The 109843-nt window shown below is 40.9% G+C and overlaps 7 protein-coding genes and 1 long non-coding RNA gene across 9 annotated transcripts; 4 read left to right on the top strand and 4 right to left on the bottom strand.

Annotated features, from left to right (window-relative positions):
- Window positions 1-14662: 14662 nt before the first annotated feature.
- Window positions 14663-31696, top strand: LOC105041053 (leucoanthocyanidin reductase). Its single transcript, XM_010917844.4, has 5 exons — window positions 14663-14993; window positions 15085-15225; window positions 15365-15602; window positions 29895-30098; window positions 31266-31696. The coding sequence occupies exons 1-5, from the start codon at window positions 14787-14789 to the stop codon at window positions 31514-31516; spliced, it is 1041 nt and encodes a 346-aa protein (XP_010916146.1). The 5' UTR covers window positions 14663-14786; the 3' UTR covers window positions 31517-31696.
- Window positions 31697-33455: 1759 nt separating this feature from the next.
- On the top strand, window positions 33456-48253 carry LOC105041055 (ERAD-associated E3 ubiquitin-protein ligase component HRD3). Its single transcript, XM_010917845.4, has 6 exons — window positions 33456-34030; window positions 34168-34659; window positions 39383-39598; window positions 44663-44986; window positions 46525-46767; window positions 47618-48253. The coding sequence occupies exons 1-6, from the start codon at window positions 33488-33490 to the stop codon at window positions 47807-47809; spliced, it is 2010 nt and encodes a 669-aa protein (XP_010916147.1). The 5' UTR covers window positions 33456-33487; the 3' UTR covers window positions 47810-48253.
- Window positions 48254-50584: 2331 nt separating this feature from the next.
- Window positions 50585-57892, top strand: LOC105041056 (zinc finger protein VAR3, chloroplastic). Its single transcript, XM_010917847.4, has 6 exons — window positions 50585-51137; window positions 53028-53145; window positions 53376-53722; window positions 57035-57151; window positions 57244-57342; window positions 57448-57892. Exons 1-6 carry the CDS (start codon window positions 50728-50730, stop codon window positions 57713-57715), a joined length of 1359 nt encoding a protein of 452 aa, XP_010916149.1. The 5' UTR covers window positions 50585-50727; the 3' UTR covers window positions 57716-57892.
- A 2382-nt stretch (window positions 57893-60274) lies between these two features.
- LOC105041057 (uncharacterized) lies at window positions 60275-61778 on the bottom strand. The gene is made up of 4 exons (XM_010917848.3): window positions 61612-61778; window positions 61439-61514; window positions 61169-61341; window positions 60275-61088 (listed from the first exon to the last, which is right to left on the bottom strand). The coding sequence occupies exons 1-4, from the start codon at window positions 61722-61724 to the stop codon at window positions 61004-61006; spliced, it is 447 nt and encodes a 148-aa protein (XP_010916150.1). The 5' UTR covers window positions 61725-61778; the 3' UTR covers window positions 60275-61003.
- Window positions 61779-65194: 3416 nt separating this feature from the next.
- Window positions 65195-66161, bottom strand: LOC105041058 (basic blue protein). The gene is made up of 2 exons (XM_010917850.3): window positions 65901-66161; window positions 65195-65532 (listed from the first exon to the last, which is right to left on the bottom strand). Exons 1-2 carry the CDS (start codon window positions 66070-66072, stop codon window positions 65333-65335), a joined length of 372 nt encoding a protein of 123 aa, XP_010916152.1. The 5' UTR covers window positions 66073-66161; the 3' UTR covers window positions 65195-65332.
- Window positions 66162-71383: 5222 nt separating this feature from the next.
- LOC105041551 (protein PLANT CADMIUM RESISTANCE 2-like) lies at window positions 71384-72362 on the bottom strand. Its single transcript, XM_073253285.1, has 4 exons — window positions 72139-72362; window positions 71966-72037; window positions 71669-71881; window positions 71384-71540 (listed from the first exon to the last, which is right to left on the bottom strand). Exons 1-4 carry the CDS (start codon window positions 72344-72346, stop codon window positions 71470-71472), a joined length of 564 nt encoding a protein of 187 aa, XP_073109386.1. The 5' UTR covers window positions 72347-72362; the 3' UTR covers window positions 71384-71469.
- A 5257-nt stretch (window positions 72363-77619) lies between these two features.
- On the top strand, window positions 77620-79371 carry LOC105041059 (aldehyde oxidase GLOX-like). The gene has a single exon (XM_010917851.4). The coding sequence runs from the start codon at window positions 77687-77689 to the stop codon at window positions 79310-79312; it is 1626 nt and encodes a 541-aa protein (XP_010916153.1). The 5' UTR covers window positions 77620-77686; the 3' UTR covers window positions 79313-79371.
- Window positions 79372-100866: 21495 nt separating this feature from the next.
- LOC105041060 (uncharacterized) lies at window positions 100867-101823 on the bottom strand. Of its 2 annotated transcripts, none has more exons than XR_012139498.1 (3): window positions 101580-101823; window positions 101157-101450; window positions 100867-101073 (listed from the first exon to the last, which is right to left on the bottom strand). It is a non-coding gene; the product is annotated as an uncharacterized lncRNA (long non-coding RNA). The 2 variants fall into 2 exon arrangements; XR_012139499.1 differs by having other exon boundaries at window positions 101175-101450.
- Window positions 101824-109843: the final 8020 nt, after the last annotated feature.

Below are 109843 nucleotides of genomic sequence, written 5' to 3'. Positions count from 1 at the left end.
TACCCATCACTCACTCACTTTATTCTACATGTCTCTATCTATCTACTTATGCTCTGATACCATAATAATTATCACGCCCCCGACCCGAGATTTGAATCGAGGGTCATGGCAACCGCCGCATACTTATAGAATACTTTTTCCATAAGCATGCAAGGCATCTCATCATGATATCTTCACAAACAGTTTAAATAAATTTTTTCTTCATTCAATAATCAAACCTTGGTTCAAATAACAAATCAAAACTAAGTGTTCAAAAGAAAGTAACTGTCTGACAAAGTCAATACTAAAAACAAAATTAAAGGTCTTGAATCAATTCTGAGAAAATCCTAAATCAATGAGTTAACTCCATCTCTAATCGCTCTCCCAACCGAAATCCCGCATCATGCTAATTTTCTGGATCTGTAAGAAAAACATAAAACTTATCATGAGCTAAATAGCCCAGTAAGCAGTGTATACCTTTAACTGAATAATCAGGCAAATAATACTATGCATAATAAATCAATATGTAATTTCATGAAATCATATTCATACTGTCAATCATATATAAAAGTCAATTTGTCATAATTTCCAATTATGGTTTTCTTCTTAAATTCATCAATTTCTTAAATTCTTCTTACCAACCATGACTATGACCACATTATCCCTGTGGCAGGGTCATAATACCGCGTATCTGCTTGCGGTGGGCTGCGAATCATCTGACAGCCAAGTCCTTTGGAACCGCTGGTCTAACTGACGGTTTTGTCGCTGGTCTATCTGGCGACAAGTCGCTGGTCTCACTGGCGACATAAATCCTCAGGACAGTCAATTTGCCAACGTATATGCCCCCATTGGCGGGGTCCTCAACACAGTCAGGTTGTCAATTTCATATTTTCTTCCAATTCATATATTATTTTCAAGAATAATAAAATTAATTGATATTCAAGTCAAATCAATTATGACATTCTTTGAGATCATATATCATCATAATAATTGCTCAGCAAATAACATCATTCAATAAATAATTTTCTATAATTAACTTTCATCATAAATAATTCCAACAATTATTTCAATAAATAGTTACAATCACAATCATGCATAAATTTATTTAATTCATAATTTACCAGATAAATTCAGTAAAAGTAAACACTACTTACCTCAAAAGAAAGTCCAAACTAGAAATTCTAGGGATCTCGAAAATCCTTCTCAAAACCTGATACGTCAAATATTATATTTTAAATCAAAAATTTCATCGAATTAAAAAAAAATAATTAAATTATTAAAATCTAATATCTCCACTAGGATCAATTCATCGACAGCATCCCGATTTTCGAATTAACCCATGGACACCCTAATTTTTATTTTTATTTTTATTGCTAATTTTTTAATAATAAATTAATTTCATAAATTCTATGATCTAGAGAGAGAGAGAGTTTCTCTCTCAGCCCCCTTTTTTTTTTTTTTTTTCCTTTTCTTCTTCTTCTTCTTCTTCCCGCGCCGGAACAGAGGACTCTTGTCCTCAGGCCTTAATCGGCCGTTCGGGCCGCGGCTGCCACGGCGGAGGCCGGCGGTCGATGGGCCATCTCCCCCCGGTCACGGAGGGAACAGGGCCGGCGGTCAATTTCGATCGCCGGCGTCGGAGATTTCAAGGAAAAGAGACTCAAAAACAGAGTCTCTTTCCCGTCAGTAAATCGGCGACATTCGTCGCCGGCCACCGCGCACAAACGCACGGGGGAAAGAGGAAGAAAGGGAGGAAAAAGTGAAGGACTTACCACGACCTCCAGGGACCTCGTCGGAGAAAAAACACGGCGAGGAAACCAACTGTGCCCGCGGCTCTTCTTCGGAAAAATCGGAGAAAAAGAGAGAGGGAGGAGGCCGATCTTGGGTCTCAAGGGGGAGGGGTCTACTTATAGAGGACCCTAGGACTCCGAGGGGTCCTAGGAGTCCCGATTTCCTTGGGTTTCGCCGGAGAAGGAGACTCCCATTGGGAGTCTTCTTTCCGGTTTAGAACTCCTCTATTTTTTTTTTTTTTTTTTTTCATCTTGGGCTTTTGCGGGCTGTAATGGGTTTGGGCTATAACAATATCCCTTCGTATCGGTTTAGACTTGAGGCGTATCAATTACAATAGTTTTTAAATTTTAATTTAGTTATAGACCATTTGGGTTATTGGCCAATAAAATACGTCATTTTAAATCTTACATGGTTATTTTTATTTTTAGAGATTATAGACCATATCTTTCTAAGGTCAGAACCATCACAGATGAGGAGGGAGCTCTAGAGGAGAGAGCTCTGATGCAGCTAGCTCGCATGGTTCTGCGGCATCCAGACCACACAATAAACTTTGATACTTTGAATTTTTTATGTTATTTTATCTTTTATTATCTAATATAACATTCTTTATGATGTCTTGATACTTTCAGATTCAGACGACGTAGGGTCACCAGTAACCCCACGCTAATATGGAGTAGCATCCGGCTCTCAGAGTCAGTGATGTGATAGAGGATCCATCCGACTCACGGTACCTCCGACTCAGCCGAATGATAGAGAGCTCATTCATATTCAGAGCCACTCATAAGTACTATATCTTTATTGAATATGTTTAAAATTTAGTCATTATAGAATCCAATATTTATTGTTCAAAATCAATTTTACAGTATATTTACAGAGAGCTCCGTGCCTCGTATGATTATCGGGATCATCTGATGATTGATACTAAGGCCGGTGAACAAATTTTTTAGTTGGCTATCAAGGACTCGTGATGCAGCTTGGGAGATATTTTTAATAAGTTAAAGATATTTAATTTAATAATTCATGGTATATTTGTATTCTATTTATTAATGCATGCTTGCTTTTACTTGTAGGGGTACTACCGATTCTTATCTCCTCAGGATGAGGAGACTGGCTATCTGATCTTCATGTAGGTGACCACACATAGTGTCACGCCCCTGACCCGAGATTGTGAATCGAGGATCATGGCAACCGCCGCATACTTATGAAGAACTCTCTCCATAAGCATGCAAGGCATCTCATCACGATATCAATGCATCACAGCGGAATAAATTCAAATAATTATTATTCAACTTTAATTCAAGTAATTAAATCAAATGTCTTACATCCAATAAAATTTTACTAAAATAATAAATCTAAGTTCAATGAAGTTGGCAATGCTAAATCTCGCCTCTAAAAGTTCTGTCCCAATATTTCTTCCCACGTTCGAAATTAATTATCTGAATCTGAAAAATAGAAAGAAAGGTAATGAGCTAGACAGCCCAGTAAGTAACAAATATCTCAACTAGATATTTCAGATATTATATAATTTTCAAGAATAATGCTGCAATTAAACATAAAAATATATTTCATGCTGATTTAATGCAAATCCAATATTTTTAAATATTCTCATATAATATAATCATAAATCCGATTCGATTCAAAATACTCGTAACTCAACTGCCTCGACTATGACCAATGTTTAAGCCCCATTGGCGGGGTCCACAGAATACCAGCGCACAACCTCCACTGGCAGGGTCCACAAACACCAGTGCACAACCCCCACTGGCAGGGTCCACAAACACCAGCGCACAACCCCCACTGGCAGGATCCACTGAGTACCAACGTATAATCTCCATTGGCTGGGCCCACTGAAACATAGTTAGGCTGAGAGCAAAAATTCGATCTGTATCAAAACACTTTGTATCATAATATATCATAAATAATTCACTGAACATGTGCATAATTTGACATACCATAATATTTCAAAAGTACTTTCTTTCAAAACATAATTCATAATTCATGCATAATTTCAGAGAATAATTATTTATTTTCAGAATAAATATGAAATATCTCGAGAAGATGATTCATTACTTACCTTTTACGGAGCACTGAATGAATAGATCGACTAACTTCTAGGAGATTCTTCCGTGCCTATTATCCAAAATTATATTTTTATATTAATTTTAATTCAAAATTAAATCTAACAAATCCCAAAATCAAAACCTCACTTAAAATCAGACTCTTCCCTAAACTCGATCAAAATCATCAGATGAAGCCTTACACTTCGCTAATCCTAGAGGAAAAACTTAGAGAGAGAGAAATCTATCAAGAGAGAGAATCAACTTAGAGAGAGAAAGTAGAGAGAGAAAGTTCAATTTCAGAGAGAGAAAGTCAGGGTTCAGACTGAAAGAAGAGAGAGGAGAGAGAGAAACTCTCTCTTATCATTTTTTTATTTTTTTATTTTATTTTATTTATATATATATATATATTGTTATTATTATTATTATTATATTTATTCTTTTCTTTTCTTTTTCTCTTTTTTTTTCTTCTTTTTCTTCTTTTTCTTCTTTTCTTTTTCTTCTTTTTCTTCTTTTCTTTTCTTTTTTTCTTTTCTTTTCTTTTTCTTCTTCTTCTTCTTCTCGGCTCTTCCCGCACCGGAACAGGGGACCGACGTCCCCTCTTTTTGTCGGGCCGTTCAGGCCACGGCCGCCGCGACGGAGGCCGACGGCCGACGGGGGCCACTCCCCCAGTCACGGAGGAGTATGGCCGGCGGTCGATTACGATCGCCGGCGTCGGAAAATCAAAAAAAAAGGGGCTCAAAAATAGGGTCTCTTTTCCGACCGAAAATCGACGACGTTCGTCGCCGGCCGTCATGCATAAAGGTATGGGAGGAAGGAGGAGAAAGAGGGAAAGAAGAAGGAGACTCACCTCGGCCTCCGGTGACCTCACCGGCGAGCAATCACGGTGAGAACCCGAACGGTATCTGCAGCTTCGATTCGAGAAAAATGGAGAGAAAGAGAGAGGGAGGAGGCCGATGTTCGGTCTCAAGGGGAAGGGGGTCTTCTTATAGAGGACCCTAGGACTCCGAGGGGTCCTAGGAATCCTGATTTTGCCCGGTCTCGTCGGAGAAGAAGACTCCTATCGGGAGTCTTCTTCCCGGTTTCCTCTGTTTTTTTTTTTTTTTCGTTTTGGGCTTTTTGCTGGGACTCTTACATGGGCCTCGGGCTATCACATTCTTCACCCCTAAAAAAAAATTTCATCCTCGAAATTTTTCATACCTGTTACCATTGTATTGGAAGTCTGTGGATTCTGTTGAGTAAGCGCATAGACTCTTCCCTGAGTCTTAGAAATCTGTCCACCACCCTTATGTTGTCCTTCACGAGTTCTTTGGCCAACTTGATTTTCAGTATTTAGCGGGCAGCTAGCAATTTTATGATCCATCTGACCACATTTGAAACAAGCACCTGTATTCTAATAGCAATCCTTGTCTGCATGATTTTTGCCACATCTTGAGCACGGCTCACCATCAATCTGTTGAGTCTTATTGTCTACTGCTCCCTTAGCTGATCTTTTGATGTTTTTATTATTCTGCCCTTATGTATCATTTGATTGTGCTCTCTTTCTTTGCCTTCTTTCCCTTTCCATGCGTTCTTCATTGACTTCTCTTTCAAGATGGGCTACACAGCCTACAATAGTCCGCCATCAAGCATTTCGATTTCTAATCACCATCAGACTGAAAGTCCTACAGGGATCACTGGATGCAGAAGGTCGTATAAGAGGCCCTCTGTGATCAGTGAAGTAGCGAGGAGTACACCAGTAGACAGCAAAAGGCCTGGTAAAATCGGATCGTCCAGTAGAATCCAATTAGGCACATGGGTGGCTCTATCAGTACAATATTATGGTCGATAGACTGATAAGAAATCTATACCAAAACTCTTCACTAAAACTGTAAAAACTCTTATATATATGTTTTAATTAATTTAATCTTATTATTTACTTATTATAGACACGGCAGCTGGGTCATCCACCAGACCAGCTGCAATTGTGAGAAGCCACACACCAGCTTAGAAGGAGTGGTGATTATTTAGATTCTAGATCGCAACAGATCACGGTAAAAATTTTAAACTGTATTTATTAAGTTGTTACAGGATCTGATATGTATATTAGAACTAATATATTTTTGAATTATGTAGGTGGATTATGCAGAGTACGTTATTGCACGGTACGATGATGACCTGTCCACTCAACCCCTTCTTGACCTTGAGAGATGGCTTAGGGTCACCGAAGGGGTGAATAGGAGTCGGATTATAGGATTCGACTATAGCTTCGATCCTCCAGCGGTTCGATATTTTTCGGTATTCTCATAGGCCTCGACATCCCAAACTTAGAGCGATGTGCACATGGAGGAGGTCGTGTAGAGGCTTCTGAGTTAGCAACCTCAGAGCTTCCGGGATGCCGTTTGCAATACGATCATAGAGATTCTCTGAGATCCGAAGCTGCACGATCATCTGGGCTCGTTATCCCAGCCATCACATCAAGTAATTCTATTAGTAAACTCTTTTACTTGTTTTATGTTTTCATATTTAAAAGCTTCACATATTTAGACTTGAGCCAAAAAGGAGATGTAGGGACTAAAAATTCAATCTAACAATCCAATTGATAGGTCGAGGATGTCTATAGTTCTGTATCATCGAATGAAATATGTAAGAATAATCTATTCGAGAATCAGAGGATTGTATCAAAAAATATGTCTCTATATTAAAACTTATTAGTAATATTTTATTTTTTTTTATTCAGGATGCTGGGACATCCGGCTCTCATCCACCAGTGGCTGGAGAGAAGCAGAAGGACGAGAAGGATCTGGGCTGATTTTCTTTTGTTTGATATATTATATTATTTTGATACTACTTATAAAATTATATAATTTATATTTTTAATATAATATAATATAATTAGTTTTTTATTTGTGATTGTCATATTATCGTTGGATTTTAATTATAACAGGTGTTAGGAACCATAATTGATTGTGATTAATTAAAATAAATTTTAAAATTATTATTATAATTTTTTTAAAAAATAAAATTAATTATTATCGACGATTAAAATCATCGTTAATAACAAAATATTATTATAAATTTTTAAAAATAATAAAATTAAATATCACCGATGGCATTAGCGAAGGCATTGCCATCGCTAATACTTATTAGCGATGATATTAGCGACAATAAAACTGACGTTAATATTTTTAATTTTTTTTAAAATTTTATTTAAAAATAATAAAATAAATAGGGACGAATTCTAGCCGTCGTTAATACCGTCACTAATACCGTTATTAGCGATGGCTAGAATGTTTGTCACTAATAAAGATAATTGATGACTAAAATTTTTTGACTATCAATTAGTGATGATAAATTGATTATTAACGATAGTAATTAATCATCGTTAATAGATAAAATTTTTATAATAATTTAATCTATATTTATTTTCGAACTGATTTTGGGTTGAACACACAATTTCCCACGTGGGATCCCAGCTACTTTAAACCAATAAATAAGCTTGGTTAAAAAGTATTGTCAAAATTTTTTTATAAAAAATATTATTTAAAAAAATCCAATAAAAGACGTTGTGCCTTGATGTATGATGTGCTACCTCCTCGAGCCGTTTCTGTCTGCTTTTGAGCTCTTCCAGCACGCTCGAAGCATGCCCACTTGTATTCTCGACCGTACGTGGTCCAGCAATCAAAGAGAAACAGCACTGCCTCCAACACCAACTGAGGGGCTTTGGCTTCGAATTTAGACGCCATGTTGTTCCTTTCCCAGCTTCTTCTTTTTTTTTTTGTTTTTGTTTAAGAGAGACAGGGAGGAAGTAGGATACTTCCCCCTCAATAATATGATTTTATGATTAATAAGAGTACAGAAGAAGAAGTGATTGAAAGGGCATTAAGCAAAAGTTTTAAACATCCTAGTAGGACATAACAACGTACATGAAACAGCCATGTGAAGGTGCACCCAAAGCACTTAATAAGACAAAATGGATCTGTACATTGCGTGAGTTGCTATGCTTAAGGGTCCGTGATTAACGATATTTTCCACCATCCAAGAGAAAGTATTGACACGGGGGCAGATTGCAGCTCGCAGTCAGATACACGCGGAGTTCTGTACTCGCCTTAAAGCAACTGAAATGTTCCCATTATCAGCTCCGTGTAACCAACTGTCCACGGCGAAAGCAGTTTTATTGGCCAACTCCCTGGCCACCGAAGTATAAAATTCAAGCCTCCGTGCGTTGCGCTCCCTCCGGAGACACCAACTTTCGATAGCGAAAAAGCTTTCCATAGCCGGGAAGAGAGGAGTGATAGATTTGTGCTTCCTCCAACTCGTTCAAACTTCTTCGTATCTCTCTGGGAGCGGGGGTATGCTGAAGCCTTGGAGCAATGTCAGCCAAAATTCCTTTGAAAACTTGCACTGCAAAAAAAATATGATCTATATTCTCTTTGTCATTACCACATAATGAGCATTCATCTAGGACTCTCAACACCCGTTTGTTGAGATTTGAGATTGTAAGAATTTTGTTGAAGTAGCAGAACCATACGAACAATTTAACTTTTTTCGGCACAGGTAATCGCCAGAAAAAGTTACCTAGAGGGGACGTTATACCTCCATGTTTAAGAAAAAAATAACAGTTGTTGACAGAGAATAGGCCAGACTTGTTTCATACTTTCATTTCTAGAGCGCACGATCTGCATTACCATTAAGTGGGCAAGAATATACGATTAAGGTGAAGCCGTGAAATTCTCTGGATGCCATGGAGCTTAAAGGTTGCTGGAATGCCTCTAAAATCATCTGGCTAGATGATGATTGTTGCACAAGATTCGATACCATATGATGTAGCAGGAAGAAAAAATAAAATAAAATAAAAAATACAATATAAATACGTGAATCGGTCTCAAACTTACTTTCACGGACGTGCAAGCTTTACTATGAGAGAATAAAACAAAATCAATACAAGAAGAACACACCACTCAACTCTTGTATAAGAATATCTCAATAAGAAGCCTCAAAACTATCATAAAAACTCTTTGAAATCTCTCTTAAAGCCTTTCCATATTTTCAGGACGTCACCCGCTCTCCAACGTAAACTGACGGCTCTCCAACGTAACTGACGGCTCGTCAATCAGAGCTATATAGGCTCCAGAAACTCCAAAACAACGTTACACTAGGAAACAGAGTTTCAAACAAGCCTAGGACCCTCCGTGGCTGTTTGATCATGACCGGATCACACCAGATCCGTCTGATTGCGCACATTAGGGCCACCGATCATCCGATCAAATTCGAAATCAATCTCAGTCATCTGATCATGAACGGCTACGATTTGGATCGTCGGATTATGTAAAAAATATCGTAGACCGCATATGGACTGGGTGTTCGATCCACACGGCCCCATGGACCGCCCAGCGCCCTGCAGTCCATGGTGGATTGCATAGGGGCATTGGGCCTGGGCGCCCGCATGCGCTGGGCCGGCCCATGTGCGTGCCCGCGCTGGGCCCGTCTGCATGCTGGGACGTGCGCACCTGCGTGCGCGTCTCCGTCGGGCTCGGCCACGCTACCACCGGCCTCCACCGGCCCACCGCCGACTGTCGCCGCCTCGTGCACCATGCCACTGCTCTGAGCCTTTTTTCGTGCGTATCTTCATCGTTTGAACTCCATTTGGGTTGTTCTTAAGTTTGTTGGACTCCGTTCGTCGTCCTGAACCTCACTGTGGACTCAATGTGGATCGAATCTTGAGGCATATTTTCTAACAATTTCTATCTCGACTCGATATTCGGCCTCCATCTATCTCTGAAAGCTTGTGATCCATCTCACCCCCACATACCGCTGTCTCATGGATGGGCAAACATGAGACTCGAGCTAGGCCTCTCGATCCTACCTTCATCATGGGCTGTGTCCACTCTGATCAAAGATCTGCTTGGGATATCATCCTGCGGTAATAAAAATCTCACTCTGCGATGTCGCTTCTCGTCCTCCCGAGTCTCCCATCTAGTGTCCGATCTACCTCCACCTGGAGTTCCACCTCGCTCTGGGCTCCTCCTGGCTCCTAAAGCTCTACCTCACATTAGGCTCCCCGTCAGATTGTAATATCCTCTTGTCTTCTTCTTCTCCTCTAAAATAATCCTATCGCCATGCAACACCTTGAGGATTCCTCCACCAGCTACCGTCCTATAGCCTCTCGAATCCAGTCTGTTCAGTGAGATAAGATTCTGCTTGAAATTGGATATGTATCGGACCTCCTTCAATCTTCTCAACACACCATCATGTGTTCTCCAGCTGACTATCCTGATGCCTCTGATCGCACAGTTCAATCCATTTGACAGAAAAATAGTGTCCTCACTGCTCTTCAGGGAATCAAATTGCTCCTCTCTACAACATACATGACAGGTGCATGCAGAATTTAAAATCTATTACTGGGAAGAAGTAGATATCTCATCAGATATCTCAAGGGCATCATCCTTTGAGTCGCAACTGGCCGTCACTGCAGTAGCCCTCGTCCGATCTCTGAGTTGAGGGCAGTCTCTAGCTAGATGCCCCAACTCGTCACACCGGTAACATTTGGTCTTTCTCAAATCTCTCATCCTGGACTTGGACCGCCCTCACCGCGATCCTGTCACTTTGTTTGCCACCTCCTGCTCCTTTAGAAACCATCAAAGCTGAGCTGCCGCCATCTGAGCTCGAAGTTGGGTCTTCTTCTTAAGAACCTCATTCTGGAGAATCGCTGCGGTGACCTCGTTTATCTTGATGGTGCTCTTCTCTACTAGAAGAGCAGTCACCAAGGACTCATACGAAGGGAGAAGCGATGCTAGCAAGACCAGCACCCTGATCTTCTCCTCAACTTTCTCGCCAACGTCGAGGAGATCGGTGAGGATTTTCTGAAAGTGGCTGAGATGCTCCTACATGCTCTGTCTCTCAGTCATCTGCAGCTGGTAGAACTGCCTCCAGAGGAAGAGGGTGTTGTGAGAGATTTCACCATATATAACTCCTCGAGCTTCGACCATAGTATTATCGGAGAAGTCTTGCCAAGCACATGGATCACCACCTCATCCGCTAGGTACAAGCGGATCATCCTCACCGCCTGCATCTGGAGCTACCTCCACTCCTGCACCTCCATGGTAGTTGATTTTTTCTCGCACAAGAGAGCATCGTTTAACTCTTGCTGGATAAGCATGTCTTTCACCCACGCCTGTCACTAGGAGAAATTACTCTTCCCATCAAATCTGTTGATCTCCACCCTGATTGTGCTTGTCTTCTCCATCTTCTGTCTCGACCACCACCACCGCAACCTATGCTCTGATACCATCTTACTCTGATATCAATTGTTGCGCAAGATTCGATACCACACGGTGCAACAGGAAGAAAGAAGAAACAAAACAAGAAACACAATACAAATATGTAGATCGGCCTTAAGCCTACTTCCACGGGGCGTGCAAGCTTCATTATGAGGGAATAAAACAAAACCAATACAAGAGGAACTTACTACTTAATCCTTGTACAAGAATTTCTCAATAAGAAGCTCCAAAATCCTCATAAAAATTTTTTGAAACCTCTTTTGAAGCCTTTTTGCACATCCAGGATGTCACCAGCTGTTCAACGCAACTGATGGCTCGTCAATCGGAGTTATATAGGCTCCAGAAACTCCAAAATACTGTTATACCAGGAAACAGAGTCCCAATCAAGTCTAGAACCATCCGTGGCCGTCCGATCGTAACTGACTTACACTATAGCCATCCAATCACACACATCAGCACCACCGATCACATGATCAAACTCAAAATTAGCCTCAGCCATTTGATCACAAACGACTGTGATCTGAACCATCGGATCGCATAAAAAAATACCATATATTGCTCGTGGACTGCATGTTCGATCCACGCGGCCCCACAGACCGCCCAGTGCCCCGCGGTCCACCAGACGCTGGGCCTCGACACCCATGTGCCTACCTGTGCTGGGCCCACCCGTGCATTGGGCCATGTGCACTTGAACGCATGCATCTCCATCGGGCTCGAGCGCGCTGTCATCGGTCTGCAGCCGACTGCCACCATTTCGTGCATCGTGTCATCGCTCTGAGTCTTCTTTTATGCGTATCTTCGTTGTCTGAATTCTGTTTGGATTATTTTTTAATTTATTAAACTCTGTTCGTCATTTTAGATTTTATTATGGGTTCAATATAAATCAAATTTTAAGATATATTTTGTAGCAATGATGGGCCTCATAAAAGCTTGAGGAAGCCGGCAACAGAGACTTTAGGATCTTTGGCCAAAATATATAAGCGAGGAAAAGCAGCGGTACGTTCCGGTCCCAGGCATCATGCCAAAACGAGACGAGATCGCCATTTCCCAGCTTTGGGTGGAAAAATTGCTTGAACAAGTCAAAAACATTGGTGATGCCTTTCCAGAATGGCGAACCTGGGCATTTCATGTATCTAAAGTGGAATGACGGCAGCTTATTGGAGTAGTAAATGGCTCTTACCAGTTTGCATCAAGATTTTGCTGTTGCTCATAGAATTTCCACCACCATTGTAATAAGAGAGCAATATTAATGGTATTTAAGTCGAGGAGTCCCAACCCCGCAATTTTTGAGGTCGACATTCCTGCTCCCAGTATAGAAGATGCTTGATGTTGCTGTCAGGATGCTGATCGTTCCAGATGAACTCGCGGTACAATTGATTGACTCGGTGTATTTGTTTCCTCCTTAATGTCAATGTTTTTAATATTGGTCCTGCTGTAGTATTTGGGGAGGGCTTATGCTTGTGCAGTATCTTTATTCCTTTTTTTTTTTTTTTGGTGTACCTTTGGCGTATATGGTTGTATGTTTGCACTTTTCCCGTATACTTTATTTTCTTTGCCTTTCATTTTCATTTAAAAAATAAAAAGGCAAGAGTTGGAGGAATCTATATAAATATTGCAAGAGAACAATAAAATAAGGCTTATATATATAAATAGTATTCTAGCAAAAAATTCCTTTGTTATAGATGCTTTGACCATGTTAATTATAGGGTTTTCAACAATTAAAACCGTAGCAATGTAATTCATACTTATACAAAATAATTGTTCCTTACAAGAATTGAAAAATGGAAAAAAAAAGGAACATCTTTGATATCTTCAAGAAACAAATAGGTAAAAAAATATTTATAGAGATGAATAATATTGCAATTTTTTTAGTAGATTCAATTGGACTAAATCTATCTGCTGATTGAATGGTGCCATCCTTTTTGGAACCAACTACTAACAAAGTTTTAAAAAGCATATATATATATATATATATATATATATATATATATATATATATATTGTGATTTTTTTAGTAGACTCAATTGGATTAAATCTATCTGCTGATTGAATGGTGCCATTCTTTTTGAAACCAACTACTAACAAAGTTTTAAAAAGCATATATATATATACTATCTTATTTTTATTTACTTCAGAGATTTTTTCGAATTGCATTGGTCCCGAAAGAGTAGGAATGATAACCACTTAGTATGTTAACTTTCTTCGAAGATATATATATATATATATATATATATATATATATATATATATATATATATATATATATAGTTATGTCTTATAGCTATATGTAATGTCCATACTTTCAAGCAAAAATTTGCAAAAAATTTGTTGAATTAATTATTCATGGTTCAGCGTGAAAGAGACAATCAGATTTGGCGCACATGTAATGTCTATTTTCAAGATAATTTTTTTTTAAAAAAAAATTACTATAGTTATTCATGGTTCACGTGAAGTAGGCAACTAGATTTGTTGCACATTTCATGACTTGCCATAATTTGGTGCAATATTTCTTGAGAATACGATGATTATTTGCTGAGGATGGTGCCAACCAACCTAATTACCAACTGCTAGCACAATCAGGTGTAACATACTATCAATTTGAAGTAAATATGGTTGGCTGGTTCATTTCTTCGCACACAATAGTACGTTAGATTCCGATTCAGTTATTATGGATGTATGTTAGATTCGGATTATGAAATGATGAATAGGATTAGAAAGATGGATGACTCCAATTCAAAATTTGAGTCAAAAAATTTTAAAAAATAATGAATAAAAAAAATATTATCCATCCATCTTAATCCACTAATTTACATCCTTTCAAATTGAAAAGATATAAAGAGCATGTGAGAGGTGGACTTCTTTTTTACTTATATCATGTATCATATATTATTAAATTTTATTAGTAATTATTTTATTAGTATATAATTTTTATAATCTTACATAAATAATTAGAATTATCTTCTAATTTTTTATATTCAAAATTTTTCAGTTAATCATTTATATAAAATTAGTTAACTATTTAAATTAAATTATAATTTAATTGATTATTTATATAATTAGCAGTTATAACTATGTGGACATTTTTCTGTCAGAACTTGCTCGCCTTAGAGGCAGCAACTTAAAACCAAACGTGCTCCTCACGTAAAATTAAAGGGACAAAAGCGGAACATGAAGATCTATCTATCTCTAGATGGCTGTGCAGTAAACTTTAGCTTGCTTCCCTCAGGTACTTCCCGTTGTCGCTTCAAACAATTTTAACTAGCTTAATAAAAAAAGAAAATAGATTTTAGTTACCCAATCTGTATAAATTATAATCTCATTACTGCCCCTGGCATCAAGCGGCTGCGGCAAAACCGCAGCCACATCTTACTATTTGCGGCAAAACCGCAGCCACATCTTACACGGGCTTCCTGAGCGAATAATTGCAGTGTTCTAGGTCGTGTGCCGCATGGTTTGGCCCATCATGTTTCTACCAGTCTCCCACCCTATCTAACCGGAAGAACAGGAGCCCAACTAACATTCCCTTTCTCGGTCATCAAAGGTTACCCCGAGTCCCCAAGAGGAGTTTGGTGGCTGACGGTATGGTCCACTCCGCTATTCTTATTATATATTTTTCCCAGGTGACACACCCAAATTCGTCGGGGCTGGAGAATTTCTTTGAACATATATCTTTGGTACTGTCGTCTCTCCGGCTCTCTAAAGGATGCTTGCCACCATGAAGCTTGCCTGCAGCAACACTGACGGCCCGGCCCTCGTCATAGGCGCCACCGGCTACATCGGCCGTTTCGTGGCGGACGCATGCCTCGACAGCGGACGCACCACCTACGTCCTCATCCGACCGGGCTCGGTGTGCCCTGCAAGGGCTGCCGCCGTCCATGCTCTCCGCGCGAAAGGTGCCATCGTCGTCGAGGTGAAACCCCTACCGTTAATTTGTTTTAGTAGTTAGAATTAACCATGCTCAGGGACACACTTCGAAGTAGTGGTGATGAACCTTTCTGCAGGGTTCCGTAAGTGATAAGGAGCTCTTGGAGAGGAAGCTGAGAGAGGAAGGCATAGAGGTAGTTATTTCCGTTTTGGGCGGTTCTCAAATTCTGGACCAGCTCAACCTGCTCGACTCCATTAAAGCTGTCGGCACCATCAAGGTAGCATGACTCATCTATTAATCACTCATAGCTATTAAAGCTAGATGTTGATCTTGTAACATTCTCTTAAAAATAAGTAAATATATGCGTGCCTGCGTTCATTTGTTTAAGAAATATCACGTAGTACGCTTCGTTGCAGAGGTTTTTGCCATCGGAATTTGGGCACGACATCGACAAGGCTAACCCCGTGGAGCCTGGCCTCACTTTCTACGAGGAAAAGAGGAAAGTCCGCCGTGCCATCGAGGCGGTGGGGATACCTTACACCTACATTTGCTGCAACTCGATCGCCGGGTGGCCCTACCATGATAATACGCACCCTTCGGAGGTTACTCCGCCACTGGATCGGTTCCACATATATGGTGATGGCAACGTTAAGGGTACATCTTCAGACTAGCTATATTTTCTTGCTGCGAAGAAAGAAGAGAAAAAAAAAAAAAAAAATCTTTGGTCATATTGCCTGCCTGTCGTTGCTTAATTTGTCTTTCTTGTTTTTAAGTCAAAGGTACTCGTGGCTGGGTGCAGCTGTACATATGCTTCTTGTTTTCTATACATGAGATCCCTCACAGATCAAGCACTTCACCTAACTAACGACAACAAACTGCAAAGAGACTGACATCACAAAAAACAAAACAAAGAAACGAGTTGCATCACAAATCATTATCTTCATCGATGTAATATACGATAATTAATAAAATATAAAAATTTTTATTATTTTATTATAAAGTTGATATGATATCATTATTGTAATGAATATTTTTTTTATAATAAAAAAAAAGAGACTAAATTCGATGCAAGCAAGGCATAATTATTTTATCCAAGAGCCCTCACATGCCAAAGGGAAAAATATCCCGAAGGATATGACGATTTTGACATGTTATTACTTGTCGATATAACACCAAAAAAATCTTGTACCAAAAAAATTACATAAATGATATGTAAGATCACTCATTGCACTTCCACAATTCCACTAGTAGCGGCTTCCCGCTAGATCTACAAATTGTCAATTAGAAGATGAGCAAGTAAATTATGCATCATTTATGTAACTTAACTATATTAGATTTTGTGTGCATGTGTATGTGTGTACGTATGTGTATATATATGTATAATATATTTAGATATTAGACATATATGCATACATACATATATACAAATATATATATATATACATATACATACATACATAAATGTATGTATGTATGCTAGCATGATTTTGTATGTATCTTTTGAACTAAAAGCAGGCCTTACTATTGGTTATTGATAAAAATAAATTTTTATTAACTATTTTTGATGCTTCTGTTCCTCAAAGAGATATTAAATAGAATGATTTATTTGTTTAGTACTATTATGATTTTGAAAGTAAACATACAAATACCTAACAAAGATAAGTAGATATACTTGTTGCAGCCTGTCTTCGGTGAAATAGTCGGTCGGGAGCCGAGCTATTGCGTCTTATTGTTGAACGGCAGAAAATCTATAAAAAGAAGTCCACTTGCCGAAAATTGTTCGGCAGGGGACCCTCCGATGTCTAAGTCAGCTGGAGAAAAGAAACAGTTAAAGAGCCAAAATAAGAGCTCAAAATAGCAGAGTATAGTCTAGCTTGATTTGTGTACTTGATCTTCCAATACTTACCGATATTTATAGGGTTAGGAAAGCCATTACCATGCAACCCCCACCCTGAATACTAAGAACGTGGGAGTTATGGTATTTAGTGGGCGGTTACCTCATTAACTAGCATTAAAATCGAGTAATGGACCGCTCGTGGATGACTATTATGCTCCACATTCACATGTAGTTAATGCTCATATCGAGTAACTAGGCATCATGCCTCTGATGTCGATAATCAGGTCAATCACTAATCGAAATAAGATGAAGAAGATCGAAAGTAAATCGAGGTGAGCATTCCACTTACTAGTAGTTCTGGACTAAGTCGATTAGCAAATAATATTGGAGAGGCATATCGATCATGAGCTGATATAATATTTTATTCAAATAATAATAATCTACTGCCACATGTCTAGGTGATGATGAGATCGGATTATGATGAGCTCAACTGTCAGCCTTCTGATGAGATCAGCCTCCAGATGAGGTCGATCTTCTAATGAGCTCGACCTTTTGATGAAGTTGGTCTAATGATGAGGTCGGCTTTTTGATGACCTCCATAGTCGAGCCTTACATCGGTATTCTGTCGAATATCACTAGTTAGTCGTAGGTTGCATGTCGAACCAAGTCGATTAAGTGCTGACTTAGTTGGATCCATTGTCCTTAAATGGTCAAGTCCAGTCGATCCTGATCGATCGAATGCCGATTAGAATGAGACTTGTCGATCCAAGTTGGATTAAATCACGGTAGATCAGTCGGTGCAGGGCATTTGGTCGGTTGGAAAGCAAGGAAGAAGGTTAGTCGGCTAAGTGACGAGGATCTACCTCAATACTTGGCCCCTAACTCCCGAGTCCGATTCTGTAATTTTAATCGGATGAAAGGAGTTAGTCGTCGTGTGGATTCGAGTTGCTTTTTTTGATGATCTTCATCCTCAGAAGCCATATGTAGCCATCCTGTTGTTTCGAAGAGTGAGTCATCGCTTTGTGTAACTTCTCATCGAATTTCAAGCATAGCCGTCAAACTAGAACATAGTCATAGATCATTCCATTGAATCAGAACTTGCACAACTTTGTTCGCCTGGGTCTGTATGCAAACCATAGCTTATACGCTTGCGGCCCTTGGGTCGTAGCTAATACGCTTTCGGTTGCCGGATCTTGCAGCTCCATTAATCGGGTATCAGTTGAATAACGTTTCGTCAGATACCAGTCAACGATGCAATTGTTTGGTCGAGTGTCAAGCGATCAATTTGTTCGATAGTTTATCGAGCATCAAAACTTATTCAGCACAGAATTGTAGAAAAAAAAGATCTTTTATTTATAAGACATTCTTACTGATAGTACATCCATATATTCTCAGCATTCCAGGTCCGAAAAATTTTTGTGTTGTTCAAGTTCTCAATTTTGTACGCTCCTGATTGTAGAACCATCGAGACTTTGTAGGAACCCTCTTAATTTGGAGATAGCTTTCTTTGCTCGGACGGTTTGGAGACTTCAGCTCTTCTAAAGACTAGATCTCCCACTTGAAAGATCTTGGGCTTGACTCAGAAGTTGTAGTACCGAGCATCCTTTATTGATAAGATGCCATCCTTAGTTGAGCTTATCTCCGAGTTTCATCGAGTAAGTCCAAATCAGCTTGTTATTTGTCCGAATTAATCGATTCGTCATAATGCTCCACCCGAGTTGAAGGTAGATCAATTTCAACTGGGATCATGACTTCTATCCCGAATGTCAGTTTGAAAGGAGTCTCTCCAGTCAGGATCTGAAGAGTTCTTCAATAGACCATAAGACACTGTAAAGTTCATCGATCCAACTTTCTTTGGCTTGATCAATTCTTGTCTTTAGGCCTTATAGTATCATCCTATTGGTCACCTCAGCTTCTTCATTGAATTGCTGGTATCCGACTGAAGTGAGATTGTGAATAATATAGTACTTTGCACAGAACTCTTCAAACTTGGCATTGTTGAATTGTCGGTCATTATCAGTGATGATTACTCGGGATAGACCAAATCAGCAGATGATAGATTTTCATAAAAAGTCTGTAGTCTTTTGCTCTATTATTTGTGCCAGTGGTTCAGCCTCTACTCACTTAGTGAAGTAGTCGATGGCTATGATGATGAATCTTCTTTATCCACTGGCAAGCAGAAAAGGACTGCATATGTCGACTCTCTATTGATCAAATGGTCAAGATGTCAAAATAGTTGTAAGGTGACTTGACGAAAGTCTTTGGATATTGGCAAATCTTTGACATCAGTTGCACTTCTGCACTAAGTCGGCAATATCTTTTTGCATGATTGGCCAATAATATTTTTGTCGGAGGATCTTATAAGATAGTGATTTATCTCCCAAGTGATTGCCACAAATGCTCTCGTGCACCTCTCGAAGAGCATAATCAACGTCGGAAGGTCGAACATACTTGAGCAGGGGCAAAGATGCCGATCTTTGATGAAGCTGATCGTCGATAATCACGTACTAAGCTGCCAGTCTCTTCATTCGGCGTGCCTCGGAGGGATCAACTGGCAAGGTTTCGTTAGTCAAGAATCCAATGAATGGGTCAATCCAGCTCGGTTCATGATTGATCTAGATTGGATGCGCTTCTTCTCCGGAGTCAATACTTGGATTTTCAAAATACTCGATGAAGATCCTCCCTAACTCACCGCAGTCAGATATAGTGAGTCGAGATAAGGAATCAACTCGGATATTCTCCAAGCGGGGGATGTGGAAGATCTCAAAATAATCGAAGTTTGTTTGTAGAGATCTAAGCTTCTGTAGATACCTAAGAAGAATAGGATCTTGGGCCTCATCTTCTCCTCGAAATTGTCCGATGGCCAGCTGCGAGTCAGTGAACACTTTTAGATATTTTACATCGAGATCTTTGACGATCTTCAATCCGACTATCAGAGCTTCATACTCAGCTTAATTATTTGAAGCTTTGAAGCCAAATTGAAGTGCATACTCAGTCACCATTCCATCGATGTTGGTTAAGATAAGATCCACACTGCATCCTTGGGTGTTTGAAGCTCCATCTATATGTAGAATCCATACTGGCTTTGAAGTCTCTTCTTAAGGTTGATCTTCGACTTGACAATTGTTGGTTGGTATGCACTTGACAATAAAATCGATGAGTACCTGAGCTTTCATTGAAGATTGAAGAACATAAGAAAGATCAAACTCACTGAGTTCGACCGTCCATTTGACGATTCTTCCCAAAGTGTCCAGTCATTGAAGTAAAATTCTCAAGGGGAGATCGGTCAAGATTTTTATCGAGTGGGCTTGGAAGTAAGGTTGTAGTCATCGGATAATTATGATAATTATGAAAATGATCTTTTTGATCTGAGAATATCTTACTTCAGCCTTGTGTAATACCCGATTTATGTAGTAGATAGATTTTTGCACTTTATTTTTTTCTTGAACCAATACCGAGCTGACAGCTTCAGAAGTCGTAGAAAAATACATGAATAGTTCATCATCGATATTTGGTTTTGTTAGAAGTAGAGGAGAATGTAAGTACTACTTCAGGTCGTCGAAAGCCTTCTGACACTCTTCCATCCAAGTAAAGTCTTTTATCTGCCTGAGGACCTTGAAGAAGAGGAGGCACCGCTTAGCAGACTCGAAGATAAATCGGCTTAAGGATGCAACATGTTCTGCTAATTTTTGAATATTCCATCGAGAGTCAGAGGCTTCATGTCGAGAATAGTCTTGATCTTCTTGGAGTTGGCTTCGATGCCTTGCCTTGTCATCATGAAATTGAGAAATTTTTTTTGATGTGACACCGAAAGCACACTTAGTTAGGTTTAGTTTCATCTGATATCACCTTAAAGCATCAAAAGCTTCTGTCAGATCATCAATATAAAGAGAAGCTTCGTTATTTTTCACGAGCATATCATCGACGTAGACATCTATATTGCGATCGATCTGATTCTTGAAGACTTTGTTGACTAGCCTATAATATGTAGCTCTGATATTTTTAAGACCGAAAGGTATGACTTTGTAGCAGTACAAATTTTTATCATTGATAAATACCATATTCTCCTCATCTTCAGATGCCATTCAGATTTGATTGTAGCTGAATAAGGCATCCATAAAGTTGAGTAGCTGATGATCTGATATAGCATCGACTAGTTGATCGATTCGGAGGAGTGAAAAGCTGTTCTTTGGACGAGCTTTATTCAAGTCAGTGTAGTCAATATATATCCGTCATTTACCATTAGCTCTCTTAACTATCACGATGTTCGTGAGCCAATCTAGATAGGTTGCCTCACGAATGAAATCGGCTATCAATAATTTTTCAGCTTCTTCATCAATGGCCTTTTGTCGCTTAAAATTGAAACTTCTTTTCTTTTGTCTTATTGATTTGTACTTAACATCGATATTTAGTCGATGGATAATTATATCAGAAGGGATGTCTGGTATGTTTGAGGCAGATCAGATGAAGACGTCTATATTCTTTCTCAGAAAGGTGACAAGCTTCTCTCATAGTTCGTCGCTCAATGAAGATCTAACCTAGACGATTTTAGTCGGATCTTCGTTGTTGAGGGGTACTGAAATAAGTCGCTCAATGGGTTCTCTCCAACTTTCTTCTTCTCTCTGATCCAGTCCATCATCGATGGAAAGAGTTTCAGTTGGCTTCTTTCTTTTGATTATGATTAAGTAACATTCTCGGACCAACTATTGATCTTCCCTCATTTCATCATTTCCTTTCTTCATCAAAAAATACATGAGCAAGTGATATGTTGAGATAATCGTTTTGAGCGCATTCAGTCTAGATCATCCCAAAATAATATTGTAGGTGAAAAGAACCCGAACCATTAGGAAATTAAGTCATACAGTTGATTGTCGAGGTGGTTGTCTGGTAGTAACTAGGAGTTCTATCTCTCTTTCTACTTTGATCGAGTTGCTAGTGAATCCAATTGAAGGAATGTTGACTGATTTTAGTTGGTTAGTAGAAAATCTCATTCGAAAGAAATAATCATAGAAAATCACATCAGCGGAGCTTCTATTATCAACAAAACATCATTTTACATCATAATTAGCTATTATCATAGATATAATAATAGCATCGTTATGAGGAGTTTGGACTCCTCGTAGATCTTTCTCAGAGAAAATGATATCATCATTTGCCCATTGACGTTTAGAGGAGAATTTCGAGTCATCTACTTTTCGAAATCTCGATCCTATCGAGATCATGTTAATCATGCCTGCCGTAGGTTGAGCGTGAGTTGCTTCGTAGGGATGCGGCTGTGGTTGAGGGTCACCAAGCAGCTGCACAAGTCAGTCCTGCAGATATTTTCTGAGATATCTCTATCTTATCAAGCTCTCGATCTCATCCTTCAACTGGATGCATTCTTCGGTATCATGACCGTGATCATGATGGAACCAACAGCAGCACTTTCGATTTCGAGATGTTGCTTTTGACTTTATCGACTGGGATCGTCGAAGGTAGTTCTCTCCATTTATCTCCATAAGAATCTATGCACGAAGAGTGGTTAGAGGGGTGTAAGAATCATACCTACCATCGAAGTTTTTAGGCTTCAGACTTGGTCACGAAGGTGGAGCCTCCCTCTCAGCACGGATTCGGTTAGGCTCCATAGAGGTTCCTTCCTTCTTGATCTTTTCTTCTGACCTTTGTCCTCAGATTGGCGCCGGTCAGTTGCACCCTCCTCAGTGTGAATATACTTCTGTGCATGCTCGAGAAGCTCGACGTATGTCTGGAGAAGCATCTTGTCTGGGGAGTAGGTGAATCTGGAGCTTCACAGTTCCCGCTTAATGGCCGCGATGGCCATAGACTCGTTGAGGTCCCAGACCTCTAAGGTGGCGACGTTGAAATGCACCACAAAGTCTCGAAGAGATTCTCCATCTTATTGTCTGATAGAGAAAAGGCTGTCAGACGTTCGTGGCATCCTCCAGTTGGTGTCAAAGTGCACCACAAAAAATTGTTCAAACTGTGCAAACAAATGGATACTCCCTAGTTAGTCCAGAGTACCATGTTCAGATAATTTTCTAGAGTATGATTGAAAAAGTAATACAGAGGAGGGAAACGAATGCCCCATGAAGGAGCATGAGAGCTTTATAGCTCTCGAGATGGTTGAGTGAATCAGTGGAGCTGTCGTATGACTCCATCTGCGGTATCTTAAACCGACTAGAAATCGATTTATCGAGGATCCATCAAGAAAAGGATGAATGGGTGCTGATGCCAAGCTTGTCGGTGGGATCCCAATTATTTATTTGGAGCTGATCTAGGCAGCGATCAAGCTCCCTCAGCTTACAATCATGTTGGGGTAGATCCTTCAATTGCGAAACATGGATCACCCATCCAAGATCATAACAACGTTCGAAAAGTGGATGATGATACCACACAAGAAAAGAAAGAAGAAAGAACAACAAACAAACATAATAAAAAATATGTGGATCGGCCTCAAGCCTATATCCACAAGGGTGTAAGCTTTACTATGAGAGAAACAAAATTAAAAAATACAAAAAAAACTCACCACTCAATTTTTGTACAAGAGTCTCTCAATAAGAAGCCTCAACATTCTTACAACATCTCTTTGAAATCTCTCAAAAAATCTCTCTACATGATCAAGACGTCACCAGCTACCTGATGCAACAAATGGATTGTCAATCAAAGTTATATCACCTTCAAAAATCCTAAAACAGTATTTCATTAGGAGACCGAGTTCAAATCAAACCCAAAATCAATTCTGACTGTCTGATAATGATCGGCTCAAACAAGAGCCATTCAATCGTGCAAATTATGTCCAGATCACACTCGAATTCGATCTGGACCATCCGATCCTTATCAGTTGTGATATCAGCCATCGGATCGTGCCTCTGATCCATGCATGGCCCTATGAGCCATGATATCTCTTGCGGTCCACGATGGACCACAATACCCAAGAGGGCCTAGGCACCCGCGTGGCTCGCATGCACGTGCCTACACCTATCTGGGCTGGCCTAATGTGCTGTCGGGCCTGGCCCGCACCACCATCGACCTGCGTCGGCCCATAGGCCCCTCCAACGGCCCATGGGCCATACTATCTGCTTCTGGCCTACTTTCTCATGCGTATCTTCTCCAACTAGATTCCGTTTGGACTGTTCTTAGACTCGTTGGATTTCGTTCGTCATTTTGGACCTTATTCTAGGCTTATTATGGATCGAATCTCAAGATATTTTTTTCAACAATCTCCATCTCGACTCGATGTTCGGCCTCCATCTATCTCTGAGAGCCTATAATCCATCTCACCTCCACGTCCTAGGGTATGCTTGCTGTCTCATGGATGGGCAAACGTGAGAGTCGAGTCAGGCCGCTCGATCCCACCTTCATTATGGACTGTATCTGCTCTGACCAAAGACTTTCGTCACCTCTCGTCCTCCCGAGTCTCCCGTCTCATACCCGATTCACCTCCACTTGGAGCTCCACCTCGCACTAGACTCCCCCTACCTCCTGAAGTTTCAACTCGCACTGGGCTCCCTGTCATGTAGTAATATCCTCCTCTGATCTTCTTTTCCTCCAATATCATCTTATCACTATATATGACCTTCAGGATTCCATCATCAGCTACCCACCTATAGCGTTTGAATCCAATCTGCTTAGTGAGATGAGATTCCATCTGAAATTGGATATGTATCAGACCTCACCCAATCTCCTCATTGCATCATCATGTTTCCTCCAACTAATCATCTCGGTGCCCCTGATCTACAACTTGATCCATCCAATAGATGAATAGTGCCCTAACTACTCTTCAAAGAATCAAACAGCTCCTCTCTACAACATACATGATGGGTGCATATAGAATCTGAAATCCACTATTGAAAAAAAGTAGATACCTCATCAGATATCAACAGGATATCATTCTCTGAATCGCTACTGGCTATCGGTGCAGTAGCCCTCGTCCAATCTCTGAGTTAAAGACAATCTCTGATCTTACTAGGATCTCTCGTCTTGGATTTAGATCGTCCTTCTTTTGATCCTTCACCACTCCATCTACTGCCATCTGCTCCTCCAAAAATCATCAAAATTGAACTACCGCCATCTGAGCTCAAAGCCTAGTTCTCTCGTCTACGAACATCGTTCTAAAAAATTATCATGGTGATCTTGTCCATCTTGATGGTGCTCTTCTCTACTAAAAAAACAGTCACCAATAACTCATACAAAGGGAGAAGAGATGCTAGCAAGATCAATGCCCTGATCTTCTCCTCAATCTTCTCACCTATATTGAGAAGATCGGTGAGAATCTTTTGAAAGTAGCTGAGATACTCCTGCACATTCTGTCCCTCATCCATCCGCAGTTGGTAGAATTATCTCTAAAAGAAGAGTGTTAGTGAGAAACTTCATCATGTATAACTCTTTGAGCTTCAACCACGGTATTGTTGAAAAAATCTCGCCAAGTACATGAATTACTACTTCATCCATCAGGTATATACGGATGGTACTCACCGTTTGTATCTATAGCCGCTCCCAGATCCTCTCCTTTATGGTGGCTAGCTTCTTCTTGTTTAAGAGAGCGTCAATCAATCCATATTAGATGAGTACGTCCTTCACCCTTACTTGCCATAAGGAGAAATTGCTTTTTCATGAGCACGTCCTTCACCCTCACTTGCTACAAGAAAAAATTGCTCTTTTCATCGAACTAGTTGATCTCTATCTTGATTGTACTTATCTTCTCCATCTTCTATCTCAATCAATACTATCTCTTTCTGGACTGCCTGATACCACTTATCTACGATAACCAGGCTCTGATACCACTTGTTAAAATAGATCCCTCAATTATGGAATATGGATCATCCACCCAAGATCACAACAACATCCAAGAAGCAGATGATGATACCATACAAGAAAAAGAAGAAGAAAGAACAACAAAGAAATATAATAAAAAAATATATGGATCAGTCTCAAGCCTATCTCCATGGGGCATGCAAGCTTCACTGTGAGAGAAATAAAATTAAAGAATATAAAAAGAACTCACCACTTAACTTTTGTACAAGAATCTCTCAACAAGAAGCTCCAAAATTCTTCCAAAAGCTCTCTAAAACCTTTTAAGAAGCCTCTTTGCACGATCAGGATGTCACCAATTATCCGACGCAATAAATGGCTTATCAATCGAAATTATATAGCCTTCAAAAATTCTAAAACAATGTTTTACTAGGAGATCGAGTCCAAATTAAACTCAAAATCAATTCTGACTGTCCGATCGTGATTGGCTTGAACCAGAGCCATCCGATAACGCAAACTGTGTCCAGATCATGTCTGAATTGGATCTGGACCATCCGATCTCCACCGATTGTGACATAGCCATTAGATCACGCCTTCGATCCATGCATGGCTCCGTGAGCCATGATATCCTGTGCAATCCACAGTAGACCGTGATACCCAGGCAAACCTGGGCACCTGCGCTGCCCGCATGTGCGCGCTCACGCTTGTCTAGGCCAACCTAGCATGCTGTTGGCCCACGCACCAATGTGCTGCCAAGCCTGGCCCATGCTGACTCGTGGGCCCCTCCGACGGCCTGTGCATCATATTATCTGCTCTTGACCTGCTTCCTCGCACGTATCTCCTCTATTTGGGTTGTTCTTAGATTCGTTGGATTTCGTTCGTCATCCTAGACTTTATTCTAGGTATCTTATGGATTGAATCTCGAGATATTTTTCTCAACAAGTCATATTTATCCAACCGTCGCTGAGATTCATTAGGATACTTGAAATATCCTAGGGTAGAACCTTCCTTGGAAGAAGAACTTGATAGTGATCATGGCCTCTTCTCCTTTTGTGAGGCTCATCATGGGGAAGGAGATCGACAATCATCGAAATCGGCATGTGGGGCATGCCGGGAGTCAAGATATTATGACCGTCGGATGGATCGATAACTCATTCGACGAAAATATTGAGTCGAATGGTGGGATGGAGAATGGGGCCGGTGAGTGCGTCGGGAAGGCGCATCACACGGCATCGATTCCTTCGACCATTGTTGCTGCTGCTGCGTCTGTTGGAGACTGTGGGCAGCCTCCATTAATATTTTAACTTGCTGCACTAAGGTAGCAAATTATTGCTGATCCACTATGGTCATCAATCGTGAAGCATTAGGCTCTCCGAGGGTCATCAGAGGTACATCATACTGCGATGAGCGTCGAGTGAAACTTGTGAAAATATTTTGAGCTCTCGTCTTGGTCATTATAGTTCTTGAAAGAATATTCTTTTCTTCTCCTTTCTAACATGCCAAACTATTACAGTTTGTCTCTGACGAAGTAGTCGATCGAGAGTCGAGCTGTTGCGCCTTGTTGTTGAATGGCAAAAAATCTGTAAAAAAAGTCCACTTGTCGAAAGTTGTCTGATGAGGGACTCTCCGATGTCTAAGTCAGTCGGAAAAATAAAATAGCCAAAGAGCTAAAACAAGAGCTCAAAATAGCAGAGTGTAGTCTAGCTTCATTTGCGTACCTGATCCTCCATTGCTTACCGATATTTATAGGGCTAAAAAAGCCATTACCATGAATACTTCAAATGTGAGAGTTATAGTATTTAGTAGGCGGTTACCTCATTAACTAGCATTAAGGCTGAGTAATTAGCCGCTTGTGGGCGACTATTGCGCTCCACATTCACATGTAGTTAATGCTTATATCGAATAACTAGGCATCATGCCTCTGATGTCGATAATTAGACCAGCCGCTAACCGGAGTAAGATGAAGGAGATCGAAAGCAAACTAAGGTGAACGTTCCACTTACTAGCAGTTCTGGACTAAATCGATTAGCAGATAATACTGAAGAGATAGGTAGGTCATGAGCTAATGTAACATTTAACTCAAATAATAATAATCTGCTGCCACATATCCAGATGATGTTGAGGTTGGACTTATGATAAGCTCAACTATTAGCCTTCTGATGAGATCGGCCTTCTGGTGAGATCGATCTCCTGATGAAGTCGGTCTTCTGATGAGCTGGATCTTTTGATGAGATCGACATCCTGATGAGGTCGGCTTTCTGATGAACTCTACAGTCGATCCTTACACTGGTATTCTGTCGAATATCACCAGCTAGTCGCAGGTTGTATGTCGAACCAAGTTGGTTAAGCACAGATTTGATTGGGTCCGTTGCCCTTAGCAGTCAAGTCCAGTCGATCCTAGTTGGTCGAATGCTAATTAGGGTGAGATCTATTGATCCAAGTTGGGTTGAATCACAGCAGATCGGTCAATACAAGGCACTTCATCGATTGAAAAGTGAGGAAGAAGGCAAGTCGGCTAAATGATGAGGATCTATCCCAACAATATTTAAACATATAAAATATGGTTAATCCTATTATGGAATAAAATATTATTGTAAAATTTGATGAATATATAATCAACTATTATTAGAAATTTCATCTTTGGATCAAAAACAAGCAAGAGATGGAATACTGCAACGAGAAAGTATACTTAATAAAATGTAGTTCTTGTAATTGGAATATCATCATTCATAAGAACCATCCTTTGAATTTTTTTTTTCTAGTGTATGTATGTATGTATGGCTCACATTGCTACATGTTATGCTTGATGCTTTTATTTTCATTGGACCAAGCAAAGCAAGTGATAAAGACTAAGGATAGAAATGGACTGGGTTGGCCGGTATCCATATACCATCTCACAATTAAAAATCTTATATCATACTTATTTCGTACCCATTTTAGGTCGGGTTGGATGGTTAGGACAGGTTGAGTCGAACCAGATTAGATAAAAAATTCATTATGCAAATATTATAAAATAATTATAATTTTTTTTAAAAAAAATAGATTAAGATTATGTTGGATTAAGTTCGAAGTGGGACATATTATTATCCATATCCGATTTAAATCTACTTCGAATATTTATATCTAGAATATATATTCATATGAATTTTAATCAGATCAGATAAAATTCATCCCATTCAGATCTCTCTCGATGGATTAGTTATAATTGACATCTCTAATAGAGACATGGCTAAAAACAATCATCCTGGCCCTCGGACCGCAAGTTTGACAAAATTGGATACGTCCAACATGCATCATAAGAAAGAAAAGAAAATGTATTAAACAAACAAAATTCATCATGGATATTATTGGCATCTCCTGACATCCCTCACCCAACCTCTATCATCTTCACAAGAAGTAGCCCACTGGACATGGGAGAATATGGGCTCAATAGGAGAGTTGGAAAGATATTATATAATGTAATGACCTAGGATATCTTACCAAAAAAATATTAGCTAAGAAGATATTATTTAAATTTCTTAATCTAGTATACATATTCAACACTTAGTTCATAACCTATGTTGGATTAAACATATGTTCACACTGATCCTCATATCCTTATCAGATTAAGGATCTAAATCCACTTATAAATATCATGATTGGTCTATGCATGGTTAACCTCAAAGTGTCTATGCTATAATATCTACTAATCTACGTAGGCTATGGGTCAGGCTCGCTCTAATATCATTTATAATAATGCAGGATAACACCCAAAAAAGCTAGTTAGGAAGATGTTAATATTGGATTTTTTGGCCATGTATAAATAAACAAGTTCTATTTAGTGCATAGTTGATGTGAAACTAAATACACACTTGCATATATGCTCATATATATATATATATATTGCCAACATAAAGTACTAGCTAGCATGATATATGTTTGATGATGAACCAATCCGGTAGTAGGTCTATCTACATAATTTATGCATTCCTTCTTTTTTGATTTGGTTAAAAAAAAAAAAATCCTGCTTGCTAATGAAGGGCTTTATCTCATTTCAGATTGTAGCCACAAGGATAAAACTTAAAAAGTTAGGAACCCGCAAGTCTTAGGCTTTGGTGGAAACCTCACATACTTTTTATTCTTCATCTCCAGAGAAATTGAACAATTTTATTGGAAAATATTATTGAAAAAGAATATCCTAATTAATATAATCTTTAGTTCTCTGTGCCAAATAGCTACAAGGAAATTCTGGTGTGTACATCTCTTTATTGCTGGATCTTTCTTCTTTTCATTTTCAATTGACTCTTATCCAAGACACACTTAATACAAGTTTCTAAATAAGGTCGTTCACTAAATTTCCTTCCCTTTTGTTTGTGCTGCAGCTTTCTTTGTTGCCGGGAGTGACATTGGGAAGTTCACAGTCAAAGCAGCATATGATTTCCGCACTCTCAACAAGACCGTTCATTTCCGTCCAACTCGCAATCTTCTTAGCTTGAATGAAATGGCTGCTCTGTGGGAGAGTAAGATTGGAAGGACCCTACCGAGAGTTACCTTAGCTGAGGAGGACTTGCTTGTCATGGCAGAAGGTTGGAAACAAACTTTAGACCTTTCCATCTACTTGCATCCAATTTTTCATAGTACCGTTTGAGTTTTTGCAACGCAAACTTCGGCAAAAGGGTGCCAACTAGCTCAGTTGATAAAGTTATCAGATATTTATACCAGTGACCTTAGTATGAATTATATTAGATTTATCTGAAAATGAGATGGCAACTCTTATTGATAACCACCGCTAGCCATTGTAGTGGAAAATGATGCGCAACAATAGACAAATAATAGTATAATTTGCTTGTATTGGTTTTTATTAAATAAGTATTTCTAGAAATAGCATCGTGGTGTGGTTATTTGAAGTTAAAAGGATATCTTTTCTGCAAATAACAACCAAAAAGGACAAATATTGACCATTAATTATTCATCTTTATGATGGTTGTTATAACAAGATAGCTAAATAACAACCCTTAAAATCCTGTTGTGCATGTTTAACATTATGAGCCTGTTTGGAGAAACCAGTAGAATTGGGCTAGATTTCCTTTAAGAATGTCAGCCTGTCCAGCCCTTTTTTCTCTAAAGGCCCGTCCTAGCATTGGCTTAAATCCCATCTGTAGGCCTGTTTGACTGCATGATGAATTAAAAAAAAAAAATCTGTGGAGGTCTTTTTTCTTAAAAAAAAAACTCCCAAAGGATTTGGTCAGGACAGAGATTCGGTTTATATGAATCTTACTTATATGAATCTTACAAAAAATTCAATCCAATATTGCTGGATTTTCCAAACAGACCCTGCAGGACTTTTCGAAACTGTTATAAGCTCAGGCTTGGATATAGACTCAAGCCTCCATGATTCCAAGCCCAGCCAAGCCTGATCTTGGAGAAGTAGCATGGGCCCTTATTAAAAACCAGGCTCCGGGGGCACCAGTCTTGGACAGGTTGGGGAGACTGGAGACAAAAGAAACAACATCCAATGAAAGAGTTTATATATATATATATATATATATATAATTATTATTTTTATTATTTATTATTATATTTTTAAGACTAGGAGGTCCTAATTATTTTAGTTGCTTCAGCTAAAGATTTTCTCAGCAACATGTCTGGTATAATAACACATCTATTAAATCTCAAGACTAACCAAATTACATTCTATTTATATTTGATGGTACTTCTGATTTGTGTCTCTTAATTTCTTGGGTTGGTTGCAGAGAATTGCATTCCAGTAAGTATAGTTGCCGCTTTGACGCATGATATATTTATTAATGGCTGCCAAATCAATTTCTCAATCGATGGGTGCAAGGATGTGGAAGTTACCAGCCTCTATCCTGACATCTCATTTCGAACCATTGATGAATGTTTCGATGACCATGCAGCAGACCTAGTACTCAAGAAAGGCAATATGATCACCTCACCTAATTCTATGGTGAACAGGATGCCCGTTGCACCAACTTGTGCTTAAAAGCGTCCAAGACATTCTCGTTTTTCTATAGCGAAGAGCATTAGAGTTCCCGTTCTTATGACAAGATGGAAATTTGCTTGATTTCTTCTTTCAGTGGGCTTATTTAGCCCGTGTATCAGTGGGGTTTGTAGCATTTCAATAAGCCAAACTATGTTATGCAATGTATTTGTTTTCTAGATTCATGCAGTTGTATTACGAGAATTTATTATAGCTTCCATTTAGGCCTGCGTGCTTGTATTAGTTTTTATGATTAAATTTTTCTAGAAATTTAATTTATATCTAAATAATATCTAATTTATATCTAGGGTGTGTGTGTGTCTATATATGTATATATATATATATCCTTCTGTATATTAAGTTACACAGATACCCACATAAAAGTTGTTATTTGAATGAATATCTTTATAAAAAATTATTTTGTATGTACATCTTTCTTTCTCTTTTTTTTTTAATTTTTGTGTATATGTACCTATATCATCTAATATCATTAAAAAATAAATAATTTAAAATTTAAATGATTGAAATATTTTATAGATAGATATGCTAAAAAACCTTTATTACGGTATATATATACGTGCACGTAACAACTTTATGAGAATATTCATGTAATTTTATATGTATAGAAGAATATACACTAAAATAATATAAAAAATTAGAACACATGCTCAAATGATATGAAATTAATTATAATAAATATAATTTAGTCATCTTTGACTGAGATGAATGATAAAAAAATCAATATTATGATGTCATATGATCCCATGTTGATATCAATTCCTATAGAAGAAATTATGTTACTTTTGTGAAATTTTCACTTTTATAAATAAACAATTCATTGTATACAAATCACTAAAAGTTTTTTTTTTTATAGAGGAAGGAGACCAGTAAGCACAGCTCAAAAGTCATCAGATTTTATTAATAAATAAAATTCTGTCAAAAGGATTAAAAGTTATTTCATTGATCTGAACATCAATATTTCAATATATTTATATATTTTAAAAATAATGAAAAATATATGATGTTATAGATTCAATAACAATAATTAGATCAAAATAAAATATGAGAATATAAGTATCAAAATAGTTATTCAATATTTCAACTTGATCAAGTTAAAATTTTAAATAAGAAAAAATTGATAATATCATTTATTTTTTTTTTTCTGACTTATCGATTTAACTAAGATATAGAAGATTAGACAAGTCTTAGTCAAGTTTTGATTTTTTTTAAATATCAAATTACATAAATATCTACATAAAATTATTATTTACATATATATTTTTATAAATTTTTTTTATTATATATCTATTCGTTAGAATATTTTAAATTTTTTATTTTTTTAACAATGTGAGATAATATGGATACACACGTATAAAGAAAAAAAAATATATATATATATAATAAATATTTTAAAAAGATATATATAAAAATAATAATTTTATGAGAATATTTATATAATTTTATATTTTTAAAAAAAGTATACATCAGATTCTTATAAAAAAATATAGATATAATTTATTATCATTAAAATTCGATTTAATTTTAACGCCAAACAAGCTACAGGATTAGAGAGCCCGATGAATTACACTTTTATATCAGTCTAAAGTATTCGTCTCTGTGTTGCTATAAAAAAATTGGATGATAATGGTTTCAACTCAATACTATTGTGCCCGGAAGATAATAAAGTTCACTCATTGGAGAGTGGCCGGCGAAGATCCTCCAATGTCTAAATTGGGGGTAGATCTCATAATTTATATCCAGTTTATATTTAATAGGTATGTATGCACTCAATATCCAATTCGTGATGTATCTGAATATACCTCATCTGATCCGTACTTAACGTGTAAAAAAAAACCACAAGGGCATATACGTAATTTTAAATATTTATAAGAATTACAAATGAAAACTCCATTATTTATTTATTTCCTTTCCCCGGCCCCCCTTCCCCTGCCGGAACCTTTCCAAGACTCCACGATGCCTCGCCGGCGGTGGACCTTCTCCGCCCTCTCTCTTCTCCTTTTCCTCGCTCTTCTCCCCATCGCCTCCTCCCTCCGCCCCTATTTCCTAGTTATCACCAAGGACGACTTCAAGGATTCCCCCGATTCCGACACCCCGGACGACTCCCCCGACTGGGATGATTTTGGCGACCCCGGTTCCGCCTCCGACGAAGACGACCACGACCCCGGATCCTGGCGCCCCGTCTTGGAGTCCTTCTCCTCGTCATCCAACTCCTCCTCTGACGACCCTCGCGAGGCCCTCTATATCTCCGGCATCCGCGCCTTGATCTCCGCGGCCTCCTCCGGTGACCCCGATGATTTGGACTCCGCCTCCTCCGACATCGAGGCCGCCGCCTCCGCTGGCCACCCCCACGCCCAGTCCGCCCTCGCCTTCTTCTTCGGCACCGGCCTGGCCCGCCCCCAGCGCCGCCCCAAGTCTTTCCTCTACCACCACTTCGCCGCCGAGGCCGGCAACATGCAGTCCAAGATGGTCCTCGCCTATACCTACTTCCGCCAGGACGTGAGCGCTCCCAGAACCCTCTAAAAATCCCATCTTTTTTCCCCTCAAATCCCCAGTAAAAATCCAAGCTTTTTTTTCCAACTCCGAAGAATCCTAATCTTTCTTTAATTATCATCCTATCTTGTCCGTCTGTGCAGTTGTACGACAAGGCGGTCGAGCTGTATGCGGAGCTGGCGGAGGCAGCGGTTGCGAGCTTCTTCATCTGGAAGGAGCCGCCGGTGATCGAGCCCGTCCGGATCCACAGCGGGACCGAGGAGAACAAGGAGTTACTTAGGAAGTCCCGGGGAGAGGACAACGAGGACTTCCAGATCACGGAGTACCAGGCGCACAAGGGCAACGCTGTTGCGATGTATGGGATGGGTTTGCTGTATTACTATGGGCTGAGAGGGGTGAGGCGCGATTACGCCAAGGCAGTGTATTGGTTCTCTAAGGCTGTGGAGAAGGGGGACCCGAGGGTCATGGAGCTGCTTGGGGAGATCTATGCAAGAGGTGCTGGAGTTGAGAGGAATTATACTAAGGCTTTTGAATGGCTCAAGCTCGCATCCAGGCAGCAGTATTATTCAGCGTACAATGGACTGGGGTATCTCTATGTCAAGGGTTATGGAGTGGAGAAAAAAAATTTCACCAAAGTAACCTCTTCCAAACCTGTCTGTTATTTGTTTATTCATATTTGGATGCTGATTGCTAGTACAAAAGTTCTGCAGGACAGTATTTAGTGGTTAGTATAATTAAAACAGAATATGGGCCAACACAATTATGCTGTATGAAAGAACACAATAGTATTTTACCCTTTTGTGTTTTTGTTCCTGACTTGGATTTATCGAACCCTTAGGTGGACAGACAAAATTAACATTTCTGAATGTGATTTATGGAGTAGTAAGTACTATAAGACTGGTGTATGCCCCGCATGCATTTGAGACCGAAGGTAAAGTTTCAGATTATGCATTGAACACGGAGGATGAGACTTCATTCATTGGCTGAGAATTATTATTTATAAGGATCAAGAAACTCCTTGGATTAATGCTTTTTGAATTCATTTTTCAATTTGAAGAATAAATGTCGAGAAGGGATTGAGAAGAATGTAGTTATTATTAAGTTTCATCAAGAAAGTTTCATACTTGCAGTCAGATGCTTTCATTAATAATTTAGAGAATGTTTGCAATGGTTATTGAAAAAAAAAAAATTGAAGAAAAAGATGAGTGGACACATATCAATTAAGAGGATTTTAATATTTGAGAGGGCCTCATAGAAATTTAAAAGTGTCATTGTTGACAAGGTCAGTGGTATCGTTCAGAACTGTCTGGTTCGGGGCGTATCAAGCCATATTGAGAGAGGACCAGCACAATTCGACCCCTCAATCCGAGAAATAGGTAAGGGTAGGGGAGAGGGAGTGGGAGGGAGAAGGGGATTACAACCAACACGATCCAGCTGATTTTTAAATTAGTAGGAAACAATTAAGAGATCAGAACTTGGGATTGGATCATGGGGATCTATGTTTTGAGATAAGAAAAAATTCATAAGGTCAAAAATGATATTGTTGAAGGGGAAATTTTTATTTGCAAAGTTCTTTTAGTAGCAAGCAAAGTAAAAGGGCTGACATTACAGAATGCTAGCTGCTTTTAGTAATGGTTAGATATGTTGGTTGTGTTGTCATGCTTTTTTGTTGCTTTTTATTCATTACAACTATTCATCATAATTCTTGGATAAAATAAGGATAAAAAGGGAATGTACACTTTATCAGCTAAAACATTTGAAATTTTCTCCCTTCAGCGATCAGGCTACTATATAGTGGGGATGAGGCATATTGCTAATAATTGGAAGGGATGGTAAGGTGGCCACTTACTAGCATTAGAGCAATAAGCTGGGAGTTGGATAGCGTAATGTCTAGGAGGGGATGACAGTTTTCCTGACCATGATCATTGTGTGATAGGGCCATGACCAGGATGAGGGAGGGCGGCTAGGAGTATCAACGTGTGACAAAACATTGTCTACATAAGGAGTTGGGGGGGGTGGGGTGGGGGGGGTGGGGGGGGACCGAAGACAAATGTGGAGTATTGGCTAACCATGATTGTCATGTAGTGTTGCTAAATGTGCAAGAAGGAAAGAGACAGATGTGGCATCGTAGCTAGGCATTGGCATGGAGAGAGATGTCGCATAGCTGGTGGTTCACCAATGAGGAGCTGGTGGTGTAGCAGCAGTAATGAAAGGAATAGAATGCTTCTGGTGTAGCGGAGAAAGGGAAGGAGGGTATGGGATTGGCGGAGGTGCAGTGGTGGAGTGGTGAAGCCATGGGTGAGAGATAGGGTTCGGAGAGGTGGTGGCAGCCACTGCTTTTCTCCAAATCAGGGCTATGATTTGAGATGGAAATAAAGAGTCTTTCTTCCTCTTTCTACAAACAATGGCCCATTTCCTTTTTTATAGTTTTTGCCATTCATTCGCAAACTGTCCACATTCAGTCAGGGAACGATTATCTTGGCTATCTTGGTATGGCCAATAATGCTCTTTCAATGTCATATAATACTAAAGCTTTTTTTTTTTTTTTTAAATGATGTTTCACACTGTTGGAGTTTAATTGTTGAAGATTTGGCCATTAATTCCATGTGTGGTTGTTGGAAAGCATGCTTTACATAAAAAGAGATGTCTGGTTTTTCAATGGTAATTTATTAACAAACATTCTGTGATAGACTCGGTTGCAGCTAACATTATAACTAATGGATTGTAGCTGTAGGTTTTCTAATGCATTCTTATGAACATTTTCCTAAAATTTTTATATTGTGATTGGAGGATTCTACTAAATCACATCTTATTTATTCTGCTTTTTATTTGTTGTTTCGTTTCTTTCTTCTCACCAGCCGATATATTTATTTATAGTATGGAGCAATACTAAGATATTCTTTCTTTCACCTTTTTCACCTTATAATTCATGACCTATGGGTTATCTCAATAAAAAGATTTAATAGCTTTTGGTTTATCTTTAGTATATAAATCGATGTTCTGGTTGTTACTATAAGTGGCAAATTTTTTGTAATTTAAGATGTTCCGTAATTTCTATCTTAGATAACCCCAAGCTTTTAAAAGTTGAGATCATGGCCATGCCGTTTGGTAGCCAATACTGAGACAAACTGGATGTTGGTTTATCTTTGTCGATATGGCAAGCTGAGAAAATATGGAAAGGGCCAAGATATTCCAGTACCTCAGTTGACATTATTGGAACTTGTATCCGAATATTGACATATTTAGTGAAATCAACATTAATACAATTACTAAGACATTGATGTTCAGTATTTTATCATTTGAAAGGCTGATGATTTGTATATTCCATATTGATTGGTGCCTTATAACAATACAAATTGAGATTGCAGCCGAGATGAAAATCTTGGATTAGCCTTAGTTTAATCTTATATGTAATATCTGGAAGGTAGCTTCTTTCTTTCAAAAGCATTTTGTATTGTTTGTCCAATTATGTATGACATGACTTCTGTTGTTTATTTTAACAATGCTGAAATATGACATGTCTTTAGAGGCAACCAATGTTTCCTTCTTATTACATAAAAACTTGCATTAAATAGGCAAGCTACTATTTCAAATGAAAATGATCCAATCATATGAAGAATAATTAAACACATAAATTAGTGTATCGAATGTAAAATTGAGGTACTCTACTGATTCTGGTCCCAGGCTTTGCAAATGTATAGTGTCAAAGTTAGGTTGCCGATCAATCATAAAGCAGGAACCTGAATGAAAAATATCATAGGCAAATGTCATATATATTATTGGTGAGGAAGGTTCATAAAGCTGGGTCCAAATATTCAGGACAAGGTTTGATATCATTTGTCACGGTTATGCAAATTGATATCCAGTCAAAGTTGATGGCCAAGTGATCCTCTAGAACGGCCACTCTAATTACTTGGTCAAGTATATATCATAATGGAGAATAGGAGAAGCTATATCCATGCTTCTCCTCTTTTCCAGTTGAACAAGGAACGATGGATGGATAATTGAAGTTCCTCCTGATTTGTTATATGATTGCCACATGCTTGTTCAACTTGAGTGAAGATTTTTAATAGGACAGCTGAAATGCTAACAATGATTTAATACTTGAATTTTTGGGTTATAACATGACTCCTACTCATATAATGAGCTTTGGAATATGATGATTCAAAGATTTAGTTAGAACGGGAACCACTCATGTGAGAGAGCTTCACTAGTGGCATGAAAAAGAAATGTTACCAGTGACAACCATGCAGAATAAAATAATGAAATTGTAACTTGGATGGTATAATCATATGCAGATATTAGAGGGTACTTGGTTAGGAGAGTAGCTAAATTTGTGAGAGAGGATCTAAATGAGGTAAAAACTTAGAAACTGGTGTGGAAGGTGTGAGGAAAAACCATAGTTTTTTTTTTTTAAAAAAAAACTGATGATGTTGGCTTGATTGACTCATAAAATCGATGCCTGTAAGCTGATGGCTCAATGATTTTTTTCTTAGGAGTATATCAGCGACTACCCTATAAAACAGTTTTTTCATAGTTCGTAAAGTAAATGCAAGCTTAACTGTAACATTACTATATAGTAGGTTCCATGATCAATGAAATTGCATCATTTATAACAGTTAGTTCCTCATTTTGCAATATTCTGTTCAACACAATTAGGGTTTGATAAATTAGTCAGAAGTTTTTTAAAAAAGAGCATTACATATGCCAGATTATATAAAGCATTACAAACAATGAGATAAGGAATTGAAATACATGATCACATATGAAGCACGGATATGGAAAGTGTGCAGGTCCAGCAACATATGGAATCATGAAGAAGAACATGAATGTGGTCAGGATGCCACTATGTGCATACATGCATATGTAATTATTATTATTATTTCTAGTTTATCCACTCTAACCTCTAGGTTGTCCTTATCTCCTTTAAGTTATCCGTAGCTCTCTATTAAGGAACACATAATGATGAAGACTAGTGGGGGTTTTATTTATCTTAGAGAAGTGTGGATCCAAATGTTGCCAGCATGACCAACTGGACCTGTAAGTGAATAGAATAACATCCAAAAGTATCCTAGAAGTGTTTGAAGGTAATGTATCTTCATTGTGTCTTCGACCAATTTTCCATGTTATAAACAGATACTTGTAGGAAGTATATGTCGCATACGGACGTTCCTGAACTTATGCGAGGTGTCTTGGTATTTGCTATGTATTGGCATCAAATTCTACTACTGTATCCATGCTTTATACTTGCTCCATGTACTAATATAGTTATGTGTATTAAAATACTTTTCCTGCAATCAAGGTCGTCAGCTGATTATTTTGAAATACTCATGGTTCAGCTCTTAATGTCACTTGCAGGCAAGAGAATATTTTGGGAAAGCTGCTGAAAATAAGGAGCCTGGAGGACATTATAACCTAGGTGTTTTGTATCTTAAGGGTATGGGTGTAAAAAGGGATGTGACATTGGCCTGCAAGCATTTTCTTGCTGCAGCTAATGCTGGTCAGCCAAAGGCTCTCTACCAAGTGGCAAAGTTATTCCAAAAAGGCATTGGCCTTAAGAAGAATATTCAGATGGTATTTTCATTTTTAAACCACAGTAATGGTTTTTTATTGTTTCGTGCATTAGTTTATTCTATTTTTCATTCCAATATGCTGATCTCACTTTGAAATACGTACATGTTTTCCATGTTGTGAAGCAAGGAGACATTATGATTGTTCATATGCAACTAGCTTGCTAATGCCTGTAGTCTTAAACCGTCCCTAACCCTTTTTTCCCACCATGATTTTCTCAATAAAAATATATTCAGCTCCTCTCACCACATACATGCTAATTTAAACTGAAATTTCTTGACTTTTTGTATTTTTTAAGAAAATACTGTTTTACTGTTTTGTGCATTTGATATTATACAGGTACATTTTGAGTTGGTTTGCTGCCTAATGTGAAACTAATGTTTGATAATTTGGGGTTCAAAGTCAATTTGCTTGGCAACAGCATCCTAGCTGATACTTTTAGATATTTTGCATGATCTCCTATTCCATCCACTTTTATTCTGCTTTTCTTACATTCGTTATAGTTTTTATTTATTTATTTATGTTTACATGCTTGTAGTTAGGCCTACATTTCTTCTTGCTCTAGCACAAACCTTGTTTAACTCAAAAGATTACTAAGTATACCTGGCACAGCTTATGCAGTATGAGGTGGCTTTACTCTAGCTTTGTGTTAAAAATTTTGGTAAATTTCCAGTAGCATGTGTGTGTGTGTGTGTCTATATATAATTTTTAGATTTTTTACATGCTCAACCTATCTTACAAGATTATCTGTTTCCTTTCATTTCAATCTATCCTGCTCTTTTCTTCTGCTTCTGCCCGCTATTTTAAGAGAGGGCCAGACTTCTGGGTTAGAGCATTGCATTTGATGTAGTCTAGCATCAAGCCTTTTTGGTGGAAAAAACTGCTTGACACGGTAAGCTGAACCAGCCAGATAACATCTAAACCCACATGTTTCTGAAAGAACAAAGTAACGACATTTAACTGGTAACAGAGTCAAAGCCATGCTTTAGTTTGCTTAACAGAGTGATCAAAGAAGAATGTTGAACCAGCTGGCAGGGCATGTGATATGCCATGCTAAGAAAAAAAATTAAAAAAAAAATGCTTACTGTGATTTTTTAATTAAAAATATTAAGAAAAAATAGTTAATAGATGTTGTCCCAACCTGTGCCAGGTATACACTTAGGCAGCACTTGAAACACTGGAAGATATTAACCAAGTGTGAGGTGGATTTGTTGAAAGCTGTAGTTAAAATTTAAGTGCACAATATCATTATATTATAACCTTCCTGCGTCAGGTGAACATATATGTTGGATGAACCAGTTTGGACCAAATTGGACAACTTTTATTCACCTGGTATGGTTTTGGAACAGTATGCCACATACATCACATTACTGGAGATTGTTAAAAGTATAGAATTAGGGGATAGAGTGATGGGTACTTGGTGGAATGATTTTGTCAAAAAAACACCTTTATGGTAATTTATTTATTGTCACATGCAGTCATGATTTTGGGTTTAACTATTCACAAAAATGCGATGCCATGGAGGTCTTTTAAGTTTTGTTGTTGGTTGACACCTGACAAAGCAGTCAGTTTCTTGCTAAAGTTTTGAGAACTTGTTTCTCATTTTGAAGTCTTAACTTCTGTGGTTGAGATGTGGCATCTTATATGATTGCTGTATTTATATACTCTAAGATTCCAAAAACTCAGTTTTGCTTTTAGCTGAGGTTTTAGTTTTGCCATCTTCATCAGGTCCAACCATTGCAACAATCTTGGCCAAAAATGGATGGATTCTGTGACATGATATAATAAACCACTATGATGTGTGGTTTACAAGTATTTGAGCATACTGTATTTTAATTCATACATGTCTTAAGATGTCTTGATCATGGTGATGCAGGACCTAATGCGTATAAGCAATGGCAGGCCAAAAAGAGGAGAATTTATTAAGGCTTGATTATAAATAAGAGCTCGTAAACTTGGGAAAAGAACAGATCGGAATATGTTCCTAACTTAAGGAGAAAAGAGAGCTCGTGTAGATGTCCTAGACTTCTAGGGTGGCAATGGGAGGCTGTCAAACTATTGCAAAGATTTTGAGGGACTGAGAATGTCAAATGAGGCAAACTTAAGGACAGAAATCATTGTTTAGGTTCAAGGAGTTTAGTGGTGACAAGAGAATATTTCATATCAGATCAAGCTTGATTTTGACATAGAACTAGCAGATACTAAGAAGGAAATAACAGCAGTCAATTAATAAATGATATTGAGAAGGAAGAGGCTTCAACATATCAGATTTTATATTTGGATAAAATATTGATCTATATTGCGAATAAGCCAGCAAATAAGAAGAGTTCAAGTGGAAAATAATAAGAATGTGGAAGTATGGTTGAAGAGAGAAGAAGAAATATGAGAATAAGAAGAATTAAAGAAGATTGGGAAGGGTAGCCATACCAGGCCTTTTTTAAAAAAAATCTTAATGACATCTTGTGTACAATGCTTTGGACACCTATTTTCGTTTTTTTTTTGTTTTCCACCTTTAAAGCCAGCCAGCCCCTGTCCTTTTCAACTTTAGAGCCGTTGACGCTGACAATCTGGGGATTCAAATAAAACTAAACTTCAGGTTGAAAACTAAACAACTTAACCCATTAGTAATTGATATAGCTAGGATGTCACTATTATAGAAAAGAAAATGGCCATTATTCACTGAAATGTAGCATGAAGAGTGCTGACAGTAATTACTCATTTTTTTATTGGAAAAGACTTCTTAAGCTGCTGATGCACACAATTAAATACAAAAGCCTCAAGAGTCCATATTAAACTAAAACTAAACTGTTTAAGCAGATTTAGGCTTCAACTTGCTCTTTGTACACATTGATTGGAAGGATAGGAATCAACTACACTTTCATATATGGACTCTCATTCATATTCAGCCCTTTGTCGCTTGGATTGACCATTGCAAAGCCTTCTGGGCTGGTTCTTCCATCGTTGCCATTCTCCTTTACTGTGCAGCAAGCGACCTTTGATCACTGCTGCACCATAGTCATTATTAGCACAGGTGATAATGTCCATTTTTGTGCCAATTTGATGTATAGGTAGGAGACCTTCAAAACCAGTGTAAAAACAATCTTTTTTTTTCTTTTTCCCCCCTTCAATTGTTAGACATTTCCATCAAATTGAAAGTGTGAAGCAACTAGATAATACATATCATTATAGAACAAGAAATGGGCAAAGGAGCAAATGGACAAAGGAACAGAGTCTTTTTGATTTGCATTTTACAGCAAGCATGACATTGAATTAGCTGTTCTAAAATAGCTCCTAGTACACTTTTCCTTTGCTCTTAGGAATGCAAACTTTTGCATACACCAAAAATAAGGTCTCTGGTATAATAACAATTAAATCTTAGGAATGATCCTTGATTTCTGATGTGACAAAGTTATTCATATTGTCTTTTCACTGTGGCCTAAATTGTTGAATAAGTGAGACCCAATACTTTTCTTTGGAACTTGTGTACATATGATCTGAGATTCTAAATTTTTGATCCCATGAGATGTATCATAGGTTGTTTAGTAGCTCAGGGTTCGATGAGTCTTTAGGTTCAGAATTTAATTTCTGTTTTGTTTCCCTTATCTTTGAACTAAATACAGCTTTGAGCTTTGGTGTTGTGACTATCTATGTGTCTTTTTCAACTAGATTATATATGGTTTGGTGTATTGTTGTGATGCATCTTTTAAATGTATTACCGCACTAAGTAGGCTTATTTTGACCAAGTTAAAATGCCTAGACGTGATTGGGTATATAATATCATTTTTTTAAAAAAAATATTAGTCATAAATTTATTTGAAGGGCTAGGATTTGTTTAATTGAATCAGAGGTGCAAATCAAGTCAAGGATTTATTTGTTAAAAATATTTTACCAATTCAAGCTCTGAATGGTATCTGTTATTATTAATTTTTTTAGGTGCATGGCTGCCTTTTACTGTTCACATTTTTTTTTTAACTAACAATCAGATTTAAATCTAGGATTTGGTTAGTTAAGATTAAGATACATCATTAAGGCACCTAAAGAAACCAAGTTGACTTGATCCTCCCAGTGCATTTACTGGAATCACCTATGGATGAGGAAAGATGTTTCCTGTTGTAACTGTTTTAAATGAAATGTGATGCAAGCGGCTAATTGCCTTGTGCAATGACATCCTCCAAATACAAAATCTGGTGCAATATCCTGCTGCATTTGCGATTGTTGCACTGAAGTGTCATGTTTTGAAGAATCATGAAGACTTGGAGTCTCTTATTATGTCATTTGTCTGAAAAGAGTACAAAATTGATTATGTCATGCTTCGAACTCCTTGAATCTAATTTGTAAGGCTATTGATATAATCAGACAAGAAAAGTAAGTTAAAACACAAAATATTTGCTCATTTCTGAATCATTTTTTACTCCATTATTTTAATTCTCCATTATTCATGAAGCATTCTTACAATTAAAGATATTGACTTGTGGCAAGCTAGGAAGCACAAATACGATACGGGACACGGGTATAGTACGATACGGATACAGAGATACGATAAATTCTTAAAAATATAGAATACGATATGGCTGGGACACGGTATATTAAAAAATATAAAATTAATATAGAAGCATAAATACTCAAAATAAATTTAATATATAAACACAAATCATAACTTAAGAGCACCTATGTTTGAAAAATAAGTATCATTAATGCATAGTTATTATAAGCAAAAATCTTAAAAGATTAACATAAAAACACCAATGTTTCCGTACCAAACCGTATCCCAGCCGTACCCAGCTGTATCCCAGCCATACCTAGATGTATCCAAAGCCAGAAAAATCAGAAAAGAGATGAAAAATAATTGGACTCACGGTGGATACGTATCGCACTGTCCCCGGCATTTTCGTATCGGAAACGTATCCGACATGGGTACAGCAGTCATTTTGCCGTATCCGTGCTTCCTAGGTAGCAAGATACCATTATCTCCTACTCCTAATTACAGTAGTGGAGATTTCTTCTTGTGCTGTATTCTCTTGGTTTAGTGTACTAGGTTATTGATTTGTTTCTTCCTTCTGGGTTCAGGCTACACTATTGTATAAAACAGTAGCAGAGAGGGGACCTTGGAGCTCATTGTCAAGATGGGCCCTAGAGTCCTACTTGAAAGGTGATGTGGGAAAAGCACTCTTGCTATACTCTAGAATGGCAGAGCTGGGATATGAGGTGGCACAAAGCAACGCTGCATGGATCATTGATAAATATGGGGAACAAAGCATGTGCATGGGAGAATCTGGCTTTTGCACAGACATGGAGAGGCATCTTCGTGCACATTCTCTGTGGTGGCAAGCATCAGAGCAGGGTAATGAACATGCTGCTTTGTTGATTGGGGATGCTTACTATTATGGCCGGGTATGTGTTGTTTATAATGATTTTAAGATTATATACTTGGCAGGCGTCCTAAACTAGTCTGAGTAAAATTTTCAATTCACTTGACATTAGCTTTGTTAGCTCCGAATTGCTTATTTCAACCATGCATAAATGCATTTCTATGTACATGCTACAAAGACATGATACAGTTGAATAAATGTGAATGGCAGTCTCCATAGTTTAACAATATTTTAAACAGGCTTCTTGTGTACATGTCATCATCTGAATGGGTGCTGTACCAGAATCACTTCTGTCAGATCCAATTAGCTGAGGAATGGTGGATACTTTATAATTAATTTTCATATTTATTTTGGTTGCCTGTGTGTGTCATGGCCCAGATTTGGAAGTGTATTTTTGGAGTGTGTTCATAGGCCATGCTTATGCTTAATTTTAATGCTAAAGATCAATATACAAATGATCTCTCTTAGGCATCACTAATGCTTCTAGATTGGAGATAAGCTTAATGAGCTACATCCAATGTTGTTAAGATTGGATGTGAGTTGTCCAATTTGATCAGATTCTCTTGTAGATCGTAAGATTTTTTTTTTTTTTTTCCTGATTTGTTTCAGGAATTCCTAAATATAAAAGAAACGTGAAAAATTGAAATACGAGTCGGCTATGAAGTGGATGAATGGAGAATAAAAGGTATACACATAAGTCTAATTTTTCACCAATTTAGGCCCATATAGCATTTCTAATGACCATACGTTTGACTTGGTTATCAAGATGTTTATATACTATCTCTCAATTTGATTATTCTTTTATGTAGAATTTTTTAGAACAAACAAAAATAAAACTTGAACATATGGCTGCAAAAACAAAAACTTGCATCCTATTTTCAACCCTATGAACTGCAGCAACAGACTAGCTAGTTCTACATTTAAGATTTATTAGTGATACATAATTTAAGAACTACAATGTCAAAGAAATTATAGAAATTGAACCTACTCATGATTTAATATGTAAAATCAGTTGGATCCTTTGATCCAAAGAAATGTTTACTCCATCATACAGATCTAAATCTTGTGATCCTGAACTTATCCAAGGATGGGATTCTGGGTCTTTTATGGCCATTTTGATTTGGATTGTAGCATCCAGATCATGAGTGGTAAGATTTTAATAACAATAGCTATGTCTAGCTCAGTCTCAGTCCTAACTGCTGCCCAATGGCCTGCTCTTAGACATGCAGGGAATGCGTGACAAGCCTTGCTTGGTTGGGTCCGAGGCCAGTTTCAGCTACCTCAGTTTACTATTTTCTAACCATGTCCGAAACTTGCCTTTTGTTTTTTAGCCTCTAAACTATTGCTAATACTAGGCAAAACTGATTCTTCTTATAACAATACCAGATTCGTTGAAAAGCTGTATGTTGACAGAGCTCATTCTTGAATATAAGACAAGCACTATACTTATCCATTCTATAATCAGAAGAACCTAGTGGGATATGCAAAAGACATACTGCTGACTTGTTATCAGATATTCGACAGACCATCTCTGATTGCTAGTTTTTGTTGTTATTGCAGGGCACTGAGAGAGACTATGAACGTGCAGCCGAGGCGTACATGCACGCTCAATCACAATCCAATGCTCAAGCAATGTTCAATCTTGGATACATGCATGAACATGGCCAAGGACTTCCTTTGGATCTTCATTTGGCAAAACGGTATTATGATCAAGCACTTGTGATTGATCCTGCAGCGAAGTTGCCTGTTACTTTGGCACTTACGAGTTTGTGGATACGAAAGAACTATGCTGACAGCTTCCTGGTGAGTTGTTTTCTTTCATCTTTCAACCCCTAATGTGCAGGCAGCTATTAAAGTCCATGGCTGATACTACTGTATCTGGATATGGCTTTAAAAAGGTTTTTTTTTAAATTAGCATAAAGGTGTCTTCATTTCTTTGTTCCATTGAGAAGTAGCAATATGTAACCATCGTTTGTGGCAACTTGAGGAAAGAATACTAGGACTTTATTTTATTGAAGAAACTGTACTATAGTTTGAGGTTTGGACTTTGGTAGACCAACTATGGCTTATTGGAACCAAAATCTTAATGACCTTATGTTATCATTCTTATGAAAAGCTTTAGATGCAAAAGTTGTGTGTTAATCTTAAGAGGTTCCTATTTAATTTATATCGGCCTTTGGCAAGATATTTAAATGTCAAAGAAATGCAATTCGACAATGCAACTGTGGTTATCATACTGTGGGCTCTCATGTAGCGGCAGAATATTCTGTTTCACTCAGAGATGCATGCTGGAAAAGTGCCACATTGCATAGTTTCGTGTACGAGTATTTGGTCATGTTTTGGCAGTGCTGTTAACATCATTTGTTTAATGTTGGGGTTCGCATCACTTTTCAATAGGAACTAACTAGTAATATTAGAATCAAAAATGCTGTTCAGATATTGAGACAAAATGCCTTCATATACCTTTCAATCTTTCATTTGAATTATATTATTATCTGCAAAGAAGCAGTGCTAATCTGCATCTGTTGTAGCCATGCAGTTTTTTTAAAAAAAAAATTAATTTATTATTATTTTTTAATGTGGTGTATCTTGTGATTCGATGGCTGTTTTCTCGGTCTTGTAGACAATTTCAGGTATTTCTATTGTGTTTCAGGTTAAGTTGATTGATGCGCTCCCTGAGATTTTTCCAAGAATTGAGGCAAGGGTAGAAGAAGTACTCATGGATGAAGGCAATGCAACTATATTGACCCTTTTTGCATGCCTCTTGGCTGTCCTTTACCTCCGTGAACGGCAAAGACGGCATGCTGTGGCGCCTCCCCTTCAGCCTGATGTCGTGCCCAACTAATGCAAGGGGGGGAAATCATTGAAGTCAGCTTCCTGTTGTGCGGCCTACAAACTTTGATAACAAGTCATTAAAATGCCTGTTAGAATGACCAAGTTCATTGCATGGCTAATTCAGTTGGGTTCACAGAAAAAAGTCACCATCATAGAGGCAGTAGTTTTGGGAGTCCCTTTCCAAAACCTCTTCCAACTTGATATGTAAATGTTCCTTAGTAACATCACCATACTGGAGTAAGTCAATGGGGGAGGTGCTACATACCGACTGCTAGAAGAGATATATCCACAAAACATGGGATGACAAAGGTTATTTTTTCGTTAAAGATGTTATAATATTAATTGAGATTTGTATTAATCTGCTCTAAGACTCTTGCATGAGCAAGAGTTTAGCATCAAAAGATGCTAACTCCTTTTTCTCTCTTTTAAGATTTCATTGGTTGATTGATTGATATTTCTCTAAATGGCATTGATTTTTTGGGTGTGTTTTGCTGGTGCGCCGTCTCCAGCATGATTTTTGCTCAGTGATTTACGATATGGACGGTGGGTAGCGCGCGCTTGGTGCGTGCAATACGAGGTGGCTGGGGGGAATTGCAAATGCTTTATTCAGGCAAACAAATGCGATTTGCTCGGAACGACGCATGATGAGCGAAAAAGTCATAAGTTTTCTCTGGTAATAAGCTGGTCTAATTTTAGATATCCTAAGATATATTCCTAATTAAATAGTTCCTCTGCAGCGGATGTGGGATTTAGTTTTTTCTCTAATTCTAAAGTAAATATGAGAAAGGTTAGTTGGTTTCCCTTGACAAAAACTCCAGTTATGACCGGCCAAGGACTCCTTTGATAGGATAGTCTTTGTTTGTTGAAGGACATCGATTGGAAACTGGAGTTCCGACCTTTCTAACCCATGCTTAGCATGGAGCAGCCCATGCATTTGTTTAGGCGCTCGGCTCCTGTGCCGAGGTGAGAATGGGATGGTTGGAAGGCAAGAAAAATCCATTTTAATTTTTCTAGAAGATAATATATTTATTTTTTAATACAACAATGATCACATTTCATTGAATAATACCGATAATGTAATATATTATTTTTGTGAATGTTTAATCCCACGGTCACTGGAAAGATGTTGGATATTTATTTAGTTATTTAGGATCAAATAATCCAAATGATATCTTTTAGCTTTTATTTTTTTGGATGAGATCTTGGTTATGATAAATGATATTATGACTAATCTGATCATGAGTTATGTAGACTAGAGGACAATATAACTCGGGTCAAGGCTTAATTGAAGGAAGTATATCAGCATCCATGCTGGTATATGTTTAGAAAATTGTCATATTATATTTTGATTGATTTATGTTAGAAAATTAGCAAACTATCTTAATTTGACCTAATCTAATTGGCCCTTGGCTTAATGTATCCCACATGGTAAGAGCATCCCAATTTAATCATCTTCATATGGCTAGACTTAACTCAAGTATTGCCATCCTTGAAAAGAAAAATAGCAAAAGATGAAGAACTACTTTTAAAAGATTTTATAGGTTAATAGATTAGCTCCACCTAGCCCAAATCAGAATCTTCTTAGGTTACTATTGGATTGGGTTGGATCTAAATACTGCCAACTTGTGCCAGTAATTGTCGGGTTGACTCCAAGCCTAATAGATTTAGCTCTAAGTTGAATTAGGTATGAATTCGAGCCTGAATAGTATTATTTGAAAAAGATTGATCCTGGTTGTCTCAATAATTAATTAATGATCTAACAATTGCTAAGCTTTTTTTTACTTTAACCCTTGAGCGGGTTAAGAAACACATAATTAGATTCCTGTCCGGTATCCTCTGTATAATTTTGGATTGGACAAATCAAATCGGATACTCATACATCCATATGTGTAAGCAAAAGACGAAGGACTACTTTTAAAAGATCTTATAGGTTAATAGATTAGCTCCACCTAGCTCAAATCAGAATCTTCTTAGGTTAGTATTGGATTGGGTTGGATCTAAATACTCCCAACTTACGCCAGTAATTGTCGGGTTGACTCCAAGCCTAATAGATTTGGCTCTAAGTTGAATTAGGTATGAATTCGAGCCTGAGTAGCATTATTTGAAAAAAGTCGATCCTCGTTGTTTCAATAATTAATTAATGATCTCACAATTGATGAGTTTTTTTTTACCTTAACCCTTGAGTGGGTTAAGAAACACATAACTAGATTCTCGTCCGATATCCTCCATATGATTTTGGATAGGACAAACCAAATCGGATACCCATATATCCATATGTATATTTATTTTATTTAACGAATACAATATAGATATTAATCGGATATAAATATTTTATATTCATATTTACTTTAAATATATTTGACTATAAATCAGATATATGAAGTATTAATATAAATAAAGATAGAAATCAGATAATTAAATTTTATGATCACATAATCAAAAATATTATTAAGTAGATATTAAATTAAATTAATAATATTTTAATATAATTATATATTTTTAAAAAATTTTATAAGTATTATAAAAAATAAATAAAATTATAAATAAGATCAAATATATGAATCATCGATATCTGTATTTATTTTTATTTTTATTTTTTTAATGATTATAAATATTTGTTGAGTTTTTTTATCTATATTTAAATAAATTTAGATATGATAATAGATATCATTCCTTCCATTTTTATCCGTAATTTTGGGTCCAACCCAAACGAGCTACGCCCGACTTGGGATTGTTTGACTCTAAACTAAATCGGAAAACTATGGCCTTCTCAGTCCTAAACTGCCAGGGAGCTATAAGCCCTGTCCCCCTCTCAAAAACCCTATCATTTCTCCCCAGCAGCCGTCTACTCCCGCACTGTGCTTCAAACGCCCGTCTCCTTCCCATGCCGACTCACCCTTCCTTCTGATCTAAAACCATCTCCCCCCCATGGCCGCGTCGAGGCTGTTGCAGCTGAGCCCGCCCTTCTTCCTCCGGGCGTCCAAAACTAAGCCTCTCCCCCTCCGCCCTTCCCTCTTTCCCCTATCTAACCTCCGACCCTTCACCGTAATCCCTCCTTCCAGGCTCCAATCATTCACTACCGATGCCGCCGCGTCCGTCGACGGACCCCTGGCCGTCGCCGAGGAGGTCCCCACGCCTGCTCACCCGTGGCCCGAGTGGGACCGGTTCGTCGAGAAGCTGAAGAGCAAGGGGTACTTCGAGAGGCCCGCTTCAGCTGGCACGGCCGAGGATGATGAGGGCGACGGCGGAAGCGCCACTGCTGCTGATGCCAAGATGCAGCTGAATCTTTTGAAGAATGGTTGCCTAAAGTTTGCCCGCGAGCGGTTTGACATTCTCAGGTTGAATATGCTCTTCTTTTTAGTTCTTCGGTCCAAGAAGTGAGATATTTCGCTTTAGATAATTCCCGTAATATGTCAATTAATTTGGCTTGCTGGGATATGGGATTCTTCCTTGTTTTTAATCCTAGTAGTTCAGCTCAAAGTATTGGTTGTCTTAGTGATTTTTTTTTTTTTTAAGTTTTTATTTTATGATGAGCATTAAGGTGACAATTGAATCGGCTTACTCACACTGGATGAAGCTGTATATAGTGGTTTTCTGATGTTATTAGGGGAAGGCTTGTTAATGAGTTGTTCAAGAGGACAATTATCGTGTTTTATACGGGGTTTCTTTAATTTTTCTAGTCGCCTTTTATAGCAGACTGGTGAAGTAATCTTAAGAAGGAGATGAGAAGGAAAAATCTGATTAAAATACAAGTCCATGCCTTTGAAATCAGTAATACAAAATAAATGCCCGAAAATTGTTTCCACCGCACGCCCATTGATAAGCTTACAAAGATAACCAAAAGTTTGAAGGTCCAAATACTCAGAAAGCTGGCCTGAGATTCACTTGAAGGGCTTTATTATATTTTAACACCTCATACATTGCCACTGAGCCTATATTCTATTAATTTGTCCCCAAACTGCATTAGGAAATTTTGACAACTTCTTGTTCCAGATATTTTCTTATACGGATTCATGTTCATAGGACGCGACTATAATTTTATGTTGGCCGTCAACCTATCACAACCCTCCTTATCCAGGCCTGGGACTGGGTACATACAAAACATAGGTGGAGCTAAGGCTTAGTTGAGTTGAGCTGAGTCGAGTCAAGTCTTGCTCCAAATGTTTGGTTTTCCTTGAAGATGCTACTTGATGAGCTAGAGGCTGTAGTCAAGTCGGGTACATTTAACTTAACGAAGTCCTGGTTTGGTGCTGCTTTAGACAACATGTTGGCTGGGGATGCGCTTTCCTATTCTGCTCACTTGTGATACAGTACGAGAATCCTTTTAGTCAGGATAGTGTTGAATGTCCTTGGATATAGTATGTTAGTGGCATATTAACCATGCAATGCATGTACAGTACACCACCGCATGATACCAATATCGTGTTGCTTATATATTTTTCCATGTACAAATTCATTCATGCAGTATTTAAGAATTTCTAGCTTTGCATCTTAAACTGTATATATTAGTGCTCATGCCCCAAAACATGGTGAATTTACTTACCTACACATATTTCTCAGTTTTTGTTGTAGTATTGCATCATTGGTCCTTGATATTTGTAATCTCGTTATCTGTTGCAACACAAGCATAGTTTTGACAAAAATCAAGCTGAAAGGATTTGTGTTGAAAGAAACATTTTATTATTTTTTTCTAAAACTTAATTGCTTCACATAACTCACTACTAATCATGTTCGTTATATTTACATCCTCAAAGCTTGCAAACTTTGTGTTGTATAATCGCTTTTAGTTCATTTGACCTGTTAAGTCCATGTTGTCTCCTTATTATTTCTTGAATATGTTGTGTATAATGATTGCTGTAAAATTATTTTTTGGTGACCTATAAGATTTATGTGCTTTCCATCCAAGCTGCTGCAAATTATTACATTATTCTATCATAGTGACCAAATCAGATTCTTATCAACCAGCTTACATTTTGAGTTAGATTATTGTGGCATGCACTGTTCTACATATCACAGGATTGCAAACACATGTATCTCTCATGTATGCAGGTGTACCTGGATGGTCCTTATTTGAGGCTTTATTAGGCATATTTTGTGCAAATTCAATTTGATATAAGCTTAACCTAGTTATATTGCTTTTGGTATAATACATCCTTTACCTTAAATGATTTTACTTTTCATCTGAAAGTGTTCTTTTTTGTTGTGTTTTGATTGCTTTTACTCTGCAGTTCTCTGCCTAAAGAAGATATCCGATCTATTGTGGAATGTGGATGTCCTAATCTGTTTCGGAAATCTGTTAATTCAGCAAAAAGATTGCGAGCATTTCTGCAACTTGATGAAGGAGATGTAAGTTTATCCACTTATCTTCAAGACCTGCATTTCTTTGAAAGTGTACTGGTATTTGGAAAAGAAGATGAATATGCTATGTTCTTAATAGAAGTCGCTTAAATAGTGAACTTTTAGAAGCAAAGAACAAAAAGGCGGCTCTATTATGTAGAGGTATAGAGAAGATGGTAGCATCCTTCACCATCCATCAATAGTTGTTTGATGGCCCTAATTCAATCTTCTAATTGCAGGTATGTAGTGCATGCAATCTACGGGGATCTTGTGATAAAGCTTACATAATTCAACATGAAGAGGGAGGAGCCCGCACTGTAGATGTAGTGCGTATTTTGTTGAGCTATGCAGTAAATCCAGTCAATATTTCAGGAGGTGAAAATCCTTCCATAAAAGAGAATGTTCAGGAGTCTGCTCGGAAGCTGCTCTCGCAGCTTATTGAACTCAGTGACACAACTATTGATCCATCCCTTCCAGAACCTGCTGTGAGCACTCCTGCTCGAAAGGAACCATCTCAGAAGATTGGTGGTAGAAACAAGCATCCACCCAATGCTGAAATGAAGAGAGGGGACTGGTTATGCCCCAAGTAAGTTCTCCATGCTGTACTTACTCTTCCTTCAATTTAATATGATTCATCCTAAGTAATTACCTTTTCATTATTTCATCTAAATAAAGGCTAAAATGACTTCAATTTTGGTTTGTATATCTGCATCAAAATTGGAATATTGAAATTTCTGGTGATGGCAATACATAATTATATTTGTAAAGTTTTAAGGGCACTTGTTATTCTTTTATTTGTTCGATTTTTGTATATCTTAGTGATGAATTAAAATCACCAACTAGGACTTATATTGTAAGAAAATTAAAAATGAAACTTAGTACATTCTGGCACATCTCTGTCTATAAGACTTCATGGTTGTTAAACACTCATAAACTGATTCTTCCAGAAGCTGACTATGGGAATATATGCTGGTCTTTGCAAATCAAATTAAATATTTGTTGCCTTGCCTGATGGGTATCGAGAGACATGTCCTGGGTTGTTATGCATGTGCTGCGTAGCCTACCTATATAATTATATGCATGTTCCTTAAGAATAAGAAAGATATGCAGAGTGAGTGATCTTCCAGCAGTGTTTTTTAGTCATAAGATATTAGGATCTGAGGATCACATGAATCCTGTTGAACATGATGCAAGAAATCCAATTGGTATTCATGAATAGTGCCATCTAATGAATATTATGGAGCAAAAATCTTGATATCATTATTGATGGGAATTTGCATTAGACACATCAAAGGGATTGCTAAGACAGCTGGAGGTTTGTGATGGGGAAAAGTTTAGGGATGCCCATAATATGAAGAATGAATTGTCTAGTTTTGAATATTGTACTCTACGTGATTAGTGGGTTCATATTCTTGAGATCCTTGCATTATATTTTATCAAAAGAAGAAAATCACTTAATTAAGAGACTGAAAGATAAATGAGCAACTTATTGGAAGATACACAGGAAACGCATTGGAAGCTGGTGCAGTATTCGGCTAGATGAGTCTTTAAGTTTAGTACTTGATTGTAGTTACATCTTCTATTTCTGGATGTAACCATAGCTACTATATTCCAAGCCCTACTTGCTCTTAGGGCATGTCTTCAATTTAATAACATATGATTGCAGGTTTTGTTACTTAATCTACATCTTTTGGATGTGGTAGATGCACTACACAAGCTGCTCTTACAAATTTATGATAGCCTCAAAAGTGCTATGATAATATTAGGATATAGTTATGTTCTGTCTCCTCTTTTTTGTTTCTCTATCAGAAGTTCATTTAGTGTAACGTTGATTACATCTAGATTCCATTTAGTTTGTCGGTATTCTGGTCATTATAGATTATATATGTTGGTAAAATCCATTGTCAAGAGAATTAAGAATTTATTATATGGTTTTTCCACCACCTCCTGCATGCTCTAATCTATTCTCAGATCTGGTCTTTCTCAGGCTTAAGGATTTGAACTTATAATAATACATGGATTGGAAACTATCCAACTGTTTTTTGGATCATAAAGTAGAATAACATACTTGATTCCCAAACAGTGCGATTACTTAAATTATTTTTCAAGTTTTTTTTTTCCCTTTAAAAACCATTAAAAAAGCTTTATAAAAGTAATGCTATACACAGCTTACATTCGCTAGCTTATTTGGAACAATCAATTGATTGGAAAATGATCTGCCATATGTAGTAACTTTTGCACGTCTTAAAAAAATATGAAGTTTGTTGTTGGAATGTAGTTGCATTCAAGAAGGTTTTTCCACAATGAAGAAGATTTATCTCTCATAAATAGTTGACCAAAGCTTGGGTGTTGATTATTGTTCCTTTTTCTTGGTAATATCTTGTTAATTTTCTATTAGTCTCAACTTTAGAACTTCACTGTATACATTTGCATTTGTACCATATAACTGTCCGACATGGGGTTTGGATTAGAAAATTGTTGCACCATTACTTTTAGGATGTGTTTGGTTCGTGGATACTTAATCGGTGGGTGGCTAAAGTTAAGGATTGGTAAGCATTACTGTATCAGTTGACTGTGAGGCTGGTTAAAGTGCTATTTGGTTGCTGCTCGGTTAACTTCATCTATTTGTTGATAGAAAAAATAGTGTTTGGTTACAAAAAGCATGGTTAAGGTCCACTTTTGGCCTATAGGGACAACAATACCCTTGTGCATTGTCAATATTTGGATGAAAATGGCTAAGGACTTCACGTATCACATGAAGTATGCACTGACTGTCCCATATATCCTTGTTCACCATATTATTATTTTAGAGAAAATTATCAAGATAACTTCAATTACACATGATTGTAATAATGACATGAATGGGTAGCATTTGCTGATTGGCCTTCCCTTTTTGTCCCCACAAGATATCACATGTAGGATATTAGACCCAGCATACATATAGGCCATCCCATTGAAATGTTCCTTGTATTCATGGCTCAGTCATAAAGGTCATCATCGGGATCTATGCAGTTGCTCAACACAAGGATATAGGGCCACATCAAACATAGGGTCATAATGATGAGGGGATCATTTGTGTAACATGATACAGAAAGAGGAAACAGAGTCCCCATCATGGAGGTTGGAGCGATTCCCCTGATGTAACTTATTAGTCTCTTGTTTCTTTTCATATTGAAGAAAGACACATGAAAGAGCAACAAGGGGCCTGTTAGTTTATTTAGTTTTTTCAAAGAAGGGGATGGAAGAGCCATCCAAGAGAAATTACCCAAGTCCAAATCCCTGTCACCCCAGATCCAAACAGAGCCTCCATATGTGATCACCGGGACCTATGATTATATTTACCATTTTTGTTAGTTATTTTATGGCTATATCGCTTTATTTCTAACAACCTTGCAGGATCGCTTTCCAGCAGTAGATATTGTTTCTAAAATGGAAAATGCTGTGTGTACCCCTTGGCATACCTATCAGCACACACCGAGCTGCCTGGGGTAAAATGGGCAATAAAGCCCTTTATGAATCACCTGCCCCATGTATGGTGCACAAAAACCTAGTTTGGTTCTAATTTAGGGTATGCTGAGGGGTACACAGATCAGTACTCTTTTATAATATAGCTTGTTAAACTGGTGTCCTCATTCCTTCATCTCTGGATCATGCTAGAGTTGTATTTTTGTTTTCTAGTTTGAGCGAACTAGTGAGTGCGCAAATATCTTAAAGCATATAACAACCTGTAGTTGTCTGAAGATATGTCCATTGTTCATCTGTTTTTCTTGTCAATGCTGGACTTTAAAGTTGAATCCATCAACAAATCAATCTGTTTGTCCTTTTTCTTCCCTTGTTGGGGGCATTTGTCAACAAAGAGGATTACATATCTAAGGTCTGAGTCATATCTTTATCGCAGTTGCAATTTTCTGAACTTTGCTCGAAATTTGCGTTGCCTTGAATGCAAAGCAGATGGGCCCAAGAGAGTAGAATTTGGTGGCGCTGAAATGAAGTTTGGTGATTGGACTTGTCCACAGTAAGTTTCCAGCCTTCCAACTTTTCTGTGGATTTTGCATGACTTTGCCTGGTTTGAATAGAATAAATTAATCCATTCTTCCGTGACCACAGGTGCCAATTTATGAACTTTGCTCGCAACAGGAAGTGCTTTCGCTGCCGAGAACAACGGCCTAAGAGAGAGTTGAACCCAGGAGACTGGGAATGTCCCTCGTAAGTCTCTTGCGCACCCTTGCCTTTGCTTATTTCTAATTTTCTGATGTTTGTAGGAATCAGTCTTGTGAGGAAGCTATCTTGACATAAATTTGGTTTGTCTAGATGTGATTTTATAAACTTTCGGAGAAACAGGGTATGCCTGAAGTGCAATTGCAATTGCCCCGAAGATGAGAGCAGTCGGTTTGAAGACCGTCTATGGAGGAGGCCAAAGAATAATTCCATGAAGTTTGGAGATGACGAGGATGAAATTGATGAAGATGAGGATGATGACATCTTGCCACTTCATGAGGGAGAAAAGTTTGTTGTAAGCAAGAGAGCTACACTGTCGGAGAGGAGATTGACATCTGCCAGGAGAAGTAATCCTGGATGACCGCCTGCTCAAAGGAATGCCTGGAAACAAATGTATGGGTGAAATGTTTGCTAAAAGTTTTTCGGATCATGTTCTGGCTAAAGCCTTTGCCAGAGTTCATCTATTTACAGTTTATTATATTTGATCCATTGCTTTGGGGGAAAACTAATAAAAGCTTATGCAAGCTATTAGCAAAAAGGTTCTGACATTATTTTATTGCATTATTATGATCTAGCCATCCGCCTGGCTTTTAATATATTTTATGTAAAATTTTTTGTGCACCGTGGGTGGTGTAGAAAATCCGACGTGGAGTACACCGTCTTATGTGATTGATCCATATAACTATCTCTTTTTAATGCATATTTAATGTTTGTAGTATAATTTTGTCGTTTGAAAATTTTAAATGATAAAAATATTTTTATTTTTTTTAAAAATTATAATATTTTATATTCATATTATCACATCTTGCGTGCAGAAAATCATAATTTTAATACAAAATGTGATAATATACTACAAGATGTCATAATTTTTTTCAAAAAATAAAAATATTTTTGTTATTTAAAATTTTTTATAAAAAAAATGAAATTATACGCATTAAGTGCATGTTGAAAAATAATTGGATAAAAATATTTCTTCTATATTATAACATATTGTATCATATTATGACATTTTGTATGCAGGAAATCATATTTTGACGCAGGATATTATAATATGTCACAAGATGTCATAATTTTTTTTTAAAGATAAAAATATTTTTATTCTATAATTTTTTAAATGAAAAAATAGAATTGTAAATATTAAATATGTGTTAAAAAATAATAACTATTTAGATCAATCACATAAAATGGTATGTTTTATATTAAATTTTCTACATCATTCACGGTGCATAAAAAATTTTTGTACATTATACATACCATCGATGGATCTCCAAGGATATGATTGTCCATAATCGATGTTGACAGGAGAAATGTTTAACACACCCACCAATTGTTTTAGAGAAAAATAGTTAAAATGATAAAAATATTAAATAAATTTCTTAATATCATCAATTGAAAGAATTTTGGTATTTTAGGTTTGCTGCATTGGACCCATGGACGGCTGAAACATGTTGATAGGATATATGATAATTAATATATATATATATATATATATATATATATATATATATATATATATATATATATATTATTAGATTAAAATCAGATCAATTGGATATAGATCTATATTCTATCAGATTAAAATTTTATAATAAAAATTTTACATTAATAATTTAAATTATTAAATTTAATTTACTATCTAAAAATTATTTTTTGTATATAAAAAATTATATGATTTAGAAATTCATAGCTTTTCAAATAGAGATGATAATTGGATTGAGTCAGATCGAATTAAATACGAATCGAGTTAAAAATATCTAAATCTGAATCTAAATTATTTATTAAATAAATTAGATATTAAAATTTAAATTTAATTTATTTAATAAATAAATTATTCAATTCGATCCATCTAACCTGTTTATAATTCACTAAAGAAAAGCATCCAACCCGTTTCATAACCCGTTTCTAAAATTTTTTTTAAACAAAAACCTGCTCACCTGATTCACCTCTCCATCTCCGATCTCTGTGGCTTTGTCTCCGTCCGCGCTCTCCGCTGCCTCCGTCCGCCGCTCTTCGTCGCACTCGCGACCGCACTCTGGAACCCGTCCCAGACCCTCTTCCCCACCCCCATCACCTCCACCACCAGCCGCTGGTTGATGAACTACTTGAAGACCAGCGGCCATGTCAGCATCGGCACACCGACGGCCACCGCCTCCAGCACGAAGTTCCATCCGCAGTGGGTCAGGAAGGCCCCCACCGCCTTATGATCCAGAATCGTCACTTGCGGGGCTCAGCCTCTCACCACCAGTCCCCTCTCTCCCACCTTTCCAAGGTCCGCTTTTCCGTCTTAGCGGCATCCTGATCGGTGGTTCCCTTCACTGCCCAGAGGAACGCCTTTCCCAACACCTCCAGCCCCACCGCCATCTCCCGGAGCTGCTTCGCCGTGAAGTGGCACCAGCTTCTGAAGCAAACAAACACCACCGAACCCTCTTCCTTGGTGTCCAGCCACTTTAGGCACACCACCTCGAGAGGAGGAACAGGCGGAGGAGGGTGCCGTGGGAGGAGGACCACCTCGAGAGGAGGAGCAGGCGAAGGACCTCGATCGCTGGATCTGGTGGCGACTGATTGGTGTGAGCGGCCGATGGGAGCGAGCGACAGAGCGGGTGGCATGGAGGAACTCGCGAACCTCGGCATGCCGACGTGCAAGAGGAAGGCGACGGACGGTGAGGTGGTGTCTAGGGCTTTTTGGGAAGGGGAAGAGGAAAGGCGACTGACCAAAAAAAAAAAAGGAAAAGGCCAAAAGCATGAACCGCGCGGCGCTGAAATTTTCGTGGGTCGAACGCGGGTCGTTCAAATTTTATCATCCATGGGTGATGATCTAAATATTTTAAATAAAAATAATAAATATATTAAATATATTAAACAGATTAAAAAATTTAAATTTAAATTTAATTTATTTAATAAATTAATTAAATAAATTGACTCATTTACCATTTGAATCCGTTTAAATCAAATTCAAATCTATTTAAGATAGATCAAATCTATCACCTCCACAGTCTACAATCGTTGAGGTATGAAAAGGTACGGAAAAAGCACTTATATCGTTCCATGCGTCATTACAGCGCACCGAGAACAACTAGAGAAAGAAAAGAAAACCATCCTTTCTAACGAACCATGCGGAAAATCTGGAATGAACAATGCCAACCTTCTCCAACTGGAAAAGAATAGAAAGTACGGCAGCACGAATAAAAGGCCACGCATGAGGTGCCAAATATCGGCAAAGCAGTATCTTCTCAGTGACAAACGACCAATGTAAGTCGGGCCCCTCACAAAAAGTTGAATAGTTTTCGGTGTTCCAAATTTTAGCTCCCACACAAGCTTCTTGATCTATTAACTAATTTTTTCAAAAAAGTTTTGCCATCAGTATTCACCCCATTTAACTAAAAAGACTTCTTTGCTGGAATGTTTCATGCGTTGTGCCAGGGATGCCAATAATTCTACCAGGAATCATCCGCTCTTATAGAAAGCTGCAGTTCAGTCTGAAACATAAAATTACACACAAAGCGAACCCATAAGAAATCTTCACTCCTCTTTAACATTTTAAAACCAGCACAACACCTCTAGGTCAGCAAAACCAGTTTTATTTTTCACTACGTAGTCATCAACACAAGCAAAAGCAACCAGAGCACAGACCAAACACATGGCACCAGCATCACAGCATCTCTCGGATAAGCAGATGGATCCCAAACGAAGCCGTGCAGATTACGAGCCCGAACAACGCCACGAAGTTGAGTCCCCTGAAAACAAAAGCAATCTATCAAAATCCAACGCGAGAAAACAGAAGGAAGCTCGCGAGAACGGAGGTATGAGTATGCACCCAATCTTGAGACGATTCTCCGGGACTCCAGTGGAGTAGCCCTTGAAATAGAAGAATCGGGCGATCGTGTAAAGGACGCCGAACCCAGCAGCGATCACGGGGTGCTGAACCCCGCCCACCAGCAGCGTCACGAAGAACACCGGCATCGACTCCAACGAGTTCTGATGCCCCCTCTGCCGAATATCACATAACCTCACCGTTTGATTCAATCAGAAGACGGATTAATTTTCACAGGCAAAGCCAGGAAGAGAGAGGGAGTTATAGACAGACCTGGATGCAGTTGAAGAGCTTGGCATCCTTATTCTCGGATTCAATCGCATAGAGGTTAGGATAGGACACCTTGTACCTAACCCAAGTAGAATAACGGCATCAATCATAACAATTAACGCATATATTAGATGGTAGGCGTTGATGAGAGAGGAATTTAAGTGAGGGAGAATTACTTCTGCCGGGCCTTGCCGACTTGGATGGCCATCCAAAAGTTGAGAAAGTAGTAGAGAACCACCACCAGCACCACGAATCCATACTCCCTCGGGATCTCTACGCTCACGGCCATCTCTTCACCTCTCTCTCTCTCGTCCTTCTTCGCCGTTTGCGTTAGGCTTTCACTGTATTGCTTTATGGTTGGGCGTGAGACTGTAGAAAGTCTAGAAACTTCTAAGATTGGAGATGAGCTGCCTTCCATCGCAAGAAAGGTTTGACGTCTTCGTCGAAAAGTAAACGGTTCCGATGGGGACCTAACTCCACGAGAACTCGCGAGAGAACCGTCCGTGTGCTCTGCTTGTCTCGCCTACTCTTTCATAAGTCGCTCTAAATCCAGGATATTGTTGCGATTATTTGAGAAATTACACCGATCCACTGATTGCGGTGGACAAGGAGGACTTGCATGTTTTGTCGCCAATTTAATGAAAAAAATAAATAAACGGAGGAATTGTGGCAAATTTCAAAGGTCACAACAAAACCATTGTATCAATTTTTTTTTTTAATAAAAAAAAATTTACATCAAAATCTGGTTTTGTGATTATTAAAAGTTTTTTTTTTTTTTTTCAGTAGAATAGTCAACCACCATTGAATATAGTTTTCATCCACTCAAGTCAAATCCACCTACCGGCCGGCCGCATTAGATCATAGCCTAGTTCGCCAGTCCAATGTGGGAATTGATGATTGACTAAGCGATAGACAAGCTCGACTGTCCCATTGATCTAGTTATGTACCACACCAATCAACAACCGCCATAGCAATCCAATGACATGATTCAGGGGTACATTGGCTTTGTTCCACGCCCAAGCCCACATGGCACAAGAAATTTAATACTTCTGATAAGAACTTTCAATTTGTTTCTGATAAGAAATTTATGAATTCGTTTCTTTCCTGCTCCATGTTTTTAATTTGTTGAATTGTTGCTAGGAAATTTACTTAGGCTTTAATTCAAGTAATTGGTCCTCAGATACGAGGTGCCTTATCCAACCTTCCAAGCCAGGCTCAGCAACTACGTTCAGGTTCTCCGTGGAGCGAGGTAACTGGCTATGTTATGTTGCACTGGGAGAAATAACAATTGGGCTCACTTGATTCAGTTGTAGTTGTCTTCGTGGAGAGAGAGGACACCAAAACTCGCAGGAGCTGATGCCAGCATTCTTTGTGATGCTGCTTTGGGCGGGCTTCGGCATCCTCATACTGCAGCAGGCTCTGGAATTGATCATCACTCTCTTCTACAATTTCAAGGTATTCCAGTGAATCTCCCGAGACCCGATTGAAGCTGTTGTAAGTCATTTTTCATGACCAATCTCATAATTTGAAAATTTTTCTCTTTATAAGTGCATTATTATTGCGGACAAGAGATCGATCCGTCACGTGAGATATTGTAGGACAAAAGATGTTTTATATGAAAAAAAAAATTTTCTCTTTATAAGCATGAGTCCTCTTTGACTCACAATCAATGTGGGACTATTGATGCCCTCTATATTATTAAAACCACAACACCCAAGATTATCTAATTGTTATCCCTGGCTTGTTTTGTGTCTGGCACCGGGGGCTAAGAATCATGTCTATCTTTGGTCACATGTCACTGTTGGCCTCACAGTTTGCAATGCTTCGTTTGGAACAATCAATCTTCTTTGTTTCCATACTAATTAGCATGCGCTTTATGACGATGGAAGATCATGCTTCGCATTGCTTTATGGCATGTAAACTGAGATTAAGATAGTAGCTGTGATACCATGCTGAAGTTCTTTTTTTTAAAAAAATATTTTTTTATTTTCTTTTTTTTTCGATTTATACTTAATTCGCCAACTTATTGCGTCTTAGAGCCCAAGGAGTTTTTATTTATTTATTTATTTATCTTTGAGGTAAAGACCCCTGGTTCGTTAAACGCTGGAAAAGTTGTCCCGTTTGGAGGATTGGAGCCCAATATTTGAACCACCAGAGGGCTACAGTAGAAAAAACCGGGCCCAAAGTCATTGGCCCTTGCGCCAGGCCTAAGCCTAAACCACACTAGACTTTGGGCCAGGTTTCGGCCTACTATGATTGGGTCAGGCCGATGGAGCAAACCCAACTTTGACCAGGATTGAGATCAGGCTTTAAAACATGAAGTTTTCCTTTAGAAATTAAAATTGTATTTAAGTAACATTGCATTTCTTGATCCCAGAACTTTCCAGTTGTTTGCTAAATGTTTTCTCTGTATGTCCTATTGTTTTAGATCTTGCATATATCAAAAGGCGCTTTGTTTAATAGAAAGAACATGCACTGCATCAGTGATCTATATGTTGTTAGGAATATTTTTGAAGTCAGTCCAATGTCGCCACTTATGTTTGCCTGTGAACAATCTCACCAAACTATATATCAATACTTGAAAGAACAAAATTATTTGAACTTACTTATCCTATGCACTAACAAGCTGAAAGCTCTGAACCAAGCAGCACGCTCGTCTACCAGATGAAAATCGTACAGCCAGCTAAGCGGAGATTGCCGGCTGAGCAATTTGTCATATTTCATACTTGTGCTTGAAATAGTTACAACAGTTAACAAGCATTTCTTTTATATTTTTAGAATATTATTCTGCTATACAAGACAAGTTTCTTTTTTTTCTTTTTTTTCATTTTTTGTGTGCAACAACAACAGAATCTTGTTTATTTACAATTTTTCTGATTAAAAAAAAAAAAAAACTCATCTTTTATGCTGTACCTCATCCATCCATGGAGAGCCCATCTCAACCAAAATCGAAACCTCACCACTTGTCCAAGTAACAAAGGATGATACCATCCAAACAAATGCTTGATGACAATCTTTCGGTTGGAACCTTTTGATATATGATTTTATTCAACACTCCCGAGTTCAGACCCACAAAAAAGGGCCAAGAAAAAGACGCCCTAATCACCAACAAAGGTGGAATCTGAGGTGCATTCGTACAGTAGATGTCCATGGCATTTCCCAAACGATTTCTCTCCAACCACTACATTTACACTTCCACCATCCACTTTCCTACGGGTAAAGTGGTCCTCTCCACAGACCCAAATCAATCCATTCTTGCGTCTTGTCTATTTCACTTTTAACGCAATTCACTCTTCCAGTTTCCAGATTGCCTGACTTCACTCAGCAAGCCGAGACTATCTTCTCGCAGCGTCAATCTTTCTGTGAAAATCACCAATCTCTTTTGCACGCACCTCTCGTGCGAAAGAGCAGAATTTTTTTTTTCAGCCCCAATCATTGGATCACATGTTACACAGCTTTCAAAGCAGTTCAATCTATGTTATCATCCATCTGCACAGATCTCAAAGTGAATATTGTGCAATTCAATGGTTGACATCGTGAAATAAAGAGAATCATTCTTTTGCGCGAAAGATACTACCCAAACCCATCTCTCTATATGCTCATGCCTTACTCTTGCAGTAAAATTCTGATAAAATGAAACTTGAAGAATATACATAGACCAATAAAAACCTTTCATATTTACTATAGTTATTCAGAGAATATGTAACGAAAAATCCCAATGAACTGCGTCCAATCTCACCAACAAAGACAGGCAAGAAATTTATATGAAAGGCGACCCAGGAACAAAGTTCCTGAGCCATTGACCACTTTTATTTAATTATGTCACGTAGTCATACAACATAGCCCTCACTTTCATACATAGCACACTACCAAGTAGATAAAGCTCGACTAAAATTGTTACACAGCTGTGGCTGCTATCTTCATCCCTGATTGGCAGTGGCCCGCAAAGTTGCAGATGAAATAGTTCGTCCCCTTAGAAAGTGTGATGCGGTCGTTCCCCGATCTGAAGACCCTCGAGCCCCTCGGCGTCGTGCATCCACTGTAGCCTCCCCGGTTCACGGCCACGACATTGTGGGCCGATGGATTGTAATTGAAAACTGGACCAACCGTGAACAAAATAAACATACTCTTACCCCTTTCCGTCCAATTAAACAGCAGCTTACAAAACCATTAACCATCTACCAGTCAATGTCCAAACTTAATACACACACAAAAATAGAGAGAGAGAGAGAGTTATGGAGCTTCCAGATCACTGCAAAATCTTGATATTTTATTGTTTTTTATGTATTTTTACACCAATTTTATAATCACACAGTTTTGAGCTCTTTCCGAGTCTCTTTTTGACTGTTATGCATGTTCTTCAAAATATCTCTCTCAATATTCAAAAAATTTAAAGATAAAACGTCATGATTATGATTTTTAAATCCCTAAAATTAGTTTCAAGGAGTGAACATTGAACACCTACCGAGCACATCGCCGGCCCGGAAACGCTTCCCTCTGGGCCAAGTGTCGGTGTTGAAAGTCCAGCCATTGCCGTCTCCGACTGTGTAAGTAGCCGACTCGGCGATCTCGCTGTGGATGAGGAGGCACAGCAGTGCCAACCCAAGAGCCACGGCACTGCCCCTTCCCTGAGTCATCACTCTTACCACTAAGTTATACTCTAGAGCAAGAGCTATGAGAAGGTGAGGCTGAGAGTTAATTCAAGTGCTTGAGTTGTGTCCCAGAGAGAGTATGTGTCTTTTTATAAGCGGCCGAGCGAAGGGAGAGGAATGGGTTATGGGGAAGGAATGGGTCCCTCAAGAGCTGCGAAAGTCCAGAGTCTCTTTACTTTAGTCTTTCGGCTGAAGCAGAGGTTTTATTGGGACCGGCCAACCACCCCTTAATGGCCATTATTTTGGACCAGAGAGACTCCTCGCAAGTATTTTAATGTGTTCACTGTTAGGCATATGTGTTAGGGTGCACTCCTTGAGTTATGAAAAGCATTGAAGCAGGAAACAGGGAGAAGAAGCCTTTAAGTGGCATCAGACGTAGGAGTGATATCATCAATACGACTGCATTCGGTGTCGCCCCCGCGGCCCACCACCCACCCCACGAAAGGTGGCTTAAATGAAGGAGAGGCTAGTTTTATTATTAGGGACACCACCATGACTGGGCGTCCTGTGACTTGAAAGGGGGAGAATAGTTCTTTGTTTGGGGACACTGCTATCGTTCTGTTTGTGACTTCTGGAATCAGCCAGAGGCTAGTGGGCTACCAAAATCTTGTTCGGTAGGTGACTCGTCTACTATTCTGTGTCTGGATGTGTGTCCATACTCAGTGATCGGACCATGTAATGAACTCGTGGGAATCTTGAGCGATTCAGCTAGATTGCTGATGGTTGTATGTTGTTTGTAACTTTGCATATGCAAACAATGAAATGTTTGGTAGTAGCCCCACTTATTTACTTAAAAATTATTGAAGGCAGTGGGACATTCAAATATTTGGAATCTCAATATGAGACAAAAATAAGAGAGTTTCGCCATTCATGCCAATAATGAAGCATTCGAGAAAGAAAGCTGCCGTAGGAGAATGGTCACTTTGGTTCTTCTTCTGTCTTTGGTTACTGAAAAGAAAAGAATACCACTCATTATTGAAGCACGTACAACAATGCGTGATGCGTAACAGTGAAACTTTGGTACTGGCCAATATGGTCATAGGAGCAGAATTATGTCATTTGCATAAGCAAACTTTGCCCTTGATAGGAATGCATTCATTTTCTTTTTCAAAATATCCCTCTATATTCATTCATAAATGACTAAGATGTACAAAGAAGTAAGGAACATGATATATGTTGATCATTCTATTTCAGATGATTATAATTGATAGAATCACGACCTTCTATAAAATATTTTCTTTTCTTAGAAAATTCTATTAGATGGTCCTTCCTCTCTGAATAGATTGCATCACTGCACAGGCATAAAATTGGTTATTGGCGTACCTGCAATCATTTTTCTCAAACAATTGTATATATATATAATCAGATACATTTGTAATGTAACAAAGACGTCTCAAACAGTCATCACAATCTTCTATTTAGACTGATGAGTCTTACTAGTTTTTTTGTTGGATATGTCGATTGGATATCCTATCCAATTCTTCAATGCCAACCTGATCTAAGCCTAATCCGGTTCCGTTGGAACTTGAGACGTGGGAACACACCTAGAGCGACCAGGAAACTGAATGTAAGAGCATGGCATCCCTAGTCAGTTCGAACGTGATATATTCTAACAAAGAAAGGAGATAAAGGTGAAACCTTTTCTTGTGGTGGTCCAGACTAGTGATTGATTTTATAGCGGTTAAAGGTGACAGAAACAGAATCCAACCTAACCTACCCAGCCATGAACGCGTGAGTGATATATCGTTGAGTCCATGTCAAACGCACCTCTCTCCCTTGGCACTATCTTCTCGAGTAGAGTAGGTGAGCCATCCTGGACTCACGGGAACGTTGGATCCATTCTAGCTCAAGAGAGGATCCAGTGTCGTATCCGGAGAGGCACTGTTCGAATCTGAATGGAAGCAGATTCCGTTGTCGAGCTCTACACTGTAACTCGAGCCGGATTGCAATTTAAGTTGTAATAATTAACTTATAAAAAATTACTTTTCATATTTGAAGAAAAGATTGGAAAAAAAAAAGAAGAAAAGGTATCTCACATAGAAATTTCTTCAAACATCTCGCTGCCAGGTATATGAATATAAGGGCATTTTCGATAGAAAGGTTAGTGTTGAAGCTGCCGATAGGCAGGATTTGGGCATGGACTTGATACCCATGGAAGGAAGTAGATAGGTATGCAGGCTGTGGCCAGTGGAGAAGGTGAAGAAGAGGGATAGGGAGGGGGACCAGAGATGAGATATGGCTAAATGGAAGTGAGGGTGGCCGGCAGGAGAGCAGAGGGTAGAGAAGAGATAAAATTATTATCTTTTAATTAATTAGATACTTAATTCGAATGGTTGCAACTCATCTTATTACCATCTCAACTGCAAATCAACCTACTACAAGATAATTAATAAGCAGCTCTACTTATTGTGCTAGTTATGCTGCACTTGTCCAAATAAATGTGATGGTCTGCATCCACAACTCCAACTGCACGTTGTTTACGACTCCAAACAACTCCTTAAGGTGCAGCTACGGTGGTTTTTTTTTTTTTTTTTTCCCATTTGTTTAATCAAAAAATTGAAACTCATCCCAGCCGTTCCTTAATTAACAGTGGGTATAGAAAGAAATCTATTACTTTAACCTGCCAAGAGCCGGTTAGTTGTCTCTCTTTTATTATTATTATTATTTGATTTTGCATATCCTGCCATGGGGTGTCGATGAAATCTCGTGTAGCTAGCGGATAGCCATGATACATAACGACGATCTCATGTGCATCGTCAACACCTCCCTCTCTCTCTCTCTCTCTCTCTCTCCCTCTCCAGGTAGCAGTTAAAGATTTTGGCAACGTGCTAATTTTTTTTGAATGCCGTTGCATCATACCATTTGGTTAAGCGACTTCTTTTCCATTTTCTGCAACCCAATAACTACATAACCCATGATTTTTATGTTTATAATGTAAATGACAAACAATTATTTGCTACTTCAAGCCTCAAGTTGGTTTCTTTTGATAAAATAACAGTACGGTCATTCACTTTCTCATAAAAAAATGGCGTCACTGAATAATGTTATTGTTCGTAGAATAAAATAGTCCCAGCAGAAGAGAAGCTTAATTTGAATTTCAAAAAACATTATTTTAATGAATAAACAGTGAGATGTAGAAAGGTAGTTATAGTAAGATGATATCTTGAGAATAATTATATTTAAAAATATAAATTGTTATCAAAATAAGCGGAGATGTTTGTGTAACAAAAAGTCTTAATAGTTAACTAGTTAGAACCGAAATTTATAAAAGATTGAAAAATATCATTTATATGTGGAAACATAGCCAAAATATTTAAATAAAAAATTATAGATATTTAGATCTTATAAATCGAATGAAATATTTTACATTATGACTTTTGCATATACGGTCACGGATAGCCATTATGTTTTCCATATCTTGAGGATGGATAGCTCTTCTTCATCTCCATAATACATCTCTATCACGTTAAAAAAGGTACAAATATATAGTTGTTCGTCTTTAAGACAGATTATATTATAATTATTCATGATGATACATAATTAACTCTACGGTGTAAAAGTCGTAACCCAGAGGATTCATGCTGTGCCGAAACATTCAACCCAAATATGTATGTGTCAAATCAGACTTTTTTATAGCATTTTTTGGCACACTTGCTGGTATTTTTTTTAATTTATTTTCATTAAATGTAAATCAGTGGAGAGATTTCACCAGGAGAGAGAGAGGTTAGGTTCCAGGCTAACCCCTCACTCCACAGCATCCATACATACGTATATATACAAAATTAAAATTATCTAACCAGGACAACAAAATCCCTCAGAACAGGGAAAAAACATGGCAAATCTTCTCGCTTTCAAGTCAATATATCTAACACCATGTCGCCGCGCTTTGCGCTGTTGCTGCGTCCTCCAGTTCAAACCAAACTCCTCTCCAATCTAAATAGAAATAAAAATCTTGACCATTCGCAAAACCTGGCCAAAAGTCTACGTCCTTCTACAGTTCTACTGAACACTCTGGCCTTCTTCTTGATTGAGAATATCACTCTTTTCGGATCCCACACGGCAGTTTTCTAGCCTGCTACAATGTCAACAACGAACTTATATTTGGGAAAAGACACTTACTGTTAGGAACGTAACCCTAATCAATTTTCTAAAAAAAAAATCTCTATCCATTAGAGACGAGTTGGCCCTTCAGATTGATGTTCGAGAATTTTATCAAGTCATCAACCACCCCTCCAATTGGCAATCTCCTCTCGAGATCCCATTGAGTGTGCGCTACTTGCACAACAATCTTCCTAATGACATTCGGAGGATCTGTGAGATTTCAAACCTACAATTTTACTCTGATATTATATGTTAGGATTGTAGTTCCTAACCAACCTTCTAAAACAGAAATCTCTATCCATTAGGGACGAGTCGACTCTCCAGATCGATCTCCAAAAATTTTGCTAAATCCTCAACCACTCCTCCAATTAGAAACCCTCATCCAAAGTCCCACCGAGTGTGCACTGATACTGGTACAACACCTACAGCGGTGGGACAAACACTCTCCGTTGCTCTAGTCCGGTCCTCTTTATCCACTTCAGTCCCTTCTTAAGTTGCCCAAGTACCGATTGTGACGAGTAGTGACTCAAATCTCCCACTGTACGTTGGTTAGATCTAGCCTTGTCATTTTTGTACAGCCGAAGGCCAGATTGCTATCCAAATAGACGCGGCCCACACCTCGCCTAGCCCGTCTGTCGATTGGGTGGCTCGATTGGGCCCGTGAGAAGTTTTCATGGGCCTAAATCTGTTTGGGCTTAATGGGTTTCAAGATGTTTGGGCCGAAAGATACGATTGGCCTGGTCCACATCTAACACATCAGGACCTGTAGCACGTTCCTTCCCAACTTTGGAATCTGGAAAGCAGCGATAACTTGGCACAGCCCAACCCACCCCCACCCTCCAAAAAACCCTTCTTTTCCTTTTTTTTAAGAATTTATATTAATTATTATTTTAAAAATACTTTAAAATATAGTAGATCTTTTCCACCTCCGTTGCTTTAGGATCCAATTCCGTTTTCAACCCATGGTTTTTAATGGTCAAATAAGGAGAAATCTACTCAGTGGTGTAGTGTCAAACAGGAAATTCTACAAGATCCTATTCCAATAAGTTCTACAGGTTTAGTTCCATCAAATACAAATTCCCCATTTTATGGAGGGGAAAAAACAAACAAACAAACAATAACAGTGCTTCTCTTCTTCAATTGCGAATAGATTTTCATACCATCCTAACAGTAATTCCATAACCATGAAAGCATTAGCATTACAGAATTTAATCGCCAAGCAAATCTCACACACAAAACGCACAACAAAAGCCAACGCTCCAAATAATCTTAGCCCACGCCTTAACGACTCATGCCTCCTTCAATGACTGGCGGTAAGGTGGCACTCTGCCTTCCCAAGTTACCTTCCCGCCCTGCAAAATCCCAACCACAAGACCCACATGAGCACTCCAAAACATCAAACTAGTAACCACTGCAACCAAACAAAATAGTGAGCGAGAGAGAAAGTAAAAGTGAGCGAGAGAGAGGGCAATCCACACACCGGAGTGCAAGTCGAATCCACGGCACTTGAGCTCTCTATACTCCTGGCACAGCGCACACATCTCACAGCAGCAGTGGACAAGGCAGTCAGCACAGGGGCTCTCCTCCAGGAAGAACTGCCCTCTCATCTTTGATCGGTAGAAGCAAGAGTAGAGGCAATTGCACCCGGTAACACAAAATATCAGCGCATATAACGCTCCGCTTGCCGCACACGCTTTAGACACTCAGCAAATCAGTACGACAAATAAGTATACATGCGAGTCTCAACAAAGAGGAACGATCGTCATAAAGGACTTACAGATCGATCCTTGGTCCACGATCTCGGCAACCTGACCAAATGTGACACAGGGACAGAAGCAGGTCACACAACCTGCAAGAATTTTGAAAATGAAATAAACTCAGATCGATAAATGATGCAAAAAATGTGGATGAATAAAAGCGTTGGTAATGAGGATGCATGGGATTGCATACAGTTGCCGACGTCGTCGCAGCAGTCGAAGAGGCCGGTGGACCAAGGGGTGGGCAATTTAGATTGGACCTGAAGGGTGGCGGGGGCAGGGCAGCTTGGAGGGTAGACTTGATTAAGTGAAGTTGCTGGGATGGCCGTGGCAAGGGATGGAGCGGTCGCCGGTGAAGGAGAAGGCGGTGTGTGATACCCTTCTGCTTTGGAGGGATCCATGGCGAGTGATACGAGATGGGTTAGGAGAGTAAGGGGTGGAGGGAAAGAGGCATAGAGGCAACGTCAAGTAGATATGGTTGGAGAAACCTCTACCGGTGAGGGAGGGGCAACGGTCGCCAACGTGTCGGTTCGTGATTTGGTGCTTGGTTCAAACTGCTAGAACGTGGACCTGCTTCGGATACATGGGAAGAAAGGGAAGAACCAGCAAGAGCAAACCAGTTACCAAATTAGAACTCCCAATCTGGCACGTCAACCCATGAACGTCCAAAATCTTATTGGATCGTAAAAATCCCCTCATACCATGTCCAATTAAAAGCTAGTTATGCTGGGCTATTTGCCACTTCAAAAGAGAGATAAAAAGAGAAACCGAACAAAGCCAAAGCATTGCTCTTCAAGAATCAAATTTTTTGGCTGCGGCTACATTTATTTCCTTGAGCTTAAAGATCAGTGCACAAGCTAGTTTTGCATGGAGATTTTATGCACATAAATCTCGAGAAACTAGTGAATGATGAATTACGTACAGCTTTCATGAGAATCTCCTCCCTAATGTTGAGTGTCACTTCATTTGAGTTAGTGAACGTTTTATGCATGAAGAGAGGGGGCGCTGTCAACCATAGACGAATAACAAGAGATTAGGGAAATTTTTCCTTCCATACTTAAGCCACATGCTCCTATATATGATGGGTCATAGATGCGATTACATCCATGGCGAAGGAGTATCCAACCGATTACATGTTGCTCTCGATGGTTCTGGGATTAATTCGCTTGGAAAGGATTGGTTTTCCGGTTAAGCCCAAAGAGATGGGCCCGTGAGACAAAATGGACCAAGACTTGGGGCTTGCCTATTGTCTTCCCGTTGCGTTGGAAGACGAAGAGTTTATTTTCTCTATCCTTCTTTGTGAAACCATCTCGATTAATATCCCCACTAGTGCTGATATGCCATGTTCTGTGGATCTTCATGTGGTTTGTACCTAAGAGAAAACATGCTTCTTCTAAATTAGATTTTTCTTTCTTTTTTTAAAAAAAGGGAAATTCATCCATGTCATGATAGGAGTTTTGGAGTGGTCCGTCCTGATGAAGTCCAAGATGACCTCCCATTTAAGCTGCTAACACTTAATTTGATTCAATTACAATTTTATTTCCATCCTATCTTTTCAACTGACGCTAATCTTTTGATTATCTTAAATTCTTAATGAACCAAGCAGGTCGACTTGTGCCCACTGCCAAAAGGCACTAGCAGCACAGGTGAATACAGCTCTCTCTTTCTGGGAGGAGGATAAAAAAACAGTAGTGTTCTGCTTCAACATAAAGTCCTATTTTCTTGTTTTCTTAGGATTAAAAAAATCATTTTTAGTGGTATAATAATAGTTCTCTAATAATAATATCAATAGAGGTGTTGCTTTACAGCACGTCTCCGCTTCTTACTCGGTGCATCAATTTTCTGTGGCTATCACGGATTAATTTGGTGCTAGGGATTAGTAGCAGGTTCTGTCACGTCCATGGAAAAGTGAAACGAGGTTTAATTCCTGATTTCTCCGGCAGAAGCATAGCGACCATATAATGAGATACCCATGAATCATGTTCGTCTTGGGATCTAATTCCAACTTCACCTTCATTTGGAAAGATTAAAAAATATTTGAGAAAGGGCTACCCCCCTTTATATGATCCATTGCCAAAAAACACTTTTCTGTAAAAAAAGTTAGTTCTTATCTTAATTTGCATGAAGGAGCGTATGTCAATTGGTTCGATTAATTAATAAAGTTGCACATAATTATCATCACTGACCTGGTTTTAAATTCTATCTATTTTAAAATCTATAACCCCAATAAATTGGATATATGGGTGACTAAAATCTCTCACCTGACGACCAGTGTACAAGCTGTCTCATTGATACACGATAATTTTCATAATTTAGAGGTCCATCCTTCCAAACAAATATAATCTATATGTTTATTTATGATTATTAATTCGATACAATTTTTTAACTATAATTATTTATTTGGTAAATATCTATGCTTATTCAATACACTTCGATTGGAGTAGAGTCTAGCTGGCCTTCTTACGTCCATCCAGGGGCTGTCCCGCAAAAAAGAAACAACCGTTCTAAGATGGGTTGCCAAATATCTCTTCATCGTGTACGCATTGCTCTATATTGTCACCTTGCTTTTCTCCTTATTAGTGTTATATATGCCACCACAACTTATTTGCTTTATACTTACCAAAAAAACCTTATTTGCTTTACTCCATGTGGTAGGAGGGGAATGATCTAATTTAGAGGGGATGTTGCCAAAAATTAGTTAGTGGATAGGTATTGGTCAAACGACATATCAATGTCATGCCGAACAAGATGCCGGGATATATATATATATATATATATTGGTGGGTATAGTTTTCTTGATTTTTTTTTTTGAAAATTACATTCTTGCCTTATTTGCAAAAGCAACATTTCAACATTAAATGATAGAGAGCAATGGCATGTCAGACTCAAAATGAACTAGGAAAAATGTGGTGGCATACATTCTAGATTGAATAGCTATACGTGTGCATAACATGATAGCGCGCAATACAATAGGATCGAGAATCTAGAAAAAATATAGCATACGGTATAATATTTTTCTTTTTCTTCTTTCTTTTCACTACTCAGTATCACCAATACAAGTAGCTACAAGTGCGCACAAAGTGATAGAGCACAAAAGCTAGGAGAAAGTACAGATACGTAATTTTTGTATGCACAAGTTATAGCATCAGCAATGGGAGCACAACAAAAGAGCGTCTCCTATAATTAAATATTTTTATTATCAATACAAAATAATCTAACTTCACTTTTTCCTATAGGCTTTATCATCATTTTGTGGTCTCAATAATTGAAAGTCAAATTGATGGTTCCATTCCATCCTTGCAACGTTGGAAAAATGATTTAGACACTAAGCAATGGATCTATGTGCTTAGATCAACATCAAGACTTGAGAGGGCCATGGAGGTGAGAGTGATAAAAGTTAATATAAAGTGTTTATTCAAGGAGGCCTGGCCAAGTAAATGATCAAGCAAAACGGAGCATTATGGAAAAGACCAAAATAGGTTGGTGATGAACATCTGGTAGAGTAGTGGATATTAGCATGTGACTATCGAATTATAAGATGGTCAAATGACTCATAAAAAATCACCCATGTTATATTTGATAGTTTAACACAAGCAAATAACTCAATCTAGAAATTGTCGATTCAAATTGTTTAACCTGATCATTTTCAACAATTAAGTTAGGATCAAGCAATATATAGTTGATCTATGGTTTATATTTGGTTTGAGGCCGGTCACTGCAATGGTTTACCACATATATAGTCATATTCTTTATATATATAATTTACCAAATCCCATCTTAGCAGGTTCAATTTTTTTTTATTTTAAGTAATTCAAAGATTTTTAACTTTAAACAGGAAGAAAATCTGTTTTGTTCCCATGGAGATGACCTGCCATCTACTCTAACAATCCTAATCACTGCTGTTAGATGCCACCTAATTAGCCTGCTAGTTGTTCCTTCACTGAAAACATTGGAAGACGTGAGAAGTATTTGTACTTTAGGCCAGTTTGGATAATTGGGTCCAAATCTCATGAGATTTATCAATCGGACCTGCAGTATAATCATAAAAAAAAAAAAAAAATATTGGATTTAGACCAGCTCACTCAAAAGATAACCTTAGATATTTTTTATATAGATCTAGCCTAATCTATATATATATATATATATATAGTTGTATTGATTCAATCTGCGAATTTCATAAAATTTTAAACTCAATTATCCTAACAAGCCCTTCAGGCCTATTTCTTTTCTCCATTAGTTTCACTTCCTTTAGCAACTTGACCTGACAAAAGGGAAAGGCTTGGAACTGCAAAAGGAAGAAACTTGCGTACAGGACGGTGTTTATCCGAATTTTGTCCTTCCTCCCCTTTCGGACACTTAATCATATACACAGCTAAAGCAAACAAACGTTACAACACTCAAGTTAATTAATGAATGAATAAAAGCGCAACTAACAACTTCTGGTCCGTCCAAGCTAATACTCCATTTAGCCACTCTTAAATTGGTGGTTCAAGTCCAACGCTAACGAAGTCCAAAACGCAAGCAAAAGCGATCAACAAGTTGTTGCTTTCGCTAATGCTCGATGCACGCAGACTCCTTTCAAGTAGGAATAGTAAAATCGATCCGATCTGAAAGATATGCATCCTATTTAAATCCGATCAAATCTAAAAAATAAGATTTGACCGGATTTGGATTCGAATTTGGATAAAATTTGAAAACTGTAGTACGAATATGGGTAGGGTATAGATAATGCTATTTTCTATCCGAACCCGAACCCGATCCGAACTTATGGGTATGGGTAATATTCGAACCTATATCCAAATATATATGTTTATAATTCAGTTTTGGTAATTCAGTTTTGGTTGATAATATCCATAAAATTATTTTAGTTATTTATATGTTCTATGTTGAATTGTAATTCTATTTCTATATTTGATTTCTATAAATTTAGACTTATAAATTATGTTCTACGTTGAATTGATAATTTTGTTTTGATTGATAATATGTATAAAATTATTTTGATTATTTATTTTTTTTGGATATGGGATAGGCAAAGGACGGGTATGGATTGGGTATGGAGAAATGGGTTACCGTGGATATCTCCGAATTCATTGGGTATGGAGATGGGTATTTTTTTTTTTTATCCAATCGGATATCGGGTAGAGTTTGGGTATAAGATATTAAGTTCGAGTTTGGAGATGGATAGTATAATATCCGATCCAAATCCCATCTATTGCCATCTCTATTTTCAAGTGAGGTGCAACTAAAGCAGCTAGTGGAGAACAAATCTGCATGAATCATCCACCATCCGTCTCCATCACAGAAAGAATCGACACCCATCAACATCACCCTAATGTGAACCGGAACCCGGCCCAGTTCCATCCACCACCGTTACAGATGGTAAGCATTTGCAAGCACTTCTACGAAAAACCACCATTCTCCCCTTATCAGATGGCTCCTTTGGCTTCCTTGCCATCTGACATTCTGATCACTGGTTCTTCGGTAGCTGTGATGCATCATCCCATGATCCAGAAGAGACGTGGATGGCCGCCCGAGCCATCAAATAGTCTAATTATCCCAAAACGAGACCTCTCTCCTTTCCAGTTTGTCTACGTATGTGACTTTGATTCCATGCATGTGTCCAAATCTGTCCGCACCCTGGAAAAACATTACAAAAGGATATAGCCCACCACAGCCTCAAACCCACCAACCCGCTCCCTCCCCAGCAATAGGCCAAACTCTAGTGCCCCCGGTGTTTCGAAATGAAGCCAATTCCCGTCCACTTCCCTCTCTCTCTCTTCCTCCTCCTAGCTGCGGCCAATTCCGCCGCGGCTGGCGGCGGGGGGTGGGACCTCCTGCAGCGCAGCATCGGCGTGTCGGCGATGCACATGCAGCTCCTCCACAACGACCGCGTCATCATCTTCGACCGGACCGACTTCGGCCGCTCCAACCTTTCCCTCCCCGACGGCAAGTGCCGCAACGACCCCAACGAGAAAGTCCTCAAGATCGACTGCACCGCCCACTCCGCCGAGTACGACCTCGCCACCAATACTTTCCGGCCCCTCATGATCCTCACCGACTCATGGTGTTCCTCCGGCACCGTTGCCCCCGACGGCCGCCTCATCCAGACCGGCGGCTGGAACGATGGCGACCGCGCAGTCCGCACCTTCGTCCCCTGCAATGACGGCAGCTGTGACTGGTCCGAGGACCCCCAAGGCCTCGCGGCCCGCCGCTGGTACGCCACCAACCAAATCCTTCCCGACGGCCGCGCCATCATCGTCGGTGGGCGCAAGCAATTCAACTTCGAGTTCCATCCCAAACCCAATCCCTCCGACCTCACCACCTTCCCTCTCCCATTCCTCCAAGCCACCAAAGACGACGTGGAGGACAATCTCTACCCCTTCGTCCACCTCAACATCGACGGCAACCTCTTCATCTTCGCCAACAACCGTGCCATCCTGCTCGACTACACCAAGAACGCTGTGGTCAGGACTTATCCGGAGATGCCCGGCGGGGACCCGAGGAACTACCCGAGCTCCGGGTCATCAGTTCTTCTTCCATTAAAGCCGTCAGCGACTGAAGCCGAAGTCCTGGTGTGCGGCGGAGCCCCGATGGGTTCATACACCAGCGCGCGGGAGGACAACTACATGCAAGCATTGAAGACCTGCGGCAGGATCAAGATCACCGACCAATCGCCATCGTGGTCCATGGAGACAATGCCGACGCCTCGGGTGATGGGGGACATGATCCTGCTCCCCTCCGGTGAAGTGCTTCTCCTTAATGGTGCGGCGGCGGGTACCGCCGGCTGGGAGCTGGGCCACGAACCGGTCCTGACGCCAGTCCTGTACCGCCCCGAAAGCATGGCTGGATCCCGATTCCAAGTCCAGAATCCGGCAACAATCCCCAGGCTGTATCACTCGTCCGCCATTTTGATTCGCGACGGACGGGTACTCGTCGGCGGGAGCAATCCCCACGTCTACTACAACTTCACCGGTGTCGACTTCCCGACAGAGCTGAGCCTGGAGGCATTCTCACCGGAGTACTTGAGCTCGGAGAACTCGAATTCACGGCCGAAAATTGACATTTCAGCATCCCCAATTTCGCTGAATTATGGGAAACAGTTCAGTATGAGATTCGCGGTGGGGGCAATAAGCGGCGGCGGAGTTACGGTGACGATGGCGGCGCCGGCATTTTCGACGCACTCGTTCTCGATGAACCAGAGGCTGCTGATTCTGGAGACGGGGACGGCGTTATCCGGCGATAACAGTTCGTACGAAGTGACGGCGGTGGCGCCGGCGTCGGGCGTCTTGGCGCCTTCCGGTTATTATCTGGTTTTCGTTGTCAATGGAGGGATTCCAAGCGAAGGCGTGTGGGCCCATATAAAGTGATGTTTCTCCCAGTCAAAATACCGTAACTTTGTTCAATTAATAACACGCAAGTTGGTCAATGGAATTAAGGGTTTGATGATGCAATTAAAAGTATGGGTGTCAAGTAAATAACATGTAGGGGAGGGTGCTAGCAAAGTCTACCTCATTCCCTTGTTTCCTTTTTTTTTTTTTTTTTTTTTTTTTTTTAATCTGTTTGATTTTTTCGATTCCTTTGCTTTGATGTATGTTCTCGAAGGAACGAAGGCAGACAATGTAGAGATATTATTGATCAGAATTATCTAATCATATTTTGACCATCCAATAAAAAATTTTCTTACCATCCATTCTGACTCACCATAGTAAACAATAAATCTTTTTTTTATTTAAAATTTTAATCAAATTTGGATAAAAATAAATATCTTTTCATTTACAATTTAAATGATTATTTTTGAATTTTTTTTAACCAGATTGGGTGATATGTCGATTTTTTATTGGATAACTTTAAATATAGACGATAGAATAGCTGAAATCCACTCTTCTGTATTGCGTGCAACACACCGTATGGTGTAGTGCATCATGTTGATCTTCGATTGTATGATGGATGGCAAATAAACAATGTGTATAAGGGCACAATCATGGGCACATATACGTTGTTTACTAGCTGTATATCACATGATAGATGGTTAGTATGATGTACCATATATTATAGTGCATCAAAGGATCTACACTCAGGATAATTCTAATTAATAATTTCTTAAAAATAAAGACCTCATCTCGAGAATTAGAAGAGAAGTATTTATTTGCTTCAAAAACCTGAGCATAGAGAAGCATATGAACCAGCGATAACCATCTGTGTCTATGCACAGCAATACGCCAATTAATACTAACAACCTTTGTTTCCACGCACAGCTGCCCAAGTTAATGCGAGGTGAGGACAAAACTCGTCGTTCTTTCCTTTCACACCATAGTCTCTCTTTCCCTAAGCATATGGTGGGGCCCACCATGCTGTCGCCTACCTAGTCAAACAAGCTGGCTTATTAACTCTCTTAAAATTCCTTTTGGGGAGGCTGTCCACTTGTTTGATAAGGGAGAGTTATTCATGGTGGACATGCACCACGGGCCCATCGAGCCATGTGTGCCAACTAGCAAGGCTCCATGAGCCTGCTGTCCCGACTCCTCAGCACCTCAAGTGGTCCAGGAATCATCAAATTAGGATCAGGTCAAGCTACCCTATTTGTCCGTGTATACAGTTCGTTGCCAACTCAAATTATATAATTCCATCTCGACGTTGGTAACATTTTATGAACACAAGTCACTGTTGACAAAGAAAAGCTTCACTTACCTCACGGAATGACGTTACAGTTTTTGATGCTAACGGTTCAAAGATGATGATGTTTTAATCTACGAATAAATAAATATAAGATGGGGATGGTTTGGGCCCTGGTCAATTTATTGTTCTACTTAAAAAGGTTCCGGCAGGACAATATACTTGCGATTGGACTTTTTTATTTAAAAAAAAAAAGTGACGAGGTGTCACGGGCCATGGGAAATATCAACGCTCACGGGGTGGATTGCTCTCCTCTTGTTTGTTCTCAACTTCTCATATTTCCACCACCAAAGTAGGGTGAGAGCTTCTGGCGCCGAATCCACTAACATCCAAACCGATTCACCCTACCTTGCTTGCTGACGTGTACATAGTTGAAGCGCTGCCGGTTTCTGCGCACACTGCTTTGTAGAGTTTCGTTGCTCTGGTTCGCACGTGTTAAAAGCGGAGGGCATCGACCTTCACATGGTTGCCAGGTTTTGATGGGCTAAAGCGGTGTGGTATTCGATGGTTGTGGTTGGGCTTTAAGGATTAGATTGGGAGAATGGACCTTTTCCTTTGATTCGAAGGGGGAAATGGGCATCGGGTGTTGCTAAAAGTGCAGTTGATCTTTCTTGACCGAGTTGATTCATCGACAGTAATTGCGAGACGGGAAATCGGCATTCAGATTGCAAGCGTTCCGGGAAACATGGCAACCTATCCAGATTAGTTATTGATTTATTCTAGGGTAATTTGGTTGATGTCACAAAGTTAAATTTTATTTGACTTGGCATTTATTGCTCTTTCGTGATATTTTATTGAGGTTTCTTGTAAAAGTAGAGGAGAGGGAGAGAATTCCCCATATTTCCTCGATACCTATCAAATTGTTGTATGGGCCTTTTCTAGGGTAATGAAAATTGTCTTTGTCATAGTTTGCTCATCCAAGTGCCTAAATTTATCATTCGGTGGGGACAACACATATCCATCTCTTATTCTGCCTTGTTGTTGCTGATCTCCAAAAGTAACTTAAGGTCGGATCAGCCAATGTGAACTGCAAAAGAAATTCTTTGTTGGAGGTTTTTTGACAAAGACCTTTCAATATTCAAATCAGATAGAAATTGGAGAATGATGAAAGAGAAAATGAGAGAGAGTTTTAGATTTTTTTTGATCTCCTATCTCACCCTATTTATAGGAGGTCGAAAACCGTTTCCACAATGAGCATCGACCATCTCCCTGGAGATTGTGCAAGTAGTGATAGTGCCCCACATTCAGCATATGATCGGCATGAGCTGTTATCGGATGATTTTGGATGCCATAGCCATACCATAATGATCAGACATCAATCTTGGGCATAAATATTGTCGAGTATCATGGACCGGCAAGATTACAGTTTTAGATCATCTCCAACCAAAGTAACTAGATCAATCCATCTCAAACCAATCTCTCCTCAACATATACCATGGTTAGAGGGAATATTCCTCGCATCATGCCCTTATCCAAATACCAAATCAAGCTTTGAGAGTATTACCTAGTTGCATATTTGACTAGTTTATCTAATGGCTTCGGTGCATAGTTGGTTTAATCATAACACTCATTTGTTTAATTATTATTAAAGATGTGCAACTATTTTAGGTATCCAACAATGGCAACCCTATCTAGTGGAGGCAACCAGATTAGGTTGGATTAGATACAGATTGAGTTAGATATGGATCAGATCAAAAATTCACCAACTCGAATCTAGTTTTTTATTAAACATATCAATAATTAGATCTAAACCCAACCACATATTAAACAAGTAACTTGATTTAACCCGCATAAACCATTTATTAAATAAGTTAAGCTAGGTTAAATAGATCATAAAGACTAAGTAGGTCTTTAATGAGTCAAATCAATTTAAAGGGGTTAAACAAGTTAGGTTAAATTGGATAGAAATAGTTTAAGTAGGTTTTAAATAGGTTAAACAGATCTTAAATGGGTTAAATGAGCTAAATATATTACTTGAACTAACCCAATCTGAATATTAAATAGTTAAATAGGTTAAATGTCTAACATTAAAACCTGACTTGAATGTTAAACATGTTTAACAGATCAACTTATTTATGGCCCAAATTCTGGCAAGCCGAATACAGATCAAGTTGATAGATTGTGTTATATTTTGCTAACCCTAATCACAACTATATCATTAAATTGGAGATCATAGTTGAAAATTGGATTGGAACAAATATAGAGATACCAAATCGCATGTATATATTATTATACCTATTGAAGGGATAGGAGAGGGAGAGAAACATTCATCTCTCTAGATTTATAGTAAAAAATTAAAAAGTTAGGGAAAAGTTGATAATACCATGTCATTGAGAGAGAAGGATTAGAACACAACGTACCATGGTCTTAATATTTGTAAGAATGAAAGATGTAGGGGTGTAGATATAATCCAACAATCACTCATGCTTAGGAGTAGTACTTTAATTTAGGTGCGTGAGATCTCAACCATATATTAAGATCTTTCATTTGTTTAATATTACTGTCACAATTAATTGCGACCTAAATCATGTTTCACTAGAGGAGCCATGTAATCCATGATTTTAAGCCATAAATCCACCACATCACTCAGTTAAGGTCAATTAAAAATCCTGATTGACATAAAAAAAATTCATCTACTTCGATTAAAAGAAAAAGAAAACCCTTTATTAAGACTTTGAGATGCACATATACACCCACCATTTAGGTTTTTTTTTTTAAAAAAAAAAAATACAACAATGACTCTTCCTAATAAGCATCACCTATAACAAAATAAAAAATCTTAATTAACATTCATTAAAAAATAACGTTAATGCAAAAAAATTGTTGACCGATCTGGACTCTTGTTAATTATCTGAATTGAAAATCTGAATTATTATCAGTTCAAAAAAAATAAAAATGCCATCAATTAAAAGAGGAAAGGAAAGAATACTAACTACTGAGATTTTCAACCACATGCTAAAACTCTGATGAGTATTAGTTGAAACAAAGTAAAACTATAAATTGCTGTCTATTATATTTTTTTTCCTTTAACTCGTCTGTTCTCTTCATAATTAATGTCAGTTAAAAATACTAATCAACTTCATTTCAAAAGAAGATTGTTATCAAAATCCTCAACAAGCCGTTATTAAGATCCTCTAACAGTTGGGATCGTAACAGTGAAGACATTAGCCCCCAAAAAATATCAAGGATCTTAAAGTCAGTGGGATTAGTCCAAAAACAAATAAAGACTTCAAGGATCCTCAATTCGGTCCTCTCCCTCCAACAACTCTGGTCCACTTCTACGTTCCATCCCTCTCTCACAACCATCCAAACAACCTCCCTTTCTTTACTCGCCTCCATGCCCCACTTCTAGTATTTATATCATTTATTTTAAATTTTTACGATGAATATCGGTTTCATGTTCCATCAAGTTCTTACTTACTAACTCTTTTCCCAGCATCTTTGTTCTACTTCCTTAATATCACGGCTATTAGTGGTAATATAGATCTAGATTTTTAAAAAAAAAAAAAAAAAAAAAACTTACCATCGTGGATAGCGTCAGCTCCTGACAAGCTGGATTCTCAGTTGCTCTGTTTATCACTGTCTATTTCACGTGATGTTTCTTTGCTGCACCATGCCTGCTTTATTATACTTCTATCTTTCCTGTATGCTGTACTATGTGCGCTAAACACTACTGTTATCGCTTTAGTGTATACACTATTGCTATCACTTTGGTGTAAAGGGTCACAGCTAAGCACAGGACTACACGATCACATACACATGCCGGTTGGATTGGCCTCCAAGGCCCTCACAAATGCATTATAACTGAAAATATAAACATAACCAAAAAAAAGACAGCATACAACCAGCCCCGAGGACTCAGGCGCTGAGTTTCGCATTTGAGAGGTTACCACAAAGGACATCAATTGGCAGAGCTAGACTCAAGCTACGGAAACTAATAAGTCTGGCCTCATGACTCAGCTTGCAACAAAATAAAATAGATATGACCAAATGACATTCTGAGTTATAAGCCGGGCGTCAGGAATTTTTCCCATAAAAATCCCCGGTTCGCAACTTAGAAAAGCCCAGGTGCCTCCTCTTTCCCTTCACCTCCTCATCTCAAATTAAAAAAGGCAAGAAAATCCTGAACCACGGTTAGCTTGTTGAGTGAGAGTTTACCCAACCCATATATACACCGATGGGAGGGCAGGGGAAACAAATATAGATAACTGAAGTAGAAAGGAATTTACATACCGAGCACGTCACCTGCATATAAAAAAAGCTTGCCCTCGGCCAACGCAGCATTTCCAACAGCGTATTCCTTCCTTCGACTTGGCCGTCTCCAAGTGGTAAAAGAGGAAAAAGCAAATCAATGCAACCCAGCAGCCGATGTGCTACTGACACTGCCCCTTCCAGGGCTATTTTAGTAGCGTATTGTAGAAACCTCAGGCAACACAGCAGGAGAAAGCAATGTTCCTCTTCTTCTTCTTCTTTTTCTAAAGAAAGGTTCATCTTTCTTTAGTTAGAAAGATATATACCAAAAGCTAGAGGGCATCAAACATGGTTCTTGTGAGTGTACCATTACTTCTGCCCTCAAACGACAGGGAAAAGGGAATTCGATGACCTTTCCGTGGTATCAAACTTCTGGTTTTGTCCGCATTAGCTACGGAATGGACAGTGGAACGTGGTTAACGGTTCGATTCAGCCACAGGATTGGAATGAACCTGGGCCGGCTTAACGTTTCTCAGGCCGAGCTAGCTTCAAGTCTCGTTTAAGGCCCCGCGTCGAAATGTCTTGGTCGGGCTTGGGCCTATATATAGGGCCTGTTTTGATTTCAGGCTGGATTCTGATGTGTAGTTCACGATAAAAACTTCGTTATGACGGTGATACCACATCAAATTTATCATAATCCAATAAAAATATTTATATTTTATTGATTGTCATCTATTTCATAGATTTTCATAATAATACCCCATACTGTTCTATTAATTTTTAATTTTTAATTTATTTATTACAAATTTGACGTGATATCACCGTTGCAACAAATATTTACTTATAGTTTACCCAAGTTGAGTGTCTCCCACTTTATTTATTTGAACAACGAAATTATATTTAAAATTATTCTAATAACTTAAAATTTTACAAAATCTAATCCAACATATGCTACGACTAGCTTGTCGGTGCAGCATGCTATTTTTGTCTTATTCTCTTTGTATATAAATTTATTATGCTTTTGAGCCAGAGATGATGATTAAAAAAAAATAAAAATAAAAATAATGATAACTTATTATTAGGCAGATTAGATCGATGGAAACATCATATGTACTTCAAATTAAATTAAATGAGAGATAGAATATTTATTTATATTATTAGTTATTTAAGTATTTTTTTCTTAAAAATTAATCAGAAATCTACGCATTACACGGGATCAAATGTACAAAAATAAATTTTTTAAATATTATAATCTTAATTTTAATTATTTAGATGTAATAGTGAATAAGAAAAAATAATTTTACATCTTATATATCAGGAGAAAGCGCCGTACATCCATTAAATAGAAGTTAATATATAATCTTGATAGAATACAAATGTTAATAAATAAATAATTTTTAAATTTTTAATTAAATAAATTAAATAAATAATTTAAAATTAGTGATAATAAATATAAAAAAATATAACAACTACAGATATAACAAAACTCATTTGAAAAGTTAGATTGACAACACTTCAATATTTTTTTATAAAATATATATATATATATATATATATATATATAAATATAAATAATGAGAGATTCTGTACGAAGTCTCTGATGCTGGTTAAATTTTATGGGCTTAATCTGTACTGCTAGAATCGAGTCGTACGAGTCAGAAATGTACTGTTTGAGTATCTAGGAACAATTTCTGCAAAAAGTTTGCGCCCCAAGCAATACTCGTTATTTATGTTCTTCGGTGCAAGCTCCCTGGCGCCAATTCCGTGTACCACAGACTTAGGGGAGGCTTTGGGTATTGGGAGAGAATGGCCCCCACTGTAAAGAACACCATTGCATCAAATATATTATTATCAAAAACAACCATTTGCGCAAGGAACGACGTATATCATTACAGGCAACTGGTCTTTTGTGCATATTGTTATTCTTTTGTGACATATATAGAATTCCCTTCTTTTAAAGAAAATGGAAGGAGGAAAAATCTTCTCCAAGAATTTCCGGATACCTATCAAATCGTTATGTGCGCCATTTCTGGGGTCAACTAAAATTTTCTTTATCATGGAATGCTCCCAGTCATCCAAGTGCCTGAAATGATCATCTGGTAGGGACAACACCTATCCATTTCTTATTCTGGCCTACCCAGTTGCCAAATTAAGCCCTGGAGTATTTCTGTTAGCAAATTCGACTCCTTTATTAATGGTGTTGATGAATGTTTGGTTAGAGGATTACACTCCCTTTCTAAATTATTATTATTATAGGCTTGCAACTTTTTTGGGGGGTAAAATAGACCTGCAGCTAATTAAATAAGAATTGTAGTGCTTTAGCTTGTGCATGGTGCCTAATTGATGTGTGCGTGAATCTTTTGTTGCCATTTTTTTTGCCACTAAAATAAAAGCCGGGTTCCGTATTGGTTGATGCATTAAGGTTGATAATATGATACATGCCCAAAATTGATTTAGAATATGACAAAATAAAGTATAACATTTTAAGAGTCAAATATTGACCTTAATTTCTCTTCCTTTTTGTAGATGTGCTAAATCAACAAAAACAAATTCAGACCCAACTAGTATTTCTCATTTTTCTAATTGATTTACTCTCATAATTTGTTTTTTGTGGTATTGTACCTATTCACTTGCCCATGATCTTAACTTATTTATTTATTTTTCATAAAATGCCCATGATACAATTACAAAAAGAAAATATTTTCTTTGTATGATGTCATAGAAAAGGAAATATTTATTATATTTTATATATTTGTATTTGTTATTTTTTATTTTTTATCTTTATCTATATTCTATCCCAATTTTCTTTGTAATCATCCCCTTATACATTCATAAAAGGTTTTCTTCAATTTATTTCTCATTTTGTTAGAAATGGATATTTTTATTTATTTATTTACTATGTTTATAATTTGATGAGATTTTTTTATTTATCTAAAATCATGATTCTATTTTTTTCTCCTTATTTGCATATAAACATGATCTATATAATAATAGTAAAGCAATACATAGGTATTAGGAATGATATTCTGTGTTGATACATAAGATTATAAGATAATCTCTCGCAACACCATATGTCAAGTTTTATTTTTTTATTTTTTATATTTTAAATAAGAAATAAAATATAAATAATATGATAAAAAAATCTATCTATCTATATAATAATAACAAAGCAATATATAGATATTAAGGATGATATTCCGCATTGATACGTGAGATTATAAGATAATTTTCTGCAATGCCACATATCAAATTTTATTTATTTTATATTTTTGTTAATAAAAAATAAAAATAATATGATAAAAAAAATTAATACCAAATGCAACAATCTTCACTAATTTGGGAGGCCATCTTTGAAAAAAAAAACTCCCAGAGATCCTTTTGATCTCATCATGAGATTAATTGGTAAGAGCAATTTTTAATGTAACATATTATTATTATTATTAATTAAATCTCCACAATGCAATGCAAGGGTTGAGTGTTAGTTATGTAGTAATCTAGAAGAAAAGTAAAAGGATATTTTTGGAACAAAATAATGATAGATGAAATCATGGAGAGATATTTTCATATTTTAAAAATCCTAGTTTTATTTAGTAGAGATTTGGGTGCATTTTCCTTATGAGAAAGAACAAAACATATGAGGCTAATTTTGATAGGACATAAAATTTGGGTAGTCTAGTGCCTGTTTTTCAATAATTAGACCATTCAAGAAATTATTACATGGACTAGGTCCAGTGGACCAGTCTAAATCTTGGGGTGCATATATGGTGGATAACAGGCACCCTTATTTGATTTCAAATTATTTAAATATTAGGGATTAATTTGGCAAATCACTATTAGATCAATCCATCTAATAATTCGATCTTTCTTGTGGCAGCATGAATTATTTGGTGACTGACTCTTATATGGAGAAATTCTTAGATAGATTTGCTCTACCACGTGTACCATAGATAAAGCCAATTGAAAATACCACACTAACCTTTTGGATCAAAAAATTCTGCAGCCACTTCAATACACCATTGCTTAACCAGCTCAATACCTTGCTGTTTGGTTGTAGAATTTTTCAATTTAAAATATTGACGTGGCATAGCACGTGGTAGATTAAATTTATCTAAGAATACCTCCATACAACGGGCCATATCTTAGAACATGCATGGGACCACATGTAGCATGTGACCCTGACCATTTAAGCCAAACACGAGTGACACGTGGCATGCTACTGCACTCGCAAAACTTTACTTCCAGTAATGCAACATTGATCGACCCATTGTTACTAAACTTCTAAGACCCATATGAAGGACCTGGACAGCAAGGAGTAATTCTTGAATCCTCTTTGTATAAGCATTTATACAGTTCTTTTATCATATGGCATTAATATGATGGGTGTAAATCTTAAGATTTGCTAGCCTATATAAATTTAGTTAATTATAAAATCACCAACTCAGCAACTACGGGTTCAATGAACTTTTTATGTGCCCTAAGATTGACACCCTGGAGCATTGCCTTGGAATGAGTCTAAAACTTGCTGAATTTAATATATTTTGTGTTTTTTTTGCAGAATGATCTTAACTTATATATTTATTTATTTATTGGTAAACATTAATTGCTTAATTTTAAAAAATACTGGTGAGAGAATATTAAAAAGATATTTTTTTAGTATGATCTTACTAAAATGGTAATGTTTATTATATTTTTATATACTTGTAGTTTATTATGTTCGCATTATTCTCTTGCCATGCGGCATTGACATGATCGGTATCAATCTTGAGACTTGCTGTCATACATAGATTTAGTTAATTATAAAATCACCCAATCAGCAACCATAGGTTCAATGAACTTTTCATGCGCCTGTAAATTGGTACTGTTGCGGTCAATCCCCTCGTCGTCTGATCGTCGGGAATGAACGCCTGCAAAAGAAAGTCCACACTGACCGAAGGTGACTCCGGCGGAGACCCTCCGACGGTCAAGTCAGAGAGGAGACTAGGCAACAGTGAAAAGAAAACAAGGAGCTCAACGAGAGAGAGAAAGAGAGAGAGGGAGCAAACCCAAGAGTTTTTGAAAAGACCTCTAGCACGGTTGCCTTCTCCGATATATATAGTGGAGCATGGTATGTCGCCGTCATTAATGGCACGGACAATTGAAGAATTGTCAACTCACTGAAGACTGTCAGAGTCGCCGTAAAGGTGTCAAATCGCTGTGGGACTATCAAATCGCTAGGGTTGACCATGCCTTAGGTGGGATAATGCCCCTAGGCGGCAGTGCCGCATGCCGTTGTCAGGACTGACAGTCTCTGGCAGTAGTACGGCGATTGGAGGAGCCGACCGACCATAGATCGGCGGCCAGCTGAGGGGCGTCGGGTGAAAATTTGGGCCCCTCGGACAGTCAGTCGGGCACGTTGCAGGAGTCGGGCATCGGACTCCATAGTGCAGTCGGTTGGGAGAGCGAAAAAGGTCTGCCCGACCGACGTATCCCCGGTCGGTCGATAGCCGTCGATCGGTCGGTAACGGCACCCGTCGGTCGGTCGGTTGGTGAAGTCGGGCGTCGGACATGTAGGCCCGATGATGAGTCGGCATGAGTGGGGTCGGTCGGTATTCCCCAACAGTTGCCCCCCTCCACTCCTGAGTCGGATGGTGCTCTGGCCAATATCTTTGTTCGGGCAGCAGCGTCGGGCGAAAGGAGTGGATTCCTAGCGTATCAAGTTCCGACCGTCCCATGGGCTGATATGACGACCGTACCGTGGGTTGACATGATGACAGGTGCCTCATGAATGCCGGGCGATTCGCGGGCGTCAGGTGTCCTGTCGGTGTCAGACATCCTGTCGGTGTCAGACGTCTCGTCGGTGTCAGACGTCTCGTCCCATCGGAAAGGGAAACCGCCGTTCCCGTCGCCCCTTCGGGAATACGAAACGTCACGGCCTCTGTGCCACGTGGCAGGTGGCCATTGGGACAGGCCCGTTGGAGCGGATGGAGGTGATGTGGCTCGATCTGAGGATGGGTGCGTCGAACCATCGGGCCGACGGATGGCCCGAATGACGCCACGTGGTGTGATCTGGGAATCCCTCGTTGGTCGTGCCTTCATCTCGACCGTCGGGGGGTACTATATATACAGGGTCGCCCATATCCAGGTTTTTACCCCCCTCACTTTGTTGTCGAGACTCTGCCCGCGTAGTCCCCTGTTCCAGGTACTCAGTTTTCCTTCTTCTCAGGGGTCTTCTCTTTTTCTTCAAAGGGCCTTTCCCATCTTCATCGTCTCCCTCCTTGCTTTCCGCCCTTCGTTCAGGTCTATGGCCAGAACATCCCCACGAGGAGGTCGGTCGGGAGAGCCGACTGACGACCCTCGGTCGACCCCGGAGGTAGAGGTCTCTTCACTTTCGGGGCCGAACGTCGATCGGCTCCGGGAGCAATATTGCATCTCGGAGCAGTTTCGGCTGTTCGCTCCTGGTGCCAATGGTCGGGTCAATAGTCCGCCTGAGGGCTAGGTGGCCTTCTACGTTGAGGACCTCCGGGCCGATCTTCGCTTTTCGATCCCGGAGTTCGTCCGAAACGTACTTGACTATTACGGGCTATGCCCGACGCAACTCGCACCGAACTCGGTTCGACTAATAGTCAGTTTTGCTCTGTTGTGTCGGCTTTTGCCGACTGACCCTCGGATTTTCCTCTTCCAAGCCTTCTTTGTCCTCCGACCCGACCCTAAAGTCCGAGGGTGGTGGTACTTCAATCCTCGGAAGGGGCTTTCTTTCATCACTGGTCTTCCGTCATCCATTCACGGATGGAAGAACCAGTTCTTTTTCGCATCTTCTTCTACTTCTTGGGGGTTCCCTGCCCGTTGGGGGAATCCCCGAACCGAACCGAACGAGAACAGTCGGGTGGAAGCCGAGGACCGGGAAGACTTCCACCGGCTGAAAGACATCTCGGTGCCGAAGCAGAGGGAGCTCAGCCCGTCACTGAGCAGGCCCTGTACGACGCCGGCCTCAGCCCGGTCCCTCGCTTAGGTCGGTTTTTCATTTTTCTTCCCTTTTTTCTTTTTGTCTTCTCTTTATGGTGCTAACCATCTGTCGTCGTTTACAGATATGCCGCCGATGTCAAGACTGACGGCAGCCGACGTACGTCAGTACGCCGTTCGGAAGAGGCCGGTGCAAGGGATCGGGCCGTCGCGGCCTCCCAAGAGGCCCCAAGTAGCTCTGTCGAGCGAGCTGACTGGGTCGGGGGCGAAGCCCGTCATCGTACTGTCGGCGCCGACAGTGCTCGTCGAAGTCCCGTCCGAGGGATCGTCGGGCGAGGGCGCAGCCTCGCCCGAGAGAAGGGCGGCCGATGAATCGATCGACGGCGCGCCGGCTGCTCTGTCGGCAGAGGAGGATCGGGAGGAGGCGCACGAGCCCGAGCAACCCACGCCTGCCGCTGCCGCGCCTTCGGTTGATACTCGGTCGGGCTCAAGCTTGCCGTCCTTCTTCGACGTCAGGGCCTGGGTGTCCGGTCGAGGGAAGGCCCCAATGGCGTCGGGCGACGAAGGAAGGTCGGCCGGTGATGGGGTGTCGACCGACTTCCCATTTCCCGAAGGTGCGTCGGGCCTGGCCAACCACGACTTGGCCAGGAGGCTGTGCCAGGCGCTCCTTCTCCCAGCCGACATCGAGGCGATGAAGAATCAGCATGTCTCCGACATGCTGTCTTCATTCTACCCGATGATGATCCGGGTGAGTTTCTCTCTTCTTTGTTTTCATTATTGCTTCCGTGAGTTCGGTCTCCTGACGGTCGATCTTATTTTGTGCAGCTGGTTTACAACATATCCGAGCTAGAGGCTGGATATCGAAAGTTCAGTGATCTGCACGCGGCTTGGAGAGACAAAGTCACGGCCGCCGAAACCGATTGGGTCATTCTGGTCGACCAGCTGCAACAGTTGGTCGAACGGGAGGGCCGACTTGAGGGGGAGGTCACCCGACTCACGGAGGAGGTCTCCCGACTCACGGGAGCCTTGGCGACATCGGAGTCGGAGCTGCAGTCGGCCCGGGACGACGCGAAGAAGAAGTCCCGGACTGTCCGCCGGCTTCGGCACGAGCGGGACAGCTTCGTCAAGGAGCTGAAGGACGAACGCGAGCAGCTCCGAGTAAGCCTCGAAAACCTCGCTAAGGCCGAAGAAGGTCTATCCATCACCCAGGCCGATGCAGACATCGCGAAGGCAGAAGCGGAGTCGGCGAAGGAGGCCATGGGTCGGGCTGTTGAAGACTTCCGCGACTCGGAAGAGTACCGGGAAGAGCTTTTGGAGAGCGGCTTCCTTTCGTACCGGGTGGGGTACGAGGATGCTCGGGAAGCCGTTCGACGTTTGTACCCGGAGCTTGATCTCAGCAGTATTGTTCTATCAGAGTCGGAGGCCCCAGCTACGGAGGAGATGGCCGACCCATCACCGGAAGGCCTCACCACCAGGGCGGAAGCCGAAGAAAATGCAGAGCAAGCCATCGAACATCAAGAGCCCCGACTTCTGAAGCCAGAGCGGGTTCACTGACCGTCCCTGGCCGTCATCCAGTGGAGGAGGCCGACTCTAAGGACTAGTCAATTTTTTCTTTTCCTTTTACTTCTGCTTATCATACTTGTAGTCGGGCTTCGACCCAGTTTGTAAACTTGTCTTAATCTTCAATGAAATCAAAGTCAAAGTTTTTAGACTTGAACCTTTTTCCTCCGCATGTCTTTTTTTTTTCATGTGTTGTGGAATGCATTTGAACACATAAGTCGCTAGCCCGATAGATCAGTTAGGACGTTCGGTAATGCGTGCCGCCACAAAGGCAGAGCAAGTCCCGACTTTAGATCGGTCTTCCGACGGTTGAGGGCTTAAGTCGGGCATCCTTCGCCCGATTGTGAGTCGGGCGTATTCGTTGGGTCAAAAGCCGACCGACCACCGGGCAAGGCTCGACTGTCGGATATCTTTCGACACGTTCAGTCGAATGTCGTCCAGCGTGTTTAGTCAGGGAAGCGATGATAAGTCGGATCTCGATACCCTTATGTCGGGTACTTACGCCGCACCGCATGATAGACGGTGGTAAGCCGAATATCTTTCGGCCGGCCGTAGCTCGGTCGGTGAGCCATGAATGCGACAGTGGTCGCATCGTGTGATAGACGGTGGTAAGCCGAATATCCTTCGACTGACCGTAGCTCGGTCGGTAAGTCGCGACGGCGGTCGCGCAGGCGTTTTGCCTTTCTTTGGTCGGGGCTCAGTCGGCAAGTTAGCCGATCATTTGGCCCGAAACTTCGATCGTAGAAGGAGTGTTAACTCCCGTTGTCATGGATGGTTCGACCCTTGTGAGCGTCCGATACATCGTCTGCGATCGGGCCTTTGGTTCCATGTGGACATTAAGTCCAAGTCGGGACGTCGGGATTCGTCCTTCTTGGCGAGCGCCGATCATCAGTCGAAGAGTTAAGACTCCAAAATTTGAAACTGGATTTGTATTCCGAATGAACAGGTACAAAGTTCATTGGTGATACAACTTCAGATTGTCAGCATTTCAGGTCCGGAGAATGGGTTTCCCTTCCAGAGTTTCCAGTCGGTAAGCCCTTGGCCCGTAGGTGTCCACCACCATGTAGGGCCCTTCACAATTTGGAGCTAGCTTCCTTTGGTCTAGGGGCTTCGAGACTTCTGTCTTTCTTAGGACTAGGTCCCCAGGCCTGAAGAGCTTTGGCCTAACCTTGGCGTTGTAATATTGGGCTACTTTCTGTCAGTATGAAGCCATACGAAGTTGAGCCTCGCTCCGAAGCTCGGGGAGGAGGTCTAGGTCGGCTCTCCAGCAATCAGAGTTGTTCGGCTCTTGATACTGCTCGACCCTAGTTGATGGTAGCCCAATCTCAAGTGGTATCATTGCCTCCGTCCCATAGGCCAAACTGAAAAGTGACTCCCCGGTCGGAACGCGGGGGGTCGTTCGGTAAGCCCAGAGGCCTTTGGCTTCATTCAGTCGGATTTTGAGCCCGTGTAGTATGGTCCGGTTGGTCACCTCGACTTCGCCATTGGACTGTGGGTGCCCGACTGAAGTCAGTCGGTGCGTGATGTGAAACCTCGCGCAGAAGTCTCTGAAGTCCTGGTTGTCGAACTGTCGCCCATTGTCGGTGATAATGGTATGCGGCAATCCGAACCTGAAGATGATGGACTTCTGAACGAAATCCTCCATCTTTCGCTCGGTAATCTGCGCCAGGAGCTCGACCTCCACCCACTTGGTGAAGTAGTCGATGGCAACGAATATGAACTTTCTTTGGCCCAATGTCGGAGGGAAGGGACCGAGAATGTCGACCCCCCACTGAGTGAAGGGCCATGGGGTGACAATGGGAGTGATTTGACTGGCTGGTCGGTGTTGTATGTTGGCGTACTTCTGGCATGGTTCGTACTTTCGGACCAACTCAGCCGCATCCTTCCTCATGGTGGGCCAGTAGTAACCCTGCCGCAGGACCTTGTAGGCTAAAGACTTGCCCCCCAAGTGACCCCCGCAGATCCCTTCGTGCATTTCTCTGAGTGCGTAATCTGCGTCGGTCGGTCCCAAGCACCTAAGCAAGGGAAGGGAGAATGACCTTTTGTAGAGTCGGCCATCCATGATCACATATTGGGAGGCCGACCATCGGAGCCGCCTGGCCTCCGCGGGATCTTCAGGGCTGATCCCGTCGGTCAGGTACCGAACAATCGGATCCATCCAGCTTGGTTCGGCTGTTAGTTGTAGCATCTCCTCGACCTTATCGATGCTCGAGCGCTCGAGATTTTTCACGAACGTCCGGCCCAAAGAGTCGAAAGCCGAAGTCGCCAACCTAGAGAGTGCGTCGGCCCGGGCGTTCTCCAACTTGGGGATATGGGAGATCTCGAAATATTCGAGGTGCGCCACAAGATCCTTCACTTTCTGAAGATATTTTATCATTGCTGGGTCTCGTGCCTTGAATTCGCCTTTGACCCGCCCCACGATTAGCTAAAAATCGAAGAATACCCGAAGGCTGTCGATCCCAAGTTCCTTCGTCATTCTCAAGCCGGCGAGGAGTGCTTCATACTCGGCTTGATTGTTGAAGGCTTTAAAGTCAAATCGGAGGGCGTATTAGTGACTACCCCATCCGAGTTGCTGAGCAGGAGCCCAGCCCCGCTCCCCTGAGCGTTTGAAGCTCCGTCGATGTGCAGTACCCAGGTGGAGACCGGGTCAGGCTCGGAGACCACGGCTTGTCCGGGGTTCACGCCTTCCGACCCTTGGTCGGTCGTCGGGCATTCTGCGATGAAGTCGGTCAGGACCTGGGCCTTTAAGGCAGGTCGCGGTCGGTACTGTATGTCGAACTCGCTGAGCTTCATCGCCCACTTTGCCAGTCATCCCGATGTGTCAGGTCGGTGCAATATCGCCCTCAGGGGCTGGTTGGTGAGGACCACAATAGCATGCACCTGGAAGTATGGGCGGAGTCATTGTGCGGAGACGGTCAGGGCGAAAATCATCTTTTCTATTTTCGAATATCGAGCTTCAGCGCCGCGGAGTACTTTGCTGGTGTAATAGATAGGTCGATGGGTTCGGCTCTCGTTTTCCTGGACGAGCACCGAACTGACCACCTCGGGGGAGGTGGCCAAATAGAGACACAGTGTCTCTCCGACCTCTGGCTTCACAAGCAACGATGGAGAAGCCAGGTACCTCTTCAGATCCTCGAAGGCCCATCGGCACTCATCCGACCAAGAGAAGCCCTTCGCCTGCTTTAGGATTTTGAAGAACGGGAGACATCTTTCAGCCGATCGGGAGATGAATCGACTAAGAGCAACGATTTTCCCATTTAGCTGCTGGACCTCCTTCTTGGTGTTCAGGTGGTGCATGTCAATGATTGCCTTTATTTTCTCAGGGTTAGCCTCGATTCCATGCTGAGAAATGAGGAACCCGAAAAACTTCCCCGAGGTCACTCCGAAAGTGCACTTAGTCAGATTCAGCTTCATTCGATGTTGTCGCAGAGTGCGAAAAGCTTCTTCGAGATCTCGGACATGATCTGCAGTCTGCGCACTCTTTACCAGCATGTCATCCACATATACTTCCATATTGCGCCCGATCTGGTCTTTGAAGACCTTATTGACGAGTCGTTGGTAGGTAGCTCCCGCGTTCTTCAGCCCGAAGGGCATCACCCTAGCAGTAGAGGCCCTTGGGGGTCACGAAGGCAGTGTGCTCCTCGTCTTCGGGTGTCATCCGAATCTGGTTGTACCCGATGAAGGCATCCATGAAGCTGAGCAGTCGATAATCGGACGTCGCATCCACCAGCTGGTCGATCTTTGGAAGTGAAAAGCTATCCTTCGGACATGCCCGATTCAAGTCGGTGTAGTCGATGTAAATCCTTCACTTTCTGTTGGCTTTCTTCACCATGACAATATTGACGAGCCAATCGGAATATGTAGTTTCTCTGATGAAGCCCGCCTCGAGTAGCTTGTCCACTTCTTCGTCGATGGCCTTCTGTCTCTCAGGAGCAAAAGACCTTTTCTTCTGCCTCATCGGCCTCATCGTTGGGTCGATGTTGAGTCGGTGCGTTATTGTTTCCGGGGGGATGCCCGACATATCCGCTGCCGACCAAGCAAATATGTCGGTATTGGCCTTCAGCAGCTCCGCCAACCGTCGTCGTTCTGGGTCGGGTAGTTGAGACCCGACCTATACCTTTCGGTCGGGATTCCTCGCTACCGAGATGGGAACGAGCTGTTCGGCCGGTGAACCCCATTCTTCCTCCTCCCGGTGGTCTAGTTTGTCGATCGTCAGGGAGCCCTTCAACTCGTCGCTTTGAGCAGAGATCTGAAAGCATCGGTGAGCGAGCTGTTGGTCTCCGCGCATCTCTCCGACTCTATTTTTGGTCGAAAATCGAATCAGGAGATGGTACATCGAGATAATCGCTTTGAGGACGTTTAGTCCGGATCTTCCAAGTATGGCGTTGTAGGTCAAAGACATTTGGACGACCGCAAAAGTCAAATGGACCGTGCTTTGTCGTGGTTCGGTGCCGACCGTCACGGGCAGAGTGACTTCTCCTTCCATCGTGACAGCGTCTTCAGCGAAGCCTATCAAGCGTGTAGAAACGCTCTTGAGTCGGTCGGTTGATAGTCGCATCCGGAAGAAGGTCGAGTAAAACAAAACATTCGTTAAACTTTCATTATCTACAAAAAAAATTTTTACATCATGGTTCGCTATTGTTGCCGAGACAACAACAGCGTCGTCGTGGGGAGTTTGAATGCCCCGAACATCTTCTTCTGTAAAGGTAATTACGTCATCCGAGCGCAGCTTCTTCATCGGCTCCCCTCCAGCAGACGTCCCCGGATCCAGTCGTTTGGAAATCATATTGATGACCCCGGCCGTTGGCTGATTAGTCGTCGCTTCTTCAGTCGGCTGGGGTCGGCGGTCGGCAACTGGTTAAGTCGGCGGGTTCCTCCGAAATTTATCGAGATACCCCCGGTGGATGAGAGCTTCGATCTCATCCTTAAGTTGGATGCATTGCTCGGTATTGTGGCCGTGGCCCCGGTGGCATCGGCAGTACTTCCATCAGTCGAGGCCTTTTGCCTTCAGAGGCGGAGGCCGTCGCAGGTACTCTTCCCCCTCGATCTCCATCAAAATCTGCACACGGAGAGCAGAGAGAGGAGTGTAGGAGTCATACCTGGGACGTGTCAGCCTTGGAGTCTGCCGTCGGGGCGACCTCTGGTTCCGTCGTGGGGGTGAGACCCGACCGTCGGTCGGGGGCCTGCCAGGTTCGGCGGGGTCCCGACCCTTTCTTCGCTTCTCCTTCAGGCCCTTGAACTCAGTCAAGCATCGATTGGAGGCTCCTTCGTCCGTGCGCATGTACTTGTACGCGCGCTCCAATAGTTTGGCATATGTCCGGGGAAGGGTCTTGTCCAGGGAGTAAGTGAACTGGGATGCCCTTAGCCTCCGTTTCATGACCGAGATGGTCATATCTTCGTTGAGGTCCCGGACCTAAAGCGTGGCTGCGTTAAATCGTATCACGAAGTATCGGAGCGTCTCGTTTTCTCTTTGTTTGAGGGAGAAAAGGCTGTCCGATGTTCGCGGCGGCTTCCGGCTGGTGCTGAAGTGGGCCACGAAAGAGTGCTCGAGCTGTCCGAAGGAGTGGATACTCCTCGATCGAAGATCAGAATACCCGATCCTAACAGCTTTGCAGAGCGTGGTGGGGAAGCCGATGCAAAGGAGAGCGTCGGTTGCCCCTTGAATCGTCATGAGAGCCTTGTAGCTCTCCAGGTGGTCGATTGGGTCGGTGAAGCCGTCGTAATGCTCCATATGCGGCATCTTGAACCGATTGGAGATCGGTTCGTCGAGGATGAGTCGGAAGAGAGGTTGGGCGGTCTGGAAGTCGACGTCGTTTGAAGACTTCTGTCCGTCCACCTGCAGCTGTGCGAGCCGACGGTCGATTTTCTCGAACCTACGTTCATAGTCGTCGGTCCGTCGGTGCTGGGAGACCCCAGGAGTGGAGTCTCCGGAGGAGTCCGAGAGAGAGACAGACGGCGTTCGCGGTCGCTTCTCCTTCCTTGCTCGTTCTAGCTGGGAGGGAGAATGCCGTCGGGATCGATGGGTGTCGCACCACGGCCGCCCCTCCTCCTCTCGGTAGGAGCGCTGTGGCAAGTGCTCCTGCGGAGGCGACGGAGACCGATGCGGGCATCGGTGGCTACTCCTGGAGGGCATCGGACGCACCGTTGGTTGTCCGATCGATGATGGCGACCGTCGGACCGGTTGTTGCTGAAGGCTTTTGACCGCGTCCGTCAGCATGATCATCTGCCGCACGATCGTCGTGATCTGTGCCTCCGTGGTCACCGCAGGGTGCAGAGAGTTAGGTTCCGCCGTGGAGGGTGGAGGAGAGGCCTCTTCCCGACGGGAAGAGCACCTCGCCGATCTGGTGACCCTCGATCGCTGAGCTCTTGTCTTTGTCATCTTGAATTCTGTGGGGGTTACAATCCCTGGTGCTGTCAATGAAGCACTAACTCGTCACTATGAGCGTTGGCCCCCCCTTCCTGGCGCGCCAATCTGTTGCGGCCAATCCCCTCATCGCCTGATCACCGGGAACGAGCGCCTGCAAAAGAAAGTCCACACTGACCGGAGGTGGGTCCGGCGGGGACCCTCCGACGGTCAAGTCAGAGAGGAGATTAGGCAACAGTGAAAAGAAAACAAGGAGCTCAACGAGAGAGGGAAAAAGAGAGAGGGAGCAAGCCCAAGAGTTTTTGAAAAGACCTCTAGCACTATTGCCTTCCCCGATATATATAGTGGAGCATGGTATGGCGCCGTCATTAATGGCGCGGATAATTGAAGAATTGTCAACTCACTGAAGACTGTCAGAGTCACCGTAAAGGTGTCAAATCGTCGTGGGACTGTCAAATCGCTAGAGTTGACCATGCCTTAGGTGGGATAATGCCCCTAGGCGGCAGTGCCGCATGCCGTTGTCAGGACTGACAGTCTCTGACAGTAGTACGGCGATTGGAGGAGCCGACCGACCATAGATCGGTGGCCAGTTGAGGGGCGTCGGGTGAAAATTTGGACCCCTCCGACAGTCAGTCGGGCACGTTGCAGGAGTCGGACATCGGACTTCATAGTGCAGTCGGTTGGGAGAGCAGAAAAGGTCTGTCCGACCGATATATCCTCGGTCGATCGATAGCCGTCGATCGATCGGTAACGGCACCCGTCGGTCGGTCGGTGAAGTCGGGTGTCGGACATGTAGGCCCGATGATGAGTCGGCATGAGTGGAGTCGGTCGGTATTCCCCAACAGGTATCCTGAATCATTATCTTAGAATGAGTCTCAAGACTCAAATAAGGATCGCTAAATTTAATCAATTTTTTTTTTAATGAAAAAAGAAAAAGGATAAAGCAAACGAACAAGCAAGAGATATATACATAGCATTGAATTCTCAAGTTTAGGTCATCATACATTAGCTAGTGGTGACAAATCCTATTTTGTTTAATGAAGGGGAACCTATTTTGAGTTGGAATAAATCTGACGCAGTTCGGTGCAATGGCTAATGTAACGTAGATTGAGCGCTCAGATTCAGGTTGAAATATTTTGAGCCACGAACACCTAGTCAAAGTGTTGATCTTTCATTGATCTAATGCTCTAAATATGACAGTGAAATACAAAGACACTTTATTGATGCATTACTGAACATAGGTGATACAATGTTAGAATACAGATAACAAAAAGCCCCTCGCTATTGGAGTGCAAACATCCAAGAAATATCACCAGATAATTCTGCATGCCACTAATTATTTTCTCATAGCTCGACCTTTAAATCTTCTTTCCACGAACCTCCTTTTCTGACCAAGAGTCCCTGTAAAATTATTAAAGCAAATAAATATTTTATTCAAACGGTCATGTTTTTGTCCCCTTCAGTTCGAAAGAAAGAGCACTCACAAGCTTTTTCAGCCCTACCGGTATAAGCAAGGGGGCAGGGAATAAAGACTCCTGTTCCCTTCCTCTCTATTGTCGACAAAACCTACAATTTTTTGAACCTCCCTGCCTCAAACCAATTCCACGTACTATATGGAATAAAATGGAGATAAAAATATTCCCAAATAAATAAAATTCACTTATGGTTATTCCCTTGAGGACGGTTGCACTTACTGCTGCTGGCTGCTTCGTTGTAAGGCGTTCTCGTGTCAATGGGTTTGAATGCCTCCGGTGGCAAATACTAATACCGTAGTCCCACTGCTACAACGGGCAAGAATTTTTTAGTTAGCACTCGAAAGATGAAACAGATCATAGTTTCCAAGACCTGAATCATGACAAGCAGAAAAAACTTGATAATCTAGTCACAAATCAAAAGACAATTCTTGCCTCAGTGGGTAAAGATGGGGTTGTTTCGCTCTCTTCTTCGTCAGCCATGAGAAGTGAAATCTGCCTCTCTATATGCATAAAGAACGCATCCTTTTCTCTATCAATATAGAAATCCATTTCAACAGAAGAAAGAGGGGGTTTGATGAACTGGGGGCAGCAGAGACGGTGAGGAGAGGTTACAACTCCATGGGTACGCATCATATATATATATATATAAAAGGTTCCATGTAGGATCTAGGGCTGGAGGGACGAAATTGAATGGCTCGATATCAACATTCGAGAATGAATCTATCTTCTTTTTGGTAGATACAATGAATCTGTCCTTTTTTTTGTTTTGATATACAAGGAATGAATCTGCCCTGGTTTCCAACTTTTGGGCCTTGTAGAATGCACAACCTTTGTCACCCTCGCAACGCTTGCGGTTATGACAGCCGTATAAAAATATATTAACTTATCAGGCCGATCGGTGTTTCGTTGGCAGTATGCGTGTGTATACGGGTGGAATCCGATCACCGGTCAGATCGGACAAGATCCTAAACAAACTAATTGATCGTGCTATAGTTTAAGTTTGTCTCCATATTAGATGTGCAATAACTGACTTATGTGGCGGTCAATTTCCTCATTATCTGATCATCGAAAATGAGCACCTACAAAAAAAATCCACACTGATCGAAGATGCCTCCGACGGAGACCCTCCGACGGTCAAATCAGAAAGGAGACTAAGCAACAGTAGAAAAGAATCAGGGGCTCAACGGGAGAGAGCTAGAGAGAGAGAGAAAAAGAGAGAACCCAGGAGCTTAGAAAACCCCCCCAACACTGTTGCCTTTCCCGTTTTATAGTAGAGCGCGGTGTGGTCCCACTATTAATGGCGCAGACAACCGGAGAGTTGTCAAATCGCCGGAGGCTGTCAGAGTCGCCGTGGACTGATAAGTCACCGTGGGTTGTCAAATCACTGGGGCTGACCTATGTCTTTCGCAGGAAGATGCCCCCAGGGCAGTCACGTCACATGTCCTTATCAGGACAGCAGCCAATAGCAGTCGTACGGCTTTTGGGGGAGCTGACCGATCATACGTCGGTATTCGGCTGCGGGACGTCGGGTGAAGACCCGGAGACACCGTCGGCTGGTTTGACGCATTGCGGGAGTCGGACATCGGTTGCCACTCCCGTCCGACAGTGAGTCGGTAATCTGGATTCCGCCGCTCGGCTAATCGGAAACAGAATGGGTCTACCCGACCGACACACCTTCGGTTGGATAATGTCGGCAGCTACTATCGGCAGTCGTCGGTCGATGCGGTCGGTAGAGTCAGACGTCGGTCGGACAGGCCCGAGGGTGAGTCGACGTAAAAGGAGTCGGTCGGTATATCCCAACAGTTGCCCCCTCCACTCCTGAGTCAGATGTTGTGCTGGCCAGCGTTTCCGTGTGGGCGACGGCTTCGGACGAAAGGAGTGGATATCCATCACATCATGCTCTGACTCTGGCGACCGTACCAATGAACAGTCCGACGTCAGACGTCCCATTGGTATCATACGTCCCATTGGGAACAGGAACCGCCGTTTCCACCGTCTCCTCGGGAATGCAAACCGCCGTCGGCTAGTGAATCATGAGACACAATTTTTTTGCCACGTGGCAGGGGGCCATTGGGCCGAACCCGTTCAGGCGGATGGAGGCTACGTGGCTTGATCTAAGGCAGGTGCGTCGAATCATCGAACTAAGGGAAGGCCCAGATGCTGCCATGTGTCAAAATCCGGGAGACCCTCGTTGGGCATGCTCTCATCCCGGCCGTCGAGGGGCACTATATATATAGAGTCACCTGTATCCAAAACTTCACTTTTCATAACCCTATTGCCGAGACTCTGGTCGAGTGGTCCCCCAGTTTCAAGTTTCAGGTAGTTGTGCCTGTCTCCCTCCTCGGGAAGCTTTCTTCGAGATTTTTGTTTCCTTGCATTTTTTGCTTCCTTCGCTTCCTTTGGACTTTCTTTCTTCTTCTTCTTCATCCTCCGACCTCGGTTCTAGCATCATGGCCAAAACCTCTCCACGAGGAAGTCAGTCGGGGAACCCGACCGATGACTCACGGTCGACCTCGGAGGTGGTGGTTTCTTCACTTTAGGAGGCAAACGTCGAACGGCTCAGGAAGTAATAAAGTATACCGGAGCAGTTCGAGCTCTTCGCCTCTGGGGCTGAGGGTCGGGTTAACAACCCGCCTCCGGGCCAGGTGGCCTTCTATATCGAGGACCTTTGGACATATCTTCATTTTTCGATTCTGGAGTTCGTCCGGAACGTCTTGGATTACTACGGGCTCTGTCCGGCGTAACTGGCGCCGAACTCAGTCCGACTGGTAATTAGTTTCGCCTTGTTGTGTCGGTTTTTGCCGACTTATCCTCGTATTTTCCTCTTCCGGGCATTCTTTGTCCTCCGACCCCACCCGAAAGCCCGAGGGTGGTGGTTCTTTAATCTCCGGAAGGGTCTCTCGTTCATCACTGGTCTTCCATCGTCGATCCATGGATGGAAAAATCAATTTTTCTTTGCCTCTTCTCCGCTTCCTTGGGGGTTCCCTTCCCGCTGGGGGACCCCCGAATTAAGCCGAATGAGAACAGTCGGGTGGAGGATGGGGATCGAGAGGATTTTCATCGACTGAAGGATATGTCGGTGCCGAAGCAGAGGGGCTCGTCACCGAGCAAGCTCTGTACGATGCCGGCCTAAGTTCGGTTCCTCGTTTAGGTACATCTCGGTCTGTCATTTTTTATCTTTTTTCTCTGTCTTTGGACTGGTGCTGATCCTCTGTTAAAATTGCAGGCATGCCGTCGAGGGTGAGGCTGACGGATGCCGACATTCGGCAACATACGACGAGGAAGAGGCTGGCACACGGAGCCGAACCATCGCGGCCTCCCAAGAGGCCTCAGATAGCATCGCCGACCAACCCTGCGGCGATGGGAGCGCAGCCCGACTCCGAACATGCGTCGGGCTATGAGCCGGTTATTGCACTGTCGGTGCCGACGATGCCTCCCGAAGCGCCATCCGAGGAACGGGCAGCCGAGGGAGCAGCCAAAGGTGTGTCGGCTGCACAGCCCACAGAAGAAGTTCGGGCTGAAACACGCGAGCCCGAACGACCTACGTCGGTGGCCGTCGCAGCCTCAGGAGGGACCAAGTTGAGCTCGAGCCTCCCGTCTTTTCCTGACTTCAGGGCCTGGGTGGTCGAACGAGGGAAGGCCCCGATGGTGCCAGGTGACGACAGAAGGTCGGCCGATCGTGCCGCATCGTCCGACGTCCAACTTTTCGAAGGAGCGTTGGCCCTGGCCAACCATGATTTGGCCAGGATGTTATGTCAGGCGACCATCCTCCCGACCGATCGAGAGATCATGAAGAATCGACGAGTGTCCGGCATGCTTTCTTCCTTCTACCCGACCATGATCCAGGTGAGTTCCTCTTCTTCACTTTTCATTTTCATCATTGTTTTCTATCAGTTCAGTCTTCTGACAATCGGCCTATTATTTGCAGCTGATCTACAACATGTCCGAGCTGAAGGTCGGGTATCGGAGGTTCGACGATCTCCGAGCGGCCTGGAAGAATAGGGCCGAGGTCGAGAAGACGATAATGATCGAGCAGCTGAAGCAGTCGGTCGATCGTGAGGCCCGGCTCGAGGAGGAGATCTCCCGCCTTACCGATGCCCTGGTTGCCTCGGGGGCCGAACTATAGTTGGCTCGTGAGGAAGTCAAACGAAAGTCCCGTACCGCTCGCCGACTGCGGCGTGAGCGGGATGGTTGCGTCGGTGAGCTCAAAGCTGAGCGCGAGCAACTCCGAGTGAGTCTGGAGAATCTCATCAAGGCCGAGAAGAATTTGTCCACTGCTCAAGCCGACGCAGACATAGCGAGGGCGGAGGCAGAGTCGGTGAAAGAGGTAATGAGTCGGGCCGTGGAGGACTTCCGCAACTCCGACAAATATCGGGAGGAGCTTCTGGAGAGCGGTTTCGCCTCATACCGAGTGGAGTACGAGGACGCCCGGAACGTAGTCCAGGGTCTGTATCCGGAGCTTGACCTTAGCAGCATCATTCCCCCAGGGTCGGAGGGCCAAGTCACAAGAGAGGTGGCCGACCCGGCATCGGGAGATCACACTGCCGTGGAGGAAGCCATTCCGGATCAGGTTACCGAAGGTGAGGCGGCTCCGAATCTCGATGCTACTTCGGCCCGAGCGGCCACGCCGATCACCCCCGAACTTCTCCCGATTGAAGAAGTTGACTCAGACGAGTAGTCGGAGCATCTTTTGTTTTTGCTCTTACTTAGTGTACTTGTAATCGGACTTCGGTCCAATTTTGTAAATTCAGTTCATACTTGAATGAAATTGAGAACTTTTCAACTTTTTTCTTTATGCATCCTGAAATATATCTTGGAATGTATGTTTCGCCGAAACGCCCCCGAGCGTATAGGTCGTAGGCCCGACATACCTTGTTAGGATGTTCGGTAAGATCCCGGGTAGTTAGCCGGGATAGCCGGTAGCGTGCGCCATGATAAAGGCAGAGCGAGCTCCGATTTTAGATCGGCCTCCTGACTGTCGTACGATCCGAGAGTCTAAGTCGAGCGTCCGTTGCCCAGACCTGAGTCAGGCGTGTTTACCAAGTCGGGTGTCGACCGACCTTCGAGCGTAGCTCTTCGACCCAATCATCCGTAGAGTCTGATAGTCGAATAGTGTTTGATACATTCGGCTAAGATAACGATGACAAGTCGGTCATCCGTTGCCCGATTCTTTGTCGGGCGTATACGTCATGCCGTGTGATAAATGGTGGTAAGCTGAATACTCTTCGATCGATCGTGACCTGGTCGGTATATCACGAATGCGACGTTGGTCGCATTGGCATTTTGCCTTTCTCAATCAGAGCCAAGTCGGCAAGTTAGCCAGTCGTCTAGCTCGAGAGTTGACCGTGGAAAAAGCATGGCTTCAACTTAGAGGGGATTTCATCGCCATCGCCGGCCTTCCACCAACATAGATATATCGGTTCTCGTAAGAGTCCGACGCATCGTCGGCGATCGGGCCGTAGATTTCCAACGAAATGTTGGGCCCAAGTCGGGGCGTCGGGGCTCGTACTACTGGTGAGTGCCGATGCACAATTGGAGAGTCGAGATTCTAGACTCTGGAGTTTTGAGACTGTGTTTGTATTTCGAACAAGGGCACACAGGGTTCACTGGTAGTACAATCTCAAGTTGTCGGCATTCTAAGTCCGAAGAATGGCCATTCCTTCTAGAGTCTCCAGTCGGTAGGCTCCCGACCTGTAGGTGTCCGCTATCTTGTAGGGTCCTTCCCAGTTCAGAGATAATTTTTCTTGGTCCAGAGGCTTCGAAACTTCCGCCTTCCTTAAGACCAGGTCTCCGGGTCTGAAAAACTTCGGCTTAACCTTAGCATTAGAGTATCGGGCCACTCTTTGTCGGTAGGAAGCCATGCGGAGTTGAGCCTCGTGTCGGAGTTCGAGTAGGAGGTCCAAGTCGGCTCTCCGACACTCGAAGTTGCCCAGCTCGCAGTACTGCTCAACTCTAGTCGATGGTAGCCCGATCTCGAGTGGGATCATCGTCTCCATCCCATAGGCCAAGCTGAAAGGAGATTCTTCGATCGGGACACGGGGTGTCGTTCGGTATGCCCACAGGACGGAATTCAATTCCTCAATCCAGAGGCCTTTGGCTTCATTCAGTCGGGTCTTCAGTCCATGCAGAATGGTTCAGTTGGTTACTTCGACCTCGCCTTTAGACTGTGGATGTCCGACCGAGGTTAGCCTGTGCGCGATATGAAATCTCGCATAAAACTCTCAGAAGTCTCGATTGTCGAATTGTCATCCATTGTCAGTGATAATAGTGTGCGGTAGTCCGAACCTGAAGATGATGGACTTCTGGACGAAGTCTTCCATCTTTCGTTCGGTGATTTGCGCTGAAGGTTCAGCTTCCACCCACTTAGTGAAGTAGTCGATTGCGATGACTATAAACTTTCTTTGGCCGGACGTCGAAGAAAAAGGACCGAGTATGTCGATTTTCCACTGGGCGAAGGGCCACGGGGCGACAATGGGAGTGATTTGGTTGGTAGGTCGGTGTTGTATGTTAGCGTACCTCTGACATGGCTCACACCTCCGAACCAACTCAGCCGCATCTTTTTTCATGGTGGGCCAGTAGTAACCCTGTCGTAAGACCTTGTAGGCCAAGGATTTGCCCCTCAAGTGATTTTCGTAGATCCCTTCATGCACCTCTCTAAGCGCGTAGTCTGCGTCAGTCGGTCCTAGGCACCTCAGCAAGGGAAGGGAGAATGACCTTTTGTAGAGTCGGTCGTCCATCTATATTGGGAGACCATCCATCGGAGTCGTTTGGCTTCCGCAGGGTTTTCAGGGCTGGTTCCGTCGGTCAGATACTGAACGATCGGATCCATCCAGCTCAGCTCGATCGCCAGTTGCAGCACCTCTTCGATCCTGTCGATGCTCGATTGCTCGAGACTCTCCATAAGTGTCCGGCCCAAAGTGTCGTAGGCTGATGTCGCAAGCCTGGAGAGTGCGTCGGCTCGAGCGTTCTCCGACCTGAGAATGTGGGAGATCTCGAAATACTTGAGGTGTGCCACGAGATCTCTCACCTTCTGAAAATATTTTGCCATGGTCGGGTCCCGCACCTCGAATTCGTCTTTGACTTGTCCCATGATCAGCTGGAAGTCAGAGAAGACTTTGAGGCTGTCGATCCCAAGCTCCTTCACTACTCTCAAGCCAGCAAGGAGCGCTTCATACTCGGCTTGATTATTGGAGGCTTTGAAGTCGAATCGGAGGGCATACTCGGTAACTACTCCCTCCGAGTTGGTGAGCAGGAACCCGGCCCCGCTCCCTCGAGCATTGGAAGCTCCGTCGATGTGCAATACCCAGGTAGACCCGGGGTCACATTCCGAGGTTGCAGCCTCTTTGGAGCTCCCGCCTTTCGGTTCCTGGTCGGTTGTCGGGCACTCTGCAATAAAGTCGGTCAAAATTTGAGCTTTCAAGGCAGGTTGTGGTCGGTACTGAATGTCAAACTCACTTAGCTTCATCGTCCATTTCGCCAGTCATCCTGATGTGTCGGGGCGATGCAAGATCACCCTCAGGGGCTGGTCGGTGAGGATCACGATAGCGTGCGCTTGGAAATACGGATGGAGTCGCTGTGCAGACACGATCAAGGCGAATATCATTTTCTTCACCTTTGAATACCGAGCTTCAGCTTCGTGGAGCACTTTTGTAGTATATGGGCTGGTGAATTCGGCTCTCGTTCTCCCGGACGAGCACCGAGCTAACCGCCTCTGGAGAGGTTGTCAAGTAGAGGTACAACATTTCTTCGACTTCTGACTTTACAAGCAGCGACGGGGAGGCCAGATATCTCTTCAGATCTTCGAAGGCCTGCCGGCACTCATCCGGCCAAGAGAAGTCCTTCGCCTGCCTCAGGGTTTTGAAGAGCGGGAGGCATCTCTCAGCCGATCGAGAGATGAATCGGTTGAGCGCGATGATCCTTCCGTTAAGCTATTGTACCTTCTTTTTGATGTTCGGGTGCCGCATGTCGATGATCGTCTTTATCTTCTCGGGGTTGGCTTCAATTCCTCATTGAGAAATGAGGAACCCGAGGAACTTCTCCGAAGTCACCCCGAAGGCGCACTTAGTTGGATTCAGCCTCATCCGGTGTTGCCGAAGAGTGTGAAAAATTTCTTCAAGATCTTGGACATGATCTGAAGTCTGTGCGCTCTTCACCAGCATATCGTCCACGTATACCTCCATGTTGCACCCGATTTGATCTTTGAAGACCTTATTGATGAGTCGATGGTAGGTGGCTCCGATATTTTTCAGTCCGAAGGATATTACTCTGTAGCAGTAAAGGCCCTTAGCGGTCACAAAGGCTGTATGCTCCTCGTCTTCGGACGCCATCCGGATCTGATTGTATCCGGCAAAGGCATCCATGAAGCTGAGCAGTCGATGGCCGGACGTTGCATCTACCAGCTGATCGATTTTTGAAAGTGAAAAGCTGTCCTTCGGACAGGCACGATTCAGGTCGGTATAGTTGATGCAGATCCTCCACCTCCCGTTGGCTTTTTTTACCATGACAACATTGGCGAGCCAGTCGGGGTACGTGGTTTCTCTGATGAAGCCCACCTCGAGTAGCTTGTCCACTTCCTCGTCGATGGCCTTCTATCTTTCGGGAGCAAAAGACCGCTTCTTCTGCCTCACCGACCTCATTCCAGGATCAATGTTGAGTCGGTGAGTCATCGTCTCTGGGGGGATGCTGGACATATCCAC

The sequence above is a fragment of the Elaeis guineensis genome, chromosome 3, assembly GCF_000442705.2.
Source record: "Elaeis guineensis isolate ETL-2024a chromosome 3, EG11, whole genome shotgun sequence".
In the NCBI taxonomy this organism is placed as follows: Eukaryota; Viridiplantae; Streptophyta; class Magnoliopsida; order Arecales; family Arecaceae; genus Elaeis; species Elaeis guineensis.
Note: the sequence above shows the minus strand (reverse complement) of the source record. Positions and strands in the feature narration are given on the sequence as shown.

What these genes read in the sequence shown, in the direction of transcription:
- LOC105041053 (XM_010917844.4), top strand. Translation starts at nt 14,787, where the DNA reads ATGCTTGCCACCATGAAGCTTGCCTGCAGCAACACTGACGGCCCGGCC. An exon ending in AAGCTGTCGGCACCATCAAG is followed by an intron (nt 15,226 to 15,364) that starts GTAGCATGACTC and finishes GCTTCGTTGCAG; the next exon opens with AGGTTTTTGCCATCGGAATT. An exon ending in CTTGCTTGTCATGGCAGAAG is followed by an intron (nt 30,099 to 31,265) that starts GTTGGAAACAAA and finishes GGTTGGTTGCAG; the next exon opens with AGAATTGCATTCCAGTAAGT.
- LOC105041055 (XM_010917845.4), top strand. Translation starts at nt 33,488, where the DNA reads ATGCCTCGCCGGCGGTGGACCTTCTCCGCCCTCTCTCTTCTCCTTTTC. An exon ending in AGAAAAAAAATTTCACCAAA is followed by an intron (nt 34,660 to 39,382) that starts GTAACCTCTTCC and finishes TGTCACTTGCAG; the next exon opens with GCAAGAGAATATTTTGGGAA. An exon ending in TTAAGAAGAATATTCAGATG is followed by an intron (nt 39,599 to 44,662) that starts GTATTTTCATTT and finishes TTCTGGGTTCAG; the next exon opens with GCTACACTATTGTATAAAAC.
- LOC105041056 (XM_010917847.4), top strand. Translation starts at nt 50,728, where the DNA reads ATGGCCGCGTCGAGGCTGTTGCAGCTGAGCCCGCCCTTCTTCCTCCGG. An exon ending in GGGGACTGGTTATGCCCCAA is followed by an intron (nt 53,723 to 57,034) that starts GTAAGTTCTCCA and finishes TCTTTATCGCAG; the next exon opens with TTGCAATTTTCTGAACTTTG. An exon ending in GGTGATTGGACTTGTCCACA is followed by an intron (nt 57,152 to 57,243) that starts GTAAGTTTCCAG and finishes CCGTGACCACAG; the next exon opens with GTGCCAATTTATGAACTTTG.
- LOC105041057 (XM_010917848.3), bottom strand. Translation starts at nt 61,724, where the DNA reads ATGGCCGTGAGCGTAGAGATCCCGAGGGAGTATGGATTCGTGGTGCTG. An exon ending in GTCGGCAAGGCCCGGCAGAA is followed by an intron (nt 61,515 to 61,611) that starts GTAATTCTCCCT and finishes TACTTGGGTTAG; the next exon opens with GTACAAGGTGTCCTATCCTA. An exon ending in AGCTCTTCAACTGCATCCAG is followed by an intron (nt 61,342 to 61,438) that starts GTCTGTCTATAA and finishes GATATTCGGCAG; the next exon opens with AGGGGGCATCAGAACTCGTT.
- LOC105041058 (XM_010917850.3), bottom strand. Translation starts at nt 66,072, where the DNA reads ATGACTCAGGGAAGGGGCAGTGCCGTGGCTCTTGGGTTGGCACTGCTG. An exon ending in CCGGGCCGGCGATGTGCTCG is followed by an intron (nt 65,533 to 65,900) that starts GTAGGTGTTCAA and finishes CGGTTGGTCCAG; the next exon opens with TTTTCAATTACAATCCATCG.
- LOC105041551 (XM_073253285.1), bottom strand. Translation starts at nt 72,346, where the DNA reads ATGGATCCCTCCAAAGCAGAAGGGTATCACACACCGCCTTCTCCTTCA. An exon ending in CGTGGACCAAGGATCGATCT is followed by an intron (nt 71,882 to 71,965) that starts GTAAGTCCTTTA and finishes GAGTGTCTAAAG; the next exon opens with CGTGTGCGGCAAGCGGAGCG. An exon ending in TGGATTCGACTTGCACTCCG is followed by an intron (nt 71,541 to 71,668) that starts GTGTGTGGATTG and finishes GGGATTTTGCAG; the next exon opens with GGCGGGAAGGTAACTTGGGA.
- LOC105041059 (XM_010917851.4), top strand. Translation starts at nt 77,687, where the DNA reads ATGAAGCCAATTCCCGTCCACTTCCCTCTCTCTCTCTTCCTCCTCCTA.